The following is a 144,179-nucleotide window of genomic DNA, read 5'->3' as shown; positions in this document are numbered from 1 at the left end:
GTAGTAAGTTAGTGAAATGCAGGATGGCATTTCTGCTCATTCAAAGTAATTTCCCAGCCCTCAGCCTAGGCTGGGAGCCAAGAAAAGCAAGGCCTTCATTAGCAATGAATCACAAACTTCACAAAATAAAGACAATCTTCAGCTCACTGAATTTATGGGGGAAAAACCCCAACCCTCCCCCGTGACCAGACTTCAGCTGAATATTACAATATTTACAGCAAAGGATGTAAACCTTGACAGGGGGGTGACAAAACCAACACCAACTCTGTGTTTGCCTTTTATACCCCAACCACACCAGCAAGTCCTAATTTTCATTGGGCTTCAAGTCTCACTCCGAGCCCTGAAGAAGAAGACTAAAGGTCCCCCACATCAGGATAATGAAGGGTGTGTGCCTTCTTCTGCAGATTCCTTGTTAACTGGTTCAGGAGCACTTTTATTTCTTGCATGTGTCTGCTGCAGTATCTACAGGAGCTGGGAAATGAAACCCCACTTCACAGCAAAGTAGAGCTTTTGCCTCTTTCTTTTCAGGGCTGCTCTCAAGGACAAGGGGTTATTAGTGGCCTTTCACTCTCCAGGGCAGGAACTTTTCAGGCTTCAGAAATTTTTACCCTGTTGAGTGAATGCAATCCATTGAATTTCTTTATTGCTTTCATGTTGCTAAGGTCTACTTCGATTTTTGAGAAAATAATTAACTGCTACTCAAGCCAGGAGAATGAAACTGGAAGCGCAAGAGTAACGCAAAGAAATCCTCAAATAACCTTGGAATAGTATGAGCTGATTTTTTATTTAGCTACTAGTTCTAAAAAATCGAGGGAAATCATTTTGGATTGCCTTTAACAAAAGCATTTGAAACCCTTTTGAGCCAAAAGTAAAACTGGAGGTTAGCTTGTGAAATGAAATCGTCCACTTGTTCCAGGCTTCTAAATACTTTGAGATTGTCTAATATTCAATTTTTTAAAAGTGAATACAATACTCAGTAAAACTTTAAAATTATTAGCTTGAACCTTTTTTTCCTCCACAAATTGTATCACCTTTTTTTTTTGATTAAATAACTAGATGCAGCTGGCAAAGCATTATATTAGTAATAGAAGTGGATTCATCTCTGTGTTTTTGGAAAAGCAATAGGCATTTTTCTTTTTTTCTTTTCCTAAGAACAAGTCTGATCAATAAATCAGAACAGAAATGACTATGTGTGCAAGGTGAAAAAAAGGGTTTTGTTAGTAAGTCCCATATCCAGAGATAAAAATTAAGAAATATATGTTTAATTTTGTTGTCCCTGAAAAATCTGTGTGTGCGGACTGTGAAACAGAAGAGGAACAATTTTTCCTCCAGCTGGAAGTGGTGGTGGAGGGCTGGGCACATCCTTTTATTTTCCTAGGGATGCACTGAGGAGCAGAGAACTCAGAGCAAGCAGAACAGGATTCCGTAAAGGGGAAAATAGTTTTTTATTTGGAGGTGAGGAAAAGAGCAAAAGATGCAATTCCCAGCACATCCTTGGGAACATCTCTGGGCTGCTGCCATCCCCACTCACACCCAGGTCCTGCAGTTCTGTGCTGCAGCAATTGATATTGGCAGGGATCTTTGTGCTGGAAACTGGGGAAAGGACAAGCCTTCCACTCCACTTTAGCAATGAAAAACTGTTCTTGGTGTTGTTTCCATTATTATCTAAGGCTCAGCAACTGAAACATGCAGGTGGAAAAGTAACAAGTTGAAATTCTTCAGAGTTCCTCTGAGTTTGTGCATCTTTATTTCCATTTAATTTGGAATGCAGAAGGCTCACACTGGGAGATCTCAGCCCAAGGAAACAAGACACTAAACCAGCAATGGAATCCAAGGAGCTGTGATTTCCTGGGCAAGGGCATTTGGCAAACTGGCAACATTTAAAAATGTATTTCAAAGTTTTTATACAACAATATTTGTGCAAATTCCCTAAGAATCCACAGAGGTGTCAAAGGCATTTCAACAAGCAATGATGGGGGCCAGCAGTGGCAAGAATTTGGCCATTAAATACAGATGATGGAAATGTTCAAAAACAGGTAGATGTGGCTCCTTACCTTGAAGGTCTTTTCCAACCTGAATGATTCCATGATCCTGTGGGATGAGTCACTCAGGAAAAGGCAAAGTCTGTCAATTTTATTGACATTTGCATCTGTCATAGCAAACACCTCTGTACTTCACAAATATATTTTAACCAAACCACTTTTTAAAACTTTAGGCATATTTTTCTTATATTTTTTAGTTACATAATCAAGTTCCTAATTCTTCCTGTTGAAAATTGAAAAATCCTGGCTATATTTGTTGTCTTGCATTTTAAAAGTCTTAAAAATTTAGAAAATTTCACTTTTTTTGTATTGTAAAAGTATCCTTGAGCTAATAGACTGCAAGTCAACTTCAGGAAACTAATGGTACAGCCAGGGAAAATCAGGTGTATTTGAGTTTTCATCTTATTGGAAAGGTTCAAAATACAACCCACAGGAATTGATTTAAGTGTCAAAGTAGGTATTATAAAAATGAAAATTAACTGTCAAAGAGTAAATAAAAGGAAGAAAAGATGTGACACATCTATTCAGTCCTTGCTAACACAAGCCAGGGTCACCTGTCCTGAAAGCAATATTGGTATATGTCTCTTTAATCATATTTGAAAGCCTTTTCTTCACAAAAAAAATTCTATTTTCCATAAGCTACTCCAGTTTTTAGCCATCTTTACTGTTATAAAAAAGAAAGATTGTCTTAATAAGCTCCCTTTGGGATTTTTTTATCCAGGCAGCACAAAACACTTTACTCAGGAAATTATCCTGAAATTATTTCATTCCTGATGCAATTTTTCCAGCCTGACCCTACAAAGGGCATGGTCTCTGTCATTCCAATTTTTACTTCATCCAAGCAGCACCATTAAAGAAAATATCACATTTTTGGGGAAAATCACTTGGGCAGGGTGGTGGAGCAGGAGTGGGGTCAGTGGTGGTGCTCAGGTTGAGGGTTGGCTCTCAAACCCCACCAAACTCTCCCTGGTGTTTGTGCCCCTCTCCCTTCTCCCAAACCTCGTGCAGGTGATGCCTTGTGCAGGCTGCCCTGGGGCAGAGGCTGGGCAGAGTCCCAGAATAAAGCAGGGATTTACCCAAAGGATCTCCTCCATGGATCCACCTTGGGCAGCACCAGAGCCCAGCCAGGGCTGCACCCAAGATGAACCAAAATGGCCCCAAAATGCACGAGCGCTGCCGGGGTCTGTCCCTGGGATCAGCTCTGCTCCATTTGCACCTTGCAGTTCATTGTCCCATTGCAGCTTTAGCCCAGGCAGTCCCACCCTGCTTGTTTTTCTCTCTCCAGCCCACGGGGTTTGTGCTCCTGGGCTGAGATTTGGGTCATTTGTCCTCGGTGCCCAGCTGGAGCAGGCATTGTTTTGTGTCCCTGCTCTGTGCACACAGCTCACCATCCCCTGATATGAAGCCTAGACCCCACACTAAAGCAGTACAAAATGTGAAAAATAGAAAAGCCAAACCTGAGGCATCACAGGAAGGGCCTCTGAGCATTTCTTCTGTCCTGACACCTCCCATGGATGGGGATCTCCCACACTGTGGACCCCAAGCTCAAGCTGGGTTTTGTGGATGATCCAGGAACTCCCACATCAAACTTCATTTGACTTTGGACACGCTGGTATTTGTGTGACCAAAAGAGCAGCTTTTATTGGAAAGTTTCATTCAGGAGAATAAATTAAATCCAGACATGTAGAATGTGTTTAAACTTTGGGACAGCAGAGACCGTCTGTAAATAGAGGCACTCGAAGCAGGCAGTGTTTGGACTATAGGGGAGACATCAAGGGACAGCTTGGAAGATAATGTATTAGAATTACACAGCAATCTTGTCATCAGTGACCCAGGAGTGTTTACAGGACTCTGCTGAAGCTTTTTGAACCAAAGTGTTGTCCAAAATAACCTTGGCATGAACAAAACCAGCAGCAATTGACTGTCATTAATTATGGATAGGTGCAGAGAGGATATAGCTTTGTGCAAAATCAAATCATTCCCAAACTCCACGGAAAGCAGGCTGCTCTGTCAGCAAACGTGGTCCTTGCCTTACCTTCCTCTCTGGGTGATTGGAGAGAGGCATAATGAGGTTATTGTGCATGGAAGGAAATGGTCAAGGGCTCAAATGCCAGCAGGTCACAAAACTTTAATACCAGAACCAGTCCAAATGATTGTGTGGGCTCATCAGCTGTAAATGACGTGAAAAATGTTAAAACTTCAGTGTACAGAATGACACAACACACCAGGTTACCACATAATCCAGGAGCTGAGCAGGAGCAACTGTTTTCAATATCAAGGAAATATAATATTTCATAGCAATGCAGCTGGTGTAGCACACTGAAATACAGGGGTTTCAACTCAATCAGAGTGTCACAGTGGTAAACTGTCTCATTGTCACAGGCAGACAACAATTTGATATAGAAAATTATATTCAAAAATGCTAAACTGTGCATTTTAATGAATTTCATCTCAGAACAAAGGTTATCATGTTTCGTGAGAGATAACAGGGTGGCAGGCCCATGGCTGTGGGCACTGCATTGTCACCTGGCACAAATGCCATGAGAGAATAAAAGGTGAAGTATGTTCCTATAAGAGACAGATCTTGAATCTTTATATCTTAATATTATAGTCTGATTTTGTTGGCATTATCAATGTTTTGCTTGGATTCAAAATCAAAATAGCCATTAAAATTGTCTTCCAAGGAGAAATTCCAAATCTCATTTAAATATTTTATCTTGACACAAGAGCAGAGCCAGACTTAATTTCTTAAACCACACTGAAATTACTGGAGGTTTTGAGGAGGGTCTATTGGGAAGGCATCAATCAATCCCACTCGTTCCGCCCCAAATGTTTATCATTAAATTGTCCTCAGAACTATTTTCATTGTCTGCCACCTGACAACTGAAACCTGATTTTAGTTCCTCCTCAGCTTCCTGCACCACAGTATCAGCTTTCATCCTGCTAATTCTTCCAGACTGACATGTGCTGTGGATTATTTGCACTTGTCCAGTAACTCCTAAAGAATGGCATTTAATTCCCAGCCACCATGGGAGGTTCAGCTTGCATTTTCTGCTGTTGTTGCAGCTTCACTGTCTGATTTTAAATGTCCCATTACATTTTGGGAGTCAATAATATAATCTATCAATATCTATCTATCTATCAATCAATCAATCAATCTATCTATCTATCTATCTATATCTGTATCTATATCTATATCTATATAATCTATATCTATATCTATCTATATCTATATCATCTATATCTATATAAAATCTATAAAATCTATATAATCTGTATCTCTATCTATGTGAATATTTTTAATTTCTCATAAAGCAGCATTTTACCATGTCCCACAGGCCCAGCAGCTGAGCTAGGAAAACCTACCCACATTCCCAGCCTTGGCTTGAGCTGAAATGAGTCAATCTTTTCCCTTTTTCTATTTCTCTTTCTTTTCTCTTTTCTCTTTCCCCCCTTCCTTTGCCAGGGTATATTTGCATAGTTCCACTGCCACCACCAAGGCTGGTTGCCACTTTGCTCAGGTTCTTTATCTTTGTTCTTCCAGCATTTTGCTTTAGATCAAACTCATGTCAAACCTTTGTGAAAGAATATTTTTGTCTGAGCTCTGTATATTTTGATTCCTTCCTTCACAGCCGCTTTATTTTCCCTGTAAAGAGGGGACTTTCACACATTCTCTTTTATTTTATTTTAAGTTGTTGGTGGGGTTTTTTTTTTTTTCATCTGGCTTCAGAGCAGTTGCTGTAGAGCTCTACAGCTCTGTGTAAGAGCACACCCAGCATAAGCAGGGCTCTGATTTTCCTGGTGCACTGACAGGAGGTGTTATGGCTACTCCAGAGTGCAGTGCTGAGATCAGCACCGAGCCCACCCCGACTGCAGCACAGCCCTGAGCTCATAAACCCGGATAAAATACAGCTCCACGAGAGCTGCTTAAACACACCAGCTATTACTGCCTGGCAGTAGATAAATATCAAATATTAATATTTTTATTAACTGAGAATTCGGAAAGTAATCTAATTAGCTGCCTAATAAAGAAAAATATTTGCCCAGGAATTAATCACACCTTGAGATAGTTCACTCCATTAGTTTTGACATCTTCATCTGAAGGAGCTGCCTCTGCATCCCAGTCTGGGCACCATTAAATGCAATTAATTGGGAGGAAACAGCTGCTGTTGTATCATTTGCTATGACCGAGATAGAGATGTGAATACAAAGCTTTTTGTTAGGAATATTTTCCAGATGAATTCTGATTATTCTGGAAGTCAGCAGGCTCCAGCAGGAGAGAGTTGGGAAATGTGTTCTCCCCAGGATGGAGACAGGGAGGGATTTTTCCACTCTCTGCTGGCTTTAGGCCACCCCTTGAGCTTGCTCATGCCTTGGGGTCTTCACAGCAGCTTCATGGGAGTGGAAATTGTGCTTGGGAAAAGGACAGATATTTTCCATGTTTCAAACAGAAAGAACTTGCATGGTCATGTCTCAGGGAACAACACAGCAAACAGGAAAACAAAGGGATGAGATTATTCCAGCCCAACCTGTGCAAACTCTCAGGGTTCTTTCCTAGAATAGACATTAAAGTCAATTTTCCTGACTAGTGTTAAGATACCCAAGTGATGAGATACCCTGAGGGATTTTTTTATGATACTTCTCTACCTCCTGTCCTGATGTTCAACCTTCATTTTTCTTTTTCTTACTCTTCATGAAATTACCCCAGGTTATGAAATTAAGCACATTCTATCATTTAATTGCTCTCTTCTCTGACTCTGCAGCTTAAAAAGCAGCAAAAAAATACCAGCAAAACTGAACTAACAGATGTTGTAGTTGAAATAAAGCAATGCTAATTATTTATACTTTATGAAAAAAATCCCATTTGTAAGTTTAATGCTACACCAATCTAAATATTGGTAATAATGGAATATAGAACCTTTATAGTCTGCAGGCATAATTGGTTTGCTTTTTCTTTTTTCATCAAGAGAAAATCAGTTGCAGATTTTAAAGGAATTGTCTGAGGTGTTGCAGAGGGATGGGACAGAAATTCTCTGCTCCTGCTCATCCCTTTGCCCTAAATCTCCCTTTTCTCCTTGTAATGCTCCAAACTAATTCATGGATGTGTGAATCCGTGTCAAGCACAGCCTGCCATGATCTAAGATGTGCTTGTGCTTCTGCTTACAACAGGAGAACAATAAAAACTAAACACCTCCAAAGCCCTGAGGCAAAACCCGGAGTAAGTGGTGTTAGACGAGGATGAGTTTAAACAAAACCAAAATGTTTGTTTGAGATGACAGGGAAGATCCAAGGAATTATCTTCCTTGCCAGGCCGTAAAATTAAGTGGAAAGAAGCAGCCGTAAAACACCGAGGAGGAAAGGTGGTTTCATTTCTGCACGGGTTTGTAGAGCTTTTAAGCTGCACACCTTTGCTCCAGCCCTACCCAGCACGTCTGCTGCCAAAGATAGAACATGATTTAAATTTCCTCCAGGCTCCCCAGCCTTTCAGCATCACTGATAGCACAGCAACAGTAATCCTCACCTCCTGCCTCCTGCATTCGCTCAGAGTCTCTTTAGTGCCTCAAATTCGTGGTTTTTCCAATAATGAAGCCTTTCTGCTGATAAAACTCTTACATATTTAAATGGCATGTTCAAGCAAATGGAGTCTCCTCTTCTAAACTTCGAGGCAAGATGAGCAAAAAAGAGCCCAATTTAAGGGAGGGAGACTCAACCAGATGGGTAAAATGGGTTCTCTGTGTGCCTGCACTAAAATGAGAGGAGATATAAAGCAGCATGAATTGGTCTTCTAAAAACCTCTTAATGCAGTCTCTTCACTGTCCTTTTGCTTTTATAATACTTGGAAAATGTTGTTAATTTTTGTTTGTAGTTTTTTTCCCCCTTCTGGCTGGAAGTCAAGCCTCCCTCCAACCTCAGCTGGCATGCCCTGGGAATTTTCAGGACTCTAAAAACTCTTCGTAAAAAATTTTGCCTTCAGATGGCCACAGCCACCTTATTTCCAAGGCTGCTGGAAGCTGGGCTTTGGGAAAGGGGCTCTGGCTGGCAGAACTTTGTGTCTACACCCAAACAAGAGCCTGAATTCAGTGTCATGCTGCTCTGCTCTTTAGGCCTTAATGAGAGCACTCAATGAGCTTCACACCTCAGGGCTTCTGAGGAGTGGAAATTGAGGCAATCATTCCCCAAAAAGTTGCCTCAAAAGCTTTGATTGCTTGGTGGAAGCAGAGTCTCTGCAAAGCTTCCTAACTGGCAGGGCTGCAGGGATGTAAAAGCACATTATGGAGACCAAGGTGACAAGGGGGTTTTGAAGGAGAGCCCAAAGCACAATTCCTGCCCAGCAGGAGCTCACCCTGAATGGTTCACCTGAGGAAATGCAAGGTTTACCTCAGGAAAAGCAAGGTTTACCTCAGGGAAAGCCAGGTTTTAGTGCTATTTGGTGTTTCACACTTGTTGGGAGAGCTGTGAAAAAGAAACAACCATGGGGCCCTGGGGTGCTGCCCTAAGGCCTCCAGGCACTCTCTGAGGCCTGGGGTCAGCAGAGGAGGAGCAGAGATTATTATATGAGGCACAGAGAGAAAAATGGAATGAGCAGAATCTTCTCCAACCATTTTCCACATAAACAACCAGTCAACAAACCATAACAAAGGAGTGTGGAAGAATTTTTTTTCCCCCTAAAATCACAGAAGTACCCTTGGGGCAAGACACCGATATCTGCTCTACATCAGAAGAACATGGGCTGACATTCTAATAATCCTAATTAATAATATTCCTAAATCTCATCAAGCCCCGAGTTCTGGTGCAGAGATTTGCCCATTTTCTTGGATCAAAAGCAAATCTGCTGGAATTAGAGGGCAGCCTCCTTGCACTGGTGGAAGCCCAAGATAAATGGCAGGAGACTCAGGCCAAGTGAGAAAGAACAGAGAGGGCAAAGCACAAGCTGGCTCCAGGGAGTGGAGAAGGGAAAAGAAGCTCAAAAATAACATTGAAAAATGGGGGTTTTTTGGTTATTTTTTTCCCTTTCCTATCCCTACCACTGAACACACCAACAAAAAAAAGGCTCCCAAGGGATGGTCAGAAGATTATTGTGGAAACTTCACAATGCTTTAAAATGCCTTTTATTTCACCCACATTCATCTGAGAGACTGGGAAAAAGAGATAAGGAAAGGAGATGAAATGGTTCAGGGAATAAAATATTAACATATACACAACATGTCAGAAGCACAAATAATGGAATATCTGATATTTGACTGTTTTGAGCTTTGTGATTCCCCAAAAGCATTTTATTTGCAATTATTAAATGTACATTAATATCTTGCATCAGATTTTAAGGAATTTTAACAACTAGGGAGAGAGAAATCACCAATATTTACATATTGGTGGCATGGAAAGGAAATTCCCCATCTTTCACTCTTTTTCTGACATTTCAGTATTTCTCATTAGAAATTTTAGGAAAACTTTCAATGTGGTTCCTGGACCTACCACCACAGGTATTATTTTTTTTCCAATGTACTAAAAAATACCAATATCAATAAATAATAGTGGCTACTGAGGAAGATTGTCTCTTCCTGCCTGGTGACACACAAAACTCTCCAGAGGACATAAATTAATGTAATTTAAAATTATAATTTTGTGTGTGCTGTTCATTTGTACATGCATTTTCATGTATCAAGCTATGAAGCAGAGAAATTCACTTCAATTTTCCACTTCTCTTGGATGCAATGACAAAGTTAGGCTGATTCAGCACACCAGGAATAATTTTGACACTTGCAGTTACCAGATGAGGTTTAATATAGGAATTCAAGCTGTCAGGGGAAATCTGCAAGTGTTTGCAGATTCATGGGTTTATCCATAAATGTTTAAGAATTTGCAAGCATTAGAGGCCCATTTTCAAATAAAATTAAAAAAAAAAATAAAGATAAGTAGAAGAAGTAGGAAAAAATACATTTTAATCATTAGGGGATTAAACTTAAGACAGCTAACAAAAATTTCTCCTCACTGATAGTAAAGCTGAGGCACAGAAAGAGATTTGTTAGAAATATTCCTGTTTTTTTGTTAAGATCAGTGATTACATCCCTTTGTGAAGCTGTATCTGTGTGCACATCTGCATCTCCCCCTCCCAACACAAAAGCAGCCTGGTTTGAAGGCTGAGCCATTAAATTCTCTCCCTACAACATTTCCCCAGGTGGATCCACTCTGTTAAAGGCCTTGAGAAAATACCAGATTGGGGTTTTGGAGAAAAAATGAAGATAAAAATCAGTGAGATTCTGAGCCCTGGCCCCAGAGTCACAGCATCTTATTGGGAACAAGAAGCAGCCAGAAATACATGGGAAGCTGCTGCTGCTTTTATCTTCTCCAAGATGTTCTCCAGGATCTGTCAGCCGTGCAGCAGTGGGATCCATGCTCCCCAGTGGGACCAGGCGCCTGTTTCTCACAAACAAGCCATAAATGATATTATCAAGAGCTACATGAATAAGAAATCAACACCAGAACATATTTCAGGGCATCTCAAAATACAAAGAGGGATTTGTGCTGGGAGGGGGCGAGCTGGTGGGACTTTAGCAGGGAATTGATGAAAGGATTAATGCCTGGGGGGTTGTGGCAAGGGCTGAAAGTGTTTGCTGCAGGAGGAGATGGGCTCAGGGTCTCTCTGTATACCCAAGTATAATATATATGATAAAACACCTGCATGGTGTCTCTGGAGATGTTTCCCTCTGGAGCACACCTTCAGCAAACCTGCCTGCTGTTCCTGTATGGGGAGGGCTTTTTGGGGGGTAGGTTCTGTTGGAAAAGGCTGGTGGAACCTCCACGTTGCTGTGTGCTCCTGCAAAGGAGCCTGCAAGTGCTCCTGCACAGGGATTTTAAACAGAGAATGAATGTGAATCTGTGCTCATAAATTTCACAGACTCACAGAATGGTTTGGGTTTAAAGGCACCTCAATCATCTCATTCCAAACCTCCACCATGGGCAGGGAGCCTTCCACCGGAAGGATTTCACTTGAGGATGCTTTGCTTCAAGGTTTCAAGCCAAACCAAGCTTCTGATGCTGTGATAAATTATTGGAAACCCCCACACATGTTGCAGATGTGATTTTTCAGGAGCACCCAGAATTTTCCTTGGCCTGTTTCCAATCCAAATGAAAAACCATTTGCTTGGAATCATGGAAGGATTTGGGTTGGAAAAGGGACCTCAAAGCCCATCCAGTGCCACCTCAGCCATGGGCAGGGCCACCTTCCACTGTCCCAAGGCTGCTCCAAGCCCCAATGTCCAACCTGGCCCTGGACACTTCCAGGGATCCAGGAGGAGCCACAGTTTCTCTAGGAATTTTAATCCCATAGCTCCCAGGGAGGAATTCCTTCCCAATAACCCATCTAAACCTCCTCTCTCCCAGTTTAAAACCATTTAAACATCTCCATTCCCAATCCAAAGCCTGGTGTAGAACTATCAGGTCAAGGTTAAAATTGTGCTTAACCTTGAGGATGGACTTTAGAATCAAAAAACGAAATAGCTTAAAGCTCCTCCAAATTGTAACACTCCCATCAAGAGATGACACACAGGATTTAAGCCATAAGGTCAGGTTTTTTCTAAATTAATTAATTTCTAATATCAGTTTAAAACAAAGGTGGTCTCAGTGCAAATGCAAAGCCTGTTTGCAAATGCTTCACGAGTAGCAAAAAATATGGGGGATGTCTGACAGAGGTTAAAGCAGCAACACTGGCTCAGTGTTTTATATTTCATCTATTTTTTTTTATTATTTTTTTGGTGTTTATACAGTGCTACGACTCACACATTTCAAGCACTAAGTGCAAATCATTTCTCTTCTACCACTGAGTGTTCCCATTCATCATCTGCATTACCCTTTCCTAAAGCAGGCAAAAAATAAAAAACGTTTAAAAAAACAACCATGCTGAATCACTATTTTTTTTAATGCTCTTGAAAAGAAGGAAAAAACCCCTTGTTTGTTGTGTTAGGACAAGAGGTATCGAGATTAAATCACGGGGAAGATGATCCTGTTCAGGCATTACAGAATTTTTGGGAAGTAGGAGTTCCATAAACAAGGAAGGACATTTGGCTGATCAGGTCTTAGGGAAGAGAGATGGACTTGATGAGTCTTGATTGTGTGACATTTTCCTAAATGATGCCCTTGAACCCATTTTTTTTTCCCAAAATGTGATGCCAAATTACCTTGAGGAAGCTGAAGGGTTTGTAGGAAGAAATGTCCTAATCATCATTTAAAAAAAGGGCAATAAAACCAGAAACCAATGAAAACTGATTTATCATCTACATACAAAATAACATTTTGTGGTCTTTTCTTATCATTTTGCTAAGGGATTCCTCTGCACCATGGAAATTGTTGAATGATTGGACTGCTAGTCTGCCAATTTTGAAATGTCCCTTGAAAAGGAGAGAAAATAGGTCAGAAATTAAAAAAACCCAAGTTAAATCTTAGATATTCAATAAATTGTTGCCTATAAGCAAAAAAAAAGTTTATACAGTGTCAAGATCTGTCTTCTTTAAAATGCGGTTTGTATGATTTTTTAAATAATATTATATTTAGGTTATTTGAGAACAGCAGAATTATTGCCAGTGAAGGCACTGGGTAGGGCAAACAGAAGGAGGAAAAGGAAACGCAAATCCTCTTGAGAATGGAAACTCAAATCCCACACTTCTTTATGACCACACTTCTCTGCTGACCACAGCCCCTGCTCCTGGGGTTTGTGACTTGAGCCATTTTTGGAAGGGTTGGAAGGGAGCAGGATGAGGATCAGACACAAAGTCCCTGCAATCAATAATTCTCCTCCCGACCTCAGGTGGTTCATGTTTTATTTACAGGCACAGTTGCAGACTTGTCAGGGGCCGTTTGAGAAGGCACAGGTTAAAAGGAAGTTAAAGTAGATCTGGTCTTACAGGAAATTCTCTTTTTGGAAATTGGTCACCATTCCTGCAGATATTGCTCCTCCAAGGCATTGGCAGATGCCACCTTCACCACCCTTTGCATGTCCCAAGCAGTCATGGATTAGACAATTTCTTTAATTTTGAAAGTGAGACCAGCATTTTGGATATCTCATTTGTTGGGATATTTGTATCTTTAAGCTAACACATTACTCAAAGGAAGTTGTTTTTCCACATCCAGTCGCTGTTCCCATTTTCATTGCTCCAAAAGCATAAAAAATGAAAGAGGGAAAGGATGAACCAACTAATATCTTGTGGAGAAATTGATCTTTTATAAACACATATTGGGCAAAACTGTCTTTAATTTGTTGAAAAAATGTGTGAGACAATCCCAGTAAGGTCAGAGAAGAGGTGAGCAAAGTGCTCCAGGTTTCATCCAGCAAAATATAAAATACAGGAGATTTGTCAGTGCCTTGCTCCCTGTAGGAGCATCCAGCTTTATGGTGAATTAGGAATGCTGAACACGGACAATTAGGAGGTTCATTCTGCTAAATTGTTTTAATTATTCTTGGCAGAGGCAGAACAATTCTATAAGAGTTATTTATGATTTTTTTTAATTAGTTGAGGAATTTGAATGAGGCACTGGAAACAATAGTGCACTTGATTAAATATGCACAGTGCAATTGGCAACTGAACCCTGGAGCTGAAGGCTGTGCTTGTCCAGCCTGGATGGCTTCCATGCTTTTCCTGCACAGGAATTTTAAACGTGTAATGAATTTGTGCTCATAAATTTCACAGAATCAGAGAATGGTTTGGGTTTGAAGGCACCTCAAAGATCATCTCATTCCAAACCTCCACCATGGGCAGGGAGCCTTCCACTGGAAGGATTTCACTTGAGGATGCTTTGCTTGAAGGTTTCAAACCAAACCAAGCTTCTGATGCTGTGATAAATTCTTGGAAACCCCCATATATGTTACAGATGAGATTTTCCAGGAGAACCCAGAATTTTCCATGGTCTGTTTCCAATCCAAGTGAAAATCCAATTGATTTTGGTGGGAGCAGAATAAGGGCAGTGCAGTGACTTCTGATAATGTCACCTTCTTAAAAAGGATGGACTGACAACAGTATTGAGAAGAGTTTTATGATAAAAATATTCACATCTCAGAATGTGAAACTCTAATTCTGAAGGTCCCTTGACCTCGTTCAGCATAATTTCTTGTCCAGTGAATTGCCTAAACATTTAATTCTCAAACACACAATTTTCAGTATATAGAGAAAAACAATCAGGACTTGAATCCCATTCAGCCAGGTTGCCTCATACAACCTCATAACCCTCTTCTTTGTAAACCAAAATAATCTCTTTATTAGTGGTGAAACAAAATTAGAGGAGAGCAATTCTGTTGCTAAAGAGCTTAAAAGCTAAATAAAAATATTCCTATGATTTCTATCCTCCTTCAAATAGCTTTTGTGCCATTTAAAAATTATGTCATTCAAATCTGCAGAAATATTTTGGAGTAGAACACTGCCTTGCAAGATGCTGCAGGGTAGCACAAGGTGTAAAGCTGGCAAGGAGAGAGGACTTTGAGGTCCTAGAAAAAAAGTGTTAGAAAATTTTGGTGTTTGGATGTTTAAGGTTAAATAGAGAAGAATTTAAAGGGTAAAAAATAAGAAATTTCAAATAGAATATGGAGGAAAATAGAAAAGAAAAGAGAAAAAGTGGAAAAAGAGAAAAAAAGAGAAGAGAAGAGAAGAGAAGAGAAGAGAAGAGAAGAGAAGAGAAGAGAAGAGAAGAGAAGAGAAGAGAAGAGAAGAGAAGAGAAGAGAAGAGAAGAGAAGAGAAGAGAAGAAGTGTAACATAGTGAAAATTGGACAGACTATTTTACTTTTTCAAAGTGTTGTAGAAACTTTTATGGAATATTTTGGCTTTGTTTTCCTGGTCATAAAAGTTTTAAACCAAACCAGCATCCAGCACTGGAGGAGGATGCACCTTTCCATTTCACCAGTTTTATTTTTCTCTAATCATCGGGTTTAGTAGCGTACTTCCACTACCCCAAAATCTAAAAAATCATAAAATCACTGAGGTCTAAAAAAGAACTCTTTGGCTTCTCTGGAGCTGAGCTGGCTGTTCCAGGCTGTTTAATCCAGGATCCAAACCTCCATCCCAGTGAAGAGTCAATGAACAAGATCACACCATCCTGCCTATGGATCCATCCCCAAATCCCAGCAGCTGGGACCCTGTGGGGGATCAGGGCTGCCCTCTGCTCTCCCACCATCCAAAAGTCACCAAAGCCATCACACATTTCAGGACAGGGTTTTTGAGTAGGTGGCTTTGGGTTTTTCTTTGGATGCTGATTTATTTTTAATAGCGGAAAACGCTTCATTAGCTGATTGTATATGAGAAACTTTGTGACAACAACAGTTGTTCAAACAAGTCAGATTTCTCAAAATCAAATAATCTCCAGCTAGGAAACAAGAAAGACACATAAAACTTGGGGGACACATAAAAAACTCTCTGCAAAGTCTAGTCCATGATTGGATTTTTGCTCCTTTTTTAACCTTAGGGCATGCAGTACTAGCTAATGGATTTTAAACTAGATAGAGCTCAGTGGAGAAGGCTTTTCAATTTTATATGCAGCAGAAAAAGTGAGTTTTCACACAGAATTTATATTCCTTGCTGAATTGGAGTCCATTTGCCTTTGATCATCATAAAGAAATATAAATCAGCTGTAGCCTTCTTTTTGATTCTTTACCATCTCCCACAGACCCCTTAGGCAGAAGAGACTCGTGTTTGCTCTTGATTAATTTGCTGTTGTATTTTTTAAAGGCATGTGCCTGTTGTGGATGTCGTAGCAGGAGCACGAGGGGATTTTTTTATGCTGGAAGCAGTGGACAAGTCACATAGTTTCCTCTTATTAGTCCCATTCCAGGAGAGGTGCAGACAAGCCATAAAACCAGCAGGCTTTAAACAAATGAGGTGGGAAGTGGTTTTATAGAGCAGCTATTATTTCACTTTTCTGCTGGAAAAAAAAACTCCGCTGTAATTTCTCAGCATTGCTCACAGGACTGTTAAACCTGGAATTACTTGAAGTTAACCCACTGCACATTAATTAGAGATTGCTTGGGCTAAGCTAGACTTTTCTGGAATCTTTTTAACATATGAGGGGAAAAAAAATCCTTTAAAAATTCAGCTTCAGAGAAAATGTACAGAAACTCTTGCCTCCTTCCTGCTAATTTACACAATCCTGTAAATCCTGGGTTTTAGGGAAAGCCTTGCAAAATGAGAAAGGCAATATTGCATTGTGGGGATGAGAAAGTCTCTTTTTTGTCTGATGGAAGAAGGTGGGTGAATGCAGATGGAGACAGGGAATGGGAATGAGTGACAGGGAGCATCCAGCTGGATCTCAAACCCTGAGGCTGAAGGACTTGAGGCCACCTAACTCAGGAGATATTGCCCCAAACCTGCCAGCCCTGCTTGCCTCAAACCACAAAGTCTGAGCAGCAGAGTGAAAGAAGAGTGAAAGAGTGAATCCTGCATTTATTCCACTCCAAAATCCTGGAGCTGGAGTTGGTGTTTGTGTCCCAGATTGCTGCATACGGAGCTCCTGCTCTTGGTGCCATTAGTTGGGAAAATCCATCACTTTTCCTCATTCCAGCCTTTGTAGTGACCAATTATTGGGTTTGGGTTGGTTGGTTTGTTACTCAGGATGGGCAGAGCCACCCTGGGTCCATTGTAGTGACCAATTATTGGGTTTGGGTTGCTTGGTTGGTTTGTTACTCAGAGTGAGCAGAGCCACCCTGGGTCCATTGTAGTGACCAATTATTGGGTTTGGGTTGCTTGGTTGGTTTGTTACTCAGAGCGAGCAGAGACACCCTGGGTCCATTGTAGGTGACCAAATATTGAGTTTGTGTTGGTTGGTTTGTTACTCAGGATGGGCAGAGCCACCCTGGGTCCATTGTAGGTGACCAATTATTGGGTTTGGGTTGGTTGGTTTGTTACTCAGAGTGAGCAGAGACACCCTGGGTTTGGGTGAGAACAAGGAGCAGGTGCCATGGACATGTGTCTGGGAGTTTGGGGACAGGATCCAGCTGAATTTCCCTGCTAATTTCAGCCCCAGGCCCCTGGCAGGAGATTGACAGAAGCCAACCTTTGCTTTCATAACTCTTTATCCATTTTCATTGCTTTATCCCTCACATGGATTACCCAACCTGTGTTTTCAGGATCAGCCCTCAGAGTAAACTTTAAAATTTCCCAACCCAATGTTCACTTCAGTGCTTTGTTCCCAATTCAAGGCTTTTACTTCAAGCCTCATTGAAATAAAACAAAACAAAACAAAAAAATTTCCTATATTCTCCCTAATTTCAAGCACTAAATGCATTCTGAATTACCTCATCTGCTATCTTTTTAACATGAAACAAAAAGTCACCAGATGGTAAATGTGTTTCAGATGTGTTGACCACCCTTCCTGAATTGCTTGGCAATGCCTGGGAATTTTTTTTCCTCTTAGCCACTGGTAACTGCTGTAGAGCAGAGGAGAAAATGAGTTAACAAAGGATGGATGCATGGATGGATGGATGGATGGATGGATGGATGGATGGATGGACGGACAACTACAAATTATTTGAATATGATTATCACTCTTCAGTTTTAAATACTTCTCTTATAATCAATAGTAATAATAAGATAAAATCAATAAGATATAATCAATAATATATATCAATATATAATATAATCAACAATAAATATCCATGTTGTTGAAAGAAAGAATATTTTAGGGTGTGCAATTAATTTCCCAGGTGTTGCCTTGAAATTAGAAAACCCTCTTCTGCCTTCCCCAGGTCTGTAATTTGGATTTTGCAAGCTTGGCTTTGAAAAAAGATCAGAAAAGAGAGTGGTGTTATATATACACTCCCAAGCTGCATGCAAGGAATAAAAATGTTATCCTTGGCCACATTGTTATCACTAAAGACAATATTAATGCATCCAATGTTATTAAAATGTAACTATTAGTCGATATATTGATGTTGCTGACTGTCCAGATTTACTCCTGCAGAGTTTAAATACTTGAGGCTGCATTACTGTTGGCAATAAAGATATTTAAAGTGCAGGAAAGCTACACATTTTATGAGGTTAATCTAGAATATTTAGGTTAAATTAACTTAAATCTGGGTGTAAAGGTGAATGGGTAATTGATAAAGGAATATTCTAAAACAAGAATGAGGCTTTCAGCTGGTTCTTGAGCCATTAAAATGAGTTTATTTCACTTTAGAGTGGTACCTATCAGTGTCCTTTTAGTCTCATGCAAAGCTCCCAGATATAATTTTAAAAAGGCTTTTTGAAGTTCCTCTTAGACATCAAGAATGTGGGAAAGGCAGGCTGGATTTGGGAGTCAACAGGAACACGTGGAAGAGCCAGGCTGGTTTTGCTCTTCTCTGGAAACTCCTCCTTGGTGTTTATCAAAACTTTGTTTGAAATATCAAAACTTCAAATCTGCAAAAATAGCCTGGAAATCTCTTGAGAATAAAAGGACTTCTTGTTGACAAAAGCAATGGTTGTGCTCCTTGCTTTTGATAATGACAGGAAAAGCTCCAAACCATCCGCTCAGTGCTGGATTTTCCTGTGGCATTGCTGTCCCCTGGGAGATGCTGTGCTGTCACTTTGGGAAGTTTCTCCAGGAGTTAAAGCACTGCTTTTATACCTGAAATTCAGCTCCTCACTCCAAATATTTGCAAATCAAGCAGAGAAGACTAAAGAACCTGTTGTTATTTCATGTCTTCTGCCCTATTTTTTTTTTAACTGAGAAATTAATTCAGATTTTTCTATTGTGCAGGCCAATGGCTGCCCAACCTGCTGCTCACTCATTCTCTGTGAATACATTAAATTGTTTAATAAAGCCAAACATAAAAATTGGGAACTACCACGGGGGATTTGAGGAAGGATTTCTGAACTGGAGGCTGCTGTGTGCTCTGTGTGTGAGACATCTGCCTGCACCAGCAGCAGGAACAGGATCCTGCAGGGCCAGCACTGATGGTGGCTGCTCTGCAATCCCTTGGTGACAGTGATGGATTCTCAGACAAATTGGTGCTTAGATTCCAGGGGAGAGCTCCTGAGCAGATTACAGCTCTGTCAGAGGGGTCAGAGCCAGGGCCTAACGTGTGACATTGTCCTGCCTGGCACTGTCACCCTGCACAGGGAGGGCCTTCCTCCTCCCTGCCTCAGTGGCATGGACTAAATGCTGAAATATCACCCCTTAAACCCACCCTTAGAAACATTTTAGTAGGTATTTAGTGCTTGTCCTGTTTGTGTGGGAGACAGAAAAAGGAAAAAAGAGGGATCCCATTACATAGAGGCCTGTTTGTGTTCTCACCAGTGCTTTGTTGTACCACAGGCCAAGACCAACAAAAAGGGAAATAGATAAATTAAATTATCTTCTCTAAGCAAGAGCCACATTTTTAGAGACACCTGAGGAAAAACAGGATGAGGACATCCAGTCTTGCAAGAAATCAGAAAACCTTTAACTGGCCAAGGGCTCCTACAGGCACCAATAGACAATACTGAGGGATACAGGCAATTATTTGGAAGCCTGATTTTGTGGCACACACATTTGGGGCACTGAGATCAGCTTCTCCCCTGCCCCAGGTGTTTTTTGAAACAGTGCCAGGCTGCACACAACTTTCTGATAACAATGTAAGCAATGAATTGGCCATCACCACAAATCTTCCAGTCTTTAATCCAAAAAGCATCAGAGATCCAAGAAGGAAATTCATAGGCTAAGTGAAGGTGTTGGCTCTACCCAGGGCAGAGATATTTTGTCTCTGCTGGAAAGATAAATCTGCCATCAATGGAAACACCAAATGTGCCATTGCCAAGTTACAAGAGCAAAATGAGGCTGTATTTCCTTGTGTTCCTCTGATGGGAGCTATAATCAGGTGTTGTTATCCAGGACATCCAGCAGCACTGCAGCAAACAGAAACAGAAAGCCCTAAAATTGAATGCTGTAGGAACTGAGCTGGTTGGGAGATCAGGGCTTCTCTGACTCTGTTCCATCAGTGAAACTCTGCTCTGGGGTAACCTGGGCTAAAAAAAACCCAAACCAGTGTCTCTAAACAGGGTCTCTAAAAAACAGTGCTGAGGGAAAAAATTGCTCTCAAGGAAAACACGTAATTTCTTACAGGCTTTTGAGTTTATCATTAAAGGAGACAGCCCCAGTTCGTAATTTTCAAGCTGCTTGTGATGATTCCCATCTCTTTGGGGTGAGACTGCCATGGGCACGTGGCAGAAATTCCAGGCTCATTGTGGAGGGAGCTGGCAGCCCCAGAAGTTGTCCCAGACTGATGCAGCTGCCCCAGCTCCAGCTGCCAGGCCCTTCGGTCACATCCTCTGGCGCTTGCTGCCTTCTCCACCAGCTCTAAATGAGAGCCTGGATCCCCTCACCCTGTCACCAAGGCTGGGGAAATTGTGATTATTCTGTCAAGGGGATCACAGCGAACCCCTGTGCTCTCCCACAGCAAATCACAGCTGCTCGTGGTAATTGAGAGGTGCATTTCCTTCCACTGATGAATTCTGTCTTTGGAGAACTGGAATATTACTCCTTTCCTTCCTTCCCTGACACCAAATGAGCAGGTGTAGAGTTTTATCCTTTGCCAACCCTATAATCTGCTGTTATTTCAGCAAGGTAGCCCTTTGAGTCAGGTGTTTCAGCGCCGCTGATTCGATTCCTTGAGCAATGTTTACATAAATAAAATATGCCAGAGCAATCCAATTTGGGCTTACGTGATTGCCTTCCCTCCCTTTGATCCCCAAACACTTGAAATGTGATTCCTCTCCTCAGCACTGATCCTGTCAAACAGAAACATCTCCAAGCTGCAGCCAGTCCAAACCCATCGGTTTTAACAACATTCACTTGCAAAAATAAAATCAAATGAAATAAAAAAGAAATTAATAACCTCATTCTTAGGAAAGTGATGAGTGGAACAATTTTTTTGTACCTTTAAATTATTGATTGCCCTTAAGCATCTCATTTCAAGCCTTTTCAAAGGGGAAGCAAACAAGAATGTAATTTACAAATATAAAAAATCAGTTTAATGAAAAAAGTCCATAAGACAAATTGATTATGATTCTGGTATGGTTTTGATGAAGAATATTTTAAAATTATTTTGGAAAATAATTTTCAAGTTACATTCCTGAACTCATTATTGACTGAGCTGTACATGTAGATGAAAACTAAGAAGAGAAAGCTGATTAGAGAACGACAGAGATTTTCTAAAAGGGAGATTTACTGAAATGGATCCTTACTTGCTAAGGCTGCAGAATGTATTTATATAAGTGATTCACCATACGGATGTGGGAAAATGTTCAAATATTTGTGTATCAAGTTTCAGACTCCCATAAATGTTTGCTCCAGAAAGTAACACCGACTATAAAATCTCTCTTTGCTACAGAAAGCAACGCCGCCTATAAAATATCTCTTGGCTTCAAATCGTGCATTTCATTCAGGAAACCCAAAATGACAGCATGAACCCAACACAGCAGCAGGTTTTTTTTTTTGCTACCTGGGTAGTAAATATGCATCATGAATTGCTGACAAGAGCCTTCCTGCCCAGCCCGTGTTTCTATACCAATTCCTGCATCCAATGTTTTGCAGATGTTGGAATTACAGATCCTGGTAGGGCTTGGCCCAAAATTCAGCGCTGAGGGGCTGAGTCTGCCACAAGAAATCCTCGTGGTCTTGCTGAAAATTCCCCATCCCAGCCTTCCTGGGCAGGGAAGAGCAATCCTGTGGTGGTTGTGGTGCAGGATCAGTTGCTGGTTGGTACAGCTCAGGTGAAGAAAGGTGGAGGAGCTCCTAATTAAAAGATAGATTTCATAAACTTTGATTTGAATATCTACTAAAAATTGTCCATGGGGTCACATCCTGCAGCCAAAATCTCTCTGGATAATTGGAATAATGTAGAGATACCACTCCTCTCCCCCAGATAAAAAAAGAGCCCAGGTGAAAGAGAGCTTGAATGAAGCCGAGACTGGCAGAGCATCACCAAAACTGCACTTACATCCCTGGAATCGTGGATTGGTTTGGATTGGAAAGGAACCTTAAAGATTGCCTTGTTCCAACCCCTTTCCATGGGCAGGGAACCTTTCACTGTCCCAGGCTGCTCCAAGCCCCACCCAGCCACCGATGAACAAATCTTAATGACAGCAAAACCCTGTATATTCAAATAAAGTTACTGTTAGATTTACTCTTCTGTTCTGTTCTTACTCTGCAATACAACAGATTGCTTTTTCTCGGCGTGGTGGAGTGGAATAATAAGGAAGAAATTTAATATCTTGATTTTTTTTGCTGTTTGGAAAACAAGAACTTGAGGAGAAAATGCAGTGTGACATAGCCATTGCTGCAAACGTGGTGTGTTAATTTTGATAATTGAAAATTGCAAGCCAGAATAATTTTCTGACATAGTTCATAAAAAAAAAAAATACTGCTATGGCAGTGTAAACTTAAAATGTGCTGAAATTTGGGAACACCTTCTTTGCTGAGAGGTCAGGGCAGGGTATTACCAGCCGAAAATTGTGTCATCATTCCCAGGGCTGCAGTTCAGCTGGGGTAAAATATGACACACTGCCATTTACCAGGCACCAAAAAATCATAAAAATCCCTGTGAATCATGTAATCACGGGTCCCTCTGGGACAGCCTCTTTGTCCTAAAGAAGAAGTGAGGATATTTTGGAAAACACATCCACTTTATGTCTTCATCCAAGGAAACAACCACAAATCAATTGGATTAGAGCCGTGCCTGGGCGATCCAGGAGTTAAGGTTGTGCATGTCAGCATTTCTATTAGGCTGATAAGTAACCTGCTGTGAAAAACCTCAGCAGCAGCCTGCATGGGCTCTGCAAATAAGTTGTCTTATTATTTCCTCCAAATTTTAAATCATTGGTCGTTTGGAACTGGTGTCAGCTTCATTTTGCTGCTGTGAGCCTGCCAACTTCAAGAACATCCTTGGTTTCAGATATTTATACCTGAAATATCAGGTGTGGGTTGGATTTATCTGCACAGGACGGGAAAATGAATGCTCAGCTGGTCCCTGTTGGTGGTGATGGAGGAGTTAAGGCTCCCAGCAATTTTGTGGAATGTAAGCTCTAAAAATTTATTAATAAAAAATAATCCAGCAAGTTTAGTCATCCTGGGTTTCTTTAATGAAAAGATCTTTAAATATATACACATAGAGTAAATATTCAACTAAAAATGATTCACAGATGCATTTTTAAAGCTTTTGTGACAGGTTTTAATATAAAGTTTAAACAAAATTACCAAATAAAGCTTGTGGATATTGAATTCTTGACTTTGTTATTCTTTTAAGAATATATGATCTGTTCAGCAACAGAGATAAAAAAAGTATTGCAAAATAGACAAGATCTTAAATAGGCCAAATTAACCTTGAAGGGAGAAAAAGGCAAAGCTACACAAACTACAAGGGGAAGGAGAAGGCTCAATAACTCACAGGCTGTTGTTTCATTGCAAACACTGAGTGCAAAGCCATGAGACATGAGGAAAAAAAGGGGGAACATTTCACACAAAATATTTTTCCAGCTGCTCCCATGGAAATGAAGTCACTCTGGGGGTTCATTTTCTCTGATGCATCAGAGTCCCAGAGGGGCTGAGGTTGGAGGCACCTCTGGAGATCAATCCCTGCTGGAGAAAGGGCTGGGCCTTCAAAATGTCCAAGGATGGAAACTCCACCACCTGGCTGGGCTGGGGCTCTGAAAATCTCCAAGGATGGAAACTCCACCACCTCGCTGAACTGGGGCTCTGAAAATGTCCAAGGACGGAAACTCCACCACCTCCCTGGGCTGGGGATTTGAAAATGTCCAAGGATGGAAACTCCACCACCTGGCTGGGCTGATCCTGGGCTGATCCTTGACCTTGACCTTGACCCCCTTCTCTTGGGCTGAAACACAGATTAATATTTCACCTCATTCTTGGAGGCTCTTGGCCATCACTGGGCACCCCTGAAAAGAACCTTTGGACCATCCCAGTCACTCATCCTCTTGCTCCAGTCCCTGAAGCATCTTCATGGCCCTTTGCTGGAGCTTTCCTCTGAAGCATCTTCATGGCCCTTTGCTCCAGGGTGTCCTTGCCCTTCTCACACTGGAGAGGTCAGCACTGGACCTTTGATGGGCTTTGGGATGTTCCAGTTGGTTCCTCCAGCATTCCCAGGCCCTGCTGGGTGGCAGCCACCCCTCCCAGTCCTGTGTCACTGCAGACATGCTGAGGTGGCATTTTGCCCCTCCAAAGTCGCTAACAAGGAGGTTAAACAATGTCTGTACCAAGGGAAGAACCTGCTGTACCCTCAGATATAATAAATTAGATTTCTTCATGAGATAAGTGTTCATTAAATGAAAGTGATGCACAACCTTTCTCCATTTTCCCCCTCACTGGCACTACAGAATAGGACACAAGTGCACCTTCAGAAACAAAATTAATATATTCAAATAAGGGGTTTGCATCTTGAAAACAAGCTCTAAATATCCTTTAAAATACATTCAATCTCTTTTTAAGCTATCAGGAAGGATCATTCAATTTGTTAGCCAGCTAACCAAGCAAAAAAGAATTTACATACAAATTTTTAACAGTGTGTTTGGAAATTAAATCTGGGTTGTGCTGACCTCTGTGCCTGTGCTAAACCCAGGGACCAGCTCAACTTTTCACTACTAGCACCCAGAAAAAAGGTGCTTTTGGCAAAGTGTCTTTGGGAACTCTTTTAAAAACTGAGCGGAGAAAGTTGAAAAATAAAATTTTAATTGTTTGGCTTGCCGTTTGGCCCACAGAATATTGATAATAATGTTTTATCTAAGATCGTTCTAATTGGTTTCTTTCAGGAAGCCACATTATAATCACATTAAGACACTTCAGGGCATCTGCCCTAACAATGGCAGGTCCTGCTGGGTCTTATTACTTAAATGTGCTCGCAGTGGCTCTGCCTGCTGCTGCCTCATTTATCTTTTCTGGGCAGAGATTGATCCCAACTTTGCCCAAGTTGTATTTATTTTGCTAAGCAGAGCAGTGATCGATGCCATATGAGCTGAGACAACCAAACTCATTTTTCTAATGAGAGATTTTCCAGAAAGTCTTGTGAAATTTATTTATTTGGACGATACCTTAGATTTAATTACCGCGTGCAGAGAGCAAGGTAACAACCAAAGGATCAAACAAGGATAATTGTTCCTCCCATTTGGCAAGACTCTGCAGGAAAATTTGGGTATTCCTGGGAGGTTAATGAGAGTCCAGGCTCATGGGCTGCTCATCCCACAAAGCCAGACACGTCCAGTTGGGCTGGTCTGACACTGTTGTGTGACATATTGATCAACTGGGAATAAAATATTTGGGAATACAGCATTAAATACATGGATAGAGAGCAGCCACTTCTTTCTGTGGCAGCCCTATGGTGAGTAGATGGGAATGTGCTGATGTGAAAAGGGGCACAGAACATTTCTCACTGAAATATAAACACACTCCAGTGTAAAAGTGCATGGAAAAGCAACCAGCAGTCTCCAAAGTGCTCCAGACAGATTTTGGACACCATTTTAGTACTGAAATTATATTAATTATATTAATTTCACCAGCTTACTTAAGGTTTTTTCAAGGCAGAAAACGGCCAAACACAATAAAGTGTGTAGAATTTTAAAGTATTAAATTTGCTTTAATACTTGATTTTAAAGGAATTCCCCAGTCAGCCAAGGCCACTCTGGGTCCCATTCTCCATCCCACCGCTCCTGAGTGGGAATTGTCCTGGAGCACAGCCCAAGGCCTGCAGCAGTACCCCAGGGGGACCCACCTGAACTCTCAGGTGTCCAACAAAGGGTGAATTTATCTTTATTATCAGAGCCAGCACTAAAATCCTCCCTCTTCTCCAGCTTCTGGCTTTTACAGAAATGGCAGGAATTCAGGCTCTCTGTGATCTCCATCTCTTTGTTAAATTTCATGATAAAATCTTCACGGCCTAAAAGCCCATTAGTACAGATACCTGGGGAGGTAAACAGGCACCAGTGTGCAATCTTTATATATATATTTATAGTTTATATCTGTAGCTCATGCATCTCCAAAAATAAATTTCACCTTGGCCACATTACCAATCTTTTCCTACTTCTCCAGGAACATTAGAAAGTAAAATCCTCACGAGCAGCAAGTGCAATTAAAGCTAATTTTGTCTCAGGCTCCTTCTCCAAATGACAAAGCACAAAGCCTGCATTTTGCACAGGTGAAGCACGAGCAGTTTGGAAATGAGGTGTTCAGGTGATGAGTGAATTCCCTCCTGGTTTGTTCACTAATTTGCCTAAATTAGTTCTGTACCTCCCTTGTACCCCAAGCCAGCAGCGTTTGCATCATACACATAGCAGTGTGTAGAAACCTTCAGAAGAATATGCAACAAGGGGTAGAAATTAATTCCTGATGTTCCACAGGGTGGTACCACTCTTCTGGGGTTGTAATCCAATCCAAACTGTGAGGCTTCCAAAGCTGAAAAAGGGGAAAAACGTCCTAATGGAGGATAAACAATACTGCAAAACATCCTGATGTGGGATAAACAGAATGGCTCTGAGGAACTTCTGCAGAGAAATTAAAATGGAAACCACACATTAATGCTGCTAATGGTGCTTTATCCAAGAGTTTTCTTCATCTTGCAGGATCCAAGGGCTCGAGTTCCACATTAATATCTGCTTTATGGTTCCCTCTGCCCCGGAACGAGCCATAATTTCATTATCAATTCCAGACATCCCTGTCTGAGATGTATTTTCGGTGTTTACAATGCTTTTCACAACAGAGCTAATGAACTGTGTGTTTTAAAGGATTCTGGGGGGTTTGAGGGCAGGCCTGGTATCAGAGATAGAAAGGAAATGGCAGCAATAAAGTTCAAACGATGCCTGGTGTACAAATAAAAGTTTCAAGCAGCAAGTGCTGAATCTCTGCATAATCGTGACTCATCTGAGTTCTCTGTGAGCAGGGAGGGGAACCATGAAATTCTGCTTCATGAGAGAAAGGAAGGAGTTCTCTCTGAGAAAGGAAGAAGTTCTCCTTGCTGGGATCATTCTGCCACCAACTCCTCCGATATCTAAACTCATCCAGAAATTATACCCTCAAATTCAACATGCACATTAGAAATAAAGAAAAATTACAGATATTCACAATTTTCTAATTTTCTTTTTGTCCTAGAGATCCTACTTTAGTCTGATTTCTTCCATCTCTGGTTATTTTTTGTGTTGATCCTTCCTCCTTGTTTGGCTGCAGCCTCAGCTCTTTGCCTGCTGCTCCTTTGCCCAGACACGTTGCCCAGATTTGATCACAGCTCAGAGCAGAGATCCCACTCACATTTCTACTTCTGATCACTCTCAGGTCTCTCTACCTCAGCTTTTCACATCTCCACACTCTGTATGTCTGTGGAGATATTTCTGATAACCCCATGTGTCTCTCTGCTATTTCATGCTTGGAATTATTTTGTTTTCTCATAATGCAAGAACCTATTCTTTCCTCATCCTCTCTAGAACATCCAAATATCTTCTTTTCTGTTGGATTAAGCCCTTCCCTTCTGTCAGGTTTGGAGAATTTTCTACAAATTCATTTCCTGCACTTTTACACAAATTATTTAACTGCTGGTTCTTACACCCCTTACATCCTTTCTTACCCCCTGCATCCTTTTGCAGGTCCAATTATTTCTTAACTGCAGAAATATTCTGCACATCTTCCTCAAAACCTTTTTTTCTTTTTTTTTTTTTACATTTAACATAACAATATTTGGGCAGACGAGACTTTTATGGGAGCAAAATGATCTGCAGCACCCAGATGCAGGCTGTAAATGCACACGTACATTAAACCCAAGGAAATTAGAGAAATTTACAGATATTCTGGGAAAATCCTGACCTTGAACTGTCTGAGTGCTGTAACAAGGCTGTAAAGCTCCAGCATGTGCTATATCACAGCATGTTCTGTTATCAGCACCTTTGGAGATGACAGGAAGAAACATTTTTTTTTTTTTTTTTTGCAGGATCAGTTCAGTCAGCCTAAACCAGACACTTAAAATAGGTCAAGGAATTGTAAGTTGCAGCACTTAGGAGTCATTAATTTCAGCGATCAGCTCAAATGCAGATGTCTGCACTGTCAGTGGGGGAAGTTTGGTGAGACGGAGCCTTAGTGGGATTTCCCTCCTAGGAGCTTTTCCCTGTTTTTAGCTCATCCACTAATAAACATTTGTCCTTGGCTTTATGGCAGAAATCCTTACCAAGACAAGCAAAAATTGCTATTTCTGCACCAAATCAGATGGGAGATGGCAAGGACAGGAAATTCATAGAATTTGCAGGAAAGCCCTCAGTGCACGGCCCCCTTTTGATCTCCCAGGTTTTATCCCAGGTCTTACACCTGGACAGAAGGTTATGTAAAACCTGGTCCAAGCACCCTGTGCTGCATCTTCAAGGCAGGTTCATCATTTTCCTGGTGGAGATCTGTGTCACACTTTGTTTTAACGTGTGACAGGCTGACTTTTAGCTTCCCTAGCAGCTGTGAACAAGCTCAGAATTATGTTCTGGAACATGGTGGGTTTATTTTGCCAATAATGGATGAGCTATTTCCAGAGGAAATCATTCTCCATGTCCACGTGTTCTCCCTGCTTGCTTAGCTCCATAACTTCTCCCTGGCGGGCAAAGCCTTCAAAGGTCACTGTCTGTGTGTAGATAACCCAAAATTGCTCCAAGATCTCCCTGCTGCTTGTCTGACATCTCTGCAGAGGGGCATTCTCCTCCAGGTGAGGCCAGGCCTCGTTATCCCCGTCATTATCCCAAGAAAGGCAATTTAGTGATGCTTTCCCATCTGGAGCTCTCTTTCACTGCTAAAATGCAAAGTTAAATTTGAGGCAGGATCATTTTATCAGATTAGGGAGAATTCCAGGAGCACTTGTGGGATTTTTTTCTCCTCAGGAAGGATTTAACATGATGAATGACTCCTCTTGTGTTGCTGGGGTGGATTTTCTGAAAAACCTGCAATTTATTTAATTTATTTTGTTTATGCAGGGATCCAGACTGGAAGTATAGAAGAAGACACAGAGACTCCAAAGGGACAGGCAGGAAAAGCTGTTTGGGAATGGCCAATTATCAACATCCAGGCCAGGAATGCTGTGAGGGAGAGCAAGCTGTGAGTCCACACTGGGATCTCTCCATACTAACAGATCCACTACAGAGCACTGGTGTGCAGAATTTTAAAGTTTAAAATGTAAAGAATTTTAAAATCTCTGTATATTCCTCAATCCTCTTGCTCCAAAGGAGATTATGATGAAATGTATCTCAGTGTTCCCAATCCAACCAGGTCCCAGCCCCAAAAACAGGGGGAGACTCTGGAGCAAGGCCCTGTGAGCCTGCACCAGGCACACAGAGGTGAGAGGAGAAACAAAAGCAGAGAAATCAGGACCTGACTCTGTCCAGGTCCTGAATAAATTGGGATCCAGACACAGTCCAGAGTAATTAATTGCCCTCTACAGCTCTATTAGTTGCTTTAAGCATTTGCCTCTTAAAATTCTTGCCCAAAGCCTGTTTGGGCATGTTTTTAATGCTTTGTTTTTCCTTTGGAAAGTGCTGGCATTCAGTTTGTGTAGGGAGCCCTGCATTTAATAAAACCCCCACGAGACAAAAAGAAGGAGTTGGTGGCAAAACACCCTTTTGTTTTGAGAGAGCTTGCCCTGAATTTAGCAGGGTTTCTGCTCCCATTTTTCAGAGGTGAGAGGGGCTGGCCTTGGTCTCATGGGAGCCTGAGGAAAGCATTTTCCTGTAGCTACAAAAACCCTCCTTGGATATCACCCTGAGCTCAAAAGCCAAAATCCTCGTAATCACTAATTGATCAACTAAAATGAATTAAAGCAAACAGCTTAAAGAAAGACCTTAAACTTATATGTGTGTATGTCTCCATACAGTGTTACAATTTCTATCATTATTTTTAAACAGCTTGAGTGGCTTCAGAAGGAATTTCTGGACTTGGGATATTTTACATGATGCTTGGCTTATTTCTTCTGCCGTAATTTCAGGAATATGATTTTTATAGCGATATCTCATGTATTAAAATTCTCAAAAGGAAGAGTAAATAACTTGCTGCAGAAAAAAAAAAAAAAAAAAACCAAAAACTGGGGAAAAAATATAAACAACATTTACAGATGGATGCATGGAGATACCTGAAGGAAGGGAGAAATAACAGCAAAATGAAGGTGTCCAGTGTGATAAATATCACTCAGTGCTACCCATGTAGCTCTCCATGCACACACCACTTCAAGTGCATTTTGACTGTGATGCTTTATTACAGATGTTTGCTTGTGATCATTGCCAGTCTCCTGGTACATTCCAGTGCCTGCACACTTGGTTTTTCTGTGATGATGCTGCACTGGGTCATTTTCTGTCCCCAGCTCAGAAAGCAGTCCCTCCCAGCACTGAAGGGGAGTGCACAGCCCTGAGACAGAGTCTGGCACAACTCTGAGACAGCTTGGTAGGGCTTTGTCCAAAATAGACTTGCCTGACTTATTGCAGATTAAAGGAGCCTTCAGGGGGGCTGCTTGCTGTGTTTATTGAGGAATGCATTTGATAATGCTGTGTTTATAGAAACAGACACTTTAGCTTAGTTGACCTGTCCTGTTTTAATTATTTTGCCATGCAGAGCTTTTGCTGTGCAGCCAGGTGTCCTCAGCAATCAGTCAGGTACCAGGGTCCTGATGGGCTCCCCTGGCACCAAAGGTGCCTCCACCCATGGGTGTGCAGAGCCTGGGATGCTCTGCCAGCTCTTCCCAGGACACAGGATGAGCCAGGGCTGCCTCAGCTACTGAAAATTGCCTGGAAGTCTGTAGAGATGTGTCTTGGTTTGGAAAGCCAGGTGTCTGCTAAGGAAGGCAGGAAATAGAAAATGTAAACCCCCTCCCTCCCTCTGAATTATTATAAATTTGAAATTAAGGGGCTCCCAGGCAAAGATATGAGAATAGTAATAACACTTTTTTATTAGGAAAAAAATAAAAATAAAATAAAAATACAATAATACAAAAATCACAGCCAGAGTGAGAGCAGTCCCTGCCCCCTGTGTGCCAGGGCGGTGTCCCAGCCCCATGCCGTGGGGGCTCAGCCCTCCTGCAGTGCCAGCTGTGGCTCTGCTGCAGCAGGGATCCTGCACAAGGGGGGAGTTTTCCTCTGCAGCTCCAGGGCTGCTGCAGATGGGCCTGGGCTCCTCTGGGAATCCAATGGAGAAGATGGCAGGATGAACTAAAGCTTCATTTCTTCACTGGAGGACTGGCTGAGCTTTGGAGGAGTCAGAGCAAAGGTGGAGTCACCATTCCTGAGAATGTTAAAAGAACAAGTCACAGATCACAGAAGATTCTGGGTGGAAAAGGACCCACCAGGATCATCAAATCCATCTCCTAAGTGAATGGCTCATTGAGTTGAGTATTTTGGTGATATGGTTTAGTGGGTGGTGGGGGTGATTAAGGCAAAGGTTGGACTTAAGGAGGCCTTTTCCGACTTTTTCTTGGAGGCCTTTTCCAACCTAAAGATTTGATGATTTTATGGTTGATGCTTTTGCTCCAGCTTGGGGCACATGTGGAGGAGAGCTGGAATGATGGGAGGGTTGGACAGGGCTGGGTTTGGTGGTGCTGCCCTCATGGAGCTCTGCATCCTGCTGGCTGGCTGCATGAGAGACAGCCTCGCTCTGCAGGTCCTGCCTGAATCACAGAATCACAGAAATTCAAGGCAGGAAGAGACCTGTAAGATCATCAAGTCCAACCCATGTTCTAACAATTCAACTAGATCATGGCAGCAAGTGCCATATCCAGTCTTTTTTGAACTCTTCGAGGGATGGTGACTCCACCACCTCACTGGGTAGATGATTCCAGTATCTGACCACTCTTTCTGTAAAATACTTCCTCCTTAATTCTAACTTGCATCTCCCTTGACGCAGCTTGAGACTGTGTCCTCTTGTTCTGTCTGTTGTCGCCCGGAGAAAGAGACCGACCCCCAGCTCACCACAGGCACCCTTCAGGAAGTTGTGGAGAAAATCACACCCAAAATCCCCCAAAACTGCGGCAAAACATCAGCAATCCTGCCTGCCTCAGGACTCACACACAGCTCCAGGGATCACAGTAATGGAATCGTGGAATGGTTTGGTTGGAAGGGACCTTACAACTCATCTACCTCCATGGGCAGGGAAAACTTCCACAGAGCAGGAACTCAGCTTCTCCCTTTCCATCTTCAAATGCTGGTTAATTAGGGAATGTTGTTGTTGTTGGTTGCAAGATTTTTTTGGCATAACATTTCTATTTGCAAATACAGGCGGCCTTTAAGGGAATGAGACCCAGGAGATTGGAAAATTCCCTTATTCCTGCTCAATTTGGAGTTTGTGTTGTTTTGCACGAGGTCCTGGTGGTACCCCAGCATTCCTAATCTACCACCTGCAGGTCCTTTAAAACAGAGGGACTTAAGTCTTGTCATTTGATTTAGCCCAGGTTTGAAAGTTTTTTGCAGGATATCCTTTAAATTCATTTTTTAATTCCTTTATACATTTTTAATTACATTATTAGAGTGCTTGTGTTGAAATTCACCTGGAGTGCTGCACAGAGATAATTAGTTAAAGTAGAAGGAGAAAGCCTATTGTGTTGAGGATTACTGGAATTCAAAATACTCTAGGTCTTTAACTTCAAGATTGCACACTAATATGGTCCAAATGCAAATCTGCAAACACAATATTAACCTGGCAAGTGTGAATGGGAAAGAACAAAAAGCCAAGCAAACACCACTTTCCCTGGGAATCACAGAATGCTCATTATTAGACCTGAAGCAGTAATGACACTCTATCTGAATCTTGATTAAAAAATTAATTGCTGGCTCATGATAAAAATAAAAATAAGAAGAAAAGGATAAAGCAAACAAGAAAAGAGGTTTTCACAGAGCTGGAATTAATTGAAACATAATGAATTCCCAAATCCTGCAGTGCTGAACTTACTGTAACAGCCTGAGCAGTCATTTCCCACTCCAACTCCAGAGCACGGGTCAATAAACCCTGGCAATGGCAACAGTTCCAAACACATCCCTCTTTCAAACAGTCAGAGCTAATTTGTTCTTTATTTGCACTTGAAATTGGAAACAATAATGTTACATTTATGTTGTGGACCTGCAAATGTTAATTTTACTGATATGTGTCTCTGAATTTTAGCGGGGGCTCTTACTGAGCAGTGGAAGAGAAATTTGGTTTCTTCTGGTTCACCCAGGAAAAAATTGCTGCTTGGAAAAGCTCAATCTGTTTTTAATTCTTTGCTCCCCTGATGACCATGCCTCTTAATTGGTATTAGCTGAGAGTTCAGAACCTCACTGCTCACCAGAGAGGAGTGAAGTACAAATCAAGCTCTAGAATGGACTTTGGAGAAAGGTTTGGAGATTATCTTGCTCAAAGCTGATATTGGGCCCAGTTAGGAACTTTAATACCATTTTGCTTCCCTGGGAAAACAATGGATTTCACTGCAGCCTGCAAGGAAGAAATGCTGCTCAGTTCCTGGTGAGTTGTATACATGATAAATTTAAGCAGATGTTTGTTAAAAGCTCCCTGACTCACAGATCTTTTAAAAAAAGAAAAATGAAAAAGAATAGAATCGTGTTGGCTGTGTTTTACGTGAGCCCTCAAATGCTGCAGGGGAGGAAATAGGAGCAAAACAATACCTGGGATGGAAGATATGGAAATCTTAAAATCCCAAGTGCCTTGTTATTTATTTATACCCTAAGGCGCTCCCAAAAAATTAAAAAGATAGGTAAAATTTGGTGAAATAGTAGATGAAGTTTATAGAGCAACAGAAAATATCTTTTTGAATAGAGGATTTTGAAATTTGGAATTCTCAGAAGAATTTAGAAAACTGAATTTTTCTAATCAGAAATAAACACTGAGATTTAAGGATTAAGCAGAGATATTTCTCCACAATTATAGTTCAGGCATTTTTTGGTCCCTCCATCTTCAGAGAAACTTCAGGCCAGGCCTCAGTTTTGAAGAGGTTTTTATGAGGTAATTCAGCAATGGAGGGTCTCAGAATTGAAGACAAATTCCTAATTTTCCACTGGGAAACCACTTTGCTCATACATTTGAGATTAACCACTGCCCTTCTGTATGTATTCCTTGAACTTGGATTTCTTCTCTATGGTTTTACCATCCATCCTGATAAAAAAGTTCTGGGGGAGAATTTAAATGAAAGATAATCCCCCTCTGGTACCATGCACTGCCCAAGGACAAAGATCCAACCTGGCAGAAAGGGAAATTCCCTTCTCTGCAGAGGATGTGACTACCTGTATCCCACAAAAGGATCTGGAAACTGAATCCTCCTTTGGACACCACGATTCCAGGGAATCCTTGGAGACTGCCTGTAATCCAAATTCAGTATTTGTTGTATCTAACAGTCAAAAAAAGACCAAAGGTCCACTTAGAGATGACCAGCACTCTATGATTAAAGCCCCTCTAAAGTTCCTAAGTTAAATACTAAAATATTCTGTGGATAACATAAAATTCCTTTGTCTTTTGACCACATCATCCCCAGGACTGTTAATCCCATGTAATTTAAATCAAGTGAAGAATTTGTCCAGCCCATGGCTGCAACGTGGAGCTCACAGAAGGACAATTAAAAGGTACCTTCAAAGTTCCTCCTGTGTGGGGAACCTGATGGATCCTCATTTCCCAGGTTTCTGCTGGACTGCTCTGATGGACTTGCACAAGGAAAAGAAAATTAAATCCTCTTTTCTGTCTTCACTTTTCCTGGAGGTAGCTTGATTTAGCTGTGCAGCAAAATGTCATTTAAAAACCCCTTTGTGGGGATGAAGGAGCACATGGAGAATGGGTGGAATCTCCAATTCCTGAAGGCCCCATTAGTTTCTAATGGCCTTGTTTTTCTGGAGGGAAGGGAGAGATGGTGCTCCTGTGGCAGCTGAGGAATTTAAGGGACATTTTTCAGTCTGTGCATGAAAAATGTGCAAAACCCAGTAAAGCCAGGCTGTGTTTGGCTCTGCTGCAGTAACAACCACCAGTAAATCTGAATTGCTGGCATGGGCCCGATTCAGAACCTTTTAATGCCTTTACAAGACCTGCCCGTGCAGACAGCTGGAAAAGGGGGTTGTTTTCCTTTGACCTATGTTCTTTTTGAGCATTCTGGGTTTAGTTTTTGTATTTGTGGCAAGCTGGAATGTCAGAATTTCAGGTCTCCATCAGACAGGTCGTCAATAAATCATAACACTCCAACGCGCTCGCGGCTGTGCTTGTAAAAACTTCTAACCCCAGCAACTCACACTTGTTGCCTGTCTGAAGTACTTTAATCCTTTGGGAGAAAGGGAAAATCATCTCTGCAAAAGTGTGATGAGAGCTGGAGTCTCTCACCATCCTGCCTCAAAAGACCTGTGCAAATGAAGATTCTCAGGGCATTTCTGCACGATCTGCCCACTCCTTTTATTTTCACACCATCATTTAATTTCCAGAATCACTCCCATCACTTTGGGTGACTAGAGTTTGCTTTGTTGTGTTGTTCTTCACCTTTTTCTAGCCCTTACCTGCCTGGAGCACTGTTCTGACCTTGTGGAGAGCCGTGTGGATCAGCTTTGGAGCATTCCTGAGCCTCCTCTCCCAACTTCAAACAACAACTCAAACTTCCAGCTCAGAAGTTTGCAGCTTTGGGTGCTGGCCAAAAACGATGCTGTCAAGCTGACATAAACCATCTGCTATTGTATTCACCATTTTTTTTGGCTCTCTATATCTCCCTGGTTTGGAGGCAAGTCCTTCAGCACAGTCCTTGAATGCTAAGTCTGGGATGGAAAGGACAATATCGCCACAAACCATCATTTTAACTGAGCTCAGGGAAAGTAAAACAGCAAAACGCCTCCACAGCCACCTGTGAGATCCTGGGCCTGTTGCACACAGAGGTGGCTGCATAGCCTTGGAAGGAGAATTGTTTTTGTGACAACAACAAAGACACAAGCGCAGATTCAGAGCTTTATCTTTTTCCCTATGGAAATTTATATTAATGCTTCCTTAACCAGATAAAAATATTACCAATGTTTATCCATTTGGTTGAAAGCTGGATCTCAGCTGGAGGGTTTCTTCAGAATGTGAGCATTTCCATCAGAGAGAACACGGGAAACACTTTTATCACAATATTTTGGCTTTTTTTTTTCCTCTTTGCAGTTAGGGTCAGAAAGGGAAAACCCAAAGAAAAGGCAATGATGACGCTACTGAGAACCTGCTGCAGGTGTTCATTGCAGGGGTTGGACTTGAGGGATGTAAAGATCCCTTCCAACCCAAACTATTCCATAAAAAAAGCACAATGTGCTCTTGTAAATAGTTCTTCTTCACTATGCGTTCTTGAAAAAGTCCAGAACAGCTTCCATGGCCCAAAACCACGACCCAAACTCCTCAGCTTTTCATAAGCATGAGGCTGGAGGGAAATGATACCCTAGGAAGTTAAAAACTTATTTTATTCAGACAAATCACCTGGCTATCAGTTTTTGCCAGAGCTGACAGAAGGGTGAGAACAGCAGACGCAAGATGATGACTCTGGAAAATCCAAATAATAATCAAAATCCGTGAGAAGTAATAGTGTATTAAGTAATCTACTCCAGCAGACTTTGGAGCATGCCACTCTCTAATCTCCAGGAAAATAAAACATCAGTATTTATCTGTCAACACTGCTTAATCCATCGTCAGCACCCTCAGAAATGGGCCCACATGAAATAAAGTCTGGCACAAGCACAGAGGCTGCTTTCCATCCCACACTCCTCAAAATGTCACAGGGTGACGTATGATTGTATTTTGCAGCAGAAACCACTGCTGTCCAAGCCCTGAGATTTAAACAGACATATTTATGTGGTATGCCTCATCTGGCCCATCAGCTAATTAATTTTCTTTTTTTATTATTATTTTCTATTTTAGAAGAGTGTTATAAAACTTTGGAGGATATTGATGGGTTTGTCGTGGTGTTTTTATCCACTGACTGCTCTGTGCTTTAAGGAATCTTTTGGCTGAACAGTGCAAGAGATTGGAGGATTTTGGATTTCCAATCCTCTCCGTGTCAGGAGATGATGCAAGAGCACAGAAATGATTTTGAGCCCAAACATTGTCTCTGAGTGTCACAGATGCAAAGCCAGAGCCCTTTGGCATCTCTGGCGCTCACCAGCATTGGGCTGGACGCTGCAGATCCCCCCACAGGATTCTGACAAACCTGATTACCAAAAAATGATCAAATCTTTAAATCTTTCCATGTCATGTGCAGCACAGCAATCTAATGTGAGCCTACAACAGCTTATCTGGCAAATCCTGTTTCTCACCCTTATTAGCAAAGCATAAACTGCTAAAACAAAGACCACCTACTTTCCTTTTTTCTTCTTTTCTTCTTCTTCTTTTTTTTTTTCTTTTTTTGCTTGCTCTGGGTTTTTAGGCTATGCAGTTTTGCTATATTATCTTTATTATACAGTCATTTAGAGAGACAATTTGTGAGAGTGGGGAGTGACAGGACAAGGACGAATGGCTTCAAACTGAGAAAGAGGAGGTTTAGATGGGATATTAGGAAGAAATTCTTCCCTGGGATGGTGGGGAGACCAACCCAGAACGGAATATAATTCCCAGAGAAGCTGTGGCTGCCCCTGGAAGTGTCCAGGGCCAGGTTGGACATTGGGGCTTGGAGCACCTGGGACAGGGGAAGGTGTCCCTGCCATGGCAGCGGTGGCACTGGATGATCTTTAAGGTCCTTTCCAACCCAAATAATTTCGTGATTGCTGGATATAAGCATGCCTGGGGAGAAGAAGGGAAAGGAGCAATTTTAAATAAGAGATTTAAAGAAACTACTTAGCAAACCTTAGAGCTGCCTAAATGAAAGTTCAGCATCTGCTGTTCCCACCTTAGGGCCCTTCCTTCTCCTCCATCTCCAGCCCCATCTGTGCCTCCTCTTGAACCTGTGCATTTGATGAAGAACCCGTGTTTAAAGCAAAGCTTCAGCGCCATTTGCTCTCATTAAACCATTAAATCATCATTAAATGATGAGTCAGGGCAGTGCCATGGAACCAGGCCCCTGTAACGGTGTTAAATGGGTGGCAAATGTTCTGTCAAGTGCTGCAGTCACACAAGCTCGCTTTGCCTCAGCACTCATTTTTTAGGAGTGGGGCTGGAGGTGTTTCAGCAATGTTTTATTGAGACAGATGTGCACAGAAACCTGAGTTTTTAAATTACTGCTGTTCAGGAAACCTGCTTGGAGATAAAAAGAGGGATTGTCCAGGGACCAGATGCATTTGTGTACTCAGGCTAATCAGGAGGAAGGATACGACTGCTAGAAAAAGGCAGAGATAAAGGCAAACAAACACAAATAGTAATTTTAATCAGGATCTTCCTTATAAACAGTCCTAGGTACATTTTTAAAGTTATTATGAGAAACACTGGATTACTGGACAGCAAAGACACAACACAGCTGCACTTTTTCTTGTTGCTAACCATCCTTTAGTACCAAAAAAAGCTGAATCTTTGTCTGTTCTTTGTTTGCTGAAAGCAGGTAATGGAAATGCTGGAAATTTCTCCTCAGGAAAACATTTTCCATTCTCTGACCATGTTAGTTTTATCCCCAGACACTTTTCTGTACACACAGAATGGTAAATCATATCCATTGCTTATGCAAGGCACAATACATCCTCCACATTGCACTCAATGGATCAACACTGCAGTGACTATTTGATTAACATTAAAATCAGATTATTAGTCAACAATATCAGCAGCTTCTCTATGTTAATAATGATTAATTGCACTTCTATTTTGGAAAACAGCCGACCTCCAGCAATGGATGGGAACAACATTTGGTGCTGGCGTCTCTCCTGCAAAGCTTACAAATAATTTGGTGGAGCAGCTAATTATCTGAGAAAGCCAATCAGTTATTAATCTCTGAGGAGATTCCATGAGACCATCCTTTTATAGAAGTCAATCATTATTAATTTTTTTTTTTTGCTGTTTTTCACTGGACAGACTCTCTGATGCCACCACTCTAAATCAGGAGCTCTCCTCAGTCTGCATGATTAAACCCCCTGGACCTGCACCATTTTTATTAAAACCCAACATTTCTTGAGTTCTGAAGTTCTTAAAGGGAAGTGTGTGCAGAATTTCATTCCAAAAATAATATATGTTATATGGAAATGTTTTTCATAGGAATTAGTGCATAATCAAGTGGATTTCAGAAGTTGAGTTTGTATTCTGAGATGTACAAGGAGATTCAAAATAAGAATTATTCAACACTCATCACAGAATTTGTCCATAAAATAGTGGAGAAAACTTCACAAAAACTGCTCCTATTCTCAAAAGAACACTTCCATATTAATTTTCCTTCCAAAATAGGTCACTCTTTGTTATTAAATAACTATTGCTTGCTTGATTTCTTTTTTTAGAGGAAAACTGCAAGGCTGACATGAAACTTGGGAGGTATTTTTGACTGGAATGAGCTTTTAAATGAGACCTACTTCTACTCCTTCTAGTTCTTTTCTGTTTCTTGCACTGGTTCCTCTTGTTGAACTTTCAAGTTCAGGAGGAGATGATGCCCTCATTTATTTGCTTGCAGAACCTCATTTTCCCCACTCTTCATTCCCATCACTTTTTCAAAAGGAGGTGGGATGAAAGGCGTGTATTCATGGAATCCTTTCTGATTTATTATATATTTTTTAAAACGTGGAATCCTGCATCAGATCCATGGGTGCACACCTGCAGGCAAATTGAGGAGCAGGAGAAGGGAAACAAGGTTGGCAAGTGGACAGCTGTGAGACTTTACAGCATCTCAAGGGCAGGGGTTGTGTTTTACCCAATAAAGATGCAAGAAATTACCAAAACCCTGAGCAGAATGCAATGAAACATAAAAAACCTCACTGATTTTATATGTGAGCCCATCAAAAGAGGCTTGGATGGAGGTTCTCCAGGCTGGGGGTGCTCTCCAAGGGACCTGAAGGAGCTGCTCAACCTCCAGGCCATGTGCAAACCCCAAATTTCAGCTCCTCCCATGACCTTGGGCACTCTGTCCTATTGGCAACATCCCTTTGTCCCTCTCCCCACCACCTGCACCCCACAGATGCTGTCCCTGCTCCATCCCAGGTGTCTGGAGATGGGGAATTGATTCCCATGGGCAGCTTGTGCCTCTGTCCTGCACCCCAGAGCCCAAGGACATCCCAGCAAAGGTGGCACCCATGGAAACCATGGAGCTGCAGAGTTTTACAGCCCACATTTCTGACAAAGTGGTGGCAAAGTGTTTCCCGTTTCTCTTTTAAAAGTAGCAATTATGGGATCTCCTGCGCTTCAGCTTGCAATAAAACACCTGATTGTGGGAGTTTTTTGGAAATGCCTTCACACAGCCCTTGCCACTCGGTGCTTTTGGCCTCACAAACCCTGCTACTGTTCACTTTGCTTTGCATAACTGCGGGCCAATTAATTTCCCTTTACATTAACTTGCCTGAGCAGGAGCACAGAGAGTCCCCAAGGGAATAATGCATGGCTTGCCCTCCTCATTTCCTTCCCCAGGTGAGCTGTGGGTGCTTGAGGTGCCCAGCACAGCTGTAAATCTGCCAGGCTGTTCAGGAGAGGGGGGCTGCAGCTGGGATGCCATCCAAAATTTATCCTAAACTCACTGAGATTGAGCCATGAGGGAGAATCCTTGCACAGAACTCGTGTTTGAGGAAGGGGAGCCCAGCCACATTCCCTGCCTGTGCCAGGAGGTTGGAATGAGATGATTTTTAAAGTCCCTTCCAACCCAAACCACTCCATGATTTTTTGATGTGTTCTTTACCAGAATCCTCCAGGATTTGTATTAATTCCAAGAGTTACCAGGTCGCCTTTATAAATCAAAATATGAACCAGGAGCTGTTTTCTTGTCCCCCAGCCATGTGGAGGATGATTGCAGAGCATCCATATGGTTCCTCCTCTGTGCTTGGTACAACTACACCTGGCCCAAAACATTTATTGGATGTAGTATCCCAGGAATTATATGGCCCCTGAGACAGCAGAGCTGGTGTTTCTGCCAGGGTAAGTTATGTTACAGCTAAATAATGTTACAACCCAAAGTTCATTGTGCTACAGGAAGTGTGGGAAAAGGTTTAAAGGGATCTTTGCTTTCCCAAAGGATTTATGTTTCTTCACCTTCCATCCTTGCAGTCTAAAAATGTTATCTCTATTACCTCAACAATCTTTTTTTTAAAGCTTTGCTGGTTATTTCTATGTGCTTGTAGGTTTTGGTGGCTTTTTGCCCTCTTTGCTGTCTTTTACGTGTGCATGAAAAATGAATAAAAGCTGTGCAATAAAAGATATTTCATTTATAAAAGCTTTTCAGATCTTTATTAAGCACTAGTGGCATTAGTCAGGGAGAGGAGAAAATTCCTCCCAATCAGAATTCCCAAGCTGATTCTTTGAGACAGCAAAAAAGGGTAAAAAAAAAAGGGTAAAGAGGTGTTGCAATAAAATAAAACGTGGAAAATTCCGAGCTGCTGCCTTCAGTGCTTCATGATTGTGTTAACAATCATTTCACAATAATGAAAACAAGCACTGGCTGTAAATGTTAGACTTCAGGATCTGAACCAAAGTGCTGGTGCCTGGCTCACTGTGGAACCATTTCCACCCCACAGTTACTGCAGTTATTGCCAATCCACCCTGCCTTCCCCTCAGATTTTGTATTTTTGTGACTAACCACACTCTAAAGAGCTTCACACAAATGCTTCATTAAGGAACTTTTGATTAGTCATGAACACTCCACAGCCACCAAGAGATTTGCTGAATATTAAAACCTTTTTCTGTCCCACCTTACCATGAAAAGATTGACATATTTAATAGGAACAGTCACGTCTTTTCTACAGCCATAATTTTGGAATCTAAAATCCAATATCATATGAAGAAATATTTGTCTTAATTTCTTAATTAATTTCTTTTTCATTCTCATTATTTGCTCAAACATGATATTTGTTTCTTAAACACGGGAAGACACAAAGCCATCTCTTCACTTGAGATCCCTGCACCAAACTCCATTTTTGGGAAATTCCTGAAGCCCTGTTGAGGCTGTGCAGCAAAACATTCTCATAAACACTGTCCTGCAAAATAATTTTTCTCTTCGCAGGAACTCCTTTAGGGTGCAGGAGAATTCCTAAAAATATTGTGTACTTTAAAGGAAGAGAGATCCCAAAGGCTGGATGCTCCATGAGCTAAAGAAAATGGTTTTTATGAGGTGGTTAACATGGCAAAGTTTACTGCAGGTAATCAAGCACGGGCATGAATGACCTGTTAATCAAACACAGGCATGAATGACCTAATATTATTTTGGGGATAATAATTCTGAAGAAAATGAGCTCCAAGTTTTCAAAGATTTGGACCTGGACTTCAACCTCTGGCACAGGGTTTGGTTTTAGATGGACTGAGAGTCTAGTGATGATTCTTGTCATGATAGTTGAAGTTTTAAGGAAAGAGCCATAGGAAAAATACTGTGAGGAAAATATTTTGGTGCTCCAAAAGTGAGAATTACATTCAGGTTCTGCAGGATGAAGAGCTTTTGACAAATTGTTCTAAATACTTCGAACAACCCTGTCTTGTAGGTACTGATTAAATTATGGTAAGGAAAGAAACCAAATATTTTATTTCTCTTGGTAGTTTTCCTTACTAGAGGACTTCAGACATCTCTGACCCTTTGTACCCAGCAAAGGGAAGGACAACACCAGAGTCATGTTGTGCTTCAGTGGGGTTGCTGGAGTTGAGCACACACATTGCAGACACCTCATTCCTGCACAAACAGGAGCTGATTTCCCACTAACTGGGATAATTTTCTTAGGTTCAGTGGAGACACTCCTTATTCATATCCTTGAGACAAAGGAAGGCCCACGGTGTTTGCAATAAATTTTGCTTTTTTGCCTGAAGATAAAGCAGCCAGGATTACATTTGCAGCAGGAACAGCCACGGCCTCTGTGCTATTGATTTTCCATGCTGCTGCAGATGGGGAATATTGTTTGCTCCTGCCCAGCTGGAGGTGTTGGGTGAATTTCCAAGATTTAAATATTTATTGCTCTTTCAGTAATTTCTCGAAGTTTCCCTGGGTTTTTTCAACTTGCCTGATCTCCACCTATGGGGAGGAAAACTTTTAAAGCTGCCAAAAGCCAAAGTATTTTTAGAGAGGGCATCATGTATTGATTATTGCCAAATCTCCATGGACCAAGACACTATGTTATTGTCAGCATTTTTATTGCTGCCACTGCTTTTTCTTTTTTTCCCTTTAATGGTTACAAGTGAGTCCAATATATTTTAGGTCAAACTCTTCTACCAGCTAGAAGCCACAGAGAACTTTTCATAAGAACCATATCCAGCTTCAAGAGGCAGAAAAATGAATATTTTTTGCTGTGTTTCTCTTCCTATCAGCCATTGCAGAGAAGAAGAAATGCTATTTCTGTTGGTTTTGACAAGCAAAGAGAATAATCTCGTTCTTCTCTTGATCTCGCTATCCCTTCACAAATTACAGCTATCTCACATGTAATGTAAAAATCATATAGAAATTGAAATGCGTGAAGGAGAGACAGGAACAGATCTCTCAGGATGCAGGGGAACAGGAATTTGTCTGGGGAATCGGGCCCAGGAAACACAGGGATAATTTGTGAACGACGAAGAATCTGCCCATCTGGAAAACGTTATGGAAAGTTCAATTTGATGCACATCTGAAAGGCAAAGCCCTCCTTGGTGTGCTTCCCTCTCTCTGCAGCTTGGTCAAGATTTACCCTCTCAAAACCAACCCTGCATGGAGCACAAGGGCAAAAGGGACATCAGGTTTTGGGGCCAGAACATTCATGGTGCTGTGGGGAGGGGCTGAGGGAGCTGGGAAGGGTTTGGGGCACCAGGAGGGGCTGAGGGAGCTGGGAAGGGTTTGGAGCACCAGGAGAGGCTGAGGGAGCTGGGAAGGGTTTGGGGCACCAGGAGAGGCTGAGGGAGCTGGGAAGGGGCTCAGCCTGGAGAAAAGGGGGATCAGGGGGGACCTTGTGGCTCTGCACAGCTCCTGACAGGAGGGAACAGCCGGGGGGATTTGGGATCTTATCCCAGGGAACAGGGACAGGAGGAGAGGGAACGGCCTCAGGCTGGCCCAGGGCAGGCTCAGTTGGACACCAGCAGGAATTTCCTCATGGAAAGGGTGAATAAACATTGGAACAGACTGCCCAAGGAGGTTTGGAGTGCCCATCCCTGGAGGTGTCCAAGGAATTCCTGGATGTGGCACTCAGAGCTCTGGGCTGGGGACAAGGTGGGGATGGGTTACAGGTGATCCACGATCTTTGAGGGCTTTTCTATCTTTTCTCATTCTGTTTTTCTGTGACCTTCATGGCCGGCAAAAATTTATTTCTGCATTTATCTTCATCAAACAGCTTTTTATCTCTCCTGCTTTAGTTTATTCAAAAAAAAGAAAATCATATCAGAAACGTTCTCCTTTTTTTCATGCCATAATTTGGCATAGACCCTGACATTAAGCAGACCTTTTTTTTAAGATCCCGATAGCACATTTCTGTTCCCAAACAGAGCCAGATAACCAAGGCCACTGCTGATGAGAGGCTTATCTGTGGTGTTTCTGTCAGAGAGAGTGCAGTGTAACACAGGTCAAGTGCACCAGGGTTCGTGTGAGAAAAAGGAGAAATTAATTGCAAAGCCCAGCTTACAACATCTCCAATAATGAACTCGTTCAGCTCACTGCTCTCTCTGATGTTGAGATTCAGGAGGCTGGGGCTGAACCTGCTGTGTTCCAGCTGTGAGCACAGCATTCCCCCCCGTGGGAATAAACGGGATTTTTGTATTCCTTGCACTCCTCCCTGTGGGTCAGATCAGGGGGATGTCAGTGGGGATGGTGTGACAGATGAAGCAGGAGCCTCAGCAGGCCCAGATTTCCTGCTGCAGTCTGGACGTGCCATTCCTGGGGCTCGCTGTCCCTTGTCCCACACCCTGGCACAGAGGGAGGGCTCTGAGGGACAGGAGCAGGAACGCTGCAGCTGCTTCCCAGGGGCACACGGAGGGAGCAGGAACCACTCCAGAAATGAGGTGTGAGGAGAAGTGAGCTCCACTTGAAAGCACTTAGAGAAAACTCACAAGTGCTCGAGTGACTGGGTGCATGGTGACGGGGAGGAGAGCGGCTCCTCTGCTCCATGCCAAGGCAAATCCCTGGAAAACGAGGTGGGAATTACCCAGGTACACACGTTACCAGCACTGGAAAGTATTTCTTCTCCTCTTCTCTGGTGTTTCCTATTGCTTAAGTAAAGGGACGTGTGGAATGAGAGCTGGAGCTGTAGAAATTCCAAGGATTTTAAAGCCCTTTTGCTGATCTGATCTGCTCTGGGGAACACCTTCCCAACACCCCTGCAATGTCCAAACCTGACACTGTCATTGTGCTCATCCCTGAAAATAACCCAGATTATTTTAACCAACTTCTGGGCAAAATCTAAACTCTTCCATGAGTTTGCCACCCCCAGAGAGCAGTGACGGAGCCAATGCCATGGATCATATTGAGGTGCCCTCACTTGCATAGGCCAGCAGGAGTGCTCTGAATTTACTCAGCAGAGTTCTCCTTTCTGCATTTGTTGCACATAAACTTTGTACAAATAACATTTTTTTCTTTTTCTTTTTTTTTTTTTTTTTTTTTTGCCTTTGCTTGTTATTCCCAGCGGCTTTTTTTAAGTGCTGTTTTGCCATTTCTCACAAGTTTCTCTGTGCTGTAATTATGCCAGTCTGCTTTCCAAATATACTTTTTCCTTGGTGCTGAAATAGAAAGGTTGGGACTGCACGAGGGAAGGGGGAATAATTTTCACAGAATTATTTCGGCGACTTCAGGGACTGCACGCGACGTTTTTACAGCTTCCCATAGATTTTCCTTCTCCCTCCACTTGCACATGTTTGGAAATCACTCAGGCAACACGACATCCTGAATATCCCAGCCCAGGAACAGCAACTGCTGTGCCTGCAGGAGTGGATATTTTACATGAGACAAGTGGTTGTTGTCAACGAGACTGGGAATAACTTGCCTGAACATTTCCAAGCTGGCTCCAGCTCTGTATATGCAACAGGAGCAGTGATGGAGTAGTTGCAATATTTCTCCAGCAGCACAGCTCCCTGCAGACGTCAGCAGGTTTTATCAGGCTCACAGGGAATGTTCCCACTGTTTATTGCACTGGGGAAGTTCTGCCTCCAACAGCTCAGGCCAGATTAGGCTTCTCAAAAGCCCTGGTTCTTGAATTTTATATGTTTTAATGCTTTTTGACTGGCAGGTCTGAAGGGGTTTTTTTGGCAGATTTTTATCAGAGGCAAAGAGGGAAAATATTTCCCAGAGACCACTTGAACATGCATAATTTTATATCATTTTGGGGCTGAAATGTGCAATCAGCATGATTAGGCAACATAAGAAATGCCATATAAGATAAAACCGCCAAGAACTAAGTTCCTAATATTCTGAGCAGACTTTGGGGCTGGTGATATTTAAAGCTATGAACTCCAGCTCTCTTAAGATAACCAAGAGAAATCCACTGCAGCTGCCTGCACCAAGGTGGAGATGCAGGGATATCTCCTTTAAAATCTCTGTTCATCAGTATGGGAGGCCAGCTCTCCTGCCTCAGCTCAGAACTCTCCCTCCAGCAAGGTTAGAGAGGGCCATTATCATTTCATAATAAGGCACAGGATGAGCACAGCATTCCTGATGTGTGCAGGACTGTTTGGAACCAGGAGGTGCCTCCAACTGAACGACGGCAAATTGCACAGCCCACTGAAAATACTGACTCAGAACTTTGTGCAGCAAAGGGCTTCAGCTCAAGCCCAGCCTCTCCCAGCAAAGCCCTTGTTTCTGGGGGTGGCTCTCAGTTGATTTTAAGAGGGCTTTGCTGCTTAGATGTTTGTGGAAACTAAAACCAGGAGAAGAGTTTAGCAAAGTTCTCCTGGCAGGGGCGTCAGCGCTCGCATTCGCAGGGATGAGATCCTGCTCCCTGCCAGCACAGCACCTCTGCCTCCCTCTGAGCCCTCTGCTCATTTGCTGGCCAGGGGACAGGTCTGTCACCGTGCCAGCCTGGGCAGGAGGTGTTTGTGCCAGGGAAGCTCTGTGCTACGTGACCCAGGCAGGGCATTTCTGCCATTCCCTTCCATTTCCCGCTCACGCCGGTCCCAGGATAACTCTGTCATCACTCCTGGGAGCACAGTGGGCACAGAAACCAGATCTCTGACTCCATTTCCTTCCAGGCACCTGCTTGAGGCAGGATTAGAAGGATAACAAGCTCAACCTTGCCCTGCCAGGTCTGCAAGAGGAACTTGCAGGCCAAATATTCTGTGCTACACAGGATCCGGGATTGCAGTGATCCTGCTGATGGCAATTTACTCACACATATAAGATAAAAAATGAATAAATGAATAAACAAAAATCCATATTTTGGAGTCATATCCCAGCAAGTGATCTCCACAGTCTGCCTAGCTGGCACACTGGGCTTGGCAGTGTCACACACCCCTGTTTGTGAGATGGGGAGCAGTTTGGATTGTCCCACATGGGGTTTGTTACCATCCACCGCTCCTGACATGAGTCTTCAGGAGGAGGATGGAGCTGCTGAGGTCTCTCTGCTCTGTGAGACCCTTCTGCAACATCTTATAATACTTTATTGATATCATGGAATGATTTGAGTAGGGAGGGGCTTTAAAGTTCGTCTCAGTTCCACCTCTGCCATGGGCATATTCCACTGTCCCAGGTTGCTCCAAGCCCCTTCCAGCCTGGCCTTGGACACCTCCAGGAATGAGGTATGAAGAATTTAGTGTGTCTCCTAAAAACAGAGGACTCATCCTTTCTAATAAGAAACTGCTCCAAAAGAAATGAAACCAATTAGTAATAAAAGGCAGATGTCAAGAGTGTTAAATCCAGATTATCCACCCCAGATGAGGACTGGGGGCAGCTGATGGCAAAAGCTTTTGGTCTCTGAGTTCTCAATTGGAATGCCCTGGCTGAGCTGGTGGCTGTGTTACAACACTGTTTACAGACACTGGGTGGAATCAGAGGCATAATAAATCCAGGGAAAGAGCTCCTGAAATCGAGAGGGAAGTTCGCACTTCATTGAATTCCGTGTCAGCTTCCATTAAACTCAAAGGGACCGGAGAGTCTTCACGGGGTTACTGAGCATCTGTAAACACTTCCAAGCATGCCCCAAGTTACAGGTTTATTTTTCAGTTCAGAAAAATTGGCCAGGCGAAGAAACGTTTATTTCTTATTACAGAAATAGGAGAGCAAAGAAGAACGAGCCAAGAGGCTTCATAAGCGAGCAAAGACATAAAAAAAAAAAGTAATCTAAATATTACCTTATTTGGGGTGCTACACAGTTTAGGGACCTCATTGGATGGAGGGAACCTAATCTAATATGATTTATTTTATTATTTGTTACTGCTCCTGGCAGTGTATTTTCATTCCAGGCAGAATGTGAGGATGGCAGGGGCACTTGACATCCTCACATTTCATGTCTGATGTGCTTCACATTGAGGCTCTGGATTAATGGACACATTCACAGAGTCTCAGGATGGTTCAGGTTGGAAGGAACCTCCACAGATCACTTGCTCCAACCCTTCTGCTCCAGCAGGACCACCCAGAGCCAAGGTCAGCTTGGATGGGACTTTGGGAAACTGGGTCTACTGGGTGACATCCCTGCCCAGGGCAGTGGGGTTGGAACAAGATCATCTTTAAGGTGCCTTCTGACCCAAAATATTCCATAAGTCTATATCCAGACATCTTTTGGATAATTTCAAGAATGGAGACTCCAGAACCTCCCCAGGCAGTTGGTTTGGCTATCCTCACAAGTGAGGGTGCGTTTGGCCACCCTCACAATAAATTTGTGTTTCCTGATGTTCTGGGTTTCAGGTTTTGCCCACTGGCTCCTGTCCTGGAGCGCTGCTTCTGTTTGGAGACTGCTTCCTCCTCATCAAAAACCAAACAGCCAGCTCCTCTCCAGGCAAGGCCAGCAGGATCACTGGGGTTTGTGTTAATTAATCACAACTTTGAAATGAGGAAATAAAACAAACCCTGCCTGTGATGAGGTTAAAGAGCTCTTGTTCAAACAAAGCTCCTTGCTTAAATATCAGAGGGAGAAAAGAGGAGAGGAAAGATAGGTAAATATGTCAGTGCTAAACCAGGTTTAAAGGTAAATATTTCAGTGCTAAACCAGGTTTAAAGGTAAACATTTCAGTGCTAAACCAGGTTTAAAGGTAAACATGTCAGTGCTAAACCAGGTTTAAAGGCTGGGCCTTTCCCAGCAGAAACAGGAGAGGCCCCTGGTGCAAAAGTGAAGTTGGCACCTCACTCCTTCCTAAATCTTCCTGGGGAATGTTATGGTCAACAAAGCACTGCAGTTCCTGAGCATGTGTGGCTTACTCATACATTCAACTTCAGCTATAAATAAATGCTTAATTGTTCTGGACTCTGTGTGCGCCTGAGCCCAAGCACAGCCCATGGATCCTCTGCTGGAAGGGTTGGGGTAAATCAGGGTTCACTTTAAATCCCACAGACCCCAACTGCAAGGCTGGCAGGCTTCAGTCACCTTTAAATGAGGTTTTTGGTGCAAAATATTGAAACAGTTGGCAGCAAAAAAATCTTGGAGAATGAAATCATGAGATGACTGAAAATAAAACCATCAAGTTTTCTTAAACCTTGGAGTTTCATTGCTATTGGGAGCTGAAAGGACAAACACAAGCTGGGGAAAGGAAAAGCTCTTCTAGACTGAAGCTTTAAGAGTTCCAAACTTCTTGGAGTGGTAGGAAATGCAGAGTGGAGAAAGAATGAGGAAATTATTGCAGCTGAATTCTGTGGATGGCACCACCCTGGTGCAATCTCTATGGAAAATCACCTTGCCTTTCTTTCATCATAAAGCAAAAGGATAGAGAAGAATTGATTTTTAAAAATTCCATAACACTGAGTAACAGACCAGGCAACACAGGGAGGAAAAGCAAGAGACAGAAAGGAAAGGGTAAAAAACCACATGAGTAACTGAAGCCTACATGATGCAATTTGCCACAGGGATTCAAAAGAAAAATAGAGATTACTTAGTGGTTAGTGAGAGATGGCAAAAGAAAATTACCTAAGTGTTTTTCTTATGTGAATTTGGATTGAAACTGGAGATTAGAAATCACCACAAAATCAGCTGAACTCTGCACTCTGATGTCAAAAAAAAAAATTGTATGTGTTCATATTTTGTAGCTGGCTGGATTTTAATAACCTAAATATTGACCAGGATAAGTATTACACAGGAAAGGCTGTTTGATTCAAGGGAACGGTTCATCTCTCTGAAGATTTTCTTGATAAATGACTTTTTCCTTTTCCTTTTGCACATTTCAGGTTAGTCGCAGGTGCAGGTCTGGAGGTGAGGAGGTTTTTGCTGTGGTTGTTGGGATGGCGCATCCCAGGCTGGAATATCTGACAGGACCAGCAAAGGAAGAAGAAAGTTTTCCTGCGCGAAGGAGGTGGAAGGGAGGGAAAACCGCGGTGTCAGCAGCTCTGAGCTGCGCCATCCATCAGGGCTGGGCTCTGAATCACTGCAGCTCCCAGGAGCACCCAGACACCCAACTGGGGAACCATAAAGGGACGCCAAGCAGACCAGCCCTGATCCCCAAACAGCTCCCGAGGAGCTCCGTAACTCAAACAGAAACACCCTCAGAGCTGCTCACGTATTTATGGCCGACCGCAACTCATTCCTTTGTGCTTTATTTTACAAATTCCCCATTACTTGCTTCAGCTGCGCTGGAATGGCCTCCTGTATTTCACAGTATTTCAGGCTGATCCTGTACTTGGCTTTTCTGTGTCTGAAATCTTCAGACAATTGAACAATCAGATTACTGAGAAGCTGTTAAGTGCCTCGTGATGCAAGGAAGTGTGAGCTATTTAAGAACTAATGTGAAAAATGGCAAATTATATGCTACCAGCTAGGTCTGAAAGGGAAAAAAGGAGGAATAAGTCAATATGATTAGACAGGACTACATTCAATAAGCACAATTTTGGTTTGAAATTGTGCAAGAAGAATTTTATTCCTTAGGAGATTTTCCTCTGGATTATTGAAGACACTTCTGCTCTGCAAGACACATTTTGCTTTTCCAATCCTCATATTTATAAAAATAATCTGATTGAAAAGAACTGGATGCACAGAAATGAGAATTTCTTGTTTTTTACGATGCAGATATTAAAATGGATTCTCTATATTAAAAATTGCAAAGATTATTTATACAAGAAGTGCCCAATCAATCATTTTCCAGGCAGAAAAGCTGTCAAAAAGAAAAATCTTGCATTAATGATCATTCTTTGGCAGCTCTGCATAGGTTTCTCTGGAATGAGAAGTGGTTGAGTTCATTTGAGTGGACACAGCACAAAGCCATTACTTTAAGCAGCTGGTAACTTTGGCCAAAGGACTAAGTGAGCATTTGCACAGAAAAAGAGAATAAAATTAACTGCAATGCCTGTGTTTTGCTGCATTTTATTGATGGGGATTTACCAAGTGCTCAGTTCTGAACTAAATCTGTGGTTAAAAATGCAAATATTAACAGAAGAATTCCCACATCACCAGCTGAGGCACTGGGGGTGTAAATGAGAGTGTCCTTTTGCAGAAACACAGGAGAAAGCCAACAGTGTCAGAGAATTCCTGGTGGAATAAGAGACTCTTTGGAATCCTTATGGGATATCCTGGTCACAATAAATTAATTAAATCCAGGTTTCAAACACCGAGGTTCTGTTCCAGCTGCCAAACTTTTGCTCCCCAGTCCCCAAAATGCCCCCCTTCCATAGCACCATCATTTCTGGATTGCACAAGTAAAAAACTCAAGTTTATCTTCTTAAAATTCTTCTATTCTAGAACTTATTTAGGTTTGAATCTGGCTTAGAAGGGAGTGGGAAATTGGCAATGCAGAATATTCACTAATCTGTGGGTCATGTGCTCATAAAATGAGAAAAGCTTTAAATCAGAAAATACTTTTTATAATTATAATTTTATAATTATAATTTTATAATTATAATTTTATTTTACACAAAATATAGCAGAAACTGTGTTTTTAATAGAATTTCCAGCATGGAAATACAATCAATGTTTAATATTGGGAAAAAAATATTCAAATGTTTATGGCAGTAAAGATGGAGTCAAAAGTATTTACCAGACTGCTCATTTCCATTGAAATCTAAGTCAATGACAAACTATTAAGATGTTTTCATGAAGCCCAAAGGATTGCAAGAAAAATGCAAAAAATGCTTTTAATTACAGCATTTTGTACCATTATCTATGTATTTACAGAAGAAGCCATACCCTAGAGAAAGATGGCAAGTGTTTGCAGGAAGGAAGGTGAAGAAGGTCACAAAAACTGCACATTCTGTGGAAAATGGGGAACGTGGGCTCTGTAATTAATGGATCAAATTGCCAGGGAATTGTAGAGAGGATCAGAGGGTAAAAAGATAATTAGCAGATCAAAGGGTAAGAAGGCAAGTGTTGAAATAAAGTGGTGGTAATAGAAACAGCTCAAGAGGAATTATTGACCAATAATTGTATTGCTTTGGGCAATGTCTGCTTTGATAGAGCTGTTATTAAGGAGGTTTTTAATGCACTAATCTGTTTTTATAACTGGAGTTATGGGTGTCAAATGCCATGAATTCACTGCAGAACTCTGACTCCAGCCTGGTTTTTAGGAGCTTGTAACCAATGCCAGTGGGAAAGACAAGGAATTCAGGCTGCAGGGGTTGGATATGTGTCAAGAAATCTTCCTTTAAATGGAGAAATAACAGAGGGGGATTTTCAGGGATTTTGGCATTTTTCTTGAATGAACAGGAATTTCAGAGTTTATTCTGCAGTGGGGGAAATGTTGGGTTAAATCTTTCACTGCTCTGAGCTTCATTCCCTTCCCTGCAGGCTGAGCTTTGTCTGAGATCCCTCTTTGCACTCTGGGCTAACAAACGCCAGCCTTGGGAGCTCCTGCAGAGATTTCTTGTCAAGATCCCTCTCTAGAAAGGAATTTTTGGATGTGTTGGCCTAAATATTTGGAATAATACCTATTCTGAGTGTGGATAAGGATGGGAAATGGATTAGATTTATGGGACAATGACAAAAATCTGTGGAGAGCCTTGGTGAACAGAGGCGGGCTGCAGACACTGCCGGCTCTCCCAAGGATTGGCAGAGGAGAATTTGGGTTCTGCTTCCATTTTTCAGAGTCCATTTATTCACAAATAGCAGCAGCATGGAAAATGTAAAGGAAATGGCATTTGTAGTGGATTTTCCTCTGCAAAGAGGAGAAGATAAACACAATTTGTTCACATCTTTACGCTCCCATTTAGCTCATCATTAAGAGAAATCTGTGGAAAAAAATACATTCTGAGGTGTGGATTTTTTTTTTTTTTTTTTTTTTTTTGTTAAATAGTAAATACCTCCCAGATTATGAAATGATAAGGAAGATTGCAAATGTCACTCAAAGGAGCTTTTGTGTTTCCTCTGAGGGCAATGACAAAATTTTAATTAACTGAAAGTCACCCAATGATCAAGAAGTGGGAGTGCTGTGTCATTCCCAGAGATAGATGGATCTAGAAGTTTATGGAATGGAATGGAATGGAATGGAATGGAATGGAATGGAATGGAATGGAATGGAATGGAATGGAATAGAAAAATGGAATGGAATGGAATGGAATGGAATGGAAAAATGGAATGGAATGGAGGCAGTAGTGAGTGTTTGTGGATGAAATTGTGATTTTGGTTTGTAGTAATGATTTTTGAAACCTGAATTCTGCAGTGAGAGCTCCAGGGTCAAGATCTTAAGAGCAGAGATGGGGGAAAATTCTGACTGTGCTCATCACTGTAGCACTGAAAATGAGAGATGAAATGGGATGAAGATCTAGATAAAAATATGCTGAAAATAGAACAGGAGCTAATTCTTTTTTTTTTGCTGCAGTTGTAAGTCTTAATTTAAGAAAAATAATTTTAATATATTGACTTTAGGTCATGAGAAATGAGGCTTGGTTAGGGTTATTTAATGACTGATGTAACTCCTGCTAACAGTACCTATAAAATTTATATCCCTGTAATTAGTGAGTGAGAAAAGTTTAATATTTCAGAAGCATCCCTTTGGATGTGTAATTTCAGCTGGTTCTCACAGTCCTGAATAAGGTCCTTTGAATTACTTTCTAAACAATTCTGGGTAAATGATCAGTCACAGGTTTTGCTCCTTTTTCTGGGTTAAAACCTTAACTTTCTCACATGTGAGATGATGAAATGAGATCAGTATTAAATGCAGTTGAAATGTAACTGTTTTGTAAGAAAAGGTGCTGCACAGGCTGTGCTGGGGAGAGGCTGATGAGGTGATTAAACTTCCTGCAAGGAGGAATTTCATTGGGAAGATTGAGAGCTGTGGTGAGAACTCCTCTCTGCCTACACATTTTTACCACTTCTCACTCTAACTGAGGACTTATAAATAGTTTATAAATTAAAATAATTAACCCCAGCACTCCCAGACTCACACTTTTCACACATGGTTCTATTAACAGTGGATAAAACATTAAGTCTTGCAACCAGGGCTCATATTAAAATGGAAAAGATTGGAAATATCAGCAGCTGGTGATATATATATATATATATATATATATATATATATATACACACACATATACATACATATATATACATATATAAAAATATACATACATACATACATACATATATATATACATATATACACATATATAAATATACATACCTACATACATATATACATATATACACATATATAAATATACATACATACATACATATACACACACACACACACATATATATATATATAAAATGTACAGATTTGGAAGAAATAGATGGGTAATTTGCAATACAATGATGATTTAGTACAATAATAATTTCCTGGCTAGCTCCAGATCCTTGAAAAGAACACCAGGGCGTTTAAAGAGTGATACATGTAATGACCAAATTCAGTAAATCCCAAAAAACAGCACCCACAGGCTCTGGAAGTGTCATCGCTTTTATCACTGTTCACTTTGTTTAGAAGCCCCTGTGCAGGAATTAAAGTTCATTTTTTCTGCTGCTTCTCCTCAAAGCCACCCAAACCATCACCTCCCCATCCTGCACTTCTTGGAGCATTTCTGGAAGCCTGAGTTAGTCTCACCTGCAATCCAATTAAAAGCCTCTCCAAACCTTGCACCTGCACTAATTGTAGATTCACATCACTGCTCTGCAGTCATTAAGTGCACGAGTTAAAGTTTGGATGAGTGCAGCTGATCTGATTTATCAACAAAGAGCTGCAAGGTTCCTGTGCTGAACCAGGATAATCAGCAGGGGTCAGGCAGGAATTATCTTGTCTGGCCAAGCATTTCAAAATGGCTAATTATGTTTGTTCATAGAAGCTGGACCTAAAACAACTGAAATCCGAGGGAAAAGCTCTGGAACTTTTAGCTGTGAGTAACTCATTTGGCTGAGGTGTTGATTTATATCAGAAAGTTCTGTGAGTGTTTTATTTTTCAGCAAAAAAGCAGCATACTGGAGTTGTGTTTTTAGGTGCAGCAGATAAAACTCCACCTCCATGCTGCTGAACCTGCATTTCCATGGATATCTGTGGGAATGGATGCATATTCCCCAAGAAACACACAGTGCGGTCCTCTCACCTCACAGAGTCAGGCTGTTAAATAAGAACCCAGTCAGGCTGTTAAATAAGAACCCAGTTGCCAAATTCCTGTTGTAGATCCCAAAGTATCCAAACAGTCTAAAATTCTGTATTTTACCAGAGAGTTTTTTAAAGTCTCTTTGTGTTCATCCAGCAGCAATGGAAAAGAGGTGTAGGTGAGGATAAATAACAAAAGGAAGGAAGGAAGGAAGGAAGGGAGGGAGGGAGGGAGGGAGGGAGGGAGGAAGGAAGGAAGGAAGGAAGGAAGGAAGGAAGGAAGGAAGGAAGGAAGGAAGGAAGGAAGGAAGGAAGGAAGGAAGGAAGGAAGGAAGGAAGGAAGGAAGGAAGGAAGGAAGGAAGGAAGGAAGGAAGGAAGGAAGGAAGGAAGGAAGGAAGGAAGGAAGGAAGGAAGGAAGGAAGGAAGGAAGGAAGGAAGGAAGGAAGGAAGGAAGGAAGGAAGGAAGGAAGGAAGGAAGGAAGGAAGGAAGGAAGGAAGGAAGGAAGGAAGGAAGGAAGGAAGGAAGGAAGGAAGGAAGGAAGGAAGGAAGGAAGGAAGGAAGGAAGGAAGGAAGGAAGGAAGGAAGGAAGGAAGGAAGGAAGGAAGGAAGGAAGGAAGGAAGGAAGGAAGGAACTGGTTTTTTGGGGGTTTTTTGTTTGTTTGGGTTTTTTTGTTTATCCTAAAGGATTCTTGCTCCCAATTCAGCACACCTGTGGCATGTGGAACAGATGGAGCAGGCATGGCAGAACACCTCCAGCTGCACAGATCTGTTACACAGGTGCTGGGTTCAGGCTCTGCCTGGCCAAGGGCACTGGGACTTTGGCACATGCCCAGAATTCCAGGGGCTGGAAGAGAAAAGCCAGGGAGAAAGGAGTCAGCTGGCAGCAGCACCTTCCAGAGCAGCCCCCAAGAGAGCCAAACCTGCCTGGCTCATTCCTCACCCCGTGCTCAGGATCACTGTCAGATTCCTAAACTTATTTGGCGGTTCATGGGGAGGAATTTTTGGCTGGAGTTACTGGAACAGAGACACTGGGATACTCAGTGCCTCAGTGGAGAGTGTGAAACCCTTCCATGGTTGAGCATTTTTGGGGGAGATGCTCTTGTGTGAGGCTTTTTAATTCCTTCCCCTTATTTGTTTGTGTTCTTTTCACACCTTATTTTTATCACTCCCATTTTCTGCCAGACTTGCTCCCCCACCCTGGTTGTATCTCCTTCCTCTTTTCCCCTTTCCTTTCCTTTCCTTTCCTTTCCTTTCCTTTCCTTTCCTTTCCTTTCCTTTCCTTTCCTTTCCTTTCCTTTCCTTTCCTTTCCCTTCCCTTCCCTCCCCTTCCCTTCCTCCTTGTTTGTTTCCACTTTTTTGTTTGGTTTTCTTTTTTAAATTCCCCTCCTTGGTGTTTCTTTGTGGGGAGTGTGGATGTTTTTGTTCATTTTTTTGGTTTTTTTTGTTTTTTTTTTTTTTTTTAGTTTGCTTGGTTTGGTGTGGGTTTTGTTCACTTTTTAAATTTTTATTTTTCCCTTTTTTTTTTTTCCCTCTATATTTATTTTCCTCTCCTTGTTTTTTATTTTTTTGGGATGTTTATTTTCTCACTTGTGCAAATCTCTCCTCCACTGAGGAGGACAGTAACTGTGTCAGGGGGCAGTGACAGCCCAGGCTGCTGTCTGTCACAGACATCTTTTATGAAAAATCCTTTCCTTAGGATTTTTCCTCCTGAGAAGCTGAGAGACCTCAGGAACAAAATGCAAACAATGGTTATCTGCTGCTGTGGGATGCAACAGGTGCATCTGGGATTGGTCTCATGGGGTTGTTTCTGATTAATGGCCAATCACAGTCAGCTGGCTCGGACAGAGAGCGGAGCCACAAACTTTTGTTATTCATTCGTTGTTATTCTATTCTTAGCTAACCTTCTTATGAAATCCTTTCTTCTATTCTTTTAGTATATTTTTAATGTAATATATATGATAAAATAATAAATCAGCCTTCTGAAACATGGAGTCAGATCCTCCTCTCTTCCCTCATCCTGGGACCCCTGTGAGCACCGTCACAGCTCTCCACGCTCTGGACACGCTGCAGGTGTAACTCAAGCACGGTGACGTTTGTTGTGTCCCTCTAAATAACTCTGCTGATGGTGCAGAACTGGTGCTGAGCCAGGAGAAATGATAAAACATAATCAAGCCCCTGAAGACGATGTCGTGATGTTGATAGAGACAAATTTATATCCCTCCTCTGCCCATGTTATGTTCAGATTAATCCATTTGGTATCTGTGTGTTATAGAAGCCAAACCACTTGGTAATGATCTGCTGGGACAGGAACATGAGAATTCTTTTATAAACTAATTTTCTCTCCCAAACCCTAATTCAAATACTAATTTTTCTGTTTAAAAAAACCCAAAATGCTTCATTTCCTTCTGTTGAAATGACACCTTCCCAGCTCTGAGCTGGTGGGGATGAGCTGTCTCCTCATGAAGATTTAACTGGGTACATAAATCCGTGTGTTTATAGAGCAGAAATCTCTGCTGGATAAACACACTGAGCCTCTACTGACCAAAGAAGGCCAAACCCCAGCCTCCCACTGAAACAGAAATTTGCCTTTTTTGGTGTGAAAGCATCAGAGTGACAGCCAAGGTTTGGAATGGCAAGGCCTGAACTTCCATTCCAAAAATCCAGGCTATGAGGGGTAAAAAACTATGAGGGGGTTATGAGGGTAATATCTGCAGCTGGGAGGAAGCTTGGAAATTTTGGGAGGGTCCAAACTGTGTTAAGGACAATTTTGGACTCTGTTGAAAGCCAGAAATCTTCAGCATTGGTTGGTCCAGCTCTGCAGACCAGGCCTGGTACCGTGAACATCCCAACTCTTGTGAGTTTGACACCCAGATTGGATTTCAAACAAATAATGCTCAACTTTACTGAAAGCTTATCTAACAAAAAGTTCTTCAGACAAAACATTTAAAATGTGAAGGAAAAAAAAAAAGAAATGGTGGGTTTGATTGCTGGGAAATGTCTGACTTCAGTCCTCCAATGCCAACATCTAAAATAAGTGTGAAATATCTGTCATTAAACCTGGGAGATTATAAACCCAATGAGAACTGGTTTAATGCCAACGTTTTTGTTGGCACTGCAGTTCATCTTGTTCTGATCTTTCATCGACTCTGTGACTAAATTCAGAATTCTTGCTTTGGGTAACAAAGATGGTAAGAAAGAAGCAACACATTTTCTCAGGTTTCACAGAGAAACCTGTGTTTCTTGGCTCTCAGGAGCGAAAAGAAAACATCAATTAACAACATTCCATCTTCAGGAAGGTCTGGGTGAGACATCCCTCTAATATATAATCATCATTTTCAGCAATCACAGTCTTTTTTCACTCCTCATTACTTTAACCACTTACATCCAAGTACTTCAGGCTTTCCTTGTTTTGTTTTTTTTTTTTTGCAGGTATGAGCCATGAATGACTACATGATGTACTGATTTCATTTGAATGATAAATGGTGATATTATTTCCCAGCAAGTGAATAAATACAAAGCTAGCAAGTCACACCAAGAAAATCAGTAAAACCTTCAAAAAGTGGTTTAACCTTTGTTATACTCAAACAAAAACCACCTTTGCAACCACATATTTTATAAACTCCTTCAGCACCTTTCCAAAGGTTATTTTACATTTTAATTGGCTCAGATAATTTTCCCTCATTGATTAGGCTGATCAGACAGGTGGATAAGGAAATATTGCAGTGAAGAGGATGGCTGAAGAAATAAATGTGCTTTGATGGTGCTGTCAAGGCTCACTGTGGCACAGCAGCACCCAAAATCCCCACGAAGAACAGCACAGAAATAAAATGGAGAGTGCCAAAACTGCTCAAGGATCAACAAAAAATTCCCCCTTCTGTGTTTATTTTGATTATCCCATTGAATATTTGATAAATACTATGCTAATCTATGTCATGGGGTAATTACCTGTGGTATAAACATGTAGTGCTACATAAAAAGGGCTTTTGCATCCCAGATCATTTCAAGTTTTGATCAGCATGCTCAAAATTCATCGGATTTTTTTTTTCTCTGTGCAGGTTTGACTGCAGCCTTTGAAAATCCTGTGCTAAAAAGTGGTTTTCCATAGAGTAGTCAGGGAAATAATCATGTTCTCTTAGAAATAACTGGAAAGATGATAGGACATCCTCTCTTGCAGAATTTGGCCTTCCTGTATAAATAAATCCTTTCACTGGAGGGAGCCTGTGTGGTCAGACTGATTGCCAGGAAGAGAACACTCTCAGTTCATTATCTGGAGTTCTTCAGCTCAATCCAAGGAGGCATTTTGCAATCACTAGCACAGAAAATAGATGCACTGAGATGCTACTGCATTTACAGAAAGCTTCAGGATAATTTATTTACGAGATGGCTTGTTGCTCTTACATACTACTTACATTCATCAAATTCTTGGCATTTATTCTTCCCAGTTGGGCCAGTGAAAAGCAACCAATTACGGTGGTGTTCAGGCAGAAAAAAATTCCAGAAAGAATTATCCATGGGGCCAGTGAAAAGCAGCAAATTACAGTGAGTGGTGTTCAGGCAGAAAAAAATTCCAGCCCCATCCAGAAGCAGGGGAGGAGGAAGAATTATCCATGGGTTTCTGTAGAGGTTTTTAATGGGCTCAGCTCAAGCAGGTGGAAAGGAGTGTGGGAGACGCCAGCTCACAGGGCAGGGAGCTCACCTGGCCGCGGCAAGGAGTGCTTTGGGTCCTGCCCACCAACTGCAAGGATCCTCTCCCCAGCCTTCCATCCAGGAGATTCCTGGTCACCCCCACTCTCCTGGCAGGTTTTGGGGCTGGGAATCTGCTGACACAGCGAATGAGGTTCTTGTGCAGGTATAAAAAACCTGTCCCAGGTGTTTCAGTAAATGTGGGGGGTCCCTCAACCAGGAGGCAACTGAGTGGGCAAAAAAGAAATCATAATTGGAGTTTGCCTCCATAGGAAGGACTTTTCCCAGCATGCCTGAGCTGGAAAGGTGTGAATTCATTATTTGTGAGTCCATAATTCTTTACTCCTTAAAAAATGGGAATTATGGGGAAGGCGTTGGCTTTTCCAGCTTATTTCACTGTAGCACTTGATTTAGATTTTCAATACAAATCCTCTCCTGCCGTGGCTTTGTCCACGTATTTGGCCAGAAAGAAGCTCTGATTCCCACTTTTGTGGCAGTCTTAAAACTTTTTGGTCTAACAAGCAAATATTGCCTGGTGCGTCCAGCAAAGTTATTGCATCTTTATGTTTATGTTGATGAAATTATGTCTGAAACAAGGCTTGAGTGAGGTGGCATTGCAGTTAAAGATTAAATCTGATTGTGCTCTGCATGGCAATGCTGTAAAACTGCTATTTCTGTTTTAAATAAAATCCATTTTCCCCTAAAAGATTGCATTGTTTCTTTGAAGGGTGAGTTTAAGCAGCCAGTGTTTATAAGAATATGTACACCATTAATCTCCAGCCTTTAATCTCTGCAGTCCTACTTAACCTGGGGAGGCTTCAAAGGGTGTGGGTGCCTTATATTTTTATATTGGGAGAGGAGGTAAAATATAAATGAAAGATCTGAAATCTGAGTTGTAGCTGTCATATTTCCTTTTAATCTGCATAATATATTTAATGCTTGGCAGGTTGGGAAGCTACCTGGATATTTGCCTGATGAACAGTTCTAGGGACACACTGGAAAGAGTAAACATATTAATTAGAGACTGCACAGCTCCTTCTTGCTGGTGTAATCATTAAATTGATTTTTCCAGTCTGACATGTAATTGTTCCAGCGATGGAATCCTGCTTTCCACTCTCGTTCTGCTTCATCAATATTTCCTGTAAAACATGAAATGGGTTACATTAATCTAAATTTGAATCTCTTTGTATGCTAATTGAAAAATAATTTTGATTATCAATGTCATCTGCTTCAAATACATTATGGGATGGTCTTTTGCTTCTTTCCTTAAACCTGGAATGACTGAAAATTCAGTGATTAGTATTTTGTCTTTACATCAGAAAGGAAGGAGTGCAAAGATATTATTCTGGCAGGGTAATAAATATACTTTGGATTTTTTAAAATATGTATCTTTAAAATACATTTTAGATAATTCTTCTGTCCATCAAAATCATAATTTTAAAGTCTTTTTTTTTTTCTTTTTTTTATCCTCAACATATTCCTTTGGTTAAATATACCTTGCATTCAAACCCACACACCCTGAAGAATAAATAATGCAAAATGAGAGAGATGCTTGTAAAGACAAGGTGAAATCACATCTTTGTTTAAGGCAACAACAGGATTTCCATTGTTTTAATGGATTTCAATGGATGTCCAAGACCTCGACCTCCCATGGAACAAATCCCCAAATTTAAAGCATCAAGGGCACAGGTTTGGAGAAGAACACTGTCAGATGTGCACTATGTCAACATGAAACCAACTTCTCTTTTCCTTTCCATCCCCACCTTTAAAGCACTTTCCAAGTAATCCTGAGTCCCAAGGAAACGTTTATTGCCAAATTTGTTATGAGCATGGGAGCAGAGGGTGAGGATGAAAAGAGTCTCAAAAATACAGCATTTCACAGGGTTCCCAGAGTATTTTGTGGACAGGGATCCCCTCCTGAAGCCCCAAAAGGTGATTACCACCACGAGAGGAACATCCCAGACAGCACCAAAATGCGGATAAAACCTGCAGGCTGTACCAGACGCTGCTGCTCATCACTTTGTACCATCTGTAGAGCTCAGGATAAAGTTCAGAAACCATTGATGATCTGTGACTGCTCTGTTCATTCTGGACCCAGCTCTGGTGGTGTCCCTCACTGGCATGGCTCCCTTCCAGAGAAACTTGGGGATGGTGCTCCTGAGGTAACAGCTCCGCGGGTTCTTTATGCTCCTCTGGCTTTTATGTTCTTCTGCTGTTCTTCTTCCCTCCATAAATACACCCCTTCCCCCTTTTTTACGACCTGCCAGCGCTGCAAGTGTAACTGGTGATGTGAAAATGAAATACTTCAGTGTTTTACACATCACTAGAGAGAATATTCGGGGGAGAGAGTTCACTGATTCCGAGATTTAGCTTGGAGAAGCATCCAGTAATTTGGTCGCTTATCTGCAGTTTAGCTCAACGTTTCCAAACCTTTTTGGTCTGGAAATCCAGATGGCAATTTAATGAGACTTTGAAATGAGATTTACTTCTTGGTTCCAGTGAGATCAGAAATAAAACCAGGATATTTTTTTTCTCCGGGAAGTCCTGTACTTTTAAATGCAGTCAAAAAGAAAAGTGTGAAGAACACATATAGGAAAAAATGTCAATAAATTAACCACATCCTTCTCCCTCAGCTCAAAGTTGTAAATAAGCTTGGTTATAACAGAGATCAAAGGAAAGTTCACATACTTTAAAATTTTCTTTCTGCAGGCCACAACTGCCATTAACACAGAGATGATTTGGAAGTGCTGGTAACAATAAAATCTCATTTTCATTGCTAACTATGTAGATAGAAGTCAGAAACATGGGGACAGAACATGCACAACATTCTGCTTCCCTGACTCTAAGAACTCTCCTTTACACATATTTAATTTAAGGATGTAGTCAGGGACTCAGGCAAAGCCAAATTTTTCACATTAAGTCAAATGGATTGGTAATTTAGTGTATGAAGCAGTAGCAGTATTATTTGGAGAAAACTGCCTGAACTGTGTTTCTCATTTTCTTCTTGATTTTGGGTATCCAGTTCTATTTATTCAGGCAAAACCTCCACTTAAGAATTAAAAAGGAAACTCAAAACCCTCTCTTCTTTAATTATTCAGGTGCAGAGGTGTTTCAAATCTGCCCAAAGACACCGAAATATCTCTACCATAGACACATCTTGAATTAAAAGTCACCATTCTGGAGTATAACTTATGGGGCTTTTCAGTCCTTTTTAAAGATGATGGTGAACAAGTGAGCCAGCTAGAGAAAGAAGACATCAAAAAATTCAGAGGAGCCGCCATTATGGAACTAAAAGACAAAAGGGGGATGGAAACCACTGAAATAAAAACTTGGATTCCCATTTGTTTGCTTTCCTTCCCCCCAGTGATAAGACCCAAATTGAAGTCACAAGTCAATGCATCCCATTATCGCCAACATCATCAATCTCTGGGAGGCAACCACCCATGACTTAGATGAGCTGACAGCTGGGAGGCAAAAAAGGAAAAGATTAGAGAGTCCAAGCTGACCAATAATTACAGCTCAGAGCACTGGGGGCCTGCAGAGCCAGCTAACAGTGAAAACTGAATTTTCTAGAAGCCACTGGGGCAATCCCAAACTTCACCTTAATTCCTGTGCAAAGCGCAGTGAGGCTGGGCAGGAGAAAATGGGAGATTCTACAGGCAATGAATCAGTGCTCTGAAAGGCTTCAGTCTAACAGATCAAAATTTAAAAAGGGGTTTTTTTGATTCTTCATCTGGAATTTCCTCTCATTCCATCTCTCCCTTACTTTCATGGTCTTACAGCAAAGTTAAATTCATCCCCATCCCATCCTTTGAACTGCTGGATGTGCCAATGAAGTGCTAATCTTCATGTTAACACACAAAACCACATTTAGGATTGGGATAAAGGCCACATAGCTGTTAATTAATAAGGGATGGCAAGTTGGAATTAATTTTTCTGTCCTCAGCACCTCACGATTTCAGGTTTCATGACTGCAGGTTTCTGCAAACCTTCGTTTCTGGGTTCAGTAGTATGATAAATGCCACAGGTTTATGCTGAAGATTCTCATGGTGAGAGTTTCTCCACAAACATCACAAATAATATCTATATTGAATATTCTTTAAATCACACTCTCTGGATATCAAAGCTTTGTTAGACACAGCAGTATATTAATTTTCACATGTGTTTTTAAGGACTACAAAATCCTCTCTTTTATTTTTTTAGTTCTTCCAGAAGTCAGCAGAGCTCTCAGGGAGATGAGTTATTCCAAGGGCTGTTATCTTCCTTGACAAGGAATGAAATGGAAAGAAATCAGATGGTTTAGGCACAGAAAATTTTTACTCACAGGTGCAATGAGTAAAGTCTTTGTTGGGAGGTGTGATAGTATTGGTGAGGTTACCTGTGATTAATTCACATTTCTTCATGTATCCTGCTCTGTGGAAATTTAATTTAATTCTGATGGTGAATTTTATATTTAGTCAATTTTTAAATATTCTTACCACCCTGAGTATCTATCTCTGTAGAATCCAGATATAGGTTGGAGGATCACAGAAAATAAAGTAATTTTTGTTGCTCATTGGTCAAGAGGTTCAACATTTCTCTGCCTCCACATTAAAAAAATCTTTTTCTGGTGGTTTTAAAAAGTAATGTATTCATATGGCCAAGCTTGATTTCTTCATAGATGATACATGATCCAGTAATATCAAATAAAATAGAAAAATATGTATTAGGCTCACTAAAATAGTAATGGGGGAGTAAATGGAAAGTTTGGCTGCCTGCAGCGTTCTACAATCAAGAGGAAACGGGCTCATATAAATAGGAAGGGCTTTAGATGCATTAAAGGTTGTGTTGAGGAGCTAAAGTCCAACACAGATCCTTTTATAATTAACAGATGATTGCTCTAAAAGGCACTTAAAAGTCACTTACTGTTTACTGTCCCTCCAGTGTGATTCTCCCAGCTGCAGCACAGCAGAAACCCTTCAGGTTTCAGGCTGGAATGGGAAATGCTGAGTGCCCCCAGCTTGTGCTGGGCTGGGCAGGGAGTGCTCAGGGCCTTGGAAATTGGGGTGAATCCTGTAGGAATTGTGTCTGCCTGGAGCTGAGAGCCCAGGTCTACTTGTCCTGGACACAAAACTCCAGGTTCTGATTGTGTCTTTAGTTTTCTAATTGAAACCCGAGGAGAATACCTTGAGAAATCTTCCAAAATCACACAAATCACTCTATAGGTATCAAAGCCATATTTTATATATGGCTGTTACTCTTGTATTACTGGAGAGCCTTATTTTTTCCTTATTATTTTCCTACCCCACAACCATAATAATTTTATTTTTTTAAATCTGATGTGATTGCTTGAGGAAAAAGTGAATTTTCTAACAGTAAAGATATATATTTCTCATATATTTAGCTGCCTCAGGGAACTTGTCTTACCCAGCCTGTGATGGGAAGAGGCTGGTTCAGATCCAGGACACATTTGGAGCTGGCCTTTAAAGGCTTTAAAATCCCTCACTGGGTGGCAAGACTTGGGCTAGGAGTGGGTCAGGAATTAGGCTAGGGGGTACCAAGAAAATCCGTGGCAAATCCTGATCACTTGATGCTGAAAAATTGTAATTTCTGCAAAATAAGTTGTTTTGATTGTCCCTTTTGGGTTCTACCTGATAGAATTCTACTTTGCCTATCTGAACCCTACTTGAACTTGTAACAATGAGAACATAAAAATTCCTTACTTGTTCCCTGTCATCTTATATCACCTCATGTTAAAGCAACCTTCTTTTCCTAAGAATATTTCAATGAAAGGAGTAATAGAAAGGACAGGCTCTCAGAACAAGAGGAAATCTCTGCATTAATGCTGTGCACTGTCCTTTGGGCATAAAAGGAGAGAGAAAATGCAAAATAATATTTCAGTGAAGAGAATTGTTGCAATATAAGCTATTATATCACATTTGTACACAGGATTTCAAAGGGTTTTCTGTCAGAATTGGATAATATTGTACAGGGAGCATAATGGAAATACTGTTTTTATTACTGCAGTGTTTCAAGGACTGACAGATGATACAAGACAAGGCAGTGCCACTTGTTGACAACATCCTTGCCTCAGTTCTATATTTGGATCCAGACACGACGATTCTGCTCTTTTTGCTCAGAATACGCTCGCGAATTCCTTTTAATTAAATTATGTAAATTGATGTTGCCAATTACCCGACGTGGCACGGTGATGAATTCATGTCTGCTGGCAGGTCCTGAGTGCTGCTCCATCATCCCTCACCCCACAGGAGCAGGCAGGGCTCTCCTCTCCCCCAGGATGTGTTGGACTCTGCTGCTCTGCTCCACGCAGGCTTAGTTAAGCTCAGCCCGTTTGTAGGATCCACATTTTCCCTAGGGTTCCCCAGCCAGGTTAAAGGAATATGTAAAAGAGTTCAGTTCTCCTGGCTCAGCACAAAGTTGTCAGAATCTTTGAAACCTCCCCGAAATCTACCCGTAATTGGGAAAGCTGTGATTTTAAAATCACACAGTAGGCTTCATAAATTATTCATTTTACCTACTGATTTCGTGTCTCTTGATTTAATTGAAAAACATCTGTTGAATTGAGAGGGGATAAAAGTTGAGCCATAATACAGTCACAGACTCAAATGAGGAGGGAATAAATTATTTCAGAAGGAATCATCTGTGCACCATGACAGTTTACATATTTTTAAGGCTTACGTCTTTTTAAGAGGAGCATTCAAACTGAGTCTTAGAGAAAGATTTTAAATTACTAATTAACATCTTAAAAGTGTATCTCATTTTTGAAACAAGACTTTCCCTCAGTCAAGCTGCAGAATGTGAGGCCAGAGCTGCAAAATCACTTTATAAAATCAATTCCTTTTGAAATCCAGAGCACAGAGGCTTCATCTATTGCTGGGCTTTGGTAAAACAGGGCTATGGGGTCTTGGAAAAACTTGGATCTTCTCTGTTCAACTGATCCTAAAGTTTCAAACAATTATACTTTTCCTGGCAGTGGAATCTCATAAATCCATTGTAGACATAGACATGGCCAGGCACAAATCAGTTCTGTTTTCCATAGCAAATCCTGCAGGCTCTGGGTTCTCAGCAATGACACTCCAGAAATAAAACACAGGGCTCTCACGTGAGCTGGAAACCAGAATCCCCTCTTGGCAGTGCACTTCATATCCTCAGGGGATCAGTTGCGTAAAATAGAATCCCATAAATAATAGATAATATAATCCAAATATAACATCCTGTAACGTCCCACAGTTTATCCAGAACATCTGAAGCCTCCAGAGCTCCCAGTGCAAACTCTCCTTTAGCACTGATATTCCTGCTCACTCCAGCACCCAGGAACCCTGGTGGCACCAAAACTCTTTCAGGGGGCACCCAAGAACAGAGGTTTCAGCACTCAGCGTCTCACAGTGTGGCCGCATCTGGATTTTGGGACAGAAAAACTCCGTATCACAAAGTCCCGGCCCTGGGTGTGTGCCCAGGTCTTGTGCTGGTACAAAACAGGGTGGTGACCCCAAAGCCAGAAGGACAGGGCTGGGGTCCACCCTCAGCACAGCACGGACAGCTCAATCCAACACCAGTTCAGTTCTACCCAAATGAACATCTCAGTTACAAACAGGGACAGAAGGATCTGAACTCAGTTATCACATTAACATCCCGCAAATGGTCCTTGCATGAAAGTTTTGTATAAAAGCATCTAGAAAAGAATTGTTACCTGTCATTTCCATCACTTTGGGGAAAAAGTGTTTCCAGAACCGACAGTGCTGAGCTCGTGGCTTTGTCAGTACCTCAGATGTGTTGGAGTTCAGTGTCAAATATTTCTGGTCAGCATTAGTGAAGACTGGCCATTTTATTCCATTAGTTGGGGTCCCGTTTGGAGATCTAAATGAGAAAATAAACACTCCATTTAGAATGATAAACCACCTCAGCACACAACAAAGCATGATTTGGGTTTATTTAATAGTTGTTCAGCTTAAGTGTGTTAGTTTGGGATGACTGATGTGTTCTTTTGGAAGTAACAGGGGAAAAAAAGCCAGATAAATTTCATTTACCCTCATTTGAAGGGAAAAAAAATCCCCTTTTTGAGGTGTTCTGGGTTCATCAAAGGGAATAACTTAATAAATGATCACATTCAAGCAACTTTTTAAATCTGGAGATTTTCACAGGAGCTGTGAATTATTAGGGATGACTCTAGAACTACCCAGCCTGCCAGTCTGAGAGGCTGAGTGTTTGTGTCTTAGTTTGAATGCCTTTGATCCCTTTAGCTGGATTGGAGTAAATGACTGGGATAAACATGCAAGTAAGGGTAGAAATAATGTCTAAACTGAGATAGGATCGGTACTGAGAGAGAGAACAATTATTCCTCATTAAGAAGGAACTCTCATCCTGGAGGTGTGCTGAGTCCTGTTTGTGGAGGGCCAAATGGGAACAATCTGAATTCTTGTGGAAACTGGGAAGAGGTACAGAGGGCTTGACCCTTATAAAGCCAGCTCTGCATGTGAAAGGAGCACAGCTGTTGGTATTAAAAGAGTTGTGATAAATATTTATGATACAACAGAATTCTAAAGGCTCTAAGGACAGCAATCCAGATTTCACCTCCAGAAAGGACAGAATCTGTATGAGGGGAAAAAAATGGTTTAAATGTGTAGGAGAACAACAAAATGGGCAGTGTTACATTAGGGAACAAACAAAACAGAACATGAATTTTAGAATAAGTAGATTTGTATTTCAGTCACTCATCTCCATTAGCTCAGAGGAGGTTAAGAACAGAAATTAAACATTTTATCTCAGTGCAAGCACAAGGAGCCATTTTCTTTCCTGGAAGCTGACATCAAGGAATCTGGGATTTAGGGCAGAGCAACAGTAATTGGTGGTTCTTGGTGGGTAAATTAACCCTGAGCTGAGTTCATTTGGTTCTCTCTGCTTTGCTTTTCACCAGGACTCCTGCTGGAAGGCAGAAGGCAAAGAGGAGTCCAGGGAGTGGAGCCCATTTGGGTTCTGCTTCCCCATAGAGGGAACAAGGCAAGAGGCGTTGGGGGGGGAGCACTCAGAGCACAAGATGCTGAAGAAATATCGATATTTCTCACTTAACTCTGAATTAATCAAGTTTTCAGCCCATGTGTTTGTGTTCTGGGGTCTTTGGCATTGGCTGCTTCAAGAACAAGTGTTGGAATAAAAGCTTCAGGCTGTCATTTCCTGACCTGCTCCCTTCTTCACTGATTTTTCCTGATGAATTCAGCACTGATTAACCCATGGCACCTTTTTTGAGTGCACATTTATTCGTGGCTCCTGAGAATGATGACTTAAGCAGAGCTGACTTGCACTTCAGTTCAAGATCAGGATGCTAATGGTGCTGTCAGTATTCATTTAAGAGCTTTTATGCTATGAAATAAATCATGACATCCCACATTATAATTTACAGGTGTGTGGGGGGATTACACAATGCCTCGATAGCTACAGATGTATTTTACTAAAAAATGATTGAAAGAACTGTCAGGTGAACACAGCACTTTGAAGCCCGTGAACTTGCTGATTGTGACAATCTCTGCATTTCTAGGAAGTTTACTGTTCAAAGAAATGCCCAGTAATTTCCTTCTTGGCTTTAATATTGAAAATTTCCCAAGTTAAAAAGCAGCTCCCAGTCAGAGCAAAATGGAGATCACAGGAGTATAATTTGGAACAAGTTATGATTATAACCTTGTTGTTCCCTCACAATTACTGCTCATTCCTTCTTACTAATAACTTCATGATGAGAATTGCAGTGCCCAGAATAGGCTGTAAAATTCCCTGTTCTTTGCACCAAATTCAAGGTCTAATAATATTCATACAGAACAGTGGGGGTGTGGTGGGAATACCTTCAGTGAGCAGAGAGGAATGCAATACCCTGCACAAACCTGTCGCTGCCCATTTAGGTTTGGATGGACAATCTTTGGTGATCGATTACAGGAACTTGTTTGTACTGAAAAAATAAAGTTCCATTTGCATGGAAACCTCCATTCTGTCATCTTTTATCAATTCCTTAATCTTCTGCTCTTTTATTTTCTGGTATTGCTTAATCACCTCTGCCTCAGTAATTCCAGTTTTGCCACTTTAGTGGTGGCACTGGGGCCTGATGGTGTGTCCTGAAAAGGCTTTGGGCTGTGCACCTTCAGGACAGGCCTCTATTTCATGGTTTTATCTGGTCAAATCACCTTTCTTGGACAAGATTTATTCAGAGAAGGCCTTAATTTTGTTTGGAGAAAATCATCAAATGGTATGGCTTGGAATGGAAGTTGGAAGATCCAACCTCCTGAAATGAGCAGGGACATCTTCAGCTGGACCAGGAATATGAGCTTCACTGAAGATCTTAGAAAGAATCTTTTTCCTTTTCTACCCTTTTTACCATTTGCAGGAGCAAGTCCTAAGGCAATGAAGAAATGCAATTCTTTGAACTGCTCCCAGAAAAGAAATGCGAGGCAGAAAAACAAAACAAAACAAAACACAACAAAACAAACCAAAGCAAAACACAAACTCAAACCACCTGTGTTTAAACTCTGGTGTAAACAGAATTTGTCTCATTCCTGCAGCTATGTTTGCTCTTTTCATATGCCCTGAAATTATAAGCTGGATTCTCTCTACTCTGTCAGTGGCACAGCAGCTCATTTATAGTAAATTATTTTGTTAAGATATGTTTTTAAGTGGAAGTTTCTTCATTGTACTTGTTGTTACTTAGATCAGGTTCTTCCTCCTTTGGGTTTTTCCATCCACAATTGCCAATAACTTCTAGTTTTCGAGATTAATTTATAGCAAGTGTACTAAATTTGATATAGGCGTGAAGAGGGTTCTGAAGAGCTTATTCACCAATCATTTCTCTGTATTTAATATTCATCTTCAGCAACTTTAGAAACAGAAAGTTAATTTCATTCCAATGGAAAATGCAACATGAACAGAGCTCTGTTAATCATAATAAACATACGTACATTACCATTCTCATTAATATGATCAATATAGCCTGAGAAACAATACCAGCTCACTGCATTTTTATTAATATTCACACAGCATTACCTTTACAAATGGTTTATCATACAGACACACAAAAATATGTAATTCATCATCTGACTGCTTTTGGTAAACATTCAGGATATAAAGTACCTGGAAAATGTTCCCTTTATTTTTGGGAGCAAGTTCCGAACAGTGAAAAGTCATGGACTGAATTCCATCATTACCACATAGAGGTTATTCTTTTGTAGCGTTAAATTGTACTTTGAAAAAGTCCAGAATGGCAAATATTCTCTGCTAACCCTCCTGAAAACATGTTTAGAGTGCTTTAGGATTTACTTTTGTAAAGCAAGTGTCCTACAGTGTAGCTTGGACTGTCCCAAGCTTTCACCATGCTCCTGTTTGTGACTTATATTGTGGGTTTCTCCAGAGGACAAGAAAAACAACCCCACATCTCAGTGCCCACGAAGATGAATGAAAACTAATGATAATTCTGCTTCACCTTGTGCCTTCCCTGTGCAGAGGAATTGACATCCAAGGGAGGCCTGTCCCTCCCAGTGTGAGTGGATTGGCTTCACCCTGGTTGGAATTGCTGCTGCTCCTTTCCAATTTGGCCCCTTTTCTTTTAAAAGCTGGTTTAAAGGCAGCAGAGAGGGAATGTGAATCCCTTTCATTGGCTTTTGTGATTCCTGGTGGCTGTGGGGCAGCACTGGCAATCAGCTGGTGTCCATGGGATGGTATTTTATGAAGTGTTTCCATGGGCACAAGAAAAACGGGAAGGGGAATTGCCTTGGAGGGAATGCAACAGCAAAAATAACCCCAGCTCCTGCAGGTTTCCTGAAGCTGCAGTGCAAAACCTCTGAGAATGATGGAAACAGTCAGTTCAGCATCAAACAAGAAGGACAACATAAAGGTTTCACCCCAAGGGTAGCTCTGGGAGTAAGGGCTGCTCCTGCATATCTGATGGTTGGATGATCTTCAAGGTCTAAACCAAACAGATGAACCTTTCTTTTTATTGTTTTTCTTTCCCTTCACATTTTGGAAGGAAACATTTTGTTGTTGATGAGGAGCTCCAGGCCCTCCTGTGCTGCCCCAGCCCTGCTCCAGAGGGGAGGGAAGTGTTTGTGGCATTAGCCAGGCCAGCACAGCCAGGTGTCTTACATGATTCCTGAAGGCCAGGATGGGTGATATCGATACCTATGCTCATTTTCCCCTTGCAGCACACTGCCTGCCAGGTTAATCTCAATTTGGGGGGCTGGTGTGGTCCCTGGGGGGATGATGGGGTAGTGACAGCAGATTTTGTAAGGCTTTGCTTGGATGGCACCATGGATGTGAAAAAAAGGAATAGTTTTCTGAAAATATAAGTTATTAAATTTTTCACATATAATTGATTTAAATGATCATATAATTGAAATTAGAAAATTTTCTCATATAATTGTTCCTTAATAAGGTGCAAAAATCCTGATTTTGTGGCATTTGAGCCTTACTGAGATTGCCACAGTAGGAAAGCAAGGGCTCCTCTGATGAGCACCACGAGTCTGAGGGATGTGCAGGCTCGAATCCTTCCAACTCCCTTTTTAATCAGCTGGTTCTGGGAAGTTCATTATACCCTGCTGCGCTCAGTTCTCACTCCCACATCACACACATGAGTCCATAATCCAGTGACTGCAAAGTGTCCCTGAGCCAGAGGGAAACTGCTTTGCAAGTCCTAGTCTGGGTAAATATTATTCCTTCTGCTGATCCCTGAAGAAAGCAGCAGGATCCAGCTGGCAGAGTCCTTAACTGAGAGAAAGTGGAGAAGAACCTTTGCAGCCAGGCTTTCTTACACCTTCACAGGCTAAATAAAGCTCAGCATATTCCTCCCAGATTCCAGCCTGGACACGGCAGCTGCCTGTTTAAATGCCTTCAACTATAAATTATCGTGGGATGTGATATTATATATCAGTTTCAGGAAATGAAGCAACAAGCTGATATTCCTTTTTTTCTTGGAGGGGTTTTTTTTTGGTTTTTTGGGGTTTTTTTTTTGTGCTATTTGCTATTATGTTTTTTGTCTTGTGTTCTGCTCCAAAGAGCCTCATGGAGCACCCATTGAGTTGAAGCAATTCCTGCTCGTGCATGTCATAAATTCCTGCTGTGCACAAGGCAGGCCTCAAGGTGTTGGTCATAAATAATGGAGTATTTGAGACATTCAGATGCAGGATGTTCTGCCTCAGCTCTTTGCTGAGTGTTCAGTATTTATATGGCTTTTGGATAGACATGAGAGAGGCAACACTGCAGCTTAGTCCTTTAAGCTGAAGGAACAATTTTACCTCTTTTTTTCCCCCCAGTGTTCCTGCAAAGTGTTTTGTGAGACCCTTCTGCCCTTTTGTGTGGTATCAATTTCAGCTTTTAAGGGCCACTTTTCAAAGCTGTTATTTCTTAACAGTCCTGGCTGCAGGATGACATCAAATGGAACTACAGCTTTTAGTGTTAACTTGTTGAAAAGGGATATTGGGAAATGGAAGAAGGTCCTGAACCCCACTGAGACCTTGCAGGAGGAAGTACCTTCCCTAACAGGTAAGCAAAGAGAGAGTAGACAGGAAGGTATGTGGCACTTGGCCTTCTACTCATCCTCTGGGGCTGTTTTATGCCCTCTGCCACTCCTCTTCCTCCTCATGACCTGGAAAACCACGAATTTACACAATATCTGAACTAGAATTACTCCCTGGAACAAACCAGGGGTTTCATCAGAAACAAAAAAAAAAAAAAAAAAAAAAGAGGATAGGGAAGAGAATAACGTTTTTATAGCCATAAAACTATTAATACTGTGCTTTAAATTCCCACTGTCTTTGGTAAAATTTGTCAGCCCAGCTGGTTCTGAGAAAGAGTAAACACTGTGCTCATGGATATTATTGCTGGTTCCATTCCTTCCCTTCCCTGCCATTAATAAAGTTCATCCCAGGCACTCAGAAATTGTTGGATAAATGCGTTCAATGCTTTTCTTATCTCGAGAGACTAAATTTGCAATTGAGACTGTGTATTTGATACTATGCCAGGATATGATATTTGAGATTTGTTTTCAATGGAAATTGCCCTAATCATGATTTATTTTCAGGATGGATGCTCCACAGAGCCCTGCACCAACCAAAACCCTCTGGATTCGTTGTGTCCTGATGGATTTCATCACAGTGGCATTTTTCTTTATATTTTCTACTACTGTTTTATTTCTGTGAGTGGGAGGAAGTGCATGAGTCACAAACTTTCATGACCATATAATATAGGCCAAATTGAGCAGTCCTAAAAATGAAACTATTGGGTAGTTTTCAGGAGGGGGAATTTGTGTTGCTGCTTCATCAGAAACTGAACCACTGCAGGTTCGTGCTGGGAAATGTAAGCAAGAAAATAGAGTGCTCTCAACCTTCTCCCCAAATATTTAATAATAATAATGATGATAATAATATTTTCTTATGGTATAAATTCATTATAGGTTTGACATTTACTAGTGGAAATTACATATGACTTCCTTTGATAAGGAAATTTGAATTATGTCCCATTCTTGTAAATTCTTCTGAGTCTCTGCTTTGAGCTGCAGCAAGAGGGAGATCTCCAAATACCAACACATGGACTGGGAGCATGGAAGTGTTGCTCTTAAGGAGAAACAATATGAGAAGAGAGGAGGAACCTGTTTAAAGTTCTTCTCTGTCAAAATTGAGAGGGTTTTGTGGAAATTATTAAATGCAGACTAGTTTCTTGCTAGGAAAAAACAGCTGTTAAACGTCTGAGCATTGCCAGTTGTACAGAAAATCCACTTGGAGGTTGCACCATGAATAAGACCCATGAGAGGCAGATATTTAAAAGTTCATTAAAATGAAAAGCTTTGTTAGAATTAAAAAAAAAAATCACTGTTTTTAAACAGCTGTTCCTGTAGGAAGAGGTGCACATTTGAGGTAGTGCTCTTTAGGGTTTGCATTTTTTGAAATGAAGAAATTCTCTTAAGTTCCTGCAAGGAAAGGTAGAGGACACAGAAGTGTCTGGGGAAGCAGAGAATGTCACCTTTCAATCTGATATTATAAAATTGTGTAATATCACCAACTGCCAGCACAAAATACCCAATTTCTACCAACACGGCTTCAAATTATTGGGGACAGAATCTCCCAAATCCCAACACTGAATTTCTAACTACATTTCCCCACCACTGCCTTCCCCTGCAGCTGATTGAAAAGAGAATTAAACACTGCATTGAGCTGCCTTCAAAAATGTGGTGTTAGGTAACCTCTGCTGCTCCTCATTTCCTCTCCCCTCGCCTCTGCCACTTCCCTGGAACAGCCAATCTCTGGCGTTGGGGACTAAATTAAAATGTGCACTGGCAGGTTTCCATTCCTCCCCTGGAACTTCTCAGCGTCCCTTCAGATTAGTGTTCCAGAACCACCTGGAAAAATGGGGTTTGCAGACCTTTCCAGCTCCCATTTCTGCCTCCTGGTGATGAAACAGGGACTAAGCTGCAGGAAAGCAGCATGGAAGAAGAGTGGCCCTCAAAAAGGGATTAACTGTGGGTGAGCAAACGTTAATTAGAATTTCTCAGTGCCTTTTCGGACTGTGTGTTTACATGCCTGTAAAATACATTCTCTCTGAAGTGTCTGGCTTTATATGTGAATCAAATACAACTCATAACAAGTCCATGTGTGTCCTTCCTTCATTTCTCTGTTCTCTGGTTTGTTCTCCCCCTGCAAGTCTTTCAGACATTTTCTGCTCTCACATTTCAATCTCTTTTTTGTTCTCTCTCTTTTGTGCATTTCTTGGTCACCTGATGTCTTGCAGCAGTTACATTTCCCTCTCTTGCTTTCCCATTTTCCTTACTTCCCACCAGACACTAAATCATTTACATCTAACTTTCCCACTCCCACTCCCAAATACGAGGTGGCAACCATGCCATGGTTTTATTTCACTCTTGAAACGTTTCTTTCTCTTCACGCCTCTCCATTCCCCAGAATGTGTCTGTGTAGACTCTTTGCCAGGCCCTTGGAACTCTGGCTTGTCACCATCATATTTTCTGGAAAAATTCCCTTGCCCAGGATTTCTCTCCTGGGAAGCTGAGAAGCCTCAGAGAAAAAGGAAAACAATCTTATCTCATTTGCTTCTCCTGTGCTTTGCTGCTTTGAAATGTGGTTTGGACATTGTTTACCAACAGGTGATTGTTTCATTGGTTCCATGTGAATTGTTTTTACTTAATGACCAATCACCCTCCAGCTGTGTCGGGGCTCTGGAGAGAGTAATGAGTTTTTCATTATTATCTTTTACCTTCTGTAAGTATCCTTTCTCTATTCTTTAGTATAGTTTTAGTATAGCATTCTTTAAGATAATATAACATCATAAAATAATGAGTTAGCCTTCTAAAAACATGGAGTCAGATTCATAATTTCCTTCCAATGATAGGGACCTCAGAAAATACCACACCTAACTCTCCAATAGAGGCTCTTCAACCCATCTCACTTATGAGGAAAGGCAGAGCCACATCCAAGATTTGGATCCATAAAATCAAAGAATTAGGTTGGAAAAGACCTCCAGGACCCTTAAGTCCAGCTTCTGACCCAGCACTGCCAAGGTCACCACTGTCCCATGTCCCCAAGAGCCACATCCACACGGATTTTAAATCCCTCAAGGGATGGGGACTCTACCACAATCCTGGGCAGATTTACCAGGGCATTTTCCAGCTCCCTCAGCCTCTCCTGGTGCTCCAGACCATTCCCAGCTCCATTCCTCCCTCCAGCCCCTCAGATCTCCCTCTCTTCCAGGGCCTGGTTCTCCTTGCTCAGCCCCAAGCCACCACTGATGGTTTTGATCCCACAGCCTTTGACAATTGAATTTGAGCTTCCCCTGCTCCACAAAGCACTGCCACAGTTCTCTTCCAGGCCATCCTCTGCATTGCAGCTCTAGGTTTAAGTTTTACTCTCACTCAAAGGCTCCTACAATATTTGGACATTTCCTTAATAGACGTTCTCATCTCCTGTTTGGAAACAATGGTTTGACTCATCTGTTGGAGGGAGGAAAATCCGTGAGGACAGAATTGAGTTTGCTGCACATATGGAAAGGAACTTTGTGTAATTTGCAATGTTTGTAATAAAATTAAACCAATCTCAACAATTTGAATCCCAGACTAATTTTCAAAAGGCATCTGAATCCAATACTCCTGTTTTCAGTTTTGAAATTCAATGACAGCTTGTCAGCTTGCAAGCCAGAGAGAGAGAGAGGTGCCTGCCAAGGTGAGTCTCTGGTTACTGATATTTTCCATGATCCACTGTTCCCTATTAGTTTGCTAAAAAGGTGTTTCCATTGCTGTTCTGAACAGAACAATTGATGTAAACTCTGGTAAAGACGATGAGTCACTTCTAAGTGGAAAAATAGGAGTAAATTTTCTTCAAAATTAAACCATTTTCCTCCCTTTTTTTCAAGACTATAATTTCTGCAATTTCCTTGCATAGCTCAGAAATTTCGCACATGAAAGACAGTGAAAGAGAGAGCAAATGTGTCCTTTTGGGTCAAAATGAAAGCTTTGATTTTCCCTAACACGGGGAAGAAAGACTTCCCATATATATTTTTGTATTTTTGGGAACCTCTCTCCCACTCTGCTCATACTCCTTTTTTTTTTCTGGATTCTTGACCTAATCAGGAAAAAATCACTTGTTAAGATGAAAAATTTTCTGGAAAGGTGTGAGATCTCAGGAGCAGCAGCCTCAGGGAAAGGCTCCTCTTGGTCCCCCTGAGCTCTGATGTGTTTGAAGGCCCCGTGAGGATCAAAGTGACTCCAACCCCAAAACTTTCCTCCATCCCTGTGAACATGAGTGAATCTCTGGCAGAAATACAGCCCACAGTAAATTTCTTTCCTTGAAATGGCTCAGAGGCACATAAAACTTCCAACTTCCTGAAGTATAAGGAAATTAAAAGTGCTAGGAGTTTTTTATTTTTATTTTTTCCCAGTATATTCAGCCCTTCCCATACCCAGAGTATATAGGTCCCCAGTTCAAGTGCTGCCTGGACTCTATATGAGGCTGTTGGTTTTGTTCTCACTGCTCTGAAACTACTCTCCATAAACAGGTTGTGTTAAGTTGGTAACAAAAGCACTGAAATTTATTATGTGTCTACCAGAGGAACATCAGGGAAGGGCAATAATAACCAGACAAAATGCTTCACAGCTTTAGTGGGACAATCAAAGCCTCACAAATTCCCCTAAAACATAGGAGGAAATATTTCAAAGTCTTCACTTTATAGAAAAAGCTACAAAGATTTGTTTCAGCAGTTGTAAAACTGGCAGGGAGACAAGTTTTGCCCGTTTCCTTTTATCAGAAACATTTTTCACAAAGCCTTAAAAAATATTATCTTTGTGTGCTCTGTTATATTCTTGCTTGAGTTCTCAGCCCATCTGATTTGTCTGGCTATTGTCACTTTGCATCTCTCATCACTAAAGAACACACCAAATCTAATGGATAAAGGAATGGAAAAGGCACCCACAGATTTCGGGATCCCATCCTGTTTTCCTGGGGATAAATAAAATTTCCCCTTCCCAGAGCTGGCAGAGCATCCTGGGGCTGGGGATTTGTAGGACCTGCTGGTGTCACCTGCCTGCTTTCAAAAGCTTTCTGAAGAATAACAAAATTGAGGCAGAAAAAGGAACTTCAAAAATGTTCAAAAAGAGAGATTTCTGTTTTTTCATGAGCGTGGCTTAAAATCAAGTGTGCTGGGAAAAATTTAGGAGAAGGCCAATGAAAATTAACATTATTGTTAAAATAAATGTTATTTCCACACAAAGACAATTATACCAGGGCTGATCTAGCACTTTCCCTGACACCACACTACGGTTTCCTGCTGAATCCAATCTCTCTTTGTCTCACTGTGGTGATATCTGGTATTTCATCACATGATTTTGAGGCTATGAATTGATATTCAACTGCCAATACTCTTAAATGCAAGAATAAGCTGAGGAGACCCCAGGTCAAGGTGAAGGGATGAATTCAACCTCAAAGTGTAAATCAAGAACGCTGATTTTGGAATCTGTTCTTTCTTATAACCCAAATATTTTGTTAGGCTTGATTTATTCTGACAGCAGGAGTAGTAATTCTCTTTCTTCCCTTGCTGGTAGAACAAGGATTTTTCAGGGTATGATGAAAATGTTGCTCTTTTAAGGCTCAAATGTATGAAAAATAAAAGTATTTTATGGAATAACTTAATAGCTTAAAAAGGAATGGCTGGGATTCTTGGTTAAACTTACTTGATACCCAAATCCAGCCATGAAAAAGATTTTTTGAGCAGGATCTTCACAGACTATGCCAATATATGGCTGATTCCTAAAAATGACCCTATTCCCTGGGATGCAGAAGAGAAATTGGAGTCTAACAGCAGCACCAGCTCCAAGGCTCACAGGAAAAATGTGTGTTCTGTCTCCTGCTGAACCCTCTACATCTCCAGTCCTGTTTATACTCAAAAATAGAAATGCTTGTCATTTCCCAGGAAAAATGGTCACTAATCACTGCTGTTTATTTTCAGCCAGGATGTGAAATAGGAAGTGTTGGAGATCTGGAAAATTGCATCCACTCCTGCTGGGGACGGTGGTGGGCTGGGAAACCCCTGGGCTGGCTGACAGAGTCCTTCAGTTACTGAGAAATGCAGAAATCAAGGATTTCACACCCTTGGGATGCTTTGAAGGAGCCCCTCTCTGTCCCTAACATCTTTTCTTTTGTCCTTACACGACATTAAGGATTTCTCACAAGTTTTCTTTGCTTTTATCCCTGGAATTCTCTCTCCCATCCCTCTGTGAAGGAAGAGAGCAGCATTTTGTGGGGTTTAGCTGCTGGCTGGGGTTAAACCATGACAGAAAGAGAAAATGTTCCTCAGTGCATATTTTTAATTTTCCTATCAGTATTTTTATTCCTCGCATGATAATAAAACCCAGAGCTCACTAAGGTCAAAGTTTGGGCTCATGAGAAGCAGCTCTGGAACCTCCCAGGCAGAAAACACCAGGAAAAACAAGATTTCTTCCAGTTTTGTTGACTCTACTCCATCTCGTTTTCTCTGCAGGCTGCTCTCCCCTCCCTTGTGCTTTTGTACTTCAGCACATTAGAATATTAGGTCAAACACCCTCACTAAAAAATGTGCTGTACAATATTTCTCATTTTTTGCCTGATTTTTTCTCTTCATCTGCTGGAGACATCAATGGTAATTTTCCCCTCAGAGGTTTGCCCTTTGATCATGCCAGAGTTTCCTACAAACATTTAAGTCAAAACGGGGCTTCCCCAGCTCCTTATAAATGTTTGCTGTGCTCAAATGTGCTGGGAAAAAAAAAAGATTGCTTATTAATTTTGGAATTATTAGGAATTTTTATTACTTCCCCACTGCTTGCACACTCTGAATAATGGGACACAGAGCCTTAGGTGTCTCTGCTCTGGATAATGAGTAAAGGGTCACACAGAGGGTTAATCCTCATCTGATCTTTCACTAGCACAGAAATTGCTGGGTTGTATTGTTTTTCCCAATAATGGTGCTTTGGATCCTCGTGGTGGGAGCAGAGGGGGGGATTATTTGCTGTTTGCTGTGGAAACCACTTGAAATTCAATCTGTGGGGTAATCTAATTATAGTGTGAATGATGATCAGAGTAGGTGACAGGACTGACTTCCACAAACTTAAACCTGAATGTACCTTATGCTGTCTAATTTTAGGAGCTGCAGGGACAGGAACAGTGTTTTGTGGAGCAGGTTATTGAGATTTATAAATGCTATAAATATATATATTTCTCTATAGACAGACAGATTTATATAAATAAATATTTATATTATATATAAGCATATAAATATATTGCATTTATAGAATAAAAATATATATAAATATAATATATTTAGATATATTTATAAATATATATACATTTTTATAATATAAATATATTATATTTATATTATATATAAATATAATAAATATAATATATAATATATAATATATAATATATAATATATAGTATAATTATATAATAATATATAATTATTATATAATATTATAAATATTATATATTATATAATAATATATAATATATTATATATTATATAATATATAACATATTATATATAATATATAATATATAATATGTAATATATAATATATAATATATAATATTATATTATATTATATTATATTATATTATATTTATATAATATATTTAGATGTATTTTTAAATATATACATGAAAATGAAATACACACATGAAAATGAAATACATACATAATCCAGTGGAAACCAATAGTTCAAAGAAATGTAAATATTGCTCTGCAAAATCAACCATAGACCTGAATTTCTCTTTTTCCACTAAGAAACAGTTGTGTTCAATGGCAGCACGTGCTGTTTCTGGTGGGAGATGCTGCTGCAGGGTGGAACAAGGAACTTCCACTCAGTTTGCTCTCCACCATCCCCAGCCCCAAAGGGACGGTGTCACAGCACATCCTCATGGTGCAGGACGTGCTCCCAAGCCTGTCCCAATGTCTGACTTCATCTTGGGAACCCATCAGGTGCATTTTGGTCCTTGATAAATCAGCCTCAGCTTAATTCCAGACTGAACCCCACAGAAAGCCTTGCTCTGCATCACTGCCCTCCCCACCAAACTCACACAGAGGGGTGTGCTCAGGCTCTCAGCAGAGAGGGGGCCGGGAAGAGCTCGTGGATTAAATTTTAGATTAAATTTTACAATTATTAAAGCTGTATGAAAGCATTACGCAGTGATGAGTACAGCTATTGGTACAGTTATGTTCTGAGTTTTAATATGCTCATCTCTTCTGGTAAGAGAAATATTTATTACAAGCTCCAGCATATAAAGGGGATGGGATTTATTAAGGTAATTAATCCTCCTACAAATCAAGGCAATCCATCAATCAATGAATCAATCAGATACATTGATAAGTAAATCTGTTAAAAAAGGGATGCACATAAAAATTAGCATTGAGCTCACCATGGAGGATGAGGGGAAGGGACAGCACAGGGCTGGGGTTGGCAGCCTCCAATTTTGGGGTGTCCTGGAGCTGGAGAGAGCCCAGGCAGGGGCAAAATGTGGAATTGGGATGGATGGGGGAGCCTTTGAACAATGGCAGCCCCAAGATAACACCACGAAGCACAAACAGCTCTTGCCTTGGATGGATGAACAGGGAATGTCAGGCTGAACTGGGAGGGAGAGGTGGCACCTGGAATTACAACTCTGTGGGGATGAGTGTTTAATTCTAGCAGGGAAAGTTCCAACAAGGTGTGGATGGATCACAGGTTTAAAGGTGTAGAGTTATAATTTGAGAAAAAGCACATTAGTGCAAGTCTCAAGGGTATGGCCTATTTGTTTAACAAACAATTTAAAAAAAAGGATTAAGGAATATTTTAATAGATCCTTAATAATCAATCTCTATATGGAACAAAAATCATAAAATGAATCTTACAAATTATCAAACAAAATGTAAAATCTGGAAAATGCAGAATTAGAATAGGCAAATTCAGCCTGGAAACACTTACTTTTATAATGTAATGTTTTAAGTGGAATTAAGGTTTAAAACAACCTAACAGTGTTTGTTCTGGATTTTTAATCAGTGGAAACATTTTTAATCAGTGGGAACATTTCAGTCCTACCTGTGTTTTGTGTTATGTACAAGGTTGGGTGGACTAAATGAGCACAGTGGTCCCCTCTGGTTTCTAATCTATTACAAAAATTAATTAGATCCTGTTCCAATGTTGATTTCCCTTTACAAATCCATATATCCTTGACAAATCAAATACAGGCTCCACCTTAGAAACAGAATTAATGCAGGATTTTAACATTAAAGAAATGCTTTTAGAGTGTGAATTGACTGTTTGGTTGTGTGTTCTCCAAGGAACAGCTTTTTGTATGTATAATTTTCTCAGGAGAGAGCACAAACCAAACTTCTGTAAAAAGAAATCTTCCCTTCCCACCAGGCTTGGGACTAATCCTACAAGATTATTGCGGTGGGGGCTGTTTTTGTTACTGATCTGAAACGTTTTCATTTCAAACTGAGCATGTCATGGAGAGCCCCCAGCCCTGCTGAGAGGAGCAGGGGCTGCCCAGGTGGAGAGGGGTTGGATTTATCCATTCCAACACCCAAATTAAATATTCCTGTTTGCACCTTGTGCAGGCTGGGCCATATTTCACTTCAAGACGAGTGGACTGGAACTGGAGATTTTGTCCTGGGCTTGCACTCAGCACACAGGGAGGAGAGGCTTTCTGAAATCCCAATTTCTTCATCGTGTGAACATAACACACCTCCCTGTTATACACCTGAATTTTCTCAGCATATTACATCCTCTAGGAAACTGGGCTTTTTTCCTCCTACTTCTACTGCTGGAAGTCTTTTATAGTGTTTGAAATATTTTGTTTCCAACCCTTGAAACCATTACCTGCATTTGGAACAACCGCTGCCCTCGCAAAGAAATGTTTTGTATTTGCTTTTATGGGTGGATAAACATTGATCCCTTAAGCTTGCCCAATACAGGGAGCAAACATCTACAGTTTATTTTACTGAAACCTTAGTGCTTTTGTCAGAACTAAAATAGGAATTCTGGATAACTGAACAATTAATCTCTTTCCATCATTCCATCAATTAATAATTTCCATCAGGCTCCAAAGCAGCACTGAAACAGCCAAGCTTTTCCCCCTGCTGAAACAACGTCCAACCAACTAACTAACCAACCAACCAACCAACCAACCAACCAACCAGAGTAAACTCACCCAGTTTTGGCAAAAGTTGCCTGAGATTTCCTCTGCTGAAACAACATCCAACCAACCAACCAACCTCCCAGAGTAAACTCACCCACTTTTGGCAAAAGTTGCCCAAGCTTTTTCCCCCTGCTGAAACAATGTCCAACCAACCAACCAACCAAACTTCCAGAGTAAACTCACCCAGTTTTGGCAAAAGTTGCCCAAGCTTTTTCCCCTGCTGAAACAATGTCCAACCAACCAACCAACCAACCAACCAACCAACCAAACTTCCAGAGTAAACTCACCCAGTTTTGGCAAAAGTTGCCCAGTATCTCATCATAGAGCGGCTCAGGAGCTCCTCAGCCTTGGTGTAGTTGACTCTCCTCTCCAGGGGCAGCCCGAACACAAACTCGATCTCGTAGCCATGCAGGACCCCCATCCACTCTGGCCAGGGCAGCTTGGAGGAGCGATGCTCAAAGAAATAAAAGAAGACGTGGTTGCCCAGCTGGGCGAAGCTGGTGCTGAACTCCACCACGGGGCAGATGATGATGGAGTCCCCGACGACGTCGTCGATGGCATCCCGGTAGTGCTCCGGCTTTCCCAGGTTCTCCCAGTCTGTGTACTGGAAGATGATGGACTCTATGGCCAGTTTGCTGGCTCTTGGGAAGGCCAGATTTAAAGCTGCCTCAAACTGGGTTTTATTGATCAAGCCATCGCTGTCCTTGTCCAGGCCAGGCACTCCGTATGCCAGAAATGATAAACCTTCATCCTTATTAACACCCACCAGGATCTGGGTCTTTTTTAAAAGACCCTTCTCCACCAATACTTCTGGCATGTCCGTCAGGAAATCGCCGTCCACGCTCGGGGGGAATTCTATTTGTAAAAGAGAACTCTCTGAAACGGCAAAAATTTCATTTTCCACTATTTCCTTCGGGTCCTTGTCTTGGAGGCAGAAAAGGAGCTCTGACTCGTTGCTGGTGGGACACTGGAGCTGTTTGGCCAAAGCCACTGCTCTGTTCCTGGCCTCAGAAGATGTGATTGCAGCCCAGGCGGCATTTGCAGACCCACTCTGCATGATGGCCCTGGTGAATAAAGGGTGGCTTTCAGGAGAAAGGAGGTGATAGCTGACAGAGGCCGAGCCAGCGCTCTCTCCAAACAGAGTCACGCTTTTGGGATTGCCTCCAAAGGCTGCTATGTTCTCCTGGACCCACTGAAGTGCCAACCTTTGATCAAACAAACCTGCATTCCCAGGAGCTTTCTCGTTTCCTGGCAAGGACAGAAATCCCAGTGCACCAGTCCTGTAGTTCATGGAAACCACCACCACTCTTTCCACCCTGGCCAGAAACTTCCCATCGTAGACAGGCAGGGAAGTGGACCCAGACTCGAAGCCGCCCCCATAAATCCACACCATGACAGTGGCGTTCTTGGGCCTGGGAGAAGGAACCCACACATTCAGGTATAAACAGTCCTCACTTAGGTTGGTTTTTGGGTTCCACATCTCTGAGCCAGCAAAGCCGGGGTAAGTTGTGTCTAGGAGCTGGTAGCAGGAGTTTGCGTGTTTGGTGGCGTCCCAAACATCTGCCCATTTCTCCCGAGGTTCTGGCTTTTGGAATCTCAGCTTCCCAATGGGGGGCTGCCCGTAAGGGATTCCCAGGAAGGCTGTGACTGTCCCCCCCAGCACCTGCAGGCTGGTCCCTCTGACTTTGCCCTTCTGGGTTGCAATGATGTTCTCCTCAGGCACCACCTTACTGGTGAACACGGACAGGAGGAGAAAGCCCATCAGAAACCCGGTGAAGAAACTTAAACCATTTGTCCAAATCATGATGCCTGGAACACAGGATGAAAAATAAATGAAAATTAATTCAGAAAATGAAAAATAAATGAAAAATAAAATTCAGAATTAGCATTGCAATATATTAGTACCAAAACGGTCTGTTAAATAAGAGTGCAAGTCATCCCAGAGGATCTGAAAATGAGAAGGTGCCGCTACACAAAGCACAGAAGTTTTAAACTGTAAGTTCTTGTTGGTTATTTGTGTTGCAAAGATTGTGTTCAGTATTTAGTATTTGGTCAGTACTTCAGAAAAATTCTCTTGCTAAAAAGTGTAGAACTGGGGAAGACAAACCAGGAGACATGGAATCATACAAGCAGGCTCTGACCAGTGCAGATGATTTACCCACCAACCAAAAACTACATGAATAATTTCTTCTAAGATCTTGTTTTTCTAGAGCATCTGAACCAAGTCTACAGCCAGAAGTCATATGAAGCAGTCATACTTCTACTATTTAGAATTAATGTTAAAATGCTAAAACATCAAGGATTTTTGAATATATGAAGATAGTGCCTAATAATTTGGGTAAGGTCTGCTCTTTCCTTCCTGAGAACTTTTCCAAGTGATAATTAGTATTACCTTAAAGCTAAGTATATAAATGTTGATTATGTATCACATTTAAGCACTCTAATAATCTTACTTACCCCAACATTTTCAAATAAAACCTCAGCACCATCCTTGAAACTGAAAATTCGCAAAAAGCCCATTTGCATAAATCCATTTCTATGGTTTACATATCTGAAAATGCTCAACAAAGCTCCCTTCTATTTTTTTTTTTTTGCCAGTTTCCCAGTCACACATGGCATGCTTTGTCCTGTCCCTTTAAACAGGCCATTCTTTGTTAATGAGGAGAACTCGTGGCCTTAAAAGGAATGAGGATAATTTCTCTGGAAAATACAGCTGTGGCCCAATTTGAGCTCCTCCTGCTTGTTTGCCTGTTCTTGGAAGGAAAATGCAGCAGAGGGGTGGAAGGGAAGATTTTGTGCGAAGGGGCTCCTGATTTTGAGACAGCATCAAAGGAGCAGGGAGGAATCTTCAGGGACAATATTTTTAGCATTCATCTAAACAGACAGAAAGTAGATAAATTTTAGAGAAGATAAACATTTATGGTTGTTTTGTTAAAATAAAATAGATGAGGTGGCAAAGGGGGGTGATGGACTTCAGAGTTGGTTTTACATTCTACCAAGAATTCAGCCTGACTGAGAGAAACCTGCAATTGTCCCATTTTTGGTTAAATAGTAGAGATGTGATTTGTCAGCTCACGGGGTCCAGCAGCTCCCAGGGAGTTTGGGTCAGCACAACTCGCCCTGGCACGGGCAGGAGGCTCAGTCACAAATTCACTGGCTTTGGTTCCCCTCTTTCTGTGCCAGGCATGGGAACAGGGAATATCCGGAGTGTGAAAGGCCCCACAGGGATCATCCAGTGCAGCTCCTGTTCTTGCACAGACACCCCAGAAATGCCACCCTGGGCATCCCTGGGAGTGTTGTCCAAAAACTCCTGGAGCTCTGGCAGCCTCGGGGCTGTGCCCATTCCCTGGGCAGCCTGGGCAGTGCCCAGCACCCTCTGGGTTGGGGGAAGAACCTTTTCTGATATCCATCCCAAACCTGCACAGAGACCAAAACAAGAGCCTGTATTTACCCAAGTTTGCTAAAGCACTCTGTCTCTGAGACAACTGGGCAGAATTTACCAGGTTTGCTGAATATTTCCAACCTGCTAAACCAACACAGACTTGGGATTATTTTTCTTAACACAGCACGTTTCATTTTAAAACACTCTCAAGAGGATTTAAGAGAGGCCATAGAAGGAGAGGTGAGAAGAATGATTTGGTTTGCTCTGTAAATCTGTGCTTAAAAAATCATTAGTGTTGAGCATCCCAGGGCTTCTCTCAGCCCCTCTGCAAAACCAAACCCAAAATCCTGAAAAGCCACCAGAGCTGGGAGAAGGATAATGATGGAGGAGGGATCCAGTTGGGTTTTGGAGCGCCCAGTAACACTGTGAGATGGGAGAAGTTATTTCTCCAAGTCTGTTGTGGCACTGGTACTTCGGTGAATTTGATCACAACAAAACCACAACAAGCTGGACATAATAAAGTATTTAAAATATTGTCATTATGAAGAGAAAATGATGCTAAGAAAAACAAGAGACTTTAAAGTTCCTCAAGATTAATCCACCTGAATACTAATTAAAATTAATTATTCTCCTGTACTTTCCTGTTAATTAAAAAGAGATGGGATGAACAATGTAGCATTGCAAAATACAGAGGCAATAGTTTTAGATCATAATGGTAGTGAGAAAAAAACCCAAAAAAATCAGTTCTGTTCCTTTTAAATTAGCTCTGGCATTTCAAAGAACAAGTTGGATCAAGCTTGAAAAACACAGAAGTTTTGTACTACTCAATGAGAGAACTCATCTACTCCCAGGTCACTCTGCCAATATTAACAAAAGTAACAAGTGACAGAGGATTATTATTACACCTTGAATGCCTGGCAAATATTACATTTAATAAGGATTTTAATGCTGCTTTAAACCAAACTCAGCAACGTAAAGCAAACCGAGCAAAACAAACATTACTTGATTGTTACAATGAGAGTAAAAGGGTCAGAAGATTGCTTTAGCTCGTCAACACCAGCCCAGCAGAGTTATACCAAACAGTGTATTTGCACATTGTAAAAACCTGCTGCTCTAGTAGTTTCCCCCAGCAAAAGTTAAACATACTCTACTTTTGCATTCTTATTCAGCGAGGGAACACTATTTATCTCAAAGCCTCTTTCCTCCCCCTTGCAAATCTTTACCCAGCCAAAAAAAAATCTATACACCGGACTACATAATCGCTATTTAAATAGGAAAGATGGTTGAATTAATAAGTGATTTCTAGCTCAGCTTAATTTACTTAGCCCAGGATCCCTTGAATAATGCCAAGCTCTGCTACACACGCCGTTCCATTTGCAGAGCAGAGACAGCTTCCCCCGGAGAGCAACAAATGGGCAGAGCAGAGCATTCCCTGCGATCCCAATCCCCGCGCAAATCAGGCTGAACCGCAAATTATCCCGGCAGGCAGAGACGTGCAAAGAGAGAATCACTTACCCTGCTTCTATTACAAGGAACTACAAAGTTTTTAAGAGTGGGGCTCTTGGGATCCCTGGGGGAAATGCAGCGGTGCAGCTGCTGCTTTAAGCCCGTAAATTGGCCGGTGCTGACATTATAATCAACTCTTTCTGACATGGAGCTCGCGAGAGTTGGCAGCAGCCACTTGATCTGCCTCCCATCCCACATCTGCTCCCAGAGCTGCCCTGGAAATGCTCCAGGGACAACCCCAGGCTGGGCAAAACCAGGCACAGGGCTGGGGGAACACAGGGATTTGCTCTGTGCGTGGGGCATCTGTTTATAGGAATAAATAGAAATGTAAATATTTCAAGCCTCTCATTTTGCTTAGAGCATTCTCACCTGTAATTTTTTTTCCTGTACTCAAACCTCAGATTTTCTTTGTAAATAAGTATTTTCTTTGTAAATAAGTATTTATTATTGGTTTTAGCAGCTGTGGCAGATAAAACAGGAATGTGCCCTGCCTGGACATGTCAAGCACCAGCTGCATCACTTGGCTCCTGCCCAGCCAGGCCGTGGCACAGATCTGCATTGTCCCCTTCTGATTTTAGGGTTAAAAATGGGACCTGTGTGGTGTCACATGCTGCTCGCCCTCTTTCCTTAACCCTCAAACAGGAAATCACCCGTGGTGCTGCGCACACCTGAAATCCTCCTTTTTCCTGAGGCTCCTGAGTATTTTTCCTACCAGAATTCCAGGCCGCAGGTGCAAAGCCAGGCTGAACCACGGCTGGAGGATGTGTCCCACACCACAGCATTAAAGTGCAATAATTCTGTAGGGTACAGATCAAAACAGAGGCATGGGGAAAAGAAAAAATTTCATACAACACCCTTACAAACTTTCTTGTCAAACCTCCTTCCCTGAGCCACCCCAGACAACACCCCATGGAGCTGGGACTGCTGTCCCCCAGCAGCATCTGCTCTCTAGCTCTGCTCTGAAGAAATAAAAAAAGCAATTTTTCCACAATTTAAGCTTTTTTTCCCTGCTGTCCACATTTGCTTCCCCCTTTAGAGCCGAACACAATTACCTTCCCTGTTTAATAATCAAACTACAGCTCTGTTTCAATTACACAAAAGCAATATTTGGCAACGCACAGAAGAGGAATAAAGCAGAAATAAAAAAGTTAAGGATGAAGTTTATAGACCTTAATATGGAGATTACAAGTGGGGTTTTTAAAGCCAGCATGGGAATTAGTGTTTTAACAGTGGAAAGTTCAAGAAAGCAGGATTATTTAATTTCTCCTGGTAATTTTACCATGTCCTTTAGGATCAGACCTTCCACAGGTATTTTGCATGGATATGTTCACTGGAGAGAATTTGTCCCACTCTAAACCCAAACCACCATTGCAGGGGTTGAGACTGGCTGATTTTTAGGATTCCTTCAACTCAGGCCTTTTGAGGATTCCATAATTTTATGAAAAATCACTAAACTTTCTGCACAGAACTGTGCAATACAGTGGGATTTCAGAATTCTTAACCAAGATTGTTAATTCACCAGTGTACTATAAATATTCAATAATAAAATAACATAATATAATATAATATAATATAATATAATATAATATATATGTAATGTAATATAATATAATATAATGTAATGTAATGTATTGTAATATAATATAATATAATGTAATATAATGTAATGTAATATAATATAATATAATATAATATAATATAATATAATGTAATGTAATATAATATAATATAATATAATATAATATAATATAATAATTAGCAATAAATATGTATTAATAAAACTTTAATAGTAACATATTTAATAAAAATTTAATAATTTTTTTATAATTAGATTAATTCAGAATTATTTCTGGTGACAGCTCTTGCTGATGAAAACCTTTCAAGTGCAAGAAACACTGAATGGTGCTACTCAAACTGAGGCAGTTCTCAGTGTTTCAGTATTTGCTGCCTTTCTCTGCTGCCTCCTCAGCCCATTTGGGGACGTGTCCAGGTGACACACACTTCCTTCATTTCTCTGACATCAGAGGGATGAATCATAACCCCTAAATCTTGTTAGAGGCCACTTTAAAGCAAATTTCAGTTGCTTATGACCATGCTCGTGCTCTCAACCTCTTTGCCTTGAGCAGCAGAGCAGCAGCAGGAGACTCAAACACTAAAAGCTGCTTCTGGCTTCATCTGTTTTCAAACCTTGTCCGTTTTTTCCTTCGTTTGCTGTTGGGGCTGTGCCTTCCCCTCCCTGCTCCTCTTCAGAGAGCCCAGGGCACCAGGAGCAGCCTCCTGCTCCGAGGCACTGCTTTAGTAAATGCAAAATGTGGAGTTTTCTGACAAGGTGACCCTGGGATGAGTGAATCCACTGTTCTCAGGCTGTTTCCGAGGCATCAGGAAACTCCAAGTTCAGCCTTGGGGTTACCTGGATGTCTTCAGGTAAATGTCAGCCCTCTCCACTGCTGTCCTTCAGCCCAATGTTCGGCTCTTATGCTGTATTTTTAAAGAAAACTAAGCCAAATTCTCTATTTTTCCCCTCTTTAATTAAAAAAAATTAACATATAAATTAAAGTTTTACAACTGTGCACTGTGAGAGGAAACACTTCTTTTTAGTTATTACTTAGCTTGCTAAAAATACCTGTGCAAAAATTAGAGATTAACCACATTTAATGCCCTCAGTAATTGTGTGGAGAGTCATCATTTTCTCAGTGATCCTATGGGAGAGTGGAAGAAAAGGAGGTGCAAACCAGTGGAGGTTTTATATATATTTTACGTATATATAAATATACATTTATATTTTATATATATGTTATATGTTATATGTTATAGGGTATATAGTATATAGTATATATATTTTTATATATATTTATATATGTATATACACATATATATATATGCTATACACCTACATACATATTTGTATTTATACTCTTACTTTTATGGGTTTTGCCTTTTTAAAAAATATCTCTATCTATCTATCTATCTATCTATCTATCTATCTATCTATCTATCTATCTAATGAGGTTTTATAAGGAAATATATAAAAACCTCACTTAGGGTGAGGTTCTTAAAAACCAACACAAAATATGGAAGTGTCTTTTTGTTCTTTCAAATGTGAAATCATTGTCACATTGACACGGGTACTTTGATCAAAGAAATGCCCAAGTGTCTGAAGAAATGAAAGCAAAGTTCAGGTCTAGGGAAAATGAATATTTGTTAGTCTAAGAAGCTTAGAGAACAATAAATATCATATATAAATGTATATGGAAATACATAAAAATACAGTATTTTTTACTTAGTTAACTATAGTATATAGAACTATAGTACATATTACTATAAAAATATAGTATTTTTTTATTATTTACTTCACCATTATTGCCCCTCAGGATTTTACCTAAGTATTATTAATATCTTAACTCACACACATTCCATATTATCACAGAATCATGGAATCCCAGGATGGTTTGGGTTGGAAGAGACCTCAAAGCCCACCCAGTTCTTACCCTGCCATGGCAGGGACACCTCCCGTTGTCCCCAGGCTGCTCCAAGTCCATCCAACCTGTTCTTGAGCACTTCCAGGGATCCAGGGACAGCCACAGCTTCTCTGGGCACCTGTGCCAGGGTCTGCCCACCCTCACAATTCCTAATTCCCAATATCTCCCCTAAACCTCCTCTCTCTCAGTTTAAAGCCATCCCCCCTTGTCCTGTTACTCCATGCTCTTGTAAATTCTCTTTCCATTGATCTTCAGGACTTAGCAGAGCTGAGAAATCTTTGAGAGAGAAAAATATTTGGAGAAATACGTCTCAGATGTTTCTGCTTGAAAACATGAGCCTCTCTCCCAAGGTGTTCTCTGACCTTGCACATGAAGATCCCGTTCACCAGATTTGGTGCTGCCCTTCTAAGCCACCCACAGCTCAAAAACAGCACCTGGACTCCTGCCTGGGTAACTGGGCTGAAAATCTTTGCAGGTGTCACCTCAGAGTAAAGGATGTCACACACCAAGAGTGGGCATGTCTGAGGAAAGTAAAAGTAAATGTAGGAAACATCCTTATTTTTTTAATGGCTGAGAGGGAAACCAACAAGACAGTTATATCCAAACTGCATTTGATGTCACTTCTGTGAAGATGTGAGGAGGCTGCTTTAAAGCTGAGCCTTGCTGAACTCCCCTGGGAGGGCTCAGCTCTGTGTCTGATCCCTGGCTGGATTTCCACGCCGAGCATCTGCACGACCTTGGCTGGAACCTCTGAGCAAACCGCCCTGTTGTGAGAAAAAGCTGCGAGGGAAACAAGTAAACTGCAGCTCTACGAGCTCCAAGAGGTCAAACTGCAGACAGGGGGAAGATTGCTGAGAAGGGGACAGTTAGCAGCTCAAGGACTCGCGGGGAAACACATCAAAGCTGCGAGCTGGGAAATTTTCAGGTTGGAAAAAAAGCCCACACAAGGTAGGAGCTCAGCAGCAGCAGCAGTAGGGAATTACTGATGCTCAGCTCTGGGGCTTGCAGCCACGTTGTTCTGCTGTGAATATTAGGAAATAAATCATTGCCTTGTCCTTCGAGCACGTCCTGCTTGCAGAGCATCTTTCCATGCCCAAACACAGTGACCCTGTGGGGTTACACCTCTCAACCATTTCTGTATTTCTTTTTCCAAATCCCACCCTTGTTAGGAGACTGCCCACCTGTATATCCATGGATTTAAACCAGGGACACACTAAATAAACATGCACAGGGATGAAATGTTGCTGCAGATGATTGAAGCTGATGGTCAAACCCATCTGAAATTCTATTATTTTGCTTATTCCTCACCCCAGAGGAGTTACAGGGCCAGCAGAAGTGCCCAACAATAGATCTGAAGGGTAATTTGATAATATCAGGAAAAGTGTTTCAGATACACACCATGAAAATGGGTACCAATTTATTAAGTATACAGAATACACTAACCCTCATGCAAAATATAATCATTAAACATGATTATATTTTCCCCTTATTGGTTCAATTATGATCTGCTGTACCTTTCTCCTTATTACTCTAATTATAGATCAGTATAATTTCCTCTTTATTAGCACAATTATGGTCTGTACTTGTATAAATATCTTGGAGAAATCAGACCGACTGAGAAAATAGAGCCAGTGAAAAGATAAAGGTATTATTATTATTATTATTATTATTATTATTATTATTATTATTATTTTGAATGTTCACATATTCTTAGTTCCTCGAGGTATTACATAATTCTGTATCTTATCTTTTAGGGATCAGGTTCAATGAAGAAAATAAAAAATTATTAATATGTGCTCAACATGACTTGCATGCCATTATTGCAGCCTGGTGTTTAGCTTGCAAGAAAAAACTAATTAAATTATAACTTAGGTTTCACAGATTTCTGCAGACAATTAATTAATTGATTGTATGACTTTTTTGCCTTTATGTTTCCTGTTTCTTTCCTATAGATAGTAAAGTTCTAATTGTTTAAAATACAGATATTTGAATTCCCATGATCACCTAACAACAGCAGCTCAAAATTCACCATTTCATGCCCTCCCATACCAAAACTCTGTGAATAAATAAGAGGTTTGGTGGATCAATGAGCTCATTGAATCTCTTAAGTAGAATTTGTATCTAAAAAGTAGAAATTCTTCCCAGTCCTCCCAATTCTCACTATTTTAGGCTTTGTCTAACATGATCCTCTGCCTTTGAGTTTCTGCATCCACAAGAGAGACGACGTCTCTGATGGAAATGCCATAAGGATGTTCAAAGGTTCAGCCCAAGCCACTGCAGCTTTCAGATTCCAATTTCATCCAGCACGGTGCAAATAGGAATGTAAAAATTGATCCTGACTCCAGGACCTGCTGGGACCTGGGGGTGGGAAGCTACACAGGGAACAAATTCAGCGTGTCACAGTCCGCGATCCCATTAAAGGGTCACAGCTCCTGAATGTGTCACAGCCACGGATTTTAGTGGGAATAATTGGGTGTTTGTCATGAGATAAAGCCTCAGGTGCCCTGCTGTAGGTCTGACGTTTGTGGAGAGCAGGTTTGAGAGGTTCCTGCAGCCCCCATGCAACTGGGCTGCACCTCCCCTAAACCATGCTCCAGCAGGAGGAAAAGAGTGGGGATGGAGGGATTTAAAAGATGTGTGCATGTGGCTCTTGGGAATGGTTTAGTGCTGGGCTTGGCAACGCTGGGTTTGTGACTGGACTTGATCTTACAGGGCTTTTCCCGCCTAAATGATTCTGTGACGTGTTGGTCAACATCAGCACACACTTTTCTTTTTCCTCATCATTACAAAAAACATTCCAGAGCCATTTTCTCTTCATTTTCTGCAGTTCCCAGCAGATTTTATTTTTTTGGCTTTTCTGTTTCATGAAATAAATGTAACTTTGGTTTAACAGATGAGCCTGGGAGAGGTTGTACTTATTTTGTTACCACATGCCAACCTCTTCCAAAGTGTCTTGCCAGATCCCATTGGGAACAGGCTTGGGAAAGCTCTTCCCTAGCACAGAAACAAACTTCTCAGGCTGGGTGGCTTTTCAGCAGAAGGCCACTTTGTCCTGTGGATGTGCAAGTGTTGTGTAAGCAGGAAAACCTCATTATAAACATCTGTGCAAATTGTTCAGGAAGACACTGTGGTGGGTGAGGAGCAGATAATCCATCATGGGACCATCTGCTTGGAAAAACAGCCCTGGCAGAACAGGTGGCTTCCTGCTAAAATACAGGAGGCTCCCTCAGGTGTTGCTGTATGTTTATATATTAAGTACATAACATTAAGTGAAAGGTAAGAGGATGTGCAAAATATGATGCTCAGTATGGATTTTGAGGGCACAGATCGAAATATTGAGGCCACATTGATTCCGAAGCTTATCCATTTAGAACTATTAGGAAATATTTCATTATAGAGGAGCTAGAATTATATTTAATAACAGTGCATTCTACTCATGATCATCCTGCCCTATGCAGATCCCTGATGGTTCAAGCACCCCATAAACTTCTCTTTCCTTCCTCAAACTTTCATTTGCATGATGGAAACTGTACAAGCCTAAAACATCAACTTTTCCAATCCCTTGCCCTCTATCATGTCAGAGCATTTCAACTCCAAAAAAGATCCTGCAGCATACTTTCCCTTAGCAGGAGTTGCAAGAGGTCAAAACAGGAAGGGAAAACTTCAGTGCAGTGCTGGAGAACCTGGCAGAGCTCACTGACCTCGGCTGGGGAGAGGAGTTTTAGTGGCTGCAGGATTGTTCTGATTCTCTGCTCATTTTCTCCCTTTTGCCTGGAGGCAGGTTCAGCACAAAATGCATTAAGAGAGTCCAGGGCCTGAAAGACTTTCTGTTTAAGCTGTCAGACCAAGGAGCCTGGGAAATTGAAAGATGTGCCCAAGATCATAAGAAAATACTGGATTGCATTCAGACACCCAAAAGTTAGGGACATCACCATAATTTTGGTTTGTTTAAAATACCCCACTGTTATTGCTGCAGTTTCCTAGGTTTTCTCTCAATATATCACCAAACATAAGGACCTTTTGATGGTAATCTTGACTAAAAGCATCATTTCCATCCATTCCCCACAGCAAACAGAAGTCAGCCCTTGGGACTTAAAAGCTGCATTTTCTAGAAGTCACTACAGGCAATAACCAAAAGATGTTATGTAGAATATTCCTGGGCTCCTTGGCTGGCAGCCACTCCCTGGGGAAGGAAAACCACCTGGGATCAGCCCGCCCAGGAACTGCCAGTGCTTCGTGTTGGAGCCACCAATAATCAACCCCAATGAGAATTGCAGTGAGGGTTCTGTCTGGAAATGGATTTGGAAAGCAGGGATGGAACCTCGTGGCACAAATCCCTGTGCCTTCATTTTTGCCAAAACCAAAACTCCCTCACACTGGAGAAAGCCCACAGGGTTTCACATGGACTGCCTTCCCTCAGCTCCCCTAAAACAGAATCACAGCATCATTCAGGCTGGCAAAGACTCTCAGTCTATTTCCCAGAGCCCCTGGAGGAATAAAGCATGATGGTGAGGACTTGCTCGGTGAAAGCGTTCAAGTAATTTTAATTTTTGTGTTCACGCAAAAGAAAAAAAAGAAAAAGGGCAAATCCCATCATCAGCTGCTGAAAACATTGGAGGGTTTGAATGTCACACAAAGAATTGGAAGTGCCTGTGGGGTTGTTTCTCTGATTGAGCCCATTTGTACCTGTATCACAAATGAGCTGCCCTCCCCACTGAAAGGCCATTTACCAGTGGTTCGGATTTAACCATTGCAAAGGGAAAAGCAATTTGCTCACCCTCCTTTGCTGCCTTTCCTCCCCTCCTCCTTTTATTCCACACCCCCTCCCCAAATTTTAGTCGCAATTCATGTTGCCAGAATATCTGCAGCGATGTCCTTCCACACAGAGTGTAAATTAATTCCTCTAGTAAATGTTAACAGCAGCCGTAAAACAGCAAAATAAAATAACACCAAGAAAAGCAATCAATAAAAATCTGTGTGAAAATTAGGTATTGGTGCATGAGATAGGAAAGGGCCTGAATCTGAGTGTTTTACAGAGAAACCTGGAAGCTATTCCAGAGAAGATGGGCAAGGAGTAAAATTTATCAAATGCTGCTGGGGTAATTAAACCAGAACAGACAGGAAACAAGAGGTTTGACCAAAGGGAATGCAAGTGAATGGATGCAGCTCTTTCTGTGCTTCCCAAACCATTGTCCCTCTGGGCTTAGGTGACCCCAGAGTGTCACCATGCAGATGATTTCCAGCTAATGCTGAGACAGGGGTTACCATGATGGGTACCTGGGCAGGGGGAATTTCGTTTGTGCTGGGCATCTGGTGCATGAGAAATGGGGATTCAGTCTCTGGGATCAGCACAGAGGTTCTCCAGAGTGAGAGAAAAAAATACAAATTAAAAAAAATATATACAAATAAATAAAAATAAAGCAGAAGGCCTGCACTGCTAACACCACCAGAACTTGCTTGGAAAGCTGTGCTGGGTCACTCCATGGCAGGATTCATGCAAGCACAATCAAATATGAGCAGCCTCAGTGGATAAAACCTTCCCATTTATGAAAACTGGCATCTGGTGGGAGCAGAAAGGTGGGACCCACCCAGGAAAACCCACAAAACAACTTTTGTCAGCCCACACAGGGCATCCCCAGAGGAATGTCAGGCAGCAGGAGCTGACAGAGTTGTGTGGAAATGTTTATGGGAAGCCCTGAGGAACTGGGAGGTGTTTGCCTGGGACAGAGCCAGCCAGAAATGGGGTCTGGAGCTTTTGGCAGGACCTGAAATGGAATCTCAGCAGCAGTGAAAACAAGAGGTGGGATGAGGGCAGGCCTTGAGGAGGAGCCTGTCCAAAGGCACAGGAAGGGCTCTGGCACCATCAGGATGAAATAAACCCATCCTAACTCAGTTATTAGCATTGCATCCCTTTGACACGATGCCTGGAGTGTTTCTCCGCGGGGCAGCTGCTGGACTGTATCATGTCAGAGCACAGCATGCAGCTATTAATGGCTTTTAATGTGATCCTCTGGATCCTGACAATACCTGCCATTAGGCAGGCCTTAATCACAGGATCACAGGTATTGATATGCTTTAACCATTAAGCAAAGACTCAAAATGCTCTTCATTCACAGGAAAATTATGAAACTTCAAACCAGAGCATCCACAGACCCAGTGCATGCTGGAAGAAATCTAAATTTTTATACTCCACGTGTCCACCTATTTTTGGGCTAATGACTGAGAGTTACAACCAGCTTTTCAAAAATATAACCAAAAAATATTGCCGTGCATTTCCTTGGCAGACTGCTTGCATCACTTTAATTTAGGAAGCAAACTGTGTTACAGCAACCACAGACATGTAAATGAGGCAAAAAAAATGGTGTTCTTTTTGCTGCTTTCCAAATTTAAGCTGACCTAAATAATTTAATACAAAATTTACAGCAGTGAGAACACAATTTGGTGGACAAATATGGGAACACAGTGAATTTGTAGGACAGATTTTGTACTCCTCTGGGTAAAGCATGATTCACCATCTGTGTGTACTGAAAGCAGCTTTCACTTTGGGGCGAAACACAGTGCAGACCCTCTCTATTATCCCTCAATTTAGCATGGGAAAAGGAGAATTTTCCTATATCCCAGCAGGAAAACTGGGGTTGTTTTCTGAGGGAATGTTTGACATTAATTTTTCAACATTTTGTTCTCTACAGATACCTGAAAGGGGTCCCAGCTAGGTGGGTCTTGTCTTTCAGGTGAGAATGACAGAACCAGAGGAAATGGCCTCCAATGGGTTTTGACTGGATAACAGGGAAGATTTCCTCAGTGAAAGGGTGAAAGGCAATGGAACCATCCCTGAAAATGTTCAAAAACTGTGTGGGTGTGGCACTTGGGAACAAAAAAAATTAGCATGAACAACTTATGAATAATTAAAGAAATATAGGCATTTTAATCTTTCAGTTATTATGGTAACAGTGCAAGCAATATGCTTTTATTCCTTTTGTTAGAATTACAAATTTGTTACTGACTTCAATAGGTGACTTTAGTTTTTAGAATTATGACAGGTGGCAAATTCTCAGTTGAAAAACTTTGCAACTGGAATTTGCTTATGACATTACTGAATTAATGCATATGTGTATGCCTTAACAGATCTAAAATGTTACAAGTAAATCCTTTGAGTTTTCTAGGTTGATCTAGTAGCATTGCAAGTAATAATGACAGAAGGATTATGAATAAACTTACTAACATACGTTCTAGGATATTTTTAATACACAGTGGCCTGTACTTGAGACAGAAACGTAATACTTTCTTAGTAGCTGTAACAGAATCAGCTATCAGAGACTTGTTAATTTTGATTTTACAAACAACAATAATAAACACTGTACTATGAATTCTAGGGCATATTTAATAAGCAGTTGTGTATTTTTATAACCCTTATGTGACACCCTTTCTACAGTTTTACCCTTAGCACATGTTATTAGTGTATTAGAGTCCGTGGAATATGAGAACCTTTGTACAGTTGAAGCAGTAGAGGCTGTGGAGCTTTGTTGATGTTTGAGGCGTAGAACTTGGCGTTGCTTTTGTTGGCACTGCTTTGGCTGGAGCTGTTAGATTGTTTTTTGTTTGCATCTTCGCTGCCCGTACTTAGGGTGTGAGGGTGGCCTGCTCCTGCTGCTGAGAGGCAGCTGTGCTACGCGGCCAATGCCATTTTTTTGGGCAGCCTTCTTTACCAATATTCCTATGTAATAACACTCTTGGATGCTTTTAACGCCCTGCAGGGGCTCTCCCCATGCTCTGGCAAGCTTACCATTGCTGTCAGGAGATGTTGCAAGGTTCTGAGGGGCTGTGGTGGTTGCAGGATGGGCCATGGCGTTGGAGTGGCTCTGCTTCCGGGTTTGACATCAGCAGCTCTGGAGGATGTAATTCCCAGAGCCGCCAATGGAGGCAGCGTTGAGGGAGAGGCCACGCCCACTAGGAGGCGTGGCTGTGTTTCTCAGAGGTTGGCATGGGGCAGGGCCATGCCCGCTGGAGGCATGGCTGTGTTTCTCAGAGGTTAGCATGGGGCAGGGCCATGCCTGCTGGAGGTGTGGCTGTGTTCTCAGAGGTTGGCATGGGGCAGGGCCATGCCCACTGGAGGCGTGGCTGTGTCCCCTGAGGTTGGCATGGGGCGGGGCCATGCCCGCTGGAGGCATGGTGGTGTGCTCAGGGGTTGGCATGGGGTGCAGCCACAAACACTGGAGGCGTGGCTGTGTTTCTCAGAGGTTGGCATGGGGCGGGGCCATGCCCACTGGAGGCGTGGCTGTGTTTCTCAGAGGTTGGCATGGGGCAGGGCCATGCTTGCTGGAGGCGTGGCTGTGTTCTCAGATGTTGGCATGGGGGTGTAGCCACACCCACTGGAGGCGTGGCTGTGTTCTCAGTGGTTGGCATGGGCCAGGGCCATGCCCGCTGTCTTCTCAGAGGTTGTGGTTTTTAGCTCATGTTATTAAAGCTAATAATGGTTTTTCATCATAATCTATGTCCCATTCCTCAAGAAGAAGTTTCTATTCCTTTAGAACTGGCTGGTCTTGCACAGACAAACCTCCCCATATCTTCTGTGGGGTTTTTCTTGTATTTTCAGCTTCTCCGGGTTTTTGGTTTCACATAGCTCTTTGGCTATAATTTTTGGAGAGTTGGCTCCCTGATTTTTTTCAAGCTTTTGTCTTACAGAGCCCTTTGGCTGTAATTTTTGCACTTTTTTCTGCAGGGTCGGCTCTACTCGCCTCTGTCTTTTTCCAGCTTTTTGCTGTGGGGACAAGCTCTGCCGGCACTGCTCTGTGTCTCCCTCCTCTCTGCCCATAGGACAATTCTTGGACTATTCTTCATTACATCGGGGTCACCACATGTTCCCACAGCAGTTGAGCGTCAGGGACAGAATCCCCAACAAACCTCCACTGGTCACCAGCAAACAGCATGTTTGATTGTTCTGAGCTGGATTTTATGGGCAATTCAAAACTCCCGGGTCTGGACAGCTCATTTGTCTGATCTTTACAGCCCCCAGGTGCTGGACCAGTGAAATACTTGCACGTTGGGAAAGATGTTTTTGGGTGAAGACCCTGTCAGTCAGCCCAGGGGTCAGATTATGGAACTGGGCTGGGTTTCTTTTTTATAACCACATTAATGCTCACCTTCTACTGTGACATAATGTGGCAAGAGGAAGGGTTGGACTCAAGGATCCTGAAGGGTTTTTCCAACCCTAATGATTCCATGACAGGAAGATGTCCCTGGTAGTACATGAAATTATTCCTGACAATCCTTTGTGCTAATATGAAAATGTGGAATAACTTTGTGAAACAGCTGGGGAAGAAGAGTAGAGAATTAACCCTGTCAGTGCTGCCCCAGGCATCACCCAGCACCCACAGCAGGAGGAGATGTCAGCTCAACCCAGCTGATCTGAGCTTCTCCAGCCAGCTATCAGCTCTGTCTGCTGCTCCTGAGCAAGGCACAAATCAGTGTCTGAGCTGATGGGTAATAATTACAGTGATCAAAGCACATCAGGCAGGGAGACCTGACATCCCTGTGCTTGCCAAGGGTTTTTAGACATCTGAAAAATACTCTGGTTTCTCCAGTCTGAAGCAGGATGTGTGGGAAGCCAGGACAGCTTCCATCTCCGGAGTTTGGTTTCTGTCCATGGTTATGGTTGGCTGAGACACAGCTCAACACCCTTCCCATGGCGGCTCCAGAGGGATTCAGGAACTGCCTCAGTGGGATACAGAGAATGGTTGTGAACAGCAGCATTTGGTCTTTGATCATTTTGTCTTCTACTTCAGCACTCAAGGTAAAGAAGGCAATTTCCTTCCTTCCTTCCTTCCTTCCTTCCTTCCTTCCTTCCTTCCTTCCTTCCTTCCTTCCTTCCTTCCTTCCTTCCTTCCTTCCTTCCTTCCTTCCTTCCTTCCTTCTCCTTCCTTCCTTCCTTCCTTCCTTCCTTCCTTCCTTCCTTCCTTCCTTCCTTCCTTCCTTCCTTCCTTCCTTCCTTCCTTCCTTCCTTCCTTCCTTCCTTCCTTCCTTCCTTCCTTCCTTCCTTCCTTCCTTCCTTCCTTCCTTCCTTCCTTCCTTCCTTCCTTCCTTCCTTCCTTCCTTCCTTCCTTCCTTCCTTCCTTCCTTCCTTCCTTCCTTCCTTCCTTCCTTCCTTCCTTCCTTCCTTCCTTCCTTCCTTCCTTCCTTCCTTCCTTCCTTCCTTCCTTCCTTCCTTCCTTCCTTCCTTCCTTCCTTCCTTCCTTCCTTCCTTCCTTCCTTCCTTCCTTCCCTTCCTTCCCTTCCTTCCCTTCCTCCATCCTACACTTTTACAAAGATCTTTGTACAGTTTCTCAGAAATTTTGCCCTGTTTACGTAACAATGAGTTTCCTCTGTAACAAACCAAAGCAGAATAACAAACATTTTCATGAATTTCAGCAGGATTCACATACATTGGGTCACAATAACATAAGAGAAAAGAGAAAGCTTTAGAGTCAGTTTAAATGCATGAATCACACACACCTGCAGTGGACTCCAGTGCTTTCTTGAGAGTGATTGTGAGTCATTCCTCAGCCATGGACTGGGCTAAAGGACAAAGAGGAAGCAATGAGACACCTCAGCATTCTCGTGTGGAGACAATCCTATAGGAATATTCACTGCATAAAAACAATGAGCCTTTTGCCCCAAAGCACTTCAGTCCTCCTGAGGTGGCTTTGAAAATCCCTTTGCTCTCAGCTCAAAAGCCACACAGGTGAAATCAAATGTTCTTTGTATCAAGTCAAGCAGGATTGAGAATAACTCTGGGACTCCGAGTCTCTGGAATGTCCAAGGCCAGGCTGGATGGGGTTTGGAGCAACCCAGGGTGGTGGAAGGTGTCCCTGCCCATGGCAGGGGTGGAAGTGGATGAAATTAAAGGTGCCTCCAAACCCAAACCTTTCTATAACTCCATTATTCCATGAAAAAGCCTTGCCTAGTGTCAGGAGCAGCACCAGCACTGGACTGGAATCCCCTCTCTAATCACAGTGGCTTTTGTCCCATCCTACATGATGAGAAAATGAACTGAACATGTAGTTTGCAAGATGTTTTGTTCAGCACCCACATCTGCATTACTGGCAATCACACAGCCTGTGCTTCACAACCATGCAAAACACAAAATGTAATTAATTTTATTTGAAAATTCTCTCTGAGCAATTTGCCACCCGTTTCATTTCACTGCCACCTCAGAAGTTACACTCTGAACAACGCCACTTACCCTGAAGACACACAAGAAAGAGAATAAATATTATTATTGGTGTCTGAATATTCAGTCTATGTAAATGCATTATATACCTTTCTTGGCTTTGTCATAATAGAAAAAGCAAGGCTAACTTCCAATTTTTTCTGCTCACACTTTCCTTTTGTCCTTTTTTCTGTTTTTTTTTTCCCCCAAAATTTGCATAGTACATATTGCAAGATTTTTTTTCCTCAATTATATCCCTCTAGTTATTATCTTGAAAGCAAAATTCAGACATATCCAGCACCCTGAGGTTTCAGAATCGGGGATGTTGAGAAGGACCTGTTACTTCATCTTTTTTTTGCATATGCCCTTGCAGTCTGTTGTTTTCTATTTATTCAGAAAACCTCGGGTAAAATGGAACCTTACAAATGAATTAATGAAAGCAGGCTTCAGGTCTGTGCAGGCAACGAGCTGGGTTCTGGGGAAGGGAAATTCCTGTGCAGATCCTGATGCATTGGAATAACCAGAAACCACCAGGTTGTGCTGTTGCCCTTAAGCAATGCACATCACCACAGAGCTGCGCTCAGCTCCTGGCTGCAGTTTGTCTGGGAAGACCCTGAAATCCTGGAAAACCACTTCCCTCAGACTCATTTTCACTTGTGATTTTACAGCTCAGTATTTTTCACCCCATTTTGGCTCACTTTGAAAGCCATCATCAGTGTTTGCTAGCCAGGAAATTCAGGTAGGGAAAAGAATAAAAATAAACAGTAAAATCAAAAGTAGTAAAATAATGAGAATGAAACAATAAAATTAAAATAATTGAAAATAAATCAGCCATCAGCATAACCTTAGGATGCACTGCACAGCTCACCCAAAAACTGGCTGTTTTTTGGGATAGTTTATACCCAACCTATTTATTTTTCTTGAAAACTTCTAAACAAAATCAATCTTTTCAGGTTTCCCATTGCACGTTTTCTAAGTACACCACAGCTAAACTGAGCAGATTTGTTCCTGCAGGACTGAGCCCCTCAGGCAGTGAAGTGACCCAGAGTTACTTTCCTATTCTGACTGAAGAAATGTGTTAATTGCAGAGGAGGAATAACACTTTTCATTAAATAAAGAATATTCAAAAATGGCCATGCTGAATCTGAACAAAGGTAAATAAACAAATTATAAAATTACACGATGGTTTGGGTTGGAAGGGACCTGAAAGCCCATCCAGTCCCATGGCAAGGACACCTTCCACTGTCCCAGATGCTCCCAGCCCCAGTGTCCAACCTGGCCTTGGACATTTCAGGGATCCAGGGGCAGCCACAGCTGCTCTGGGCACCCTGTGCCAGGGCCTGCCCATCCTCACAGGGAATAATTCCTTCCCAATATCCCACCTAAAGCTCCCCTCTTTTGGTTTACAGCCATTCCCCCTTTTCTCGTCACTCCATGTCCTTACAAAAATTCCCTCTCCACCCTTATTTCGGGCCTTCTTTCAGAAGAACCCACATAAAGTCTCCCCAGACCCAATTCTCCAGCCTTTCCTCCCAGCAGAGCTGCTCCACCCCTTTGCTCATCCTGGTGCCTCCTCTGGACACTCCCCAAATGTTGGGGAAGTTTGCAGAAGTAGAAGAGCAGCCAAGCACAGAATTACACAGAATTAAAGTGAAACTTTCTAGCCAACAAAAACCTGAATCTCAGTAAAAGGTGATGTTTTTGTCTCCTATTGCCACCCAGAGGTTTTTCTCCCTTGAATTGATCTGAGCACTTTTTCCAACCTTGTAAACATTTGGAGTCCAGAACATCAGGTGCCCGATCCATATGACAAATGCCATGAACCATGGAAAACCTCCTTGTGGTTTGCTTTTGAACCCACCACCTGCCAGCCTCCAATGTGATAAAGGAAAAATCAAACCTGGCAAAGATCCGAGGCTGGATGCTGATTCTTTCCCTCAGAAATGCAGGCAAGTGGATAACACCAGTTTTAGGGGTTTGTGGCGCGACAGATGAGACAGTCCCACCACACAAACCCAAACTGGGGCCCCAAATCTTTAGATTTAGAGCAAATTACTGAGAGTCACATTTGGACATGATTTAGTTGAATTTACATCACTAAGTAAAAAAAAAAAAATTGTTTATTCTCCTCTTAATTAACATTCCCAAAGATTTTAGGAGTCTTGAACTACCCTTGAACTTTTCCCCTGGTGCTGAGGAGCTTTTCCACGTTGTGTGCTTTCCTCCTCAGCTGATACAACACCCACCTTCTCCTACCTTCCCTCAAAGCACTCCAAGGAAAAAAAGCTTTTAGCTCAGCTTGAAAAGAAGAAGGAGGAAGAATCCTTTTCTTTCATGCACCTCGGTGGGAATACAGCAGCTCAGGAGTTGTTAGAACACAAGGAACACAACTCAGGTTATTCAGCTCCCAGGTGGGAGCCGGGGCTGTCCTGGCTTGTAGAGCACAACTTCAGTAGCAGATTATGTTCTGTACAATGCTTTTCTCTCCTAAAATAGTCTCCCAAAGGATACAACCAGGATTTTTTAGCTACTGAAATTCACAGCAGCACTTCAGAGCCTGCTCCTGTCCATCCATTTCACTGAGATGTGAATCTGTCCTTCCACAAAGAGGGTAATTATCTGTTGGACATTCTCAGATTTCCTCCTGTCTAAATTATCGACAAGCAGCTGCTCCTATGTCGAGTTCAGAGTCTCAGATGGGCTGATAAATGCGAATATTTAACTCCAGAATATCTACAAAGTGGGGAAAGAGGGGGAAATCCTCGCCCTCCCTTTGGACTCGTTCAAAATCTTGCCCCACAGATCTATTGAGTGCCATCAGGAAGATCTACAGAATAAAAGCTGTCTGAAGATGATCATCTAGTGCTGGTTTTAGAAGGCTTTTGACCCAATCCATCCCCAAAGCTTATTAGGGAAATTTGAAAGCTGCAGGGTAAAAGGTAATTTTCTGCCATGGATTAAAATGCATGGGTGAGATAGGAAAAACAAAGAAGAAGAAGAAAGTTCTAATTCTTGACATACAGAGAGGTTAATGTGGAGTGCCCCAAGATTTGCTGCTGGGATGGATTTATTTTGTCCCTTTAAATCCCTGGCATAATGCAAGAAGTCCTGGCTTACTCAGCACATATTCTGCACTTCTCTTCTGCAATAAATCCTTGTGCTTGCTTTAGCTCAGGCTCCTGAGCTGCTGTGCCCCAAACTGTAACAGCCCCCACAGGACAGTCAGGGCACACCAGGAGGGAGCTCCATCTCCATGTGGTTCCACTTCCCCAGAAATATCCCCAGGGGGGAATCTGTATTACTTGTGATTTCTCATAATTCAGAGTAAAGACATTTTTTTCTTTTAAACATCCTGCCAGTCTGAAGCTCTGCAAGGTAGATAAAACATATTTTTCCCTTGTATATATATATTAAAAAATAATTGGGAACTATGCTGGTGCTGTGGAAAATGTTGCTGTTATGTTGTGTGAATGAATGGCATCAAAAAGATTCTTTAAATCCAAAGTAAACTCTGTCTTGAAGGTTTAAGTGATAGCACAAAGGTGTGCAGATGTTCAGCATGGAAATAAGCCAGCACATGGAGCCAATTGGAAAAGACAGTGGAGGAACTTTCATTCAGATAAAGATTTATGAGTCTACCAATAGAGACACTAATGGATTCAGGTTTGGACGTTTGGATGTTAAAAAAAAATTAAACAACTCAGTAAAAGTGTCTGCTTATTCTTCAAAACCACCCCAAAGTTGTTAATGTGTTCATGGCAAAGAAGATGAAGCTCAAATAAATGTTTGGTGGTATTGCACATCCTCTTGATTTTAAATTGTTTCAGTCATGATACAGAAAATATGGAAAATGTTCTGAAGAAGCAGACAGGAGTGTCTCCAGGGCAGCAAGAGCTCTGAAAAGTCTAAAAACAGTTTTACACAGGGTTCTGCTCCCTTTTGACCATTTCAGCTGTGCCATGTCCCAGAAGGTGACAGGCTGGCATGGGCACGGGGTCTGAGAAACCTGACTCAAACATCTGGGGCACATAAAGATAAAAATCCTGAATACCATGAATGCTCATTATTCCGAACAGAAACTGATTCATGGTCAGTCCAGCCCAAAAGTTCTCTTGGAGGTGCTATTTCATAAGCATCATGGCAGCTTTGTTTTCTGACAGAAAACAAAGCTGAATATTTAATTTCCATTGTCAGTTACTGCAGCCATGATCCCAGAACATCAAAATTGATATGTGGGACTCTGGAATATTTTCATTTCCATTATAAATAATCCTGCCTGGTGGAGGACACCTAAACCACCTCATTTTTCTAAAAATGTCTCTTGGAGCTTTCCCAACTTACACAGTACTTTTACCCTTTTGAGAATAATGGAGAGCTGAAGCCAATAATTGTATTTTATTTCAGGTTTTGTGTTGCACATGTAAAGAATTCACCTTCTATTCAAGACTGATGATCCTTTATGGAAGAGCATTTGACACTCACTCATGATTGGAAACTTTACTGCCCTTTCCAGATAAACCTACACAAATCTCCTTTTATTATAAATTTTACAATTTCTTCCCTTTCTTAATGGGAAGAACTTGTAAAATACACTGCATGCATTTTACACCTATATGAAGGAAATATATTTCTAAGTCACTCCAACCTGTTTTCCATTTTTTGGGGATAAGAAAACAAAATTACTTTCTTGCCATCATCCAAGCAAACTTTTTCCACCCTGTCCTTATTTGAAAGCAGCACTCTTGATGTGGAAGGATCAAAACTATTACATCATTTTTTTTTTCATTTTATGTCTTTGAGGTCAGTCTGGTAGAGCACAGGTCATTGAAAATGATAGTGCCACCAAGACATAAAAAATAAATAGTTTGTGTAAAATACACACACACACAGAGTGGAAACTTCTCCAGATACAATTTCTCTTCAAAAAGCTGCTTTATGTAATTCCATATTGACTAAAGGATTTGCAGGGGAAAATACATCCAAATTAAAATCAGCCACTTTAAAAACATGGAAAGAAAATTGCTGTGTAACAGCCACACTGCTGCCAGAGAAATCCAAGTGCAGAAAAGGGAAGAGACGCCTTTCTGAGGGTTTTACAGCTGGGAAAGCCTGGGAACTTTATTTTTCAGAATTCTTAGAAATGCAGTGATTTGCTGCTATTGCTCAGTGAAACAAGAGTGCTGCTTATGGAAAAGTGTTTATGCAGAGATTGAGAAGATGAGGAGCTCTGGAGCAGCCTGTCTGCTCTATGATCCAAAAACCCCAGCCCAAATCTGTAAAATGGCATTAATCCCAAGAGGAAGAACGCAAAGATTTAACCAAGCAGCACTGCAGGATCACAGGTGTTAATCAGCTGAGTTACCTGCAGCATCCACCCCAGGTAATGATTAACTTAATTAATTGTGCCAGCTCTGGCTGTTGCAGGTGCCCTTGGGGTCAACTGGGAGAGAAAAGGGAAGGGAGAAAGGGAAAACTGAGCACAGTTTCTGTGTCCTGAGGAAGCTGGGGAAGAAGAAAGAGCCACTCCTCAGGGCTATCAGGGAGGTTACATTAATAATTGGAATTTTTAACTGCAAAAGATCTGGGGTGTTGATGCCTTTTATTGGGGCTACCTAAACAGAGAGGCCAGACAGAGTTAAAGGAATAAAAAGCAGTTCTGTTTATTGAAGTCCTTCAGGTTCACCCAGGGCAGACCAAGTCCCCCAGGGCCTACACCCAAACTGCCCCACGGCTCACGGCTTTCACACTTTTATAACTTTGGGCCATTTGCACTTTGGGGGTTCATCCTCCAATTCCAGCTCCAGGTAATGAAGGCATTGAGCCCCAGTTTGCTGCCCCAGCTCACTTTTGTTTCCATCTCTGGCCCTGAGGCAGTGAGGTGTCCTTGACTGCCAGGCCTGGAGAGGAATTGTTGTGTCTGCCCCAAATGGGACAGCAGTAGCTGGCACAGTACATGGAGTTTAGAGTCACACACTAAAGAATCACAGGGTTACAAATAGATGAAAAAATATAAAAACCAGAACCCTAAGGCATGAGGGATGACCTGGACAATGTCACCAAACTGCCCCCTGTCCCTGCAGGGCTCAGGGGTGACAGCAGTGCCAGGCAAGGCCGCGGTTCCTGAGGAGGTGCAGGGGAGCTCTGCAGGACATATTGGGGGCTCATCTTCCAATTCCAGCTCCAGGTAATGAAGGCATTGAGCCCCAGTTTGCAGCCCCAGCTCACTTTTGTTTCCATCTCTGGGCCCTGAGACAGTGAGGTATCCCTGATTGCCAGGCCTGGAGAGGAATTGTTGCGTCTGCCCCAAATGGGACAGCAGCATCTGACACTGGGTGTGGAGCTCAGAGTTACACACTAAAGAACTGCAGGGCTACAGAGAGATGGAAATAGAAAAGCTCAAATCCTAAAGCATCAGTATCAGCAGGGCCTTGGTGAGCTGTGACCAGGGGTTATCTGAAAGGAGGCTCCAAGGAGCTTCCCCAGCCCTGAAATCTCAGAGCTTCTCCTGCAGAAGCAAGGAGCAGGCTGGAAGTGATGGCAAAGTTCAGTGTCTGAGCTTTGTGCACAACCACAGCACAAAGGAAAACACTCCTGAAGCCTCAACCCTCTGGCACCCAGCCCTCCTGAGCCCTGGAGGAGCAGGAGATGAGCTCAGAGGGGAGTGCTCCATTTGTGGTGTTTGTTACACACCTGCACAGCCACCTGGGAGTGGCATCAGCAGGAACAGGAGCACAGTTGAGAGTGCACTGATTATGGCTGGATTTTTGGAGACTGGGGAAACTCACAGTGGGATCAAGCAACAGACTTATAAAATATTTCAATTCCACCTTGATGTCCTGCTAACACTTTGAAGAGAAAAGAAAATGTGCACCTTCATGATCTTGTTGGTTTGCACCACCAATGCTAATTGTCCCTCCAATATTCCTGTGCCGTTTTAAGGCTGGCATTGATTTTTTTTTTTTTTTTTGACCACACTAGATTTAGGTGATGTCTCTTCCTCCCCTGCAGCTCTGCTTGTTCCTACACTGTTCCCCTTTGCACAGAGGTAATGCCCTGTACATTTCCCTGTACCTGTACATTTTGTAGAGCCTATCATCATTCCTCAGTACTACACAGAGGTGTTTGCATGTCCTTTCTGGGGTTGGCTAAGGTGAGATTTCTCAGTATTTAAACAAGGCTGTAAAGTATTACAACATATTTAAGTGCTTATCCACTCTTCAGAGCATTTCCTGCACAAACTACTCCAGTGGGTGTCACCCCTGCCCATGGCAGAGATGAACTTCAAAGTCCCCTGCAACCCAAATATTTCTAGGATTATTTCTTTTGCTTTTAGAAAGCACCAACACCACAACATTGTCCCCCATCAGCAATCAGTTAATTGTCCTTTTTGTGGTTCCCACAGAGGAGGAACTCCCCAATTTCCTGCTTTAATCCCAAAGCCAGGGCCAGTCCTGTGCAGCAGCTGCTGCAGGTTTTGGGTGCAATTCCATGGTTTTCCTGGATTTCTGCAGCCCTGAGCACCCTCCAGCTGCTCTGCTCTGGTGTCTGTGGAACCCAGGAGGGGACAGTGCAGAGTTCAGGACTAAAGGACATCACAGAGCCCCTCCAGCTGTGCTGCTCATCCTGCACCCACTGAAACATCAGAGCTGTGGAGTGGCATCAAATTAAGCCAAAATGTAGGGGGACAGCAGGGCTTTGTTTATCCACCACAACCTGCCTGTCTGATCGCTTCAGCACCTCCACCTCTCCCACTTTGAGCACTCTTGGGTCTGAAAAGGAAGCAGAAAAACACCAACCTGGAGAGCTGCTTTTCCCGTCTGGCTGCTCCTTTCTCTGAATGAAGGAGTTTCCCTGGGCCAAGAGCTGACTTCCAGAGCAGCCAGGTTACTTCTGCCCAGAATTGCTGGTTAACCTGTCAGATAAGCAGGAAGTTCAGGAGCCAGCAACACCACATGACTGCAAGGATATGCTATTTTTTATCTGTAAATAACGTACTGCAGTAATGACACTTTGGCAAACAAGTGAATGAGCCACGCACACATTTCTGCTCAGCTCTGTTTGCACATCTGTGCTTTTCCCACTTTGCTGAGACCTTTCCCTGATATTTCTTTTTTTTTTTTGTAGTTACTGATATGGCCAAGGTTTTATATTTATTTTGAAATCCTTTCCAAGGTCCCAAAAAAGTACATTTATGTGGATTAAATTGTTTTTAAAACCATTTGGAGTTTCAATTCGTGGGCTTGACTTGTCATTTGAGTGGAATTTACATTCCACATTGCTTTTATTAGAAATAAAGAAGCATTAACATCCAGAATAACTCAGTTATTCAGCTTTCATGTCTGGTATTGCTTGGCTGTTCAAGTGTGGGACATCAGCTCAGGGAGAAAGGGCTGGTTCTGCTCAGGGAGCTGCTGGAGCATTTAACTGCTTCCTTTTCCACTTCCCATTTTCTGACAAAAAAACAAAACAGTTCTTTTTGGTTATTTTTTTTAAATACTATTTTCTGGGAACAAATTAATTGAGTAGAAAACCTCCATCAAAAAAAATGTCTGAAAAATAATTCCAGTTGAAGAAAGTCCACAGTTCAGTTCTCATCAGATCTTCAGTGTTGTCACTCTCATGTGTCCACCTGGGTGTATTCCCAGTCCTGTGTGTATTTACCATCTGAATTTCAAAACCTTGACTCTGAGCCATTGATTTAGTCCTGAATTTTGTCCATCCAGAGCAACCCAAGGTGTTCAGCAGGAGAGAACCTTGGCTGGCTCCAGCTGCTCACACAACCCCTCCCAGCCCAAGGAGCTTGTTATCATGCTCTTGATACCATGAAATGGAACACCAAATGTCTAAAAAGTTTCAAGGGTGACCATGGCCAAAGCTGAAGAGGGGGAGACCCTCAGGAAATGTTCAAAGCCAGGCTGGAGGAGATAAAAGAGCTAAAAGGACCCCAAAGGAGCCTCCCCTGTGGAAATCCTGGGGAAGGTGATGGGAGCAGGGTCTGAGCAGGCTCTGGGAGGAAAGCTGGGCCAGGGAAACGAGTTTGAGCTGAAAAACTCATCAGAAAACCTGGCAGGAGTCTCTCAGTTGTTATTTCTGTTTATTTCTACAGTGTATAAGAAAATGTGGCTTGGATTATGTAGTTTTTCAATAAATATTATTGCACCTAAGAAATACTTCACTAATGCCAACAGTGCAGTATTTCATATAACTAACTACTGGTGTTTGTATTTTGATTATTAGTGTGTGAAAAATGTTCCCTGAGACCACAATATTTCACCTCTGGATATCTGATTTTTTTCTGTGCACATTAAGACAGCTCTGCCTTTCAGTATTTTAATTTGGAAATATAATCTACACACACTTCACAAGAATTTACTCTCTCTCTTGATCCTTGACCTGTTTATATAGTAATTATTAACCAGCTTAATTCTGAGAACTCTGCTCATGTTGTGGTTTTACACAAGATATCTTGGCATGATAAAATGATGCCTCATACAAGTCAAGGTTGTTTTTTGCTCAGCCAGAACAGCCACATTAATTCTAAATTCAGTGTAAACAAGAAGCAGAATAAATGTTTTCCAAATAGAGGAACAAACCTGGCAAGGAATAAAACACATTCATGCTTTTAAGGTTCATCATACAAGTGTGTAGAAATACACAATCTTGGTTTTCAGGAATGTCAGGGCATTTTACAGTCCATGGTTTGTGTATTGTTTCCCTTTAATTTTGAGCTAATTCTTTACTTAACCAACCTTAATCCTTAATCTGTTTCTTTCCAGGTATTTATAATTTGTGCATATATCCAAGACTGAATTTAATTTGCATCTGGATTGGTTGTGATCCTGAATGTCTTTTCAGGCAAGTGCAAATCAGAGCAGGGACTGAATTTATTGAGGAGAAACCAGCACAGAATCCCCCCAGCAGATTTGACTCCCAGAATTGTGGGGCTCCAGTGATGCCAGGGCTGCTCTCAGAGTTTGTGTGATGATCAGAAGAGTTACTGCTTTTAATAAGTCATTATTACAATATTTCTCACATCAGTGCTTCCCTGACTTCAAGGAAATCATCCCCTAAACCACACTCATATAAACCAAATACACTCAGCCTCATAATTTTCTCTCCATAAAACATCTTTTCCAGGCATCCCACCTTCCTTTATTCAGAATATTTTCTGCAGCCTCCTTTCCAGGCTGAAAATATTCCTATTCCTTATTTTCTAAGAGGAATATTTTCAGGATCAGCCTGGAAATCAGGCTGCAGAATTAAACAGATTGTTCCAATCAAGGGCTCAGCAATTCCTCGTGGACAGCTGCCACCTCTTCCCTGCTCCTGCTCCTTCCTGTCCTGCTTTTGCCCTCAGGTGTTGTGTCCTTGCCTTTCCTGCAGCATTTCACTGACGCTGAATATTCAGCTTCTCATCTCTGATGTCTGCAGTGCAGGACATGTTGATTTTATTCTTTTTTTTCCCCAGGCATAAATTTATGGTGTTGCAGATGTACAAGACGTGTTTTGCTGTAATAAAATCTATTGATTTACACTAAGACATGGAAAGCTTTCTCTAGTGTTTCCTTAAGCTGCAATTCATTGTGCATTAGTATCAAATCAAGTCAGGAAGGGCCAAGAAGTATTTTTAATGTTTTCTGCCATAGACTGTAGCAGTGTCTAAAGTCTAAAAACTGATTTATTGTTGCCTGAGCTCATTATTGGTCATTAAAACTGGTATTAAAGTGAGTGAAGTCCTGTAATTTACCACACACTGAAATATCCAGTGTAAACAGTCATGCTCAAATCAAAAAGAATAAACTTGGGATCATTTACACCGAGTGAGAACTGGCATTTCCCATGTTTACAAATATTTAGCTGTATTTAAAACTGCTTTTTTCACATTGATATGAGAAAAAAAAAAGCCTTCCAGATTTATCATCTGAAATTTGTCTTTGCTTCCTACGTTTGGTGGAGAGCTGGGAACCAAAATGCAGGGGGTGGAAAATGAAGGAATTGCTGGATAGAAATAGCTCCCTCTCCTATCATGGACTGCATGATGGAATAAAAGTCAGATTTTTATATTTTTCTCTTTGATTAATATTTTTAGTCAAACCCTTTGCTCTGTGAATGAGTGGGCACATGCAAACAAACAAATTCATTCATGGTTTTTAGTGTAGTCAGTGGTTTTAGAATCTAAAGATATAAGAAAAAAACGAGGCCAGGGAAGAAAAACTCCCGAAAAGAAGTCTTATAGTACTTCTAGACAGTATTTCTAGCAGAAAAAAAAAGAGAATTTTGAGACAAATTGAGGTAAAAAATGTCCTCTACTAATAAATCTTTGGGGTACTGCTATGAATATCCCCATTTCCCACTCCAGTAAAGCATTTTATTTTTGCCTGAGCAGAACAAAGCAGTTTGAAGATACTGACTTGAGAGAAGGCTGTGATTTGAGAAAAGGCTGTGATCCCAGCCAGACAGGGGTGGGAGCAGATTGCACAATCAGAAGATATGAGGAGTGTTTATTCCTTATTAAGAACAATTTATCCTCTGATATTTCTGCATCTCCTGGTGTGGGCTTTAAACCACATGGAGCTTGCACAGGGAGAGGTCAGGAGAAGATCCCAATCTTTTCAAGGCAGATGCATTTCCTGGTGTCCTGGGGAATAGAAAAGGTTCCTCTCTGCATTTCAATAGCTGGCATTCAATCTGAGTCTCAGAAATCCCAGACCACAGGACTTCCATCTCCTCTATTATTCAACAGTTTAATATGCAGCATTTCCTGATATTTACATCAAATGTCTTTCTTCCCTCATAATATATTCCCTTCACCTGTTAAACTCCTTCTGCCATGTAACAGAGTGAATAATTATTATCCTTTATACAGGCTTAGGTCCTCAGACATTTGAAAGCTGTTATTGTGCTCCTGCTTATTCCTTATTTGGCCAAATTATAACTGCTTAATTCCCTTCATTTTTCTTCCCACTTCAGCTCTCACAAAACCCCTTCATTTTTTATTCTGTCTCCTCTCTGATTTGCTGCCAATTTAACATCTTTCTGGGAGAGCATCTCCTATGGCTGCCTGCAGTGGCCAGAACAAGGTTGCAGATAATCCCTGCTCTGGGACTGCCAGCCATGCCCAAAACCCTTTGAAGTCCATTGGATGCAAAGGGCACTGGATCCTCAACTTGCATTTCACTTTTTATCATTCCTGTAGTATCCTTCTGCTCTCTTATCCATTGCCACTCTTCCATCCCCTAAAAGACAAACCATTGTTCATCTCTTGAGTTACTCTGCTTTGTGCTGGTTTTGTGTTTGCAGTAAAATAATTTTCTTCCCTTAATTAATCTATTTTGGCCATGTTTTATCCATGTTTCCTTTTTCATTTCACTCCCCTTATTGACATCCATCTAGGATGGGCATAATATTTAATTGTGATCATGATTATATATTTTTTCTAAGCCATTAATGAAGATATAAAGTGAACTCAGACTAACAATCAGTGCATGTTTGTTATGTCCACCCCACTGGACATTTCCACCCATCTTGTTACCAGCTGTTTATCAGCATTTTTTCATTTGTGCTTTAGCCAATATTCAACCCACACACCATTGTCTGCAGCCAAGCTGACTTGAATTAATTTTTCAATTAAGATTTCATGAGACAGTGTCAAATTCTTTGCTAAAATCCAAGCTTCTGTCAACTCCCATATTGAGATTTTTTTTCTGGTTTTATCTTATTTGACTTTTTTTCCCTCGCTCCCTCTGTTTAAAGCTATTTCTGCATACAAAGACATCAACAACTCTTCCATGTCTGCATCACTTTGAAATTGTGCTTGTCAAAGGTAGGATGGAAGTGTTTGTTTGCCCAAAGCCCACCCAGCTCAGGGTTTGTAGAACACAAAAAGATTTTTCTCTCCTTCTCTCTGTGCAGTGACTGGGGTGAGCTGAACCAGGGTTTTCTGCCTAAATCCTCTCTCAGATTCCCAGTTCTCTCCATTATTTTCATTCACACAGCCAGAAAACACCTCCTGTCCATCCCTTATCACACAAACAGCAGCAGATGAAGGTGTAATTCCGCACACTGATTTTTCTGCCAATGAGAGAAATCTTTCTCCACCTCCAGCCATCTCCTGGTGTCCGTGGTGTTCCCAAAGTACCAAACCCAGGCCCCTGAAATCCATGGGCCTCTTCCTCAAAGGGCCCAAAGATCTGAATTTATACAATCTCATTGCTGGACATTAATCCTCTCTTTCTGTTGTTTTCAGAGGGACTAATCATGAAGTGCTGCTTCTTGTTAATTAAAATAGTCCAGCCTGGCTATTTTAGATGTAGTGTAGTATTTAGAAACTATTTAACGTCTAGTTAATTCTTTTCATTCACTAAAAATATAAAAATGATTGTTCTTGTCTTTATTAACTCACTGTGCCCTCAGTCTTTACTAAGGAACTTCTATGTGGGTAAATAAACAGCAACTTTCTATGGACTTTCCTTCATATCCAAATAAATCTCCAGCCACCAGGATGAATTTCTAATTAATTCATAGTAACCAGTTATAAGGTGCTCCTTCATTAATTCTGGAAGGGTATCACCAGAAAAGCACTTTATAATGTATTCAAACTCCTGCCAACAGAAAGGAACCAATAAGCAAATTTTGAAGAATTAAAATGCTTTCTCCTTCCATGAGAAAAATACAGGAGGACCATCAATACCCAATTTTTTAGTAGCCAGACATTTAGATTAATTACTGAAGGATTATGTATTTCCTCTTAAAAAACCAGATTTGAATCTATGAAAGATTTAAAGAGGCTTTTGAATAATGAAGAAACTCATTGAAATTAAAAAAAGCCAATGGCTTCTATTTTATTGCAAACATATTTTAAGGCTTGACAAGGGTTGCAGTGTTCCCCTAATTTTTGCTGTAAAAGGGAAGTAAACCAACTGTTTATTGTGGCAATACTTCACAGTGCCCTACTTCTGTAAATTGTCTTTAAGCTCTAGGGTAAGGATGGAACATTCATGTTTTTAAATTGGATACAAAAGCTTTTTCTATGCAGTGGCTGCTGGAGCATAAATTGCCACACAGAGACTCCCAGATTTATCTGAACACACTGATGCTCAGCAAGCTGGCAAGGTTTTTCTGCCTTGCTTTACTTGCAATGCTTGTAGCTCATTCTCCTTTTAAATGTTTTTTAATGTTTGGGGTGCAAAACACAGACCTTGAAAATATTGTTGGAAATCCTCCTTGAAACAGCCCCAAAACCCTCAGAGCCATCCTAAAGTTTTGCAGAGTTTTAGCACGGCTAATTTATAAAATAAATTGGCTGTGCCATTTTATCCCCATTATCCCATGTGGACGGCCGGGCTGAGGACACAATGTTCCACACGGGATAATGGGGATAAAATGGCACTAATGAAACTTTCATGGGAGGGCAGCAGGGGGTGGTGGCACCAAGGTGCCAGCAGGAGCAGGGAGGTCACTGCTGAGGGCACACATCAAGTGCTGTGCCCAGTTCTGGCCCCTCAGCTTGGGAAGGACTTTGAGACACTTGAGGGCATCCAGAGGGGACAACCAGGCTGGAGAGGGGTTTGGAACACAAACCCTGTGAGGAAGCCCTGAGGGAGCTGGGGGTGCTCACCTGGAGAAAAGGACACTCAGGGCTGTCCCCATCACTCTGCAGCTCCTGAAAGGTGCCTGTGCTCAGCTGGGGCTGGGCTCTGTCGGCAGCAGCACTGACACAGCCAGAGCACACAGCCTGAGCTGTGCCAAGGGAAATACAGGCTGGATAGCAGGGAAAAGGTTTTTGCAGAAAGTGATAAAGTTCTGGAATGGCTGCCCAGGGAGGTGGTGGAGTCCCCATCCCTGGGTGTGTTTAACAAAGCCTGGATGTGGCACTGGGGGCAGGGTTCAGTTGAGGTGCTGGGGCTGGGTTGGACTCGATGGTCTTGGAGGTCTCTCCCAACCCAGTGACTCTGTGAATTCTGTGAATTCTGTGAATTCTGTAAATTCTGTAAATTCTGTGAATTCTGTGAGGTGTTGCTCCTGCCAGGTGCCACCCAGGAGGGACTGGGGGTGGCTTTGCCTCATCCTCCAGGGACGGGTGAGCACAGGTGAGCACAGGTGAGCACAGGTGAGCACAGGTGATGAATTTCCCGGTGGCTTTGGGGCTGTGGGGCTGCAGGGGAAGCAGCTGAGCTCTCCTGCCTGCTCAGGATTGCAGCTGGCACCTGGAATCATGGCAGGGATGCGGGAGGGGAAGGGAGCTGGGACATTGAGGAGCCCAATTTGTGTGTGTGGCAGAACTGATGCTGAGCAATTAGCCACCGAATTAGTAATTAGCCACCGAATTAGCAATTAGCCACTGAATCGAGATCTCTGCTGCAGATACCAACCAGCTCTGGGAACTCCTTCCTCTCTTGTGTTTCCACTACACTTCATTACTCATCACAGGAGAGACTTTTAACTTTTCCATTGGAAGGAAAAACATATTTTAAAGCTGTTAAGTGCCAATGATCAGATTGGAACCACCTATTGCTTGCTTTATGTATTTTAAGGTTCTACTGCTTTATTTGTTTATTTATTTATTTATTTTAATGTCCTACAAACTTATTTGTTTTAAGAATCTACATTTAAAAAATTATTTATTTACTTATTTATTTTAAGGTCCTACTGTTTCGTTTATGTATTTTAAGGTCCTACAATTTCATTCATTTATTGATGTATTTTTAGCTCCTACTGTCTTATTTTTTATATATTTATGTATTTTACAGTCCTGCTGATTGATTGATTGATTTTAAGATCCTGGTGCTTTATTTATTTATTTACTCATTTTAAGGTCCTACAGTTTCATTTATTTATTTATTTATTTTAGGTCCTGCTGATTTATTAATATATTTATATATTATTTGTTTATTTATTTGTTTGTTTGTTTATTTTAGGGCCTCCTGCTCTTTATTTTTTTATTTTAAGACCCTGCTGTTTAAGTTTTTTTTTATTTTAAGGTCCTACAGTTTCATTTATTCTAAAGTCCTACTGTCTAATTTATTTATTTATTTATTTATTTATAGGTCCTGGTGCTTTATTTAATTTTTTTAAGGTCCTATTGGTTTATTTATTTATGTATTTATTTTTATATATATTTAAGAGCAGAAGGAGCAGCATAACTCCCATCTTTAACAAGTTTGCTTGGGATTAGGGCTGCTTGCAAGAAGAATTTTTGCATTCCCAAAGGAGAGCAAGGCCACTTGTCAACTGCAAGATTAGCAATGCAGTCACCCGGGGTTTTAAACAACAGCAGAGATTCTGGAACATGGAAACAAATTGAGCCTTGCCATGGATGAGAAAGCCTCACCTGAAATTTGTGTTGTGTATTTAGAGCTTAGCAACAGATGCTGAGCCTGGAAAAAAGGAATTTCCAGAGAGGGACGGAGCTGCCTCTGCACCTCCCCACAAACTGCTCCAAAACTCCCAAAAATTGTAAATTCCGACAGACAGAATGTGCACAATGACCTATAACCAAAGGGAAACAACTTTTCCTTGTACCTCAAATTAACACATACATTGAGGTTTAATTGGCATTGGATTTTAACAAAAACAGTTTTAAAAATAACATAGCATGTTCTTATTTGGGTTTAGTGCCTGGGTGTGAGATTTATTTATTTATTTATTTCAAATTCATTCGTGAAACCTTGAGTTTGTTATAATAGAAAAAGCAGCAGTTTTCTTTATTGCTGTTTTCTGCTTGAAGAAATAAAACTGAAAGACATTTTTATCAACGTTTTTATTTCAGAAGAGACAGCCAATCCACCTTTTCTTGGGATAGTTTTTAAATCCTATTTTTAATAAATCCCATTTTTCTTCATAGGAAAATTGGTTGCCCCTGATATTAACACCATTCAAAAATTATTTCCAGCAAAACTGAAAGTCCTCAGCTATAACAGCCATATACTGTTGATAATTGGATTATGCCTTGGGTTCTCTTTTAGAAAAGAGAGAGGTAAAACCCTTTTTATGAACTAGGCCTACAATGGATTAAACCTCAAGGCTGGACTTAGAGAGGATGGAGCTGTGGCAGGTGAAGCTTTTATCATCCTCACAAAAGATAAGAGCAAGCAGAGGAGAAAGGTGAGGAGGTGAGATACCCACAAATCAGGCTCTAAATATCTTTTAAAATCGTATTTCTTACAGTAAGGAAAGAAACAGATCTCATCAAGTGATTTTTCTCTATATTTAAATATCTTACTATGTTTTTTCCAAAATAACTTTCCTAAGGCTGACAGTGCTATATTTTACTGAAGCTCTTTACAAAGTCCATTTATTTCTAATGACATTAAGAAAAAAAGTGAATTATGGGCAGCATGCTCCGTTTATTAATCTTTCCCAAAAGAGTCAGGGTAGAGCTGCAAACATTGGTACCTTAGGCTAAGAAAGTTTGGTCCAGAATATTCCAGAAATGGTGTCCTGAGCAGGTTTTGATGCTGGTTTTTTGGTGTTGTGGAACAATTTCCCTTCAATACTGGGAGTATTGTAGAAAAAAAGTGTTCCCACAGCACAAACTGCATTTCCCACTCATCCATAAGACAACAGCAGCTTAGACAATATCACAGCAATCCTTTATCTTTGGTGGGGCTGTCCCTGGATGAATTCTTCTTATCTCTGTGATGACCAGGGATAAAATCTCTGTGATGATTGGGAATAAATCCTTTTATCTCCTCCTGTTTGCTTTGGGTGGAGAGAATGGACAGAAAGCACAGAAAGTTCCATTTGCAGGGAAAATCCTGGCCAGGTATCCTGTTCCATCAACCCACACTCAGCACAAAACAGGTGGTTTTTACAAAGCTGGTTGTGAGCAAGAAGTTTTATTTATTTGTGTGTTTTATTCAATTAAAAAATCCACAAGAGATTAGGTGAGCATTACAAATGTAGGGATTTCTATCCATAGAATATTGGCTCTTGTCTGTTTGTCCCTATCACAATAAGAATTCCCAGAGGTTCAGGAAATTTATTAAAGCTCACATTTGAGCTATCAAATGCTGATTTCCAATTTCTTCCTTGTGAGGTGTCCCAGGAAAACACAGCAGAGTTGTGCCCCTCACCAGACTCCAGCTGGATGTAAGGTACTTTCTGCTCCCTCTGCAGGGTGGGGAGCAAATCCTGAAGTAGATTTGTCCTGTGTTGTCCAGGGAAGAGGAATTCTGCATTTTCCTGGCAGCAGAAGACACAAAGGTGATGCTCAGAGGTGTTTGATCATCCCTGTGAGCGCAGAGATTTCATCCCTGTCACATCTGTCTCCTCCCTTCCTGCGCTGTAGGCAGCTCCAAAACAGCTCTGCTTCTTTATTTTGTGCTTTCTAAATAATACCTAAGAAGCAGATAGCCCATAAAGAGGTAATTTTATGTTTTGCTTTAAGTGTGCATCATTTTCCCTTTCTGTTGTGACACTGATTTATGTATTATGCCAGAAATAGAAAATGTGTATGGAAAGAGCAGCAGCATCCCACACAAAACCACTCAACTCAGAAATTCCTTAGCCTGGAAAGTCACTCACAGGATTTTAAATCACATCACGGGGTTTTTGCTCTTAGACATCACCTTCCATCACAAGAGAAGTTTCTATTTCTCCACTGTGTCCTGCCACCTTCAATTGATCCAGTTCTCCCTGCTCTGTAACACAGTCATTAAATATTGACTCTAATCCTTGATTTTTACTGTATTAATTGCCATTGATTGAAGATTTTTTTAAAAACCAGATGGGGAAAAACCCCTTTTCTGCCATGAGCTAATTCTGAGTGCTGCCCTTGAGGCGCCCTGGCTGTGCCACATCTGTTCAAGCATCCACAAGTTTGGGATTGTCCCTCCAGCACAAAAGCAACAACTTTGAAAGGCTTTCTTGTCAACATAAAATCCATTCTTCTTCCCATACACAGAGAGCAATTTCCCAAACCCAGGGATCTTCAGCAGAGCTGCCCAAACACAGCCAGCCCGGAGGGTTGGACACACAAGGAACAACAAATTGGATGTTTCTGTCTCTCAGCGAAATCTCCTGATGAGCAGCAGGAAAAGGCTCTGAGCACAACAAGGGCGTGGAATGAGGGAGTCCAAACTCTCCTTTACAAGTTAAAGAAGTGCCAGGGGGAAAAATAAAAGTTTAATCCCTCCTTTTATCTTGCTTATAAGCAGATCCCTGCTTCCCATGGATTGCGGCAGCTCCCAGCCGGGCAGGTAAGCAGGGAGGAACAAAGGGAAGTGTGGCCTGACAGAGGCTGGGAAGGGGAAGTGTTGCAGTAAGGTACAAAAATCATAAAGAAATGCTTCAGAAAATCAAGGCTGCTCTCCTGGAATCACTGTCTGGCCTCTGCAATTCCCATGTGGAAGCAATCCTGGTGTGAGCAGTTCATTAACACAACAATCCATTCCTGGGAAAAACAACCAGCACCCGGATAAACTGTTTGTACACCCTTAGGAAAATGAAAACTATCTCTCACAGACAACTTTTCAGCACCTACACAACAAGGGTTTGAGTGACCAATCAATACAGATTAACAACTTGCTGTTAATAACAACTGACCAATGAAGTAATTTGCAAGAAATCTCCTGACCCATTGGAGGCGCACACAGCTCTGTACAACTGGATAAAAAGGAGTTATGTGAATAAATAATGGGCTTTTCCACCATGAAGAAAATGGAGTCTGCATGATTTATTGCCATAGGGAAGGATGTTGTTTATTTGGCAATTTACTTTTAGGAAGCCCCTGTGGGAAGCTGTTACCTCTGTTCATGTGAGGGGTGATGTGGATTGGCACTCAGATCACAGATATTTGTTAAACAAACACTAAAACTCAGGAAGGAGTTGCCTGGTTCTTGTAGGTGTTGCAGAGGGTAAAAGTCTCTAATTAACCTTTCCTGTACTCTTGGGAAGCTTTGTTTTACCTGGTGTCTCTACTGATATTTTTATTATGAATTTTTGTAAATCTTTCTTTAGAACAGAGTGTGGCTCCTTCCCTTCTCCCTCTCCTTTCTGCCTGTACTGATATTTTTATTATTTTTTTGTATCTTTCTTTAGAGCAGAGTGTGGCTCCTTCCCCTCTCCCTCTCCTTTCTGCCTGTACCTCCAGCACCCCTCCAGCACAAATTCCCATTTCTCCTCTCCATTTCCTCCTGCTCCTCTCATTTTTTACCACTCTTTGATTTCACTGTTGTGGTTCTTGATTCCTCCCAGGTTCACCATTCCTCCTCCTGTTACCATCAGGAGTTTCCATGCTTCTCACAGAGCAGGAGGGCCAGGGAGAGCCCCTTGTTTTTGCTTTTTGCCCCTTCCTGCAGTGGGTCAGGTGGGCAAAATCTGTTTGGGGGCTTTGGACAAGGGAATGGAGAGACAGGGAGAGGGGGAACAGCTTCAAACTGATGGAGGGCAGGGTTAGGTGGTATATTGAAGAGAAATTGCTCCCTGGGAGGGTGGGCAGGCCCTGGCAGTGCCCAAGGCCAGGCTGGACACTGGGAATTGGAGCTCCTGGGACAGTGGGAGGTGTCCCTGCCATGGCAGGGGTGGCACTGGGTGGGATTTAAGGTTCCTTCCATCCCAAACCAGTCTGTGGCTCTGTGACCATGAGTAATTGGTAAATAAGATATGAGACAGGGGACAGCCCAGAAGTGGCAATAACCTGTCAGATGTGTTGTCACCTTGTCTGGATTCCTAACAAGCATCTCTGTGCACCCTGGGGTTTGAAAATCTTGTTACAGAGCCAAATTCCTATCTGGGAGATATTTTGTGAGGGTTTCCCTAGGTTAAAAAGATCTGTATTACATTAAAAAAAAATCCCAGGTTATGCTCAGAAAAGCCGAACTTAAAGGGTGCTGGATGTGCAATTAGCACCATTCCTGACTAATGTTGTGTTATTATACATGAATAATTCCATTCCCTGTGCTGTGGCACTGCACAGCTCCAGGGCAGGGACAGTTCAGGAATAGTTCAGCAGAAATTGGTTTTAAGAGCTACCAATTCATGTGGTGCAGGTAATTTTTTATCTCTATATTTATATCTGTATCTTTATCCATGCTTACAACTTGTTCCACCACATAGAAACATAGAAACAGGGTTTCTCCATAAAACAGCACTGAAAGCATCTTCCCTTCAACTCACAATCGTCTGGGGTATTTTAGAAAGCAGACTATTCTATATATATATATATATATATATATATATATATATATATATATAATTTATATATAATTTTTATATATATATATATAATTTATATAATATATGTAATTTTTATATATATAGAATTTATATATATATATATATAAATTTCCAAATATCCCTTAATAATTTGGGTTGCAACAATAAAACCAGGTGAAAAGTGAGCCCTTCCCATAAAAAATTCCAGACAATCACAAGTACAGCCCATAACAGGAAATGCTGAAATGTTTTTTCACCCTGTGCTACTGTCTGGTGTTTTTTACTACATGTCATCCTGGCTATTTCCCCTGTACTTAGTGCTGCAATTAATAAAAGTCCTTCTCTAAAGGTAACGAGGTGTCAGCTCCACTTCCAGTTGAAGCTGCCTGTTGATTAAAAATTGCTTCACAATGACATTAAACTGCAAAGAACAACTCAAAAAAAAAGAAAAAAAAAGAATCATAAGCCCGAGCCACGCACTGCCAGTCCCCATATATTTAAATTTAATTAAATGAGAAAACTGCAGGACTCTTTTTGTTCACATTGAAGATTCCCAGAGCTGTCCCAGGAGCAGTGCTCAGTTATTGCAAGGCACGGGCTCAGTTTGGAATATTGTTGGATCATTAAGGCTGCCAGGCACTCCCTGGTAGGGCTGGCAGCCCAAATGCCACCATGGCAATAAATGGCCTTGGCCCTGCACTGAGGATGCAGGGCTGGGATCACATCAGTTCACCTGGTTAGTGAGAATTTGAGACTTTCTAAGTTTAGAATTTTTAGGCTTTCTGTGCTGTCAGGCACTGACCCCCAAGAGAACGCTGCATTGACCTGAAGAAGCTTCCAAAATGGAATGATGGAACTGGGATTGTGGGTGTGGAGTCTGAATAGAATTGTGTGATATCCCAGGGTGGGAAACTCTGAGTTTAAGGGTTTAGAATATAGTAATAGATATAAAGCAAGGTGGAGATTTTGGGGTGGAGGCTGGTTCTCCTCCTCCTTCTTCTTCTTCTTCTTCTTCTTCTTCTTCTTCTTCTTCTTCTTCTTCTTCTTCTTCTTCTTCTTCTTCTTCTTCTTCTTCTTCTTCTTCTTCTTCTTCTTTTCTTCTCCTTCTTCTCTTCCTTATTCTCATTCTTCTCCACGGGTTTGGGTGGTTTTGTGTAATGGGATAAAAAGTTTCCATTGTGGGACCATGGGTGGTTGATTATTGGGTTAAAAGTAAAAATGATTGAGGTGTCATTTCTTAATTGGACGGTTTATCCTTAAAAGGCCTTGCAGAGAGAGACGGGGCTCCATTTTTAGCCTGTTAAACTCAAATACTGCAGAACTCACAACTTGTGAGACTGTGACATATAAAAGAACTAATAAACATCTGAGTCCCAACAAGAAATACCATCTCACACATTTAATCCCAACCTTGGCAGAAAAGAAGCAAAGAATTGACATTCACCCATTTCCTAACAGCCAGTTGTTTGGGATGTGAAACCCAACACTGGGCTCTGCTGTTTTGGGAGGTGTTGACCACCTGCTCCTGGAGGCAGCAGAGCCCTTCCTTTTGTAACACCAAACCTATGGGGTTGTGAAATCATGGATACAGAAATTATGGATATGGAAATGATTCTGTTATCTCCCTTTAAAACCCCCTTGGCATGTCCTGGATCCATGGGTGGTAATACCCTACCTCCTTCCCCCCGGGCTGATGTCTTCCCTCCCCAAACATGGAAAAATGCTGCCCGTATTCCCAATAAATCTGATTTTTTTCCCACAAAATATAACAAAGAAGCTGGCATCGCTTCCTAACCCCTGCAAATAATTTGTTGTCCTTTGAAGTATGGAATTATTCATCTGACATTTCATCTTGTCTTTTTCACAAGAAAAATATAACATCTTTAAGCCCAGTTTTCTAATTTTTTTTTCAGCTATAATATTTGTAGGTTTTCCTTTCTCAAAGACAAATTAGGAAATAAATGAGCCTGCAGACCAAGCTGAGAATATTCTAAGTGATTGCAGTAATGCACAAAGATGAACATGAAAATGTCATCAGCATCATTGCCACACACCTCTTGATGATTTTTTTTATTTTTTCAGAAAGATTGGTTTATAGTGTTGGAGAGAGAAAGGACAAGAGGCTGAGGAGATGAGAAGAGAGAAAAGAAAGGGGAGAGCTGGACAAACAGACCTCTCCTGTGCCTCTTCCTTGCTCCAAAAAAGGTCATTCTTGTCTTTGTAGCTGCTGAATTTTTTAAACTGGCCTGCTCTGTCTGTGAGAAACTGTCCTTTTGAGCAAATACTGTGACTTTTGCAGATTAAAGGCCAAACCATGTGTTCATGAATTTTAATGTAAACAAAACCAGCTTTTTAAAATTGTTTTTTTATTTCCTTCCCCTGTTTTTAAGATGTTCCTTGGCTTTGTTGTGCGGGGCGAAGGGCAGAGGAGCAGAATGGCCAAAGGGTGAAGCTGCAGCTTGCTGGAACATGTGTTTTCATCTCCTGCTGAATCTTATCCTCCATGCTCTAAAGAGATCACATTTACAACAAAGAGACCTGAGAGACTCGGAGCAAATCAGCACCTGGAGCAGAGCTTTTCCAAGGCACCACTAATAGAAAAGGAATGGGAAAGAAGATTAGCCCCGCTGCTCTTCACAGGTTTCTCTGAATCTGCTGAAGTTTGTGCGTCTGCTGCAGCAGTGATCATTAATAACACTCATTTTCAGACCATTTTTGGCTTAGTTCCAGGGAAGTAGTTAAACAGACCGGGCTGTTTGCTCCCTGGGGAAGAGGCAGAGCTCTCGGAGATGCAGAGCTCTGGTGAGGGTGTGGTGCTGCCAGCTCCATCCCAATTAACCTCAGCCAACATCCAGGCCAAGGCGACCTGGCTGAGCTGCTCAAAGGGGACTCATGCCCAGAAGTGCAGAATTCACAGAACTCACAGAATTCCCAGAATTCCCAGAATTCCAAGAATTCCCAGAATCACTGGGTTGGAAGAGACCTTCAGCATCATCAAGTCCAACCCAGCCCCAGCACCTCAACTAAACCGTGGCCCCCAGTGCCACATCCAGGCTTTGTTAAACACACCCAGGGATGGGGACTCCACCACCTCCCTGGGCAGAATATTCCAGATCTTCATCACTTTCTGGAAAAACCTTTTCCCTGCTATCCAGCCTGTATTTCCCTTGGCACAGCTCAGGCTGTGTGCTCTGGCTGTGTCAGTGCTGCTGCCGACAGAGCCCAGCCCCAGCTGAGCACAGGCACCTTTCAGGAGCTGCAGAGTGATGGGGACAGCCCTGAGTGTCCTTTTCTCCAGGCTGAGCACCCCCAGCTCCCTCAGGGCTTCCTCACAGGGTTTGTGTTCCCTCTCCAGCCCCGTTGTCCCCTCTGGATGCCCTCAAGTGTCTCAAAGTCCTTCCCAAGCTGAGGGGCCAGAACTGGATACAGCACTTGATGTGTGCCCTCAGCAGTGACCTCCCTGCTCCTGCTGGCCACAGAAGAACCCGAGTAAGAACCTGAGTTTCCCCTCTTTTCTGCCCTGTGGGTCCCTTGTACACACAACATGTCCCCAGCATGGTTTTTTTCCAGCAGAGCTGATTTGCAGGGTGACTCCCCTGCCCACATTTTCACTTTTGAGGCTCCTGTGCTCACTAAGGATGCTGACACACCAAAAAGTGCCATCTGTCACTTCAGGAGCTGCCACCTGCCCCACACATCATTATGAGCAGCTCCTGGGCTAATGGCAGAGACATCCAGGCTTTAATTCCCCCTCCCACCCACCCATCTCTCCCAAACCTCCCCACACACCTCTCCTGCTCAGATGTTCCTGTTCGTGCATCTACCGAGCTGCAGCAGCAGCAGAGAGGTGCTCTGGGAATTAAAAATGCAGCTTCTAGGAATATTTTTGGAAAAGAGCACAACTCCTATTACTGCACGACTTCGCTTTGAAATCTGCCAGACAAGAAGTACCTTCAATTTATTTTATCACTGCATTTTAAGGGTACATACATATATACCTATGGTGCATACATACATTTATATATATATATATAAAATTCAAAATTTATATTGGATAATATATATATGTATTATATATATAAATGTAAACATATAAATATATAATATGTATACATTTATATACATATAGATATGGATTTATATATATAAATCCATACATTTTTATATATTTTTATATATATATAAAATCCAAAATCAAGAGTCTAGATGAATAATTGTATTTTGAAGTGCATTTTCTCTGAAATAAAAGGAGTTGTGCAACTGATTTTGACACCTGCAGAATAAAGGTACCAAAACTCTGAAATTGTATAAAAGCCCTAGAATTTCTTCTAGTACATTGTAATCATTTTAGCTGTGTGCAAAATTGTGGTCAAGTCACCAAAATGCATCTGAATTAGTATTCCCTGCCTGGATGGAATTCCAGCCTTGCCAGGACGGAGCTCCAGCCCTGAAGGATGGACCTCCAGCTCTGAGGGATGAAGCTCCAGCCCGGAGGGATGGAATTCCAGCTCTGCCAGGATGGAGCTCCAGCCCTGCAGGATGGACCTCCAGCTCTGAGGGATGAAGTTCCAGCCCTGAGGGATGGAATTCCAGCCTTGCCAGGACGGAGCTCCAGCCCTGAAGGATGGACCTCCAGCTCTGAGGGATGAAGCTCCAGCCCGGAGGGATGGAATTCCAGCTCTGCCAGGATGGAGCTCCAGCCTTACCAGGATAAAACTCCAGCCCTGAAGGATGGAGCTCCAGCCCTGCCAGGATGGAATTCCAGCCCTACAGAATGGAATTCCATCCCTGCAGGACCACCCCAGGCTCTGTGGGGCAGCTCCTCTGCTGAAGGAGCACTCAGGAGCACAGAGCTCTCCTGGCTGCCACAGCCCAGCCCCAGCACAGCAGCACCACTCACAAGGGCTCTCCTTCAGCCACCTCTTGAAATTTCTGTGCTGTGTCTTAAGAGCTGGAGGTTAAATTTGATTCACGCGCTCTCCAGGCTTCCGCTCGTCATCTTCATTTCTGCGCAGCGTCGCCTTGTCTATTTTTGTTACCCATCAAGTGCAGGCGAAATTAATCTTGTCTCTCCATTCTGCGCTGGTTTTTGTACAAGTTCAGCCGGGTTTGCTCATAGGGATGTGACAGGAACACACAGATTCCAAAATGTCCAGGATTTAAGGAGACACAGGGGTGAGGATGCACTGGAGCCCTGGTGCAGCTGGGATGCAGCAGCTGCATCCTGCAGCCCCCACTGAGGAATCCAGCTGTTTATCTGATTGATGCAAAATTGATTCAGTGACACAAATCATCGAGAAATAATCAATTCAGGATTGATTCAGTGACACAAATCATCGAGAAATAATCAATTCAAAATTGATTCAATGACACAAATCATCGAGAAATAATGAATTCAGAATTGATTCAGTGGCACAAATCATTGAGAAATAATGAATTCAGAATTGATTCAGTGGCACAAATCATCGAGAAATAATCAATTCAAAATTGATTCAATGACACAAATCATCGAGAAATAATGAATTCAGAATTGATTCAGTGGCACAAATCATCGAGAAATAATCAATTCAAAATTGATTCAATGACACAAATCATCGAGAAATAATGAATTCAGAATTGATTCAGTGGCACAAATCATCGAGAAATAATCAATTCAAAATTGATTGAATGACACAAATCATTGAGAAATAATTAATTCAGAATTGATTCAGTGACACAAATCATTGAGGGATGATCCATTCAGAATTGATTCAGTGGCACAAATCACTGAAGGATGATGCATCCAAAACTAATTCAATGATACGAATAATTGAGAAATAATCAATTCAGAATTGATTCAATTATAAAAGTCACTGAGGAGTTAATCACATCCTGTGGCTGCTCAGGTGTGAGAGCTCAGCCTGGGAGGAACAGAATTTTGGGGCATTATTTTAGAGCTTGTTAAGCATTTTAAGCTTCCCACCTGAGGTATCAAAGTGATTTTAATTTCTCTTTCTTTTCCTATAAAGGCTAAAAAGGGGGACTATCAACCCCCATCCCATCCTCTTGCATGGAGGAATCTATTTTGGTTCTGTGAAGCTGATAAGGTTAAAGCTCTGTGTGCTGTCTCTTGTATTGAACTCTTACATTCTGTTCATCGGAAAGGTTACACAGAATATAAACACGTTTAATGAGAAAAAGACATTGTAAAACAAAGCAATGCAGAGCACCTGCTTTTAAATTACTTTTGCTTCTCGTTTCTGACACAAATAATGGCCAAGGCACGATGCTCTTGCACAAATCATTTCCATTTCAATGAATCAGCGCTTACCAGCAGGACAATATTTACATCTTCGCTTGTTCCATCAGCCCCTAGATTGCAAATATCACCTCCAAGCAGCAGCTAAGCAAAAAAAAATCTTTTGGGAAGCTACAAAATGAAAAAGATTTTCTTGGCCAAGAGAGAGAAAGCTGGAGGGATGAACTCTAACATCTCTCATTTAGTGTGGAAGGATGGCAGCGGGATTGTGCTGAATGGACAAAAATTACTTCCATTCACTTCAGCAGCCCAAACTATTTTGGTTCCAATTAAGCAAGAGAGGAGAAAATGCAGAAAATTGGACAAAAAAAACATTGACAAAAAGTACTGATGAGCTCAACTCAAAAGGCCAGGATGAAACAGCCCAGCTCCTCAAGGGCAGAAGAGAAAGTTGAACCTATATTTGGAAATGACAAGAACTACAGACTGAAAGTAAAGGATGGTTATATTTACTTTGTTTTTCACAGCTCTATCTTAAAATATTTGGAGGGCAAGACATAGGAAAGATTGCCAGCAAGAGGTTCCATTTTACTGGTCGATGATTTAGTTCCAAAACCAGCAAAAAACTTAAAAATAAAATAGTTGTGGCCTTTGATGTCCCATTTTCCCCATTGAGAAACCATATAATTATTTATAAACTAGAGCGACCCTTATAAAATGAAGGGTTGTGTCTTCCTTCATCCTTTCATTAGATCAGTTTATTTGCTGTGCTGAGAGGGTGATGGAGCCACAAGTGGAAAAGTGGTGGGAATTAGGAAATTGGTCTGAGTTACAAATTCCTTGGAGTCCATTGCTGAAGTCGTCTGGCATCAGCCACCAGAATATTCTGTCATACAAAAATGAAGGAATTCCCTGCTGGATTGATCAATCTGTCTGCAACACACCTTTAAAAAGAATTTTGTAAGAATCAGCTATTGTTGTTTGATATCTCAATAAGTTCCTTCTCCATTATTACCACGTTCCTAGTATCTGCTATATAAATTCAATTTAATGCAAACATTCTTCTTGAAAAGAAGACAGCCATTGATAATGCAGGTCCCTCTGTGCAAGGCGTGTTAGTGTGGGGTTTTTGGGAATGTGGGATAGTGCTCAGCCTCACGGTGCTGCTGTGTCACAGTGTGGGCTGTGAATAAAATCCAGGCACAAAAATCAGAGTTATGAGCAGATCAGAGTCTGCCAGAGCAGCAACATCCAGCTCCTTGCTGGCGTTGCTCACCCATTGAGCAAAATGTTATTTATGGAAAAACCTGTCATTATTTTCAGTTTTACTCTACCTTGAGCAAATCTTCATCTTAATTCTACACTCTACAATAAAATTAGACCTTCCTGAGTACCAAAATCAGGCCAGATTTACTGAAAAGTGTCTACTGCACATAGAACTTCTAATAATGGTGAGGCCATTTCTCTACTAAGTTTGCTGGAGTCCAGTGAGAAAAGTATTTAATAGGACTAGTTAGGATATTGTTCAGGTTTTTATTAACATCTCAAAAAAGTAGTTTCACATTAAGTTTTCAGTCAAAGAAATACTAAAATGCTTCAACTGGTTGTGTTTATCAGTTGAGTTGATTGCTAATTCTGTGTTCCCCTTCCAAAAGTTTCACAGCTTTGGAGCTTCAAAGCAGAAGGTGTAGCCTGGGTTTCTGAAGTAGTTACAAAGAAATGTAAGTTTATTTTTGTCTGTTATTATTTTATTTAAATTCCATTTCTCCACATTGTCTTATAGAATGTTACTGGTTTTGTTTGATGCCATAATGTTAATTTCTGCAGCGTTTTTGGTTGATGTTGGTTTTGGAAAGATTTTGATACCTTTGCCTTGCAAAATTTGGTGATGCCTGCACTGAAAGTGGAAATCTGAGCTGGTGGCTGTGGCAGGAGTAACACTTTTATCAGTTTCTTTCTTTAAAGTTCCACAGAATCAGGTGCACTCTGTTTGCTCCATTCTTCCTCCCTGAGCCCTTCCCATGGAGTGAGGTACAGCAGGGGATCCATCACCAAATCCCCCAGAGTTTCCTCTCGGATCATCCTTCAAAACCTGGACTTGGACCAAAACTCTGGCAGTTTGACACCTGTTTGGTCACTTAAGCAAACAAAATTAGTGGCCTCCATCCAGCCACTGGTGGAAGTAGGCACCTGCATCCAAACATTTAGATTAAATGAGCACCTTGATGCGGAAATGTGGGCAGAGCTGCCAGGACTGAATGTCAGGGAGATTTGTCTCACCCAGCTCCTGCCTCCATGGATAACTTCCCAACTCCTTCCAGGATGTGGGCAGCACATCTTCCCTTTTTCTTTCCATCTGTCCTTTCTAGAGGAAAGTGTGATAATGATCTCAGCCATCACCCGCACTTGGCACCCCAATAGCAGCTTCTTGCTCTCCAGCTAATTTACTTTTTTTGGGGTTTTTTTTGCTTTAATCCCCCCGTTCTAAGGCTGAGGATAAGATCAGCATCCCACTGCTGTGACACTCTGTGAGTTTTCTCATTTCAGTGTCTTTTGCACCTCAGACACCCCTGATATCCCCAGGGAGGTGTGGAGCAGGAGCTCATTCCACGGCGAGCTCCTGGGGATGGAGTGACCCCACCGAGCCCTCCCCAGCCTCCAGCCATCCTCTCCCGTGCCATTTGCTGTCGCAGACATTTCTCCACAGAAATCCTTTCTTTCAGATTTCTGCGTCTTCGGGAGGCCAGAGGCCCCCGAAGAGAAGGTAAACAATTATTATCAGCTGCTGGGGAATGCAACAGGAACACCTTGATTGGCTCATTTTCTATGTTTATAATTAAGAGCCAATCACCAGTGCAAGCCAGGGGGCTGAGTCCTTGAGCACAACTTTGTTGTGGATTCTTTTCTCTCTCTTCCTAGCTAGCCTAGCTGCTCTGCAAACCTCTCTCTATATTCTATTTAGTATAGTTATAATGTATTATATCATATATTAATAAATCAAGCCTTCTGATTCAAGAAACAAGATTCACCGTCTCTCTCTCACCAGCCGCGCCCACTCAGGCGCGGTAATAATTTGCAGCCATGCACACCCAATTTTCTTTAATTAAACACTGATGCAATGGTGCTGCTGCAGCCAGGCTCCTGGCAGGGCTCCGGTTCCCTGGCTGGAGTGAGTTTATTCTGTGCTTTATTCACTCAGGGCTGTGTTGGTGCCTCATAAAACAGGCAGATAGCACTATTATCTCTTAATTATGCTCCAAGCTCTCTCAAACTCCGGTGTCTGCCATCCCACATCAGCCCCAGCGTGTTTCTCTGAACCCCAGAATGTGTAGGAAATACAAATTGGTCTGTTGGAACGCGGAGGAATAAATCCCAGGAAGCTGTTTTGCCAGTGCTGGGAGATTTATCAATGTGTTATACTCCAATGTGATAAGTTGCTGCTTTAGAACAAGGCAACGAATGCATTCCTAATAGAATTAATTTTAGCAGATAATTCTGACTCATCACCTGTAATACCTCACAGAAAAAATATCCCAGCAACAGCCATGGGCTACTTATCTGGGGAATGAGGATTCACTGAGCAAAAAATAGATAAAGAGAGAAAGAAGTGCTGAAATTTAAACTGCATTATCATTAACTCTAACTGTTGGGATCTTCAATAGGTATTTTTGGAGGTAATTTCAATAATGAAAATATGTAAATGTCACACATAATTGTAATTTATTCCAGGAAATGAAGGTTATCTTTTTTTTCCTTTTTGATGATGAACAGACTATTTCTGTGTTGAGGCACTTGTTAAAATAAGGAAACACTGGTAAAAAAGAAGCAAATAAAAAAGCTAAATCAAAGCAATATCAATATCTCCCAAATCCTGATTATTTTAGGTAAATTTAAGACATAATGACACACTAATAAGTGTAAAACACACAATTACTTATTTTATCCCTTATTTTTATCGTAGCAGTTATTCACTAAAGATGATAATTTATTTATTCAATTTTAAATTCATGCTGACTGAATCAATGTCTGACATGACGCTTGAGCCAGGTTTATGCTGAAATGTAAAGGCTTTTACAATATAATGATATTAAGCAATCCATATCTGTCTCTGGACTGGCAAAATTGTTAGGAACAATGAATGTTTCATTTCCCTTGAAACAGGCTGGGAAATGGGAAGATTTAGCTTAAATGATTAAAGCAAGGTTCACACACTTCAGTTTGAAAGTTACAAATGAAGGGTTATGTCCAATTATCTCAGTTTCATGACCTTCTTGGATCCATCAGGTCTTGCAGGTCCCTCCTGCTTTGGTGTGGCATGCAGGAATAAAATAAATAAAGAAAGAATAAAATAAAGAAAATTCTTCCCAAGCAGTAAATTCTGGCCCAAGGAAGAGAACAAAACACAGAGCACAGCATGTCACACATGGGATGCACCAAAATTCCCTCACTGGTGGCAACAGCAGGGAAAAAAATTCCATCTGTACCCTGCTAGGAAATCCAGGAGAGCAGGCTCTGAGGGTAACTGCTGATCTTGGGGCCAGCTGCTTTTTCACCATTGAAAATGTGAAAATAAAGAAAAAAATGAGAAAGAAAGAGAAAGAGAAAAAGAAAGCGAAAGAGAAAGAGAAAGAAAAAAAGGAAAAGAAAAAGAAGAAAAAGAAAAAAAAAAAAGAAAAAGAAAAAAACAAAACCAAAATAGAAATAAAAATAATAAATAGAAATATAAATAAACGGAAATAAAAATAAAAAGAAAATTAATAAATAAAAATTAAAAATTAAAAAAAACCAAAATAGAAATAAAAATAATAAATAGAAATAAAAAATAAATGAAAATAAAAATTAAAAGAAAATTAATAAATAGAAATAAAAATAACAATAAAAATAAAAATTAAAATGAAAAACCAAAATAAAAATTAAAAAAAGTAAAATAGAAATAGAAATAGAAGTAAAAATTAAAAATAAAAAATAAAAATGTGAACCACCAACTGCAATAAAGAAGTAAAGTTCAGCTGCTGCACGTTCACAGCCCTGTCCCTGAATCAGAGCCCAGCCTGCATTCCGAATGCTAATGCTCATTTGCATATTCATAAACCACACCCAGCCCTTCAGCCTCCATTATTTACTACACAGCCTAAATTCCCATGGCCTCTGACTTCCCACACTGTAAATTCAGATTTATCACAGACCCATCAGGTTTTCCACCGCTGAGGATTTTACCCTCAATTATTCCTCATTTTGCCGTTCTTGCAGCACCGTGCAGCTCGCAGCCAAATTTATCTCCAGGTACACATTACCTAATTTCAGATGCCTGTAAGCATAAATGATGAGAGCCTGGCATGAGCTAATTCTGGTATTAGGATTTAGGCAGGAAAACAGCTCAGAGATGTTGGTTTTTGTTCTAAACAGTTCTGGTTTTTGAGTCTCTCTGAAGAACTTGGAAGGGGAGGTCCTGGGCTTCAGATAAGCCAATGGAAAGAGCAAACTTGGCAAAAATGATGGAATATTTCCTAAATTAATCTCTCCACTACAACATCCATTTAATTGGGAATTAATCTGCCCATAGCTCTCTACCAGGAAATTTTTTGCCTCTCCCTTTTACCATTTCTAGCATTAAATATAGAAACATCAATGCATGAAAAGCCAATTTTATCCTTTACTTAAAGAAATCAAGAGATATAAAAACAACTGAGAATGACTAGAAGTAATTCTCTGGTGCATTCCTGACAATCAAGTTCTCCCTGCACATCACTCACAGAACTAATTTTGAAAAGGGAAGCTGCAGAAATGAGCATTGTTCCATTCTGTGAACATTAGCCTGCAAGTCTGGTTCTGTGTCTACCAAAGGAACTTAAATAAATATGGCTTTTTTCAGCACTGGGATGAACATGTCACACTTTCTAGATTGAATTAATGTCCGAGGAAAACTTTAATTTCATTATTTGTTCTCACAATGGAAAAATTCAAGGTGTTCGTTGCCATCTACTACAAGAGGATTTTGTCTTCTGTATCTGAGAATTGATTTGAAAGGAAAAATTCGGGCTGCAAATGAAGATATCCAGTGACAAAGAGGGAAATCTGCATTCCACGCTGCAGATAAGCCTGGCAGAGGTGGTGCTGTCCTGCAGAGAGGCACTCGTTTCCTTTTAGAGGGACACACACGTTCCTGATGAGAAAATTCAGCAATTTCTTTTAGCCAAAAGTCACAGAAGGGAGGAAAAAAAAAAAAGAAAAAAAAGCAGTTCAATAGGAAAATACATAGATAAATACTGAGGTGGAGGAACTTAATCCCAACAGGATCCTTTCTGAAGAAATCCAGGCTGGTAAAGCTTAATACTCCACATCTGCTTTCTGCTGAATTGAAGGCATTAAAGAGATGGGTGAGATGGGTGGGAGATACATCCACACCCAGAGAGATTTGAGCACATCTTCCCTTCAGATTAAAGGGAAAATACAGATCCATCCCATTGTGCTGGCCACAACAAGTTTTGTCGCTGGTAAAAAAGGGAATGTTAAATTCCACTTTTCCAGTTTGAATATATAATCTTCAATTCTCATCATCAAAATAACTCCCTGCTGTTAATCCTTCCCGGACAACAGCAAGTCCTGATCCTGTGAGCATCCATGGGATGTTTGTGTTATTTAATTCACAGTTCTGATGCCTTGTGCAGGCTGCCCTAGAGCTGGGCAGAGTCCCAGAATAAAGCAGGGATTTACCCAAAGGATCTCCTCCATGGATCCACCTTGGGCAGCACCAGAGCCCAGCCAGGGCTGCACCCAAAATGAACCAAAATGGCCCCAAAATGCACGAGCGCTGCCGGGGTCTGTCCCTGGGATCAGCTCTGCTCCATTTGCACCTTGCAGTTCATTGTCCCATTGCAGCTTTAGCCCAGGCAGTCCCACCCTGCTTGTTTTTCTCTCTCCAGCCCACGGGGTTTGTGCTCCTGGGCTGAGATTTGGGTCATTTGTCCTTGGTGCCCAGCTGGAGCAGGAATTGTTTTGTCTCCCTGCTCTGTGCACACAGCTCACCATCCCAAAATGTGAAACCCAGACTTACACACTAAAGCAGCACAGAATGTGAAAAATACAAAAGCTAAAACCTGAGGCATCATTTCTAGATCAGATTTAATCTTCAATTCCTCCAGGTAAAAACAATATGTTTATTAAAAGCACTGAGAACCCTTTGCTGTAGAGATTTGAAGGGATTCGTGGCTTCCCTTTCATCTGTAATTGGAATACTTACGTGCTTTATGCTTTATCTGGGAAATATTTAATTTAATGCTGTCTGTAAGGACCAAAATCCGTGCTTAATGATGGCATTGTTTGGTGCTAATTGTTCAGCTCTTATCACTTAGGAATTACTTATCATTTTGGTGGTATCTTGGCAGGATACTTTATTCATGAGTTAGCGTTAGGTTGTCAGGCAGCAAATGATGGTGTACATTAATAATAAATGTAATAATACTTAAATCATGATTTTAGCACCTGGATCACATAAAATCTGTATCACAGAAGTGTTGCAATGCATGCCAGGAAAATATTCTATCTCCCAAAACCAGCACTTGAAAGCAAACTTCACTGAGGAAAAGCAGTTTTTGATCTGTCTCTCGTATTCACATTAGGCTCTATTTATATAAAGACCTCACTCATACACTGAGCACAAACATCATCAGCCTCTTTTCCTCCACATATTTCTGTCACTCCAGAGTTTTCCCTGCCCAGGGTCAGGTCTTTCAGCTGCTGTTTGTGTTCTTTGAGCAAAGCCTGCTCTAAATGAAGACAGTTGGGTGAGCCATATCTACAAAAGCAAATTTAAGCCCAACTGCTGCTCCAAATGTGAGCTGAAGGAAGTGGAGCTCCTTTCATTGGCAAGGACCTGGCATTTTGTATTCTGGCAAGGCATCAAAAGGCTTCTTTGCTGTGAATCATCTGCAACCTGCAAGAGAAATGTCTCAGAAATGTGTGAAGGCTCCCAGATATTCACGTCTCACTCTCATTTAAATAAAACTTCCAACGGAGGAGAAGTCATCTCTTGGGGAGTAAAGAATATTCAAAGTAAATCTGTCTCTGGGTATTGCTTGGGAAAAAGTAAAACCAGGCAAACAACCATTTACAATTTGTTGCAAAAGTTAACCTTTTATTTAGGATTATGTACTTAGACCTGCTGCCATTCCTCACATGAATAACTTCTTAAATAAGAAGTACAACAGCATTTCAAAGGGTTTTCACTAAGTAAAAAAAGCAGTTGGGTTCAAACCTCCCTGTAAGAAACATGTTCTTTTAAATTAAAAAGTGTTTGTGCAGGGCGAGAATGGCCAATAAATTCCAGTTAAAGGCAATTCTGTTAAAACCTTAAATGTTGGCTCTAATAAAGACTTCAGTGGAAATAAATAGCACCAAACACTTCACAGGAGGGTTCAAGTACGAGGTATATTTCCAGATAACGAGGCAATCCATACCAAGATTTGTTTGAGGCAAAATGTGATTTTTTTTTCTAATCTTTCCAGAAGTCCCTTCCAGAACGGGTAAGAGACTTGGATTTGAGAGGGTTTGCCAGGCATCCAAGAGGATTATCCTGGGCTCAATATGCAGATTTTCCTGGATTTTGAGCAAATATTTATTCTTGTACAAAAAAAAAAAAAAATTAGTATTATATCAGGTTTCAGCCTTGACTACAGATTTCATAGGAGTTTAGAAAGGAAAAGGAGAGAAATTTATTTGTGTTTTGATTTGAGTTCGGTTTGAGACCTTTCCTTGTTTATTGAAGATTTGTATAGAGGTGGGGGCACTTTTTCCTTAAAAAAAAAACCTTGTTTTAAAGGAATTTCATTCTGTGGAATGTAGGACTGACTTTGGTGGCCCTCAGGTGAAATCAGTGCCTGGGGTGTGACCAAGGATGAGGGGACTCAGTCCCTGCTGGGAATTTGCTCATCCTACATCAGAAAAGTAGGGAGGGAGGCCTGAACAGCTGGAAACTAAACCTGATCCAAGAAAAAATCAGGGAAATTTCTCATCTCCTCTGGCTTTTCATTTGGGGTTGGAGGATTTGTATTTCTGTAGTTAATAAATCTCAGGAGGGCAGTGCATGGAATGGGGAACTCAACATAAAATTTCACATTTCCACTCCTTCTTTCCACCTTTTGCTTTCCTATTCTCTTAGAACAGACTGAAGCAATAACTGCAGGCATTCCAGAGAACATGAAATCCATGGAATCCAGGCAATATCCTCATTTTCTCAAGGAGAGCTTTTCACAGAGGAGGAATTGGTGTTAGGAAATCGTGTGGCTGTAGAATTATTTGGATTTAAAAACCAGGAGGGCAGTCCATAACTAATATCTCTGTGAGTATTCACTAAATATACACTAAAATGCCTCAAGAATAATTTAATGAAGAAGATTAATTGAATGCCACTGGAGTGGACTTGACTGAAATAGCTGCATATCTCAAAACTTCCTAAAATTGTTACACTTTATCCTGATTTTCCAGTTTCCTCCAAAAAGACCTGGTTTGTCTGCTACTGATAAGCTGGAATTGATTCTGGAGTTGTGTCAAGCAAGGCAAAGTCAAGGGGAAGATTCTGGTCTGTGGTGTAGGAGAAATCAAAATATGGCAAAAATAAGATCCAAGGTCTGATTTTGAGATGTTTAGAGAGAAAATAATTAACTCAAATAAACCATCATCTGTTTTGCTGTAAAGAAGAAGTGAAAATTGCAAGAATATTTTCTGCTCTGTTCTTTCAGGGCTGGTTTAGGTTAGAAGCTCATTTATTAAAAATCATGGGAGTTATTGTGTGTCTTTTCTGTCTGAAATTTAGATTTCCCAGTGTTCTCTCCAGTCCATGGCAGTCAAGAAGTTTTTAGGCCTGAAAATTATTATTTTAAGGCTGTATTTCCCTTATTTTTACTCTATGGGAAAGAAAAACAATTAAGAAATTTTACTCTGGATTAGTTTATTTCAAATTCCTGCCCAAACTTCTTTCTTGGAGACTCCAAAAACACAACTCACAATTTTTAAAGGCAGCTTCTCATTTGCATTCACAACTACAGACACAAATATTCAGCTGCCTGCCTGCTTTTAACAATCAGATAAAGTAACCTCTGCTTTCCTCTGCTCATGCGTAATACAGACAAAAAAAAAAGCAGAATATAATATGAAACCCATATGTAGATATGCAAATCAGGTTGTGCTGCCTTTTAATGGTCAGTAACAGGTTTTTTTGGGATTTCTTTATTTTTTTGGTAATTAATGGGACCAGCTGCTGAGGAGAGTGCTAATACTGGTAGGGGAGTAAGATTCAAGAAGGCAACCCTGTGTGAATAATAACCTAAGTACCCATTTAACTTTAAGCACTTCTTTATGGGCCTGGAGTTAATGGCTTTACACATTTGGTCAAAGTTAAGCATATGTTTAATGCTTCCCTGAATTAGAAATTAGATCTTTGGACTTCACTTTTGCTTACACTCTGGATTATTCTGTTGGTGAGTTCATTTGGGGAAGGCAGGGAAAATAGCAGTCATTCAAAATGATATCTTTTTGTAATTAAATGTTGCCTGTACAGTATATTCAGCACATCAGCAATTAACATTTTTCTTCTTAATGCGTATTTGACTGTAAAACAGCCATTAAATGGAAGTAACTGTACAATTGTTTCATTAAGATTTCCTCTTTCTTCAATCCAAGTAAAACTGCTCGAAGTTAACAGAATAAAATAACACTGACTCCAGTTTTCTATTAAATATTTCCATGTTCATGGTTTAGGCTTAGATTTTGCTTTGTGAAACCTGGCAACTCATCATAATCAACTCTCATAAATTTTCATTTATTAGAACTGCAGAAAAACAGTGATTTACCTCATATACAGATTTATTTATCGTTTAAACGCCCTTATCTGCACTGTACTTATTGGGAATTAAGGGGATCAATGTCCTTTTCAACATTTAAAGGCCATTCCACTTGTTCACAGTCTTCTTTAGAGACAGTTCTGCCAGTTTTCAATATAGACACATTTCCAAGCATCTCCTGCTTTATATCTACAGGTAGTTCTTAGATCCCAAATCCCCCCCTAAAGCCAGGTTTAGACTCATCAAATAGACCAGAAAGTCAGGTGCTGTTCAACAGAAAACTTTAGATCTCTAAGAAATTGTACAGGGCCGTCAGAAGCCTTCAATAAAGTCTTGTGGGGCATTTTCTGCTTTAAAACCTGGGAAATCGGGGTTCTGTCCACAAAAATCAGAATTTATTTCCACAAGAACCTCACAAGTCAAACCTAAATATTAGCAGGAAGTCCAGCTCCAATTATCCTTCCCAAACCCTTCCAAGTTTACTTCATCCTTCCGTTCCTATAACCACATTTGTGTTATCTCATATTAATATTAGACATGTATTGTTATTCTAATAACTAATTATCAGCCTCACAATGCTAATTATGGCAATTCAGTTTGTAATCCCATCTGTTCACTTTACACAGTTGTTTATTTTCTTTCCTGCTTTCAAAATACTCTTGGTTTGTAATTAATCACGCGTTTTGGCTTTTTTAATTAGAGATTTGCAGGTTTACTTCAAAATTCAGTATCAGGAGGGATAAACAAGGGCTGACCTGGTCCTGCAAACAGAAAATATTTTTGTGGTTTTGGTGACCAAATGATTGAAAAAAATGTGGCTGTAAATGAGTGAGGGAACAGCTGAGTAATTTGTATAAAAAATAAAAAGTGGATCCTTTGCTATTATAGGATATTCCTGGAGAAGACTGAGCAAATATTCCTGCTCTTTATGCTCAGTCCTAAAGTGGTCTTTGCATCAGCTGTTCATTGGACTTTTATTTCAGAAAAATTGGTATTGTGCCTATTCCTGCTTGATCCTGTTCTTAGGAGAATGGATGTGGTGAGACAGAGGAGTTCTGTAGGAAATGAAAATGTGGTGAGGGTCCTAAAATGCTGTAATGTGCTCACACAAGCACATATTTATTGTCTTGTCTGTATTGTTTATGTTGCTGGCCAAAATTCTGCACAGTTTAACTTTGATCCCTACAGATCAGAATGATTTTGTTGTGGGAATTCACAGAATCACAGAAATTCAAGGCTGGAAGAGACCTATAAGATCATCGAGTCCAACCCATGTTCTAACAATTCAACTAGATCATGGCACCAAGTGCCACATCCAGTCTTTTTTTGAACTCCTCGAGGGATGGTGACTCCACCACCTCCCTGGGTAGATGATTCCAGTGTCTGACCACTCTTTCTGTAAAATACTTCCTTCTTAATTCTAACTTGCATCTCCCTTGACGCAGCTTGAGACTGTGTCCTCTTGTTCTATCTGCTGTTGCCCGGAGAAAGAGGCCGACCCCCAGCTCACCACAGCCACCCTTCAGGAAGTTGAAGGGAGTGATAAGGTCACCCCTGAGTCTCCTTTTCTCCAGGCTGAACAACCCCAGCTCCCTCAGTCGTTCTTCATATGGCTTGTGCTCCAAGCCCCTCACCAGCCTCGTTGCTCTCCTTTGGACTCGCTCAAGCATCTCAACGTCCCTCCTAAAGTGAGGGGCCCAGAACTGGACGCAATACTCCAGGTGAGGCCTCACCAGTGCTGAGTACAGGGGAAGAATGACCTCCCTGCTCCTGCTGGCCACACCATTCCTCATACTGGCCAGGATGGCATTGGCCTTCTTGGCCACCTGGGCACACTGCTGGCTCGTGTTCAGCCGACTGTCAACCAGCACCCCCAGGTCCCTTTCCACCTGAGCACTGTCCAGCCACACCGTCCCCAGCTTATATCGGTGCAGGGGGTTATTGTGGCCAAAGTGCAGGACTCGGCACTTGGACTTATTGAAGTTCATCCCGTTTGATTCTGCCCATCCATCCAACCGTTCCAAGTCCTTCTGCAAAGCCCTACGTCCCTCTAGCAGATCTACACACGTTCCCAGCTTAGTGTCATCTGCAAATTTGCTAATAAAGGACTCTAAACCCTCATCCATGTCGCCAATAAAAATATTGAACAGAGCTGGCCCCAGCACAGACCCCTGAGGGACACCACTGGTGACTGGTCGCCAGCTGGATGTGACACCATTCACCACCACTCTCTGGGCCCGGCCATGCAGCCAGTTCTGAACCCAGCAAAGAGTGCTCCTGTCCAAGCCACAGGCTGCCAGCTTGTCTAGGAGTATGCTGTGGGAGACAGTGTCAAAGGCCTTGCTGAAATCCAAGTAAACAACATCTACAGCCTTCCCTGCATCCACTAGCCGGGTTACCTGGTCATAAAAGGTGACCAGGTTGGTCAAACATGATCTACCCCTCCTAAAT

General features: G+C 41.5%; 1 protein-coding gene across 2 annotated transcripts; it reads right to left on the bottom strand.

Moving 5' to 3' along the window:
* Window positions 1–61,132: 61,132 nt before the first annotated feature.
* On the bottom strand, window positions 61,133–111,311 carry BCHE (butyrylcholinesterase). Of its 2 annotated transcripts, XM_058812375.1 has the most exons (5): window positions 111,293–111,311; window positions 102,800–102,862; window positions 84,232–85,753; window positions 67,960–68,126; window positions 61,133–61,408 (listed from the first exon to the last, which is right to left on the bottom strand). In XM_058812375.1, exons 3-5 carry the CDS (start codon window positions 85,746–85,748, stop codon window positions 61,287–61,289), a joined length of 1,806 nt encoding a protein of 601 aa, XP_058668358.1. In that variant the 5' UTR covers window positions 85,749–85,753; window positions 102,800–102,862; window positions 111,293–111,311; the 3' UTR covers window positions 61,133–61,286. The 2 variants fall into 2 exon arrangements, with proteins under 2 accessions (XP_058668358.1, XP_058668357.1); XM_058812374.1 differs by lacking the exons at window positions 102,800–102,862; window positions 111,293–111,311 and adding an exon at window positions 88,842–88,965.
* Between the last annotated feature and the right edge of the window lie 32,868 nt (window positions 111,312–144,179).

This window comes from Ammospiza caudacuta, chromosome 11, assembly GCF_027887145.1.
Source record: "Ammospiza caudacuta isolate bAmmCau1 chromosome 11, bAmmCau1.pri, whole genome shotgun sequence".
NCBI classification, from domain to species: domain Eukaryota; kingdom Metazoa; phylum Chordata; class Aves; order Passeriformes; family Passerellidae; genus Ammospiza; species Ammospiza caudacuta.
This window is presented reverse-complemented; position numbering and strand designations above follow the sequence as displayed.

Bases quoted from the DNA above. Each gene is read 5' to 3' on its own strand.
- BCHE (XM_058812375.1), bottom strand. From the start codon at position 85,748: ATGATTTGGACAAATGGTTTAAGTTTCTTCACCGGGTTTCTGATGGGC. The intron at 68,127-84,231 runs GTGAGTTTACTC...TTTCTCATTTAG, and splicing joins GCAACTTTTGCCAAAACTGG to ATCTCCAAACGGGACCCCAA. The intron at 61,409-67,959 runs GTAACAATTCTT...CATGTTTTACAG, and splicing joins CAAAGTGATGGAAATGACAG to GAAATATTGATGAAGCAGAA.